Genomic DNA, 133,327 nt, shown 5'->3' with positions numbered 1-133,327 from the left:
GCTCACCTGGCTCCCTAGCTGCATGAGGGACTGCATGACTGCAGACTGCTAAAAAAGTACAATGATTGCAAAAGAGAGCAGGAGAGATAAAAATCTGATTTGAAATGACAGTTGACAGACATACCTGTTCATACTTGTGCTTTTTAGATGAAAAGTTGGAATAACATTAGATTTTCTACTGAATGTAGTGGAAAAATCCAGCTGTTTTTAAATCATTTTGAAGCAACTACCTGAAAGATGAATGCTGCAGACTTGTGACCTTTCTAGTCTTTCACACTGATTCCCCGTCTACTGTAGTTTGAAATCTTTAACTTGATTCTAAGTTTGTGCCAAAACAGACATAAATAGGAGATGTCAAGTCAGCTATCTTTACAATACACCAAAAAGCTTCTCCTCTGTGTTTCTACTTTCTTGCCAACCTAGCGTGTGCTAATGTCTTCTCATAGCTTACTACCTTATTATTTAATCAGTTTACATCATATGCAAATTTGTTGTAAAGCGCTGCCAGTCAAAAGGCAGGATTGTTTTTTTTTCATCTTCTACATAGCTTTATGAAACCCTTAGTAGTACAGTATATAAAGAGCAGAAATCTCCAGCCATAGTAGGCATATGACTTATTATTTTGTTTATGATTTTTATTAAATCTGCACATATTCTCTAAAGAATGACTGATTATATTCTTTTGTCTGTGTGTGCAGATTTAGGAAAATGTAGCCTTGCCTGCAGCTAGCAGCCCATTTTTAAACAAATCACTTGACTTCGTCATATAATGTGCATTATAACCTTGTTATGAAATTTAGCATTACTGTTTTTTGGATGAGCTGTTTACTGGGAGGTTTGTTAAATTTTTTAAATTGTCATCCGAGTGCAGCATGTCTATTGCAGCTTCTACATGCTCTTTAGCTAGTTACAATAGTAGCACTTAGAGGGACAGCAGGGAGACATATGTTCCTCATCTTAAGTGGTGCTTTAAAATGTATTGATGATTTAAAAGCAGCAAGTAAGTGATCAATGAGGAGACTTCTCTGTCTGATTCATCATAATGGCTGTATTGGGAACAATGCCCGAACAGAGCGATGGTAATGGCATCGGATTACCAACATTAGAAGAGTTATTATGCACATTTCTACCAGATTCAAAGATCCAGCCTCAATACTGTTTCCACTTTACTTGTGTCGCCATATATTTGATTATACATACCGTAAAGTATATGTCATTAGATGGCATATCACTAATGGTTTTAGCAGTTGGTATATTCGGCACTAAAGTTTTTTTTCCTCTCTGTATTTGAAATAGCAATAGCAGTCACAGTCTTGGCAAAACAGCAGCAGCACTCCGACTGCCAGATGGCTGCCAACCAATGTTTGGATGTAATAAGGAAGGAGGCGAAAAGCAGCCCTGATACTTAAAGTTTATCTTTCATGACTTTAATAACCTGAAACTCTATAAAGCTGTCAAACATTTTTAATGCTTTCTGGGTAAGATTGTTAGAAAATATATCCAATGCTTGTTCAAAATAAAAATATATATTTGAATTATAGCACCATCTGAAACACTAGAAAGTGCTTTCTTAGTTGCTTGTTAATAATTGCCATAATTGCAGCCTTAAATATGAAATAAAAGGATTTAAAATACAAGGGAGATTTGCCTTAATCAGCTGTCCACGCTTATTCAACAGCATTTAATTAATACTTTCACAGAAGTCTAATTCAGCCTTGTTTAGCTCTGGCTGTTTGGCACAATCATGCAAAAATTCAAATTCCTCCTAGAAGAGAGAAAAAAAAAGAGTGGCATAATGTTTCAAGAGCTCTCCACTTACTCTTACATGCTTTTATCTGAGTCGCCTGAAAGAGAGCCCTGTTGTTCTTTGTTCGAGTGTTAGTTTCAGCTATGTTTTGAACTGACGTGACACAGCCAGGGATGTTTGTACATACAGCGTTTGAATTGCCAATGAGTAAAGGCCTGCGTGGTGATGTATGAGCAGAATGTCATGTCTGTCTGTTAACGATGATTTATGGACGCTTGAGGGGGAAAGCAACGCCAGGTTGTGGTAATGCAGTCGGACTGGGAAAGCTACTGTAAACACATCATATGACATCTAATGAAGGCTCACACAGGAATCCATTACACCCTTTCACATTCTTGTCTCATGATGCTGCATAAGAAGCAGTCTTTTTTGAGGGCAGCAAAGGGGCTGCCATGCTTCATCTAAACATCTAAGACAAACAGCGCTCCACTTATGAACTACTTCCTGACTGCATAAGTGAACTGCCTTGTAGTAGAAAAGGAAAACCAACAAAAGAGAGAGCTCAATAATTAAGAATATGTTGCCAAAATACAACTTTGAAATTTCCCGTCTTCACTCTTATGATGTTCAGTTGAAGATGACAGGGTCTTTTCTGGTCTGGTGGAAAGCACAGACTGGGTTTTTCTGTAACCTGAAACTCAGGCTCATCAAAGAAATTCCAATAAGCAATAGAGACATTTCCCAGAGAGCATCCTGTGAGGTTGCCAGTGGCAAGCAGCACTGATGGGTGGGGTCAGTGTGTCAAACTCCAATCCTACCTCATTACTCAGAGCAGGTCCCGTTAATGCATCCGCTATCCGATCTGCACAAGGATGGGGAACATGTTCATACAAAGTAAAGAAAAGGGAGAGGAATGTGAGGAACAGGGTTTTTTTTTATCCTATAGCTGTATAAAGTATTGCTCTCATACTGCTGCAATGTAGGCATGTCAGCACAAGATTAAATCAATCGAAGAGCAGCTGACTGATTCTGGGCACAGTAGAGGTCAAGAATCAGCTGAAAGAACTGAGCAAAGATAGTTTAAGACTGCTTCTGCATGTGCATGTTATGAAAGCGTTTGTGCACACTGAGCACAAAAGAGGGCAAAAAGCAGGGGTCTGTTCACGTGGAGTCTCATAATAAGCATCCTTTTCTGGAAGTGACCTGCTTGTCTCATTATTAGGTTATCGCCGGAGGGAAACAATGTGCCAGCCAAGCAGGAAAAAAAGATAATTCAAAAAAGTATATGTACATATCCGATTCGTTTTGATCACACACTAGAAAAACACAAACAAATTGAGTCACTGCATTAAATAACTCAACTCTTAAAGCACTTGCAGTCCTGATTTTGCACAATAGAGATTTAAATGACCATCGGCTTATAAAAGAGAGACAAGCCTCAGGTTTCTCTTGCATAGTTGTAAGCTGTTTGTGTCACCCCATTCATTACAAAGAAACCAACTTTTAACCAAAGAAAATTAGTGCATCCTGCATCTTGCACTGTGTATAAAACAATATACCTGCTTTAGTCGATTTAATGCACAGTGAATGAACGCTCTGCATAACCACAGGGGTAATAACTAAATTAAAAAGGTAAAAGGCAAATGTTCTCAAATTGCAACATTAGTGTGCAACATTTTATTTGTATAATGCTCCAGATAAATTTGTATGTGGAAAAATGTGATACACATTAGACAACAATGTGCAAAAATGGTAAATTACAGAAACTAGATTCAAAATTAATACCTAATGCAAATGCTAATTTTATCAATCCTATTGCCCCAGGAGTAGAAAGCAGACATTTGAAGTCTTTTTTTCATGAAAAAAAAACAAAAAAAAAAAAACAAAAGAGAGCCTTCATTCCAGATTTGTTGCTCCCCTGCACCAGATTGGAGTCCCGGAGAGCTTTCCAGCACACCCCTGCTGAGATGAGCTGTGGTGGAGGAGCTGAGGCTTTCAGTCGGGCTTCACTTCGGGCTTACCAACAGGGGAGAGAGGATCTGGTGGGGCTCCTTCAGGGCAGGGGGCGGGTGATAACCCAGGACCCCTGCTCTGTTTCGGCTCCAGGTTACAGGGGGTTATGAGCAGGGGGTCCACCTCTTCCAATTCCTGGGGGCCTTCTTACTCTCTGGTTGAACCTCAATTAAAAAACAGTTGAAATCAACCAGGTCTTAGAACAACTACATAAATCTAAGTCCTGTGTTTGTGACAATAAGACACAAGCTAGATCCAATATGTTTCATATAATTTATCTCTATAACCTGTCCTAATAAAATACTATTCACATAATAGTATGAATAATATTGTAAAAATACTAAAATGCATGATGTTTTATGTAATGAATTTCTTCTTTTTTTACAATGGCAGCTGTCATATTGTAACATAAGTCTGACAACCTTTCACTTGCAAACAGCTTTTGAGAAGCATAAACTTTAAACTGCAAAAAGAAACAATAGACACTTGAAAGAACTCCAAAAAAAAACAACTTTCATTTGAAGCTCCTGAAGACAACAGCCATAAAGCAGTTTTAAACCTCCTTTTATTTCCACACTTCATCCTACATCTGAGGTTAGCTGCCTTGTAGGTACAATGCAAACATTAGTGGTCTCAGTTTCATCAGCATTGTTGCTACACTTAAGTGCAGTAATCTAATCCCCTCTGAAACATAAGGGTTTCAACCTTAGCCCACGGGCTGGGAGGAGAGCAGAGCTGAGTGGAAGTGGAGGAGGGTGTTGTCACCGCACTTCATAGCATTATGGCGTACTGTAGAAGAGGCAGGGGCCTCAGGGGCATTCAGACAGGGTTCCACTACCCGAGGTGTTAAATTCAAAACCACATTTATTATCACAAAAAATGCTTTTCTTTCAGCATCTGCTCACTTAACTTTAATTATAGCTTCCTTTCAGGGGAAGAAGGCCATTAAGTTGGGCTGGGTCCTTAACTCTATCTCCTCAGTGTGGTGTTGAGAACTGTGTTATGGCCAGATACAACTCTGATATATGGAAAGGGAAATTCATACTTCCTCCTCACCGTTCCAGTTCACATTCCACAAGAGTTGGTTGGTAATCTCAGTGGATTCTGATAAACATTTTGAGGAGGAAATGTCAAAGAAAAAGTAAACAGTAATATGTAAGTCATATTAATGACTAAAAATGCATGCTGGTTTGTGTACCACTGAAACAAAGGTGCACTTTTGTTTGTGCACACACATGTTTGTTGCACTTGGCTCATTTTTCGTCATTGTGCTATGAGTATCCCACTGGGGTGGAAGACGAGGGAGATTAACTGTGTTTCCTGTTGGTGAGGCTTTGATGTTAATTCCTTGGGGAAATGCTGTTCAGTCACATTTTCTCTTCATCTGCTTTATGTCACTCAACATGTACAACCAACTCCAAAGTCACCAAGCCCTTCGTGCTATTATAGCTGCCTGCATTTAGAAACATTAGTCATGATAAACATTAAGGGCAGACCATAAATTCGGACTGATGAAAACACATTGTTCCTCCCTTTGTTTTAAGTGAAAGAGCACAAGTTTAATTGAGACAAAGGAATGGTGGGTGGACACTTTAGCCTGTACTTTAGCTACCACTGAATGCAGGATTTCACAGCAGAGTAGAGACAAAACAACACTGAGTGACAATTACCAGATAATTCATGACAAGTAAATATAATTTTTATATGGTATCAAAAAATAATGTCAAGGGACTTTACACTTAAATAAACAACAACTCCCTTTCTCAAAGGGAATCACTTTTTCTCTAGTATCATTGTGTTACAATGACCTATAGGTTAATTAGCTTATTCTAAATAAAGCCATAGGTATGAGTTACAGTATGAATGTCTCTCTGTGTGAGCCTTGAGCTGAGCTGGCAACTTATACTCCGTATTGCCCCACCTTTTGTCCTATCTTGTCTGGGATGGGCTCCAACCACCCACGGTCCTGGACAGGATGCAGGTGCAGAAAATTGATGCATGAAAGGAAATAATTTGGCATCATTTTGTTAGATTTTGCATTGCTGCCACAAGAAATCATGTGAAGACATTGTCATCTTTCCTTTTATAAAGGATGATCCAGTGAACTCTTTGCTGAATGTGATAAGAAGCGAAGGATTGATGCTCCTAATGTTAGCATTTAAGAATTCAACCAGATCTCATCATGGCTGCCGCCTAGATATGACTGGATCATTTCACTCTGTTAGGAACCTATCTTAGCAAAAAAAGCAAAAAGAAACTTTTAAAATCCATCCCAGGAAGCTCTTTAACGATCAGTTCAACTTGCAGCATGTGTGTGATTTAATTTTATACTTTCTGTTATTTGCAGTTGTTTTATTTTACATTTAATCAGTGTATTACAGCTGCATCTTGCTGAGCAAGCTCATTACCTTGTGCTGGTAAACTGATATCATAACAGCTTTCACTTTTGTCTAGATCGCTTCTGGCTTCAACAAACAAAGATGGTGGGGCCAAATTGGCTGACAGAAGCCTTCAAACTGTTGTCTACCACCTGGTGGGTGACATCACGCAGCTAGTGATACTCAAGCTAAGGTGGAGAAGTTTATTAACCTTCTATCTTTAAAAACCACTTTTGTAAGATATACAATATGTCTAAACACTTGTAGGTAGATTTCAGTTCTGAAAATCAGGGCTTCCCCTAACAATCTGTTTCGGCTGAAGTTTAAAACAATCTCACACATGAGCCACGATGAGTTCTACATTTAAGGAGAGTCCCTCATTGATCTCTGTGTTCACTGAACTGAAAGCCCTGAGGATGCAACCAAGATAATTAGGCCTTTATGCAAAGAAGGCAAATGTAATGAAATGATCCAAATGTAGGATTTCTTAATAAGTGTGACAGAGTTGAGATGTAGCTTTCTTGGCCATACATAATTAATGTCCAGCATAGTTGAAAATCATCTTTTGCCTTCATATAATAATGGGAGCAGAACACACTATCGCCAAATGAAAATAAACTAATCAGATCATAAAAATGTATGTACTGCATTTACGATGCTTTCCCTGCCAAACAAAACAGTCAACAAGAAGGAAAACAGTTTGTTGTCCTTTAATGAGGCCAGAAATGACAGCAACAGTAGTTGTCCTCTATTATGAGAACAGACCATTTTAAAGAACTGTGTCGTTTTAATTGTAAGCTCTTAAACACTGTGCTGACCTTGATAAAGTTTAGAAAAATAACCCAAAAAATAAGAAGATGGTTTATCGTGATTATTGTGACAAGGTGGCACTGCTGGAAATGTCTGGAAACAGGTAAGATAAATCTATATATTTTCATTGCATGTATTTTCTTTCTTTTAGAAGATTTTCTATTACTGTAGATTTAACTACAACAATATAAAAATAGTTTAAAAAAAAAATATTCTGTTATTACCGTGAAGCCTCTGGCCGCCATGGCAGCTGTCAGCTTTCTTTCAAACGGTCAGTGTGATTGACAGCTGGAATGTGAATTTCAAAACCTGGAGGAACATAGGGAGCTTGGAGGAGCATAAACAGGTACAAGACTCCAATAAGAAAACTCAGAAGTAGGCAATTAAGAGCTCTAAATGTAAATCAGTTGCATGTACCATACTCCTACTTTTTTTTCCAGTCTGTGGATGCTGGTGAACTGAGCACCTCCCATCCCCACCCCTCCCCTTCCCACCTGACACACACACACACACACACACACACACACACACCTCAGTTGTCAAAGACTGGCTTGAGAAACGGGATTCCTGGACTCTTTGCATTCAGTTATGGGTCATGTTTAAATCTTCCAACCTTAAAATAATAACAGCGGAAATCCAGGAGAGTGGCCAACTAATGCAGACAGATAGACAGACATGAGCACTCACACACAAACTGTTTGGATTTTTGAGAATTGGAGTGAAGCCAAGCATGGCTGCAATCGGCCCTTTTTGCTCATCAGCAAATACCATGTCTCCTGCATGAATATTGGCTTCATCATCTGGAGCTTTTTTTTTTTTTCTTTTCTTCTTGTTACCTAAGAGTGAATTTGGCAGCAAGGAGCAAAACAAAAAGATAATGCATTATACATTTCCAGAAAGTATTGTTCCATTTATCTAGTTTTTCAATGTCAGTATCAATTTAAGATCCCAGCTCCTGGTCAATTCATGCACTGATGTCTCTTTAGAAAACATTCTGTATTTATTCCTTTATTTTTGTCTCTTGAGAGAAAGACAGAGTCTCCAGATTGGACAGGGTTGATGAGAGGACTGTGATTTACCAGATGGCACATTGTGTGTTCTTGTTTCTTGGCAGTGTGACCCTATTGAATATTGAGATGAGAGACCAGCTTGGATTTTCTGGAAAAAAAAGTGTGAGATTTCTTGGAGTGAGTTTATTGATCTGTCACCCTTTGCATCAGACTGGTTGTGCAGTCACTGATGGTACACATCCTGCTGGATGAAAAAAAAAAGTACAGAAAACAGGATGAATGTACTATATCATAAATCCCACATCCCCTTTAAACAGACAGTTTGATAGCATGCTTAGGTATAATGAACCATGTGTGCTTTACATCATACTGAATATTGATACAATACTATTTGCCAGAACAGAGGTCTAAAGATATCAAGTGATCTTTGTGCAGCCTGCACAAATCATACACTTCAAATTAGAAAAGGGCAGTTTCCAGTTCCTCAACTACAACATATATATCTCTTAGACATTTCCTCATTAGGCAGAAAACATATCTGGCGTCCAGGCCTGTTTAAGGTAGTACATAAGCTAATTCAAACAGGCCTCAGCACAGGTTGTATCGTTTCATCAAGGGACCTGGACCCTTTCATTAACCTCTTACAACAGTGAAGGAGAAAAGAGGCAGCTGGACCGCATTTGGGCACAGACTGAACCCACCATGTGTTTGGCCGGGAGTGTGATGTTAAGGAGAGCAAAGGATGTAGGGAAGGAAGTATCCCTAAAATAAAACACTTGCCACTTATCTTGATCCTTGATTCCCAAACTAAAGTGACTGGATAGTATATTATAAAACAGCTAATTTAATAGATGTTGGAAGGATGACATATTTCTTCTAAACTGAAGGCTAAAGGGGGTGAGGGGCTGACCAAACTGTCTGAGGGGCAGTTATTTTGTCTGTGCTGGCAGATGGATATACAATATGGCTGTTTATTAGATGATCTCAGTGGGGAATATAAGGTAGTGGCAGGGGTGCCACCTTGAGGTTTACAAATGCACTTAAATTTATTTAGTCGTGTCTGAAATAATTAGACATAAGAAAATGTTAACATAAATATAAAACAGGCAAATGAAATAAGAAAATTTCTATTTTAAGTTCACGCTTGATCCCAGTGCATTTAAATTAGCCGCTAGTATTAGCAGGACCAAGGCTGGTATGTATGAGTAGAGCATTTCATTTCCAAACTCTTTGGTAAGTCTGTGCATGTTCTCAGTCTTTAATAACTCAGTGACTTTGCTTATTATTGCTCCAGCCATAAAACAGCTGTTCCTGCATCTTAGTCCCTACAGATACTGCACCCGTCTCTGCACTAGACAAAGGGAGAGGGCAGGTTATATGTCACAGGTAGAAACAGTGGGAATACATTGTCAGTTCAGCCTGTTACTGTGCAGGACACAAGCTGGCAAATTTATAGAAGTATTAAACATTAAATGCTCTGATGCAGTTGCAGTTTCATGACAGGGAAATGGGATAGTTAATAACTGTCTCAGTGAGCAGCTTTCAAGCTTTAGATGTGCAACAATTAGGTCAAACTGGCTGGTGCATTAGTAGAAGGACAAGAGGCAGTTTCAGGACTTTTATTCTCTGGGATGGGCGAGACGCAGCATTAATCACAGTAATGTTGCTGCAGTGGCGATAGAGACAGCCCATGACGCCTCCTCTGCATAATATTCTAAAGTGAACACTGCAATCTGCTGCTAATTTATGTACTGCTACCAGGGTTGTACAGTAAAACTTTCTGGGAGATGCTTACAGCTCTGTAGTTCACAGAGAGGATGAGAGTACATTTGGCTCAGCAGGGAGACTTTACTTTTGTGACTGTTGTGGCTTTAGATCTGCAGACTTTGATGAAGTCTGCATTGCATCAGCTGCAGTATGAAGTCTCTGAAAGTGTGTGACATTATTACCATTTCATCTCTATGGAAACATAAAAAGATTTCAAATTAGATTTAAATTTATTTGTATAACACATTTCATGTACAGGACAATTCAAACTGGTTTACATAAAACAATAAAAGCATTACAGATATTAAGAAATAGTAAACGGCAGCAACAAATAGCAAGAATCACAATAAAATAATAAATTACATTAAAATTATTTAAAGCAAGATAAGTTAAAAAGTTGCCATGCAGATTTCATGCAAAGGCACATGAGAAAAGAAATGCTTTTAGTCTAAATTTAAAGGTGTTTACATTTGGTGAAAGTTTAATCTCCACTGGCAGTTTTTTCCACTTGTTTGCAGCATAACAGCGAAATGCTGCTTCTCCATGTTTAGTCTGGACTCTGGTCTGGATTAGTTGACCAGAGTCTTTGGATCTAAGAGATCTGCTAGGTTTATTTTCTCTGAACATATCACAGATGCAGAAGTACTCAATAACTTCATAATGAAGATAAACGCACTCTTGTGCAGCAACTTTCTCTCCAACAAAGTGATTCCTCTGCATTTTTATGTTTATTAATTATATTTTCTGCTTATTTACTAATATAAGTTAAAACCATTTACCACATTAACAGTTTTTAAAGAGAAAATGAATTATCATTGCTATTAATTACCATGCATGCAGACAGAGAGGAAAATAGTGCAGCTTAAGAACTATTACATTTTTTCCCATATTGATATGTTGCAAATTAACTAAATTACTTTTATTTATTGCCTTGACATACAAACACAAATCCTCCAAGAATGTGGATATAGATGCTTCATAACATAATGTAAATGGCTCAATAATTCTCAGTTGTGATGGAAATCTGCACTTTCTGGTGCACATAATTAGATTTTATCTATTAAAGCTGTTTATTAGAAGAGAAACCTCACTTATTTTACTAGAGTGATTATGTTCTCTGCAAGTCCAATCAAATATAAATAGTATAGAAAGATTAAAGTTAAAAGTCTATGAAATTTCAAACTGGAGTTGCCTTTGTTATTCTTTTTAAGGATACAGTCAGAAGCGCTGTGCACATCACAGGAAATTTGTGATTATTTTAACAAAGTTGCTCTTTTCCCTTCACAGTAAACCATGTGCCTGTGTCAGCACTGCAAGATGGACCCAGCTACAAATTACAGATGGAACAGTGTGAACACCAGACAACATTAGATTGAAATACAAGATTCAATAAGCCGTTCTGTGGGTAACACAGTATTCCACAATTTAAGAAAACGTATACTGACAAAGACTGTTTCCTCCTCCACAGGTCTTCACAGGAAAAGACATGGCAGTTTGTGCCATTCGTCAGATCTGCTGAAGCAGCAGTGCACCTCCTGATGCTTCCCATCTCCAATGTTGACAGTGGGTCCGATATGAGAAGCAGCGAGCAAGAGTCAATTAGTGGCCCTATATATTTAAAAGACAGCATGGACTGGATTAGATGTGAAGAACAGAGGTTGGAATATTTTCTGGATGGTGTCTAGGAAGAAGGCAAAAAAAGAATATTTAATACGTGCATACTGCACTGAAACATAAACATGGCAACAAATATGACTGGAGTTTAAATTATTTGATTAACAAGACATGGCATGAACTTGTAAAAGAAAGTGAACATGTATTTACAGATGTCACAATGATAATATTTGGGTAGAAAGAAGCTGAAGTTCAGTCAGACAAAGATATCAGTAAAATGGCAATAAACCATAAAAAAGAATGGATAGGTGTTTACAAGCTTTTGACTGACTGACAACCTTTACTGAACAATCAATATAAATTACATGCATGTAAGGAAACCGAGAAAAAAATTTAATTTGATCTAAAATGAAAAAATATCTTTTGAATAGGTATGGATAAAACTTAATACATATGTATTTTGCATTAGATGCAATCATTTAAGAATGCTTAAATGGCCTTTGGACCACAAAGTTTAATAACTGTGCAGCAGGAAGTTCACCAATGAGCATAATTTCTTTTCTGTTTACATTCACACCACTGGCCTGATAGAAGGCATAATAACAACTTGTAGATGGTAAATTATTCAAAATCATATTTTAAAATGTTTTTGATTAATATAAAACTTAATATAAAACCCAGAAACTTCAATGTCAGTCCATCAACCTTCTATGTTCTTCCATTGTTTCATTAACAACAAACATTAAGAGGTCTTTTTTGGATGTCTGATTTTTACAGGGGTACTTTTTAATGACTGTTGACAGTGTTGCAATGCCTCCTCCTCCTTTCCAGATGAAACCGTCATACCTTTCCTTTCCAAAACAAACAGTTCCTTTCTTTTCCCAAAAGAAAAATAAAGGTTTTTGATGTTGCAAGATGTTGAAGGATATCTCCAAAAAGGACATAGCACTTGAAGAAAAAACATGCTGAAAAGTGTATTTGGCAACTGTATGTTTTGGATTGTTCTATACATATATTATATACTTTTTAAACATGTGGTGTATTTTCTTCCAGTAATGAATGCTAAGTCATGTGTTTTTCCCAAACCATTTTTGTTTGTATTTCATGTTCAAATCTTACACACTTCATTTCCTAACTCCAGCTATGTCATTAAAAACAATCAACAATGTGACTTTGGAGTGTATGTAAAACCAAAAACAGGTATTTTAAAAATGAGCAAAATTATGGGAAAACTACCAGCGACAAGACAGACATTTAAGTCAAGAAGAGTCTATTTATATAACACAATTCAATGACAGGGTGAATCAAAGTGCTATACAGAATACAAGAAGCATAATTTAATGTTAAAAACAAAAGAAAAGGGAAAAAGAAAAAGAAAGAACACTGAAAAAAAGACAGTATTAAAACATTATCAAGTTTAAAAAGTCAAGTTTAAAAGAAACAGATGCAGATTTGGACTCTTAAATAAAAATACTAAAACACAGCAGAGTGTTTCAGCTGATCTGAGGCTTTCTGGGAGTTTGTTCCAGACATGTGAAACATAGAAGCTGAATGCAGCTTCTCCATGTCTGGTTCTGACTCTAGGAACTGATAAGAAACTGGATCCAGAAAACCTGAGGGTTCTGGTAGGTTCATACTGGGTCAAAGGTTATTGATGTATTTTGGTCCTAAACCATTCAGAGCTTTATAGACCATCAGCAGAACTTTAAAGTCTGTTCTCTGATGAACCGGCAGCCAGTGTAAAGACCTCACAGCTGAACTGATGTGGTCCAGTTTCTGCAGGTGTCTAATTGATTTTTAGGTAGACTTGTAAAAACACTGTTAAAATAATCAGGCCGACTAAATATGAAAGTATGGACAAAGTTCCGAGGTCCTGCTGAGACATCAGATCTTTACCATTGATATATTCTTAAGGTGATAGTAGGCTGACTTTGTGATTCCCTTAACATGTTTTTCAAAGTTTAGGGTTGAGGCCATCAATACACTAAGATTTTTAGCCTGGTTGGTGCTTTTATGTGAAAAGACTGAAGCTCTGTTGTGACCTTTAATCGTTTCTCTTTGGCTCCAAAGACTGTCACTTCAGTTTTGCATCCAGTCATTAATCTTCGCATTCACCAAAAGCCTGTACGGGGCCTCGGTCTCCTGGTGACATTGTAATATATCTGTGTGTCATCTGCATAGCTATGGTAACTAAGCTGTTGTTCTTTATGACCTGTGCCAGTGGGAGCATGTAGATGTTAAACAGAAGAGGCCACAGGATGGAACCTTGGGGAACTCCAAGTGTAATTCTTGTCTGCTCAGATGTAAAGTTACCTATTGACACAAAGTACTTTCTGTTCTCTAAATAAGTTTTAAATCAGTGTAGTGCAGTGCCAGAGAGGCCCAACCAGTTCTCCAGTTGTTTGAGTAATATTTTGTGGTTAACTGTATCAAATGCAGCACTGAGGTCAAGTAGGACTAAGTTTTTCCATCATCTGTATTCAAACATATGTCATTAATGACTTTGGTCAGAGCAGTCTCCGTGCTGTGGGGCTGTCTAAAACCTGACTGGAAGACATTGTAGCAGTTATCTTATGTTAAAAAGTTGTTTAGTTGATGAGAAACGGCTTTTTTGATGATCTTTCTCAGAAACGAAAGGTTTCTGATTGATCTGTAGTTGCTTATTTGTGTCTTCTCTAGATTGTCCCTTTTTAGCAGAGGCTTGATTACTGCTGTTTTAGAATGGGATTAAGCTGCGTCATGGTGTTTAAAAAGGATGTCTTTTAAACCTGCTGTTGATGAACCAGCTTCTTGTCTGATTTTCTGGATTTTGTCTGTGAAGAATTTGGTAAACTCATTGCAGGCCTTGGTTGAATAAAGTCCAGGTGCCACTGACACAGGAGGGTTTGTTATCCTGTCGACAATAGCGAAAAGGGTCCGAGCATAATGACTGTTTTTGCTTATAATGTCAGAGAGAGAAATTAGGAGAACTTCCTTGCATTCCTCAGTTGTAAATTATAAGAGTGATGTTTCTCTTTATACATGTCATAATGAACCTGTAGATTTGTTTTCTTCTATCTGCGTTCGGCTTTCCGAGTTTAACCTCACCATGGTGAAACATTCAATATCCCCTGCATTGGTGCTAGTAATAGTCAAGGCCCAACTTTTTATTTCCATTTGATCGCAACATACAAAATGGCCAATACAAGTTGTATTTAATGTGAGGGCTAACAGAGCACTATAAAAGCATGAACTGCTTTGTAAATCTCTTACTTACATCAAAAAAGGGGCACATACATAATACTTACAATATATAAACACTTACAAATCAGCCAACTCATTTCAATGCACACACAAACACATTACCCTACATTATCCATGTTGTTTTTTTTTTCTTTTTTTTTTCTTCTTTTTTTTTATTTCCCAACGGAAGGGCAATTCATTAGCAGATAAAAGCTTTAAAAGTACCAACCTTTGTGACTCAACGGATGATAAATTTCTAGCACAGTCATGTATATGTTTTCAGCTTCAGTTTGTGTACCATTTAACTGCCCCCCCCAACCCACACACACACACACACACACACACACACACCCCACACACACACTACACCACTATACGATGGCATAACTATGTGGTCCGAAAGAAAAAGACACACGAATAGATATACTTATTTGTATATGAAATGTGCAGTGAGGATCTTCCAGTATGGTTTACATAGAAGAGGTGAACGTTTAACTTGTCCATAACAGGTTTCTGTAGACTGGAAAGAACAAATGCAAACATGACTACAAATTGTGCTTTTTAATAACCATTCCCTTAATATCACAGTAATGAAATGGTTATTTCAGGCAGAGAGGGCAGGCGAAGAAATTAAATTAATAAAATGAAAATTTTCTGAAAAAGAACAGAAAAGTAAAGCACAACCTAATGAAAGTCTCTTGGATGTAACTGGCTGGTAGAGAATGAAATGTTTATTTAGCCTTGAAACTCAGCATATAATATTGTTTTCACTGATAATTCAGAGTTTTGTTTTTTGGGGTTCTTTGTTAAAGGATTATAGCAATTAATATCAAACATTTATATAAAAGCATTTTTACAGTGAAGGTTATATTCAGATAAGCTACACCTCTGCTGTCTGAAAACCCAACAATGTTTTTTTTTTTCTTCTTCATTTATTCATTGAATCCCCCTGAGGAGGCCAAGCAGATGGGAATACAGCTGTGTAAAGTCAGAAAATAATCTTTTTTAATTACAGCCATAATCTGTAGGACAGACACAAGTCTTTGTGTTGCACATATCACACAATACAGCCCAAAAGGTCCATTCATGTATAAGGTGTTTTCTTAGTTATCAACAGATTATGCACAGAATGGATGCGAGGGAGTTACAAAGAACACAATTCTTCTCAGTTCTTCCCTGTTGTTGTTTTGACAATCATGTTAATGCAGGCAGGCAGGGCATGCTGGTCTGAGTCCCACACAAGAAAAGGCTTTCATTACAGAGGCACAGCTCAATAATTATTCTAACTTTCAGCTCACCCCAGTAAACTGAGCAAATGCAACTGAATTGAACTTTAGAACAATGGAAGCACATTGAAGCTTATAGATTACCACCAACAGACACCCACAATCTTATCAAAAGCTAAAATTGCAATAAATGAAGAGACATACACATTTTCCCACATTTGTATTGAGTTTTAAGTCAGCCAGTAACCACTCAGCTGTGTATATTTAGATTAAAACTAAAACTCAAATTGTCATATTACCAGATAGATGCAAATCAATATAGATTTTATTTAATTGTTTCAGAACTTCTGCTATGCATCATTTCCCTGAAATTTCTAATGCTATATATGATTGTGGTCATTAGCACAGGTTAAGCAAATTCAGTAAGGAGTGTGTGAGTGAAGTCTCTACTCTACTTTGCCTTTAGAAGCATCTGCAACTAGCAGTCATTTCAGGAAATAGAATCTCATCCATGAATGCCACCATAGTTAGCACAGCTTCAAGTTTTTGAATAAACAATAGTAACTCTAAGTTAAGTCTATTTTTGTCTTATATGTCTGCATCAAGCCCCAGTTTCCAGTTTCAGCCAGTTCTTAACAGCTTTATAGCAATCTTTATTACAGTTAATACTCCTCCAGTCCACAGTTTTATGCATGATAACCAATCCCCATATGCACAGATGTGTTGCGCCTCACTAGTTGGTTCTTATTATGTGTGAAGCTGCCAGAGAGACCCCACACTGAGAAGCCCCATCTCAGCTCACCATTTCCACTGAGCCACCAGCTGTACAAATGAGTGAAGCAGTCTCTTCACAATGATTCTGCCAGTGCAGTCCTTATAGTAATGAAATCTTTTTTAAGAGGAAGATGCTGAGCTGCTGCTCTGTGGATATGCAGCTCACACAGGACAAACAGAACTGGCACACAGTAAACTGGCCTGATCCTGGCAGCAGCTTTATCACGTTTGACCACAAAAGCCGATTAATGGATTTCACCCCAGTCTGGAAAAGGCTGTCTTAGCCTCGCTCCCTAAAGAACTTTCTAGAAGAATCCAAAGACTCAGCACTCAGGGTAAGAATGGAAACGTGTGTAGCATCAGAGACAACTGGGACTGATGGAAATGAATCAGTTGAACTGGAGTGTTGTTGTTTACTGAACTGGAGAAGTGGTTTGTACTGTTTGTGAGAGGTGATCCATCACACTGAACTTGATTTTTACCTCCAGTGTGGTCGGTTACATTTCTCTTTAGGAATGATCATCAGTTAAATACTTGGTCATACACAGGTTTCATAATGAAAAACACTGGTTCTTACATATGCTAAGCATCTTTCTTATTTTTAAGAAGCAGCTATAAATCTACATCAGCATTTATGTACTTCATAGTTATTCTAAGTTACGTTTAAATTCACATCTCTAGCATTTAAATTAACCAGCCTTGTCTAATGTGTAATCAATTTGCTTGTTCACAAGTCCAAAAGAGGGGTGTCAATAACAGCTAGGAAGTTATGAAATGATCACCTTTTTGATCATTTCTTTTGTATAAACAGGTTTTTATATGAGATGACATAAAACATTTAACCACATATCCATCAAGAATTACATCCTTAATCCTTACTTTATAGTTTTTCTTTAATATCTAATCCTAGTCATGTATAGATTTTTATGCCTAACCCGAACAAACCAAGTCAAAGTAAAGTGGGGATTCCCCACTGGGGAAGTGTAAAGTTATTTGAGTGTCAACTTTTGATTGAAGAGAAAGTTAAAGTAAGATATTTAGCTTGACAAAGTTAGCTAGTATCAGCAAATTATTTGGCTTTTTGTAGCAGTGCTAAAGACTTTTGGACAGTTTTTGCTTTTTTACAGTTTGACTGGGGTCAGTGGACCAAGTTAATTTTATATATGGTAGCTTATCTTATCTTACTTATCATGTGTTTTCTTTTTAATTGCTTTGACAGACTGTAATTGACTATCGGTGCTGGGTGAAGTTAAACTGAGCCAGCTCATATGCTTTTTTTTATTATTTTTTGTGTCAGTTGCTGATTGGTAAGAAATGTTAATTTATTTAGTTTAATGGAATATAATTACTTTTTCTGATGGTTAAAATGACAATACATTCTTATAAAAACAAAAAGATTGCTCCAAATAGTTCCATCCATCCATCCATTTTCTTCCGCTTATCCGGAGTCGGGTCGCGGGGGCAGCTGCCTAAGCAGGGAAACCCAGACTTCCCTCTCCCCGGCCACATTCACCACCTCATCCGAAGGGATCCCGAGGCGTTCCCAGGCCAGCCGAGAGATGTAGTCCGTCCAGCGTGTCCTGGGTCTGCCCCGGGGCCTCTTTCCGGTGGGACGTGCCCGGAACACCTCACCAGGGAGGCGCCCAGGAGGCATCCTAACCAGATGCCCGAGCCACCTCATCTGGCTCCTCTCGATGTGGAGGAGAAGCAGCTCTACTCTGAGCCCCTCCCGGATCACCGAGCTTCTCACCCTATCTCTAAGGGAGAGCCCGGCCACCCTGCGGAGGAAACTCATTTCGGCCGCTTGTATTCGAGATCTCGTTCTTTCGGTTCTTTCGGTCATGCTCCAAATAGTTGAACAATGGAAATGATTAATTACTCCACTTTTTCAATTGCACATGAAATGTGAGATAATAAATAAAAATACAATAAAATGATTAAAACAACTGAATAAATATAGAATGAGCAGATGTTTAAAGAAAAACTTAAGGCTGAATTCCATTTCCCATTCTTGCTTGAGGCTTTAAGATCTTAGTATTGTTTAAGCAGCTGTCTTTCAACACATAAATAAAAAGAAACATTAATAATGTTTTTAGGAAAAAACAAGTTTCCTGGTTGTAGTTAATATTCATATAGAATGGCCTTAATGAGACCTTAAGAGACTGTTGTCAAAGGGAATCAATTGTATCTTTGATCCTACTTTACAGCTCCTAACATTAGTTTTCCAAAGGTTATACGTTTCATTCCCCCTGTAACATATTTAATGAGTGGAACTCGCTAAAATGTTGGAGGTCCAGAGTTAGAGGAAGGAACTCCATTGAGAATTGACTTGAATATTTAATCATTAACCTGTGTTCAGTGACCTCAGTTTTGATTATGCATCGACACAGCGGATACAGCTTGGAGAAAGAGATTGTTCAAACAATTTTTCACTTTCAGCAAACTTCCCCTTAGACCTGAAAGATTTCACCGGAGCTTCACTTTGATTAAAGCAGCTGCGGTTCAGAGGACAACACTTTCCTTCTCTTTAAGATCAGTAACATTGTCTCCCTCTGAGGTTCAGCGGTCTAACAGCACTTCATTTTCATGTCTAGCACTTGTCTTCTTTTAATACTCTGATACAAGATTGGTTTCTTATGAAGGGGAAATTATGAACCTGAGTTGTTTCATTTACTTGCCACTAGGCCTCACATCACACTTGAATAGAAGAGGAAACCCTTGTATTTGAATCATGAAAGAACTTAAAGAAACTTAAAGAAATTCACAAATAAAATATAACAAGCAACACAGAAGAAAGTTTAGACCTAAATTACAAAAATTGTTTAGCTATAATACATCTGGGAGCTGCAGCAGAAGGTGTACATTAACAAGGCAGGGAAGCTCTTTATTTGGCTCTTAGACTGATTAATAGTTGTAGACTACTTACAGCCTAGACAGGTTTGGAGTGCAATTAATCATGAGTTTTATTGTGGGTCTTAAATCAAGAAGGGCAATTCTGTGCTCAAGTAATATTTAGAATATTGCCATCATTATTTTTGAACAGGTCCTGTTTTTCCCTATAGCCCTTTTGTAAGGAGCAGTTATCTACTCACAGTAGCTGAAGTGCACTCTGAAGCATCTGAGCTGTTCAGAGAGAGCAAAAGGTGTCTGCGTAGATGAGATGATACTTTGACAAATATCTTCAAATACATAAACCTGTGATGCAAAATGGAGAAATGTGGTTTGAATTTTAAAGTGTTTTTTCATGCAGTGGTGAATAATCTGGATATTCTGTTAAAGTCCACAACAGCCTGTTAAAATTTCCAAACAGGAACTTGGAAATAACAAGTGTTTCCTATAATCTAATTAACAGTCATGTTTGCTGTTAAAATAGATGTAGATAAAGTAAACTGTGCTTGTGCAACTTTTTCCATCAAAATGGTAAACGAGGAATTTATTTTCCTGGATTTCTGCCTACATCTACTGCTTGTGTTTGACTTTACAGCCTCAATCAGACGTTACCATTGACAAATAACTGGCTGTTTGGCTCTGTGTTTATCACTCATCACATGAAACGCTGTACTAAAAAGCAAAAACTGCGAGTGAGTGCCGTTGCTTGGCGAAATATCAAACAAAGCATCAAAATGACACGTCATTCTGTCCCATTTAAGATGCTTCTACATTACATATGATGAATAAACATCTTTCTGCCACTATGTTTTATGTTTTTATGTTGAGTATGAAAGTCGTAGGGATTTATCTATATTAAACTCTAGGTTTGATTTATGCTTAGAAAGAAATAAAGGAACCATAAACCCCTAAAAACAGAAAAGGTACATGAACATAAGGACACCACCACAACTCCAGCATCATTCTCAGATGGTTTGCCAGCTTCTGCTGCCTTGCACAGATTTCTTTTTCTGGAGCTCAAACATCACATGTGTAAATGCAAGGGCCTTGTGCCCTGTGACTAAATACACAGCAGTGACATATACACTAATATGCACAATACACAGAGTAATATCCGCTTCTTGGAAAATAGGACTGTTGACTCTCCATTTTTGAGGTAGCGATGATATTGTGCTTTTTTCCCCTTGTCTCTGCTGTATGGGACTATAAGTGCTGCATACTGCTTTTATAGTAAACATGGTGACAAAAAATGACAATCATAAGTCTTGAAGCCTTGGTGGCTAAAAGAGAATGACTACTGATTAATTCTCTTTCAACAGAATCCTGTTTAACTCTGCTGAGTAATGTGCCAGATAAAATAAATGATGGATAAAAATGTGTTTGTTTATTTACTCATGGTATTTAGGAAGTAATGCTGCTTGGCAAGTGATTCGGCCTTCTGTTGGTATATATGCAGACATCACAAATTTTAATTACTCACAATAAAGACAAATCTAACATACTTTGCAGGCAGTTCACTGTAAAAATAATCAGTAGTAATCAGCCAAAACAAATCTGGCTTTTGTAGGGCCCATCTTTCCTCTTTCTTTAAATCTTTCCACTAGTTTTTGTTTTCCTTCAAATACCCACCTCTTTTCCCTTGTAACCTTGCCTCTCCTCCTTCTTTTGCTTCCCCCTCCAAACTTTAATGATCCCACTTTACCCTTCAGTCTCATTGCCTCATACCCTTATGTGTCCCCATCCCATTCACAAAGACATGTGGGTCTAGACTCAGAGGTGTCCTCTTTGTCATTGACAGCAATGACCTCAACGTTCCCCCCTGGCACAAGGTCGATTATTCACTGCACGGGAACTACACCTGTGTCCCTCGTGAATCTGCCCGACAACCAGCAGCCAGAAAAAAATGAGTCCATTACCACGGTGGTGCCAGGTGATGGATTTCATGTTCATGAGTGGAGTGCAGGTAAAAACCCGGGCAAGCCACTGAAGGTGACCCTCACAGCTAAGGCATTTTTAGCAGTCGTACGTGCAAAGACTCAGACTCCCACGAGAGTGTATCAAAGAAGCAGAACACTGGTTTCCATGTCAGACTTGTTTGTTGTGGGTTATTGTTGTGCATGCTGTAAACCTGAAAGACCTTGAGCTGTGAATTCCTCAATAAGACATTCCCTGGTGAGCTATAATGCCTGTGTAACAGCTATTAGAACAATAAAAACATAGTCAACTGCCTTTTGTACAGAGCTTGCACTATGGTGTTTGAACTGTGATGTAATTAAACCTGTACCAGTGAATCTTTGACCAGTCAGAATTGTATGAATTATTTCTTTTACTTCTCAACCTTAACTGTACGCCATCATTCAGACTAATATGATAAAACTTTATGGTCACCATAAAAGACTACTGTGAAGTGTTAAAATTGATTCTAGCTGGGGTCTGGTAGCAGGGAAGTAATGCCTTTCGCAGCACATTCACACTACCCACTAGTGAGGTGGCATCTGCAGTGCTCAAGGCGGGATGGCAGCCATGCAGGATAGCACCAAACCAAGCTGTTAGGCCTGCTGTCTCCTAATATATTCCAGTGTGGCAGCACAGTCTGTGAACCCCATGCAAACAGTACTTCAGGTCAACAGATATGGTCAATACATGCGGTCAGAACATGTGGTCAGGACAACAGTTGCACTAGAGCATAACTAACAGACTTGGTGATAGGGTATTTTGTCTTCCTCCTTGCCTAGTTCTCTGCAGCCCGACACCCTCATATGTATCCATGACGCTATATGTCCTTTTGTTTTTGGTCACATATGGAGGATGTTGCCAATAGATTTGGCTGCCAATATATGAGACAGGTGAGACATGTAGCGGGAACAGGCAGGTTTTTGGAACAACCTCGCCTCTCTGTAACTTTGGACCGTTGATGTGTAGGTCTTAATACCAGCGTGTGTCAGCTGTCCTCAGCATGCAGAGGCACTGAAGTGTACAGCTCCAGTCTGCTGCTCCTCGGCCTTACTTGTTTCCCAATCGCTTCTGGGCCATCCAACCAGGCCAGACATGGCACAGGCAGAGGACTAACGCCACACGACTAAGGCTTGGTCACCCAGTTTTTGCTTTTGTTCAAAAATTAAACCGGTTCTTGCTCTTGCTCAAAAACCAAGCCATTTACTGTAAATTAATCCCCCTTTTTAGTTCATAGTCCCATATGTTTTACTGAGGAATTATTCTTTATTTCACTGGAATGTACAAAGTTTGTACAAAACTAAAACAGGCATGAAGAGGACGATTCTATGATGTCTTGGGTCAAAATTCTAATTATTCCATCAAGTGGTCAGTTTGGAGGTTGCTATGGAAATGAGACCACCAAGCAATGAAATGCACTTAGAGGGGTTAAGCAACACAACTATGAAACATTTAATAGTATGCTTAGTGTTTTATGAGAAGTTTTACTGCCCATCTGCCACGGGCACAGCTGCAAGTGCTTACATTTACTGAAATGTATAAGACTCTTATAGACGTATCATAAAGTTACTCTGTTTATATAAGAGAATATTTGGTTCTCTTTCATGTTTATTCACCAAGAAGATCAGATGAAGCCATTTTAATGTGAATGTAGCTACAATCTATGAACATTTAATAACATCCCTTTTACACAGTTAGGCTAAAACAGGCACAAAATCAGTTAATGAATGTTCTTACATACCATTACAGAAACAGCTTTATCCTCTAATCTTTTCATATTTAATGATGTCTAACTTGAGCATGTGACTTGTGACTAATAGGCATGTCAGTAAATGTGAGAATTTGTGCATGGAGCATATTGTACCTCAGTGTCTGTCATTAATCAAAAAGACCAAGGTCATGTGATTTGGGTTAATTTAAAAAACATAAAGACCTATAGATCACATGGTCAGATGGTCCAGAATCATGGTCATGGGATCAATGTTCTTCTTTTTCATCTTCTTCTTCTTCTTCTTCTTCTTCTTCTTCTTGTGAACAATAGACATATTTGTGAACTGCATGAAAGTCCAGACAGTTTTTTTCCAGGGCATACAGAGTAGGAAACTCACACCAGGAATTTCCATGTCTGTGGTTACTTTTGAAGTTTACTTTTGCACAAACATAGATTTAAGAAGATGTTTTTGGTACATAAAGGAGTGGGATTAATATCTGCGTATTCACTAGAATATTCTTTTAACATTCTTAGTGTTTTAAAATATTTATTATGATGTATAGTTTGAGAAAAGGGAAATATGCAGCAAATGTCTGTGCTATATAGAAGAGTACTGAAGAGGAGGGTGAGGGAAAAAAAATTGGAGGCTCTCTTATTGGTGGTGGGTAAAATAGTACCGCCTGAAGGCCCAAAGATGAATTATGTATCTAAATCAAAAAGACAAAGCATGTCTCCTCACAAAGCATAAGCACACCCACTTACTGAGTATTATGAACCCAAACAGCTGTGTATCCATTTATTTGGTGCCAAAATAAACAGGTTATTGTGTGAATTTATGAAGGTTTTTAAACATTTGTGTACTGATCCTTAACAGCAATAACAGTGATAAATGGGTTCTTTCTAGTCTCCTCAGTACTGAATGCAGAGTAAAATCATGCATGTTTTCTGTATTAACATTGGTTGTTGGGGGTGGGGGGTGGGGGGTAGGCATATAAAAGCCTTTTATTTACATTTGGATCACAGATTGGTCCATAAGCCTTGTCCCTTTGGCTCTGATGATGAACTTATGTGTTACAACATTTAAACAGGCAGGTCCAGACAGCCTTTCATAACTTACAAAGGTTAGTCTCTGGCAGCAGATATAGATAAATGTCAGCAATACTGGTGAGGTTTTGCTGAAATAGAGCAGATATGATGCTGCCTGCTGATATTTACAGAGGTCAGTCTGAGGGAGGGGGTGCAAGATGTTCCCAGTAATTCTTGTCCAGCAGCTGAACTGATACCAGGTTCCAAACCCAGAAATGCCCATCAAAATGAATTATGTATTTACACCAAATCAAGCTAACACATAGGTGCTTGAATTTTTGTACTTGGTCACTTGTTTTTTTGAGGAAAAATTTTTAATGTTATTTAATGAAAAATCCCTGTAGTCAAAACAATGGCAATTGGTGTCTTTTTAATTCAAAGAGAGGAGATTATTACAGTCTGATCTCTGCCTTATGTTTATCAATGCTTGAAAAAAAAACATTTTCGAGATCTTACAAGAAAGAGATTTGAATGCTCATCAAGCTAGAAAATGTTATAAAACTGTACCTGAATATTTTGGACTCCATCAATCCACTGTCAGACTGTTTTCATTTATTTATTATTATTTTTATTTTTCATTAAATAATATTAAATACATTATTTTATCAGTAACTAATAATAAATTTAAAAAACATGTCATGTAGTGTATTGAACTTTCAGTAAAAGCTGGTCAAACAGCAAGACAATGAGCCAAAACACTCATTGTTCCACCAAATAAACAAATAAAATAAAAATAAATACAATTCATTAATAACCATCTTTAATAACAATAAAGTTACAACTTTTATCCAAAATAAATTCAATAGAAAGATCTAAATAATTTAATTAGGCAAATTTATCTGTTTTTATTACTTTTTGAAATTCTGATTATGTTTTGGGGTCATGTTAATGCAGAAATATTATAATATAATATAATAATATAATAAAATTTTAAATGTTTTCACAAATAACTTATGTACTACTGTTCAATCTAAACAAATTATTATTAGTTATGCAAAATGACTGATGAATGCAAAATCATGAAATACTGCATTTAATTTACACATATCTTGCACCTTTCCCTGTGACATAGGATGTGGACCAAAACTCATCTCAGTCTACTGTCATTAATCCAGGGAGAACCTGAGGCATGTCTCTGCAAGAGGTTCACCCCAGAACTCAAATGAGGGATTGCAGGAGTGAAAAGCAGGAGAGAAAAGCAGGAGAGAACAGAGGAGGGCCAATTTATGTGTTAGCCCAGCAGCAGGACAGGCAGGCACTTAATTCTGTGGAAGCGCATCATTATATGCACCATTTACCAGATGCCTATTTAACATGCAATAATTAGATCACTCAGAAAAAAAGAAAGCAGCTAAGATGTGGGCTACTTAAATAGGGTCCCCTGCCATAACATTTGCAGCCCCCCACAGGGTCACTTGTCAAAACTGCTTGAGAGATTAATTCTTTGGAGTGTTGAGGAGGAAAAATGTTAAGGCAGGCACTCTTCCCCTTTTTTTTTTGGTTTCTTTCCTTTGTTCTTTGTTCTAGAATTTTACACATAAGGTCAAACACATGGTACAATAAAGGATTTTCATCCCCCAAGTGCTGTGTATCACTGCAAAATGAATACTACATGTACTTACTGGGTAAAACCCAAATATTCTGTTAGTAGTTAACATTAGCAAAATGAACAATAATAAGAAAATTCTAAGAAGAAAATTATCAAAGTAATATCAGAGGTTCAAGAAATAGGTTTCTCTCTTTGTGATTTGTTTAATATGATTTAATAAAGAGTATTTATGCCTTTCCCAGTCTTTATGCGTTCATCACATTTCATAATTACATCTTTAAATATTTCCATTAAGAATTTCTCAACCCTTGAATGTGGTATATTCAAACAACATTTTTTCTTCACTTCTAAGTCCACTTCATCTCACTCTAAATAAATCACTATAACCTAACTTCAGTGTTTAGCCTTAATGGTGCAAAGCAGAAGAAAATCCCCTCTGTTGAACTCAGCTTCCTCTATTTGGATTGTGTTAATAATACCCATCTATTTCAGATGGAAAATCTTCTTATTTCTCTTACAAGTGACTTTTCCCAGTTCATTGCAGACACAGCTACTCAGCCCATTCTCTCAAGCAGGGAGCAGATAATATGCTGAGGACTTTGCCGTGGTAGACAGTCACTCTTGTGCGATGGGCCAAAACCTGTGCACTCTGATGGATTTGAGAAGCAGATGTTGAATCTGCTGCTTTTTGCTGGTGCTGTTACACATGCTGTAATGGAGTAATTTATGGAAGAGATAAAGCAAAATAGGTCATCATCAGCTTTCAGCTCCTTCACTGTGTGTGCTTGTGTGTGTGTGTGGTCTGTGTTCATTCCTAGTGAGGGCAGCCACGGAGCACTGGTGCACCCTCTGGGCCGAGAAGAGTGAGTGGTACCTGAGGAGTTAAATGGTCTGAGAAAGATACGGTCCGCCATGCCTATATACTGTAAAACTCTATGGAGCAGCCATGTAATAGACAAAATGCTGTGTTTCATTTATAACCTAAAAACGTGTGTAGTAAGGTGCTGAAGTGCACATTACTATATATATATATATATATATATATATGAAAGATAGAAACTTTTGATACTATCTGCAAAAGATGCATCATCCTATTTTACACTAGAACTTTTACTGCTGGAAGTCAACTCTGTGCAACATAAAACAAAGTGAGGTAGCTAGATTGTTTCCCTAAAGGCAAATAAAAAATTAAACTCTCATTATTACTAGAATCAAAAGAACAGATAACTTACAGCTCAGTAACTTAACCAAACCAAGGTCCACTTTAAAACCATTGCAAATCACTTTGGATGACTATATATCAACTCTTCGTCACTTAGAAATTAAAGGTGTTTTTGTGAGTGATGCAGCTATTGCTATCTTAACTGTCACTGTCAACCAGAGATGATATACTCATTTAATAACAGAAAGAGCTTTTATATGACTGTCATTGAGATTGGCATAATTTGATTGGTTAGCAAGATCAATTCACTTTGCAGATAAAATGAAACAACCTTCAGCATAATTTATAGGTGCAATTTTGCAGGACAATCCTAAGCTCCTATTTGATATGACAGTTGTGCAAAGATGTGCCTACATGTGAATGTATAATAAATACAGGCATCACATTTGAAGTCAGCAGTGTGCACAGTTCTTAAAAGTCTGCTTGATCTGTAAGAAAGTGATTCAAACTCAGCAGGTTGAAAGTCATCTGATATTTCTAAATGTCATCTGTTCCAGTCAAAACTATTTCCCCCCTCTTGAGTTGCCACACTTTTCTCCCTCTGGTCTCCTTCTGTGTCAGTAAACAGAGATCACCCACCATAAAGAGATATCAAAACACAAGAAGTGAAATCATTGTCTGTTGTCAACACCTCTTGGGGTAAAATATTGCAGAGAAATGTTTGAGATGATTCTGCTCTTATAAGTGAAAAAACTTGGTGGCTAAAACATCTGTTGTACGCTGAGAAACAAAGAATGTAAGCACCTACTCTGTCATGAGTATCATGTTATAGAATAATATTGCCAAAGAATGCCATATTAAGCTGTAATGAGCAGCTAATGCAGGTCTTTCCGCAGGTGGCAGAGAATCCTCCAGGCTACAGCTTACACTTCTTATGTGATCCATTAAAGTTCAGGGGAGGCTGGTCGGGTTTCAAATCAAAGAGAAGGAAATTGACCAAAATGTCTGTAAGGCAGAGGGCATTCATCATCTGTAGATAAAACGTGTCGTCTCCATATGGCTGTAATATTTTACAGTCACAGAGAGGAGCTTTAGCTTCAACAAAGTCTGGTTTATGGTAACACGGCTGCAGCAACCAGTTGGCAGGACGGTGGAGTGATTAACATTTAACCTCTCTGTGAATCCATCCATTTTAAGAAGACAGTCACAATATTCTTTGAGGGGCATTACAGTGAACTTCAGTAATGTACTGACTTACAGAGACTTTGAAAAGTTAAATCAGTCTCAAGCATTAGTTTATAAAGCATCTGTGTATGTGGATATTAAATGGCAAATAACATAGAATTTAAAGAAACATGCTAGTATTAAATGATAATGTGGCGTTACGGTTTGGGCAGGGGTCTTATCGCTTAAATGAGTGCTATTAGTGTCTCTGTGGAGGCCGCTGCTTCTACCAAACTCTAAAACCTCCTCACACACTCAGAAACAGCTTTTGTTATGCCACCCCTCAATTGCCCTCCAGTTTCTCACTGATTTACATACAAATTGATCTTGAGGTAAATCAGATGTCACTTTTCTCCGGGTCACGGAGAACATGCTGAGATAATGAAATCAGGGTCCGTTGAGTGCTACACTTGCACAAGCTACCAGATGGGTCTCCTCTTTAATGTAATGCCTCAGTTTCTGTGTGGGTGCACAAACATGTTAGCATAGATGCACGTGCATGCATGTGTGTTTGCTTATGCAAAACGATTTAACATCTTCTATTTATTTAGCCAATAAAAAAGTAAATTTGTGTGCTCATGTGTGATCATTTCTTTGACAGTTCTATATGGAATACATGCCTCCCCTGTGACTTTGAAAATTGCTTGGCAAATAAATGCAAACTTAGGTTTCTGTCAACTTCTGCTTAAAAATGCAATTTTTAAAGGAAAAGCAAAGAAAAGAAAAAATGTTGCTGTAATTTCTTTCTGGATCCTGTCCACTGAAATAATGTCCATATGCCCATTAAACAGTTGCCGATTCAGTCAACATACCGATTGGTGTATTGGACCACCACTCCCTGACACTATTTTGGTATTGGACTAAAACAAAACCTGCAAGATGAGCTTCTTGGGACCACAATGCTGCCTCAGTGGCTGGGAGATCGGATGGAGTGGTGTGCTAGCCTGAAAACTAATTCTAGTTGGTCAACTCTCCTATTTGATTTGTATGTTTTTGGCTGGACATTATGCACACTTTCTGTTCTTGAGCGCTACTTAACTTTGTCATGAAGAAAAGAGAAAAGAACAAACAGCATTTTTTCATTAGACAAAGTCCTTAAACTGGGTGATTCACTATCAGGAAAAGAGCAATAAGGTAAAACTACATACAACAAAGCATAAATACTTTTCATCCAAACACAGAAGCAAACTGATTCTTTTGGAGCCCTGTTAGGGTCCTTACTGGGTATGCTGATCAATCAATTTGACAGAAAGAGGAGGGCCCTCAAACTCATTCAGGTGGCACTAGCTCTTCTAATCATAATGGGCTAAAACTGTCCTCCAAACATGGTTATATGAATAATAATAAGTGATGTTACTGCCTTTACCCAACCAGGGAGTAGAAAAGTGTCAGAAAGTAGAAGTGTCACCAAGGTAACCAGCTAAATGGTGTCAATTAAGGTGTCAGTGGCTTTGTACAAATAATGTAGTTTAACCCTAACCATGACTGGAAATAAGTGGTTTTGATGTCCAAGTCGTCTTCTAATGTGTTGTGTTATTGACTAAAAATCATCCAGATGTTTATTTATATATATATATATATATATATATATATATATGTATGTATGTATGTAGCTACTGAACTTGCATATTGTGATTGAAATCAATTGAAGAAATGGATGTAAAAATATCACACACCTATTTTGGTCCTATGCCTATATTTGTGATATATAGAAGTATACACATACAACCTATTTAGTCGTTTTGATTGGAAGATTTGTTAGAGAACAGACATGAAATCTAATGGAGTGATGAAATATGTGACATCTTATGGATGTTTAGCTGGATTATCTATTGACTGTAAATGCTATTACATCCTTCAAACGTTTTCACACTCATTAAACCATTCAGTGACCCTTCGTGTTGTTTGGACTAGGGCATTGCCATCCAGAAGGAGACCTCAGGAGTGTGTTATTTGTGCTGTTTGGGGGAAGATTAATAGCTTGTAAAGTTCTTTTTATCAGACCAGTTAATCACAGTTGAATGAATTTCTGCAGGCATCCCCCTTCAAGGAGTAAATGACATGCAGTCTGTCTTGGAAAAGGAGGAATCGTGAGGTGACAGTTTGATAGACAAGAACCTGATGAACCGTCACACTACATTAATGTTGTCTGGGGAAAAATTAAAGACCAATGTCTTATGTGTGAAACAGTCTGAGTGGGGACAGAGCATTTAGAAGATTATGAAGATTTTTCTGAAACTAAATTCTTCTTTTTTTCTTTGTTTTGGTCATCAGAGCTTGAAAACAAAGCTTTTCAACAGCTAAATCTGAGATGTCAGAGTTAAAAATATATAGGTGACTGTACAACCCTACAACCTTTCAGTTCTTGGCCACAGTAAGATAATTGAGTTTTGAGAAAGAAAAAAAAATACTAGCAATTCATTGTGATTGATTTAGCTATGTGAAGCAAGATATGGAAACTCACAGAGCACCTTTGCTGAATCGAGCGAGCATGAACAGCTGTCTGTAGGGCAGAGAACACATTTAAAACATATGGTTTGATCAATGTTTGAAAACTGAATAAAACACACTCAAACACAACAGTTGCATCCATTTTTCATATATGTATTTTCTTAAAATACTTGTGCCCTTCAGGGTATAAAAGCAATTACAGCTTCAGCTGACAGTCAAATGAAGATTGGAAATAAATGCAGGAGACTCTGCCGACCTTCTGTGTTGTAATTCCTCTCCTTCAAATCATAAATACAAAGAAAAGAAAGTGAAGAATGATGTGAGGCCTTGAAGTCATCAGTCAGACTGACAACCTTGAAATAGAACAATACCGGAGTCTCCTCCCCTCCTGGGCTACAGACTGTTTTAGTATTTGTTAAGTAACTCTCACATTCATGAGGCTGCTTCCAAGCATGACTTCTTAACCTATGGCAATCAAATAAAAAAAATCTTACTTACTGTTAATATTGTTAAAGTAATGGTTAATTATAAATCAAATAAGAAGGATAGATTTTAAATGCACAACGATTACCTTTGAATAAAAGTATATTATAATGACAATGAAATGTTCTTTTTAGAAATGGATTTTTACCACTCTGTGTAGCATAATCCAGTCACAGAAAACAGATTTCGATTTTGTTCTCTGACGACCATAGACCTAGTTCCTGCAGTTCAATGAGTAACTACATCTTTTTCCTCCATATCATTACTAAGATGAGAGAGCTCATAATGAAGCAGCAGTTTATTTTACTATCAGTGGACAGTGAACCAGTCTTCTGCTAGTTTCTTTGCTATCAGGGAAATAAATCAAAGGAACAATAACAAAAATGATCAGAGACCTCCCAGGAACTGAGGCTGAACTATAAAGTGTGATAAAGGTAACCCTGATGAGCTCTGAGCCAATGGCAGAGCAGTCTTGGCATAATAAATTTAACACAAATTGCCTGCTTTAATTGGGTTCGTGATCTGTGGACTGGAGTGTCAGTAGCCTCCAGTAAAATGGACTGACAAATGAGACACAGATTTCCAGCACCGTTTAATGCTGTTATAAAGACTGAAAAAACTATTGGAGATGACTACGGAATGAGGTTCAGTATGTGAAAGGACTTGTGTCACCTGGATGGGGAAGACCAGGCAATTTGTATTGGGATTACTTTGGCTTTAGAAAAAAAAAAAAAAAAAACTGAAGAGCAGAAAAGAGCCAACAACTAGCCTAAAAAGTGTAACAAATTTAACCCAACAATTTCTAACAAAATTACTGTATACTGTCAGCATTCTAATTAGGCAAACAAAAGAAAGAAAAGATAGAAAATTATGAAAAGTTAACCAGAACTTGATGATTAACTAATTAAAAACAACTGGATAGTTGATATTCACAATTTACCAGAACCGATAAGGAAGTTTGTCTATTAATAAACCATGATATAAATATTAATCAATATAAGGGTGGGCATTTTAAATCGACTAGTCAGGCCAATTAAAAACGATTAGTTCATTTATCCTGATTTCATCCCGATGTCTTTGCTGATTACATAAAAAATACTTAATCCCTATAGGGACATTATAAAATGTGTGTGAAATGTTATTTGTATGTACTCCACACAAGTGTTTTCTATTATTTTTCTTAACATTATGTGGGTTCTAATGGCCTTTATTGTACAATAGGTAGATGAGAAAGTGGGTCAGGGAAAGATGTCGTGATTGAACCTGGGCTGCATCAAGAGGCTATAACCTCTCTGTCAGGGCAGCTGCTATTCCAGGTGAACCAAACACTGTGCCCACGGGGGCATTTAACAACAACAAAACCAGTTATTTTTCCTTGTCTTACTGGCTGGTCTTTTTTCTCCTGAAGTGCAACATTTTGTGATGGTTTAGTAATCGTGCTGCTCTTGTCTGCTGCTTCCACTAACGGTGAAATATCCGACAGAAACAGCTGTTAGACTTTCCTGCTTCCACCTCCAAACAAAATTCTGGAGTTGAAGGGGAGGTAGCTGAAGCTTTAAGTAGCTTCAGCGTTAATTCCTTTCACTTTACACAGCAGGCACTGAAATCTTCTTGTAACCAGAAGTGCTTCGGTATTTATTGCTGAAGCTTGTAGCAAAAACTGGACATTCACTGTTAAACTGTGCCTTCATGCGTCTTCCACCACTGGCCTTCTTCAGCGGGGCATCGTGGTGGCGCCTGGGCTTCAACAAGATTCTACAAGTTGGAGACAAATGCATCGCAGTCTGGACAAAGGTTTGGTGGTGGGGTGAGGGTGCTGTGGTGGTAAACATCAGCCATCATCTTATTTTAGAGATGGGATTTATGACTCTTTGAAGGTAGCAGGATCTTGAGGAGCTGTTCCTTTCAAAGAGCCATTCAAAAGACTGGATCGTTCCTATTTATTTTCTTTTTTTTTTAATTCAGTGAGGAGTAACTTGTTTGTTAATAAAAGTTCTAGCACTCTGTTGGTGAGAATTATTCTGAAATATTGGTTATAATTTCATTTAGCTTGTGTTTTCAGTGTAACCATTCCATAAGGTGGCTCCATATCTCGATGCTTTGACACTGACAGCACTACTTTGGATTTTTGCTCACCAAAAAACTTTGTTGCACAACAAAAACTAAGCAGGCTACAAGTAATTTCTATGCAAAACCATTTTACTCCAATTTTTTCCACACATGAACATTTTAATAATACAAAAAACTCACAATATATAACAAGAATAAATAATAATAAATATGTACCAATAAAAAATCTACTACAAGATTTTAAAAATACATTAAAATACAGTAAAAATATGAATAAAATACAATAAACTTGAGCGACATTAGTGCAAATTTAATAAACATTTGAATAGAACTCATAAAGTTTCCAAACAATACTTTCTGCCCATAGATGCGTCACGTGAATAGAGCATGTTGTACTTACAGGAGGTACGTGAAGGCAGCGTTGAGAATTTGATAAAAAAGAATAGCTCACAAACAAATGACTCACAACTGTGACTTCTCATTGTTCATTTAAAAGAGCCATTCAATAGAACCGATTCGTTCATGAATGTCTAATTTCTACCTCATTTCCTGTCCTCACACCTCTTTTGCATGGTGGAGACAGCTGCATTGAACAGCTCCTGTCAGTGTCAATTATCTTTGCAAGGTATTAAACATTAGATCCTAATTAATGAAGTGGAAACTAAGTAGAATACATTACCAAAAGAAAAATATCAACAGCTAAACTCCATTGTTAGTGGAGAGGTGCCTTACATGATTATAAATGTTCACAGCTGACATGTTTTCTGGTCATAATTTACCATAACGTTCTTGTCTTTTATCTCTGTGAGAGAAAAATTATCTCTGTGATTCCAGTTTAAAGACTCTTCCTTCTCTCTGGACTCAGTGCTGATGTGTGTGTCTCAGTCATTTGTGTGTGTCACTGTGCATGTGTGTTTGGGTGCCACACTTGGCCAAGTTTGCCTGTTTGTCGTGCAATAACATACTCTCCCTCAGTCAGTTACCTTAAGTTTCTTTTTTTCTCCTTTAGCTCCTGGTCAGACAGAGACAGCATAATATAAATGCAAAAGAAAACTGTAGCTTTGTGAATTTATTCCTTAAACATTGTTTAATTAAGATTATATGGTAACTAAACATCATGTGACCTCCTAGCAAAGTTGTGCCTCCCAGACTGATTTTAGCCAGACGACAAAAAAATATCCTAGGTTTGTTTGTTTTTTGTATCACATGACAATTTTCCAAATGTTCCATTAGGGAAAGGACCATTTTGGCCATTTCATAGATACATAAAATGGATTTTAGTCTAAGCTAGTCATTTTAGTTGCATACTTGGCAAAAGACTATTGCATGTAATAGATGGGTTTGCAAAATAGTTATCTGAGGATTTAAGGTTTGATAACATACTGCCATCCGCATAAAATATAACAGTTTTGTTTTTTCAAGCTTAAGTAGGAGGTCTAGAATGGCATTTATGTGCTTGGAAACGAAACATAAATAAATGCAATTTCATACACTCTTTATTCTTTTGGGTTCAACATATTTTCATTAAAAGCCTTACATACACATTAGCTATATATAAAATAGTAATGTCAGACCATTAATCTAGGAAGAATTATTTAGTTAAAACTAAAAGAAAATCAAATAGCATATTCAGATTTGAGGATGTTGATTATTATTTTCATAAGAATTCTTTAAAGTCTAAAATACATCATTTCCAATTTATGACCAAAAGAAAGAGATCAAAAAGGAAATGCAGATCAATCCTGCATTAACTTGTATAAAAGTCACAAGTCAGATAAGCCAGACTGACAACAGGAGGACAGGCATGATGGCACATAACATCTGGGGTCATGTGGGAAACAGCATGCGGTGCCACATCCAGAACCAGCAGGACCACATTCACACACAGACCACGTTTAGCTGGCAGCGCAAAGAAGGTCAGCTTATTCAGATGTAGAAGAAAAATAGAAACTACTCTAAGCAAGTCAGGACCACTGCTGTTTTGGTATTTTCATCAAGGATTACATATCGGTAAATCAGAGTTTTTTCATGTGTGATTTGTCAGTGTTTTCTGCACGATAAACTAAATTTAAAGCATCAGAAAAACGTACAACTGGAAAAAAATTGTTTAAACATTAAAAGATTTAGACAATCAAACTATGTGTGTAGACACCATTAAGATGAAGATGTTATTTAGAAGAACTGATCCCTTAATAAACGTGCTTTGGTCCAATTGAATAACTTTTTCTGGAGGTGTCACTGACGAAGTGCTGAGCTCTGCATCCAGAAACTACACAATAATACAATAAATTCACATGATTAAAATCCTTCTTATTTCTAAATGCAGTAGACATATAAACCAGTTGATCTTATGCTGCTGTTTAAGCTGTTAGATTCCCAACATAAACACTGGGTTTCCTATCAAAGACAGACTCACACGTGGGATGCAACCAGCAGTGTTCCTCTGCCTGAGGGGTCAGCTCACTGTCAGTTTAACTCAGCAACACACAGAAATAGACACCTGCACACAGAAACACAGTGTCTGGTCTGGGTCCTGGGGCAAAGAGGGATGTGATACGGAAATCCCTGTCCACTGATATCTTCCTCTGATAACTATGTGCGAAGGTCATTTGTCCCCTGCTTTGGTAAGACTCCATAAATCACAGTGGAATTGGCATGATGAGTATTCATAGAGGCAGCTACCGCCTCCAGCCTTTCCACTCCCCCCATCTTCTCTCTGTCGCCAGTAGCCCAAGCAGATGTGTACGATAAATAATGACACATCTGGACAATTTCATCTGTAACAGCAGATATAAAGAACTCTGGCCTCTTTCAATCCGAGGTCTTCATTTCTTTCTGCTACTGTCATAATGTTCAGTGTTTTGACTTGTAGGAATCCAGTAATGGTGGCCACATATCCTGAAATAGTTTAAAAGATTTCAGTACAGCACTTCAACAACAACATCTGTCTAAACAGTTTAATATCAAGATACACAGGAACAATGTTGCATACGGGGGACTTAATGGCTACAAATGTTTGGGATTTTTAGAAGCTTGAAGTGATAAGATTTCTATTTTTTTTTTATTTTTTAATAATGACATAGATCAGTGTTAATCTGGATTATAGGGATAGCATTATTTTGTCTTAAAATGATTAGCTTATTTAACCCTTATCTCTGACTTAGTTATTTAAAGTGGCATAAAATAAAATAAAAAAGAAACCAATTTGAATTAATTGTTTAAACTGGTAACAATCAAATAAACAGATTTTACTCTAAAGAACAAGGTGTCATTTTCAAGTTGATTAACAAAAAAAGTACATTGTCACCAACAAGCCAGTGCTACTGTGCTATATGGCAAATCATACTGGGTATAATTTCAGAAATTTTCACCGTACGCTTTAGTTGCAGACAGTTGCTAGGCAACCAGAAAAAGCATAAAGCCAAGGAAAATAGTTGCAAAATGAGCATTAGAGTCCAACTTTTGTTACCTCCTAACAGAGCCAGGCTTACGGTTTCCTGCCAAATCCAGTCTTTCTGCTAAGCTAAGCTAACTGGCTGTTTGCTGTACAGCAAATAGACAGATTTCCCTAAATCTCAAACTATTTACTTAACAACTATTGCCAGATGTTTGGTTGATTAATATGTTTCTCAACAAATATATCACTGTAAATGTCAAATGTGACATTAATTATCTTGAACGGTTCATTAGATACCACAATATGGTATATGATTCAATGACAGTTATTACCCTCTGCTCACTGGCCTATTTCAACAAAACATGGCAGAGTCCTGCATTTATAATCTACACTGCATTAAAATACTTTTTTTCTTTCCTAGTCTCAAAACATTTACTATAAAACAGATATTTTTTAATAAATATGAATGTAACATTGCAAAAACATATTGCATGCAGTACATAAGCAAACTTGAATCTTAAATCAGTCCTTTATTTAACCTCTGCACCGTGACGCTTTCACCTTGTTTGACATATAACACAAAGACACAGCAAAGACATGCAACCAGGCTGAACCTAAATAATTTTCTCACATTTCTTGCAGATGGTAGTTGTTATGTGTGTGTGGTGCATGCACCTGTGCATGTGTTTGCTTGTGTGTATGTTGCAATGCGTGCATGCATGCCCCCTCCCTCCCCAACACACATATAACAGGTGTATATGTGGGTGCTTGGGTGCTTGTGGAATGTACTTATGAGAGCGGCAGGTTTGGCCCCCGAGGCGATGACAAAGCGATCAAACTCTATGTGTCACATATAAATTGCTTTGACCTTTTTTTCCTCTCAGACTCATGGCTCGATGGCAACAAGGGACATTTTACCCAACTGGAAAGAGTGCTCAAGTCTGCAAAACATGAGGAAATGGCAAGCAAGGAAATTAACAGTGGTAAGTGTTTGTCCTCTAAGGGGTCAAACCACACCACTTTGTTCCCTTGATTTTCTGCTTTACCAATTTCCCAGAAGACTACTAAAACAAAAATAAAAAAGGACCTTGAGATTTTATCTTGTAAATGTACTCTGAAAGAAATCAGTTGTATTTTAATACAAACACTTCAATTATACAACAAACATGTTTCTCTGCTATAACAAGAGGATGGGTTAGCAGTGTTAATTCATTTACTAAAGAGTTGTCCACTTATGTAACATTTACCGTACCTCTCAAACCCTTTAAGTGTTTTGGAGCTGCTGGTTGTCACAACCTTGTCCACTTAAACAATTTTCAAATCCTAATGGCTGCATAAATGCAACCTGTTGTCTAAGGTGGCCATCTGGCCAGAAGTCATGTATATAAATGGACCTCGAGACAGTCGACTTCTGTAGCTATCAGCCATGATTACTCTCCTGGTCTAATACAATATTCATGTATTAGAGGCAGCACACATTACTTTTGTCCTCCTCCACATGCTGCAGTAATTGAAATTTCTGAAGTGCAGCATGTTTAATAATGGAATTAATTTCCCATGCAATGTGTATGTGATTGACCATGCACAGGGAGCAAAAGGGAACAGGCTCCATTTCCACAGTGGAGGAGAAAATAGCAGGCTGTGAACCATATTGTTAGATTTACGAGTTTATGGCTGAAATGACGATAATGGTATTTAAGAAGGTATTTATGATGATCATTTTAATTGTTTTGCATGCAGTTCAATAGTTTAACTGAGTGAGGACTTTTCATTGGATATAAACCAATCCTCCCCATGCACTATTATTAACACATACAGTTAAAATTGACAGTTTTTGGAAAGAATAAAATGAAAAAGAAACTAAACAAGAGGATGGCATTGAGGAAAGAAGAAAAGCTATGACAGTTTACTGAGGGCCTTGTGAAGGTTAATAATAAAACTGGTTTGACCTGTCAGGCAGTTAATGGGGACTTGACTGTTACTGGCGAAGTATGTCCAAATTACTGGACATCACAGGAAAAGAGCAAGGCAGAAGCTTTCAGAAGGGTGACGATAGGAACATGGCCATGTTTTATAAAGAAATAAATCTCATTTTACCTTCTCACATTCTACCTTTTTTTGTCACATTTTTCTTGCTAATTAAATTTCACAAACTATGATTGCCCCAATAAATTTGGCCTGACTTTGACTAATATAAACCACAAACAAAATTCGGTATACTTAAATAAAAGTTTAAGTACTTAAATTTTGAATTTATAATGCTAACACAAAGCACTGACACTAGGCAGATGAGATGAAAAGCTTTATGAGATAATATCTTTCATTAATTTGTGAGAAGACATACTGTAGGGCAAGTACACAATTCATTTGTTGTATTACAGATGACAGGAAGGGATGAGGTAAGCACAGGAGGAGGTTCATTCAGCGTGTGATGAAAACAGTAGGCTCAGCACAATAAGGCTGTACGTCCCAGCCAGGACATATTAGGCTAATGAAATGTTCACACGATGTAATTGTTGCATGAAAGGTCATACTGTGAAGAAAAGCAAGATGCAATAAAGAAAAAAATACATAAAAACCCGCTATTTAAATGCAAGAACTCTATGTTTTTAGTCTTAAATTTTTTAAAAACTGATAATTTTGAATATTTCAGAGCATTTTGTGCTAAAAATTAGCATGCACACATCTAATAAAAGCACATGAAGCATTATTACAGCACCTGTAACAAAAACAGAAAAATATGTAAATGCAACATCTAACTTAGAGACTGAGTCGTGCCTTTTTTTTAAAAAAATATGCCATATTATTGAAGATAAAGTCTTTTTTTGCTTGGTGATTTGTTTTGTTTGGGTTTTCTTGTTAGCACAAAACATTTATTTAACATTTATTCTCCTTATTTGGTGGTTCTTTGACGACAAATCTCCAGATATCGTCCGCACAAAGAATAAAAAGATGTTAACTGGCTGAAGTTGAGTCCATAAAAAGGGCAAAACATTGGTCAGCTGTCAAAAACTCAACGAAACACGCCGCTGGCCTCCCGCATGAAGCTGAAGTACAAATCGTTTGTTTGAACTACAAGATGAGGTCATTTTGTTCTTTTGGTCTTTTGTTAATTTATTTCGGGAGTTGTATTTGTGTTTTCCACTTGCAGATTTGTCTTGGCACTTTTAATATTTAATACTTTGTAAATTTGTTTCCTAACATGTAGATTAGTTTTCTAATTTGCAATGTGTTTTGTGAATTTCAAATTTCTTTTCAACATGTAAATATGTTTCGTAAATGTCATTTTATTTTTAAACTTGTTAATGTGTTATTTTTTTATTTAAATGTTTTTTGCACTTCTCAGCCACCGTTCCCCCTCAGCGAGCAGCAAAGCTTTATTATTATTAAGTAAACATTTATCATCACTTGATTTTTTGGAGATTCTCTTGATTGGAGACTTCAACTGGGACAGCTGTCTCCTGTCTCTAACAGTTTTAAATCTATGTGTGATGCAGTTCTTCTTTTTCAATTAATTATTGGCTCAACATGTCCCAGTTCCAAGCACCCAGAGAAATATGTTTTTTCAAATGGCAACTATTCTCTTCCTAAGCTTTCAACAACTCAAGGGGTTGAACTGGAACTAATTTCATGCTATAAGTATTTAGTTATAACCATTGATCAAAATCTGTCATTCAAGGTACACATTGAAAACTTTAAAGTTGAGTTTCTTCTTTAGAATTTTTCATTCAAAACAAAAGAATATTTGATTTCAGCTACGTTCCTACGTCTGCTGGATTATGGGGGTCTCTTGTAATGCCTGGTCAGTATTTTAAGAGACTAGACACCATGCTCTGTGTTTTATTACTGGCTGCAGAAATCCCAGACATCACCACACTTTCCACACTACTGCTGAATGGCTGTCCTTTTACGTACTCTTGCTTTCAGTTTGGCTGATTTTCATATATAAAACTATTTTTGGTCTAGCTCCTTTATATCACTCTCTCTCATCATGTCTAGAAACTAGACTTAATATGGCCTTCGCCCTCATGCTGTATTTATCTAGTGTTGGCTGCTACCTTTGTTTTACTTGTGCTTTAATAGTTGATCTCTGTTATGTGGTAGCTACATTATAAACTTGTGGTTGTGCTGCCTTCTTGGCCAGATCAGTCTTAAAATAGAGATTTCTAATCTCAATTAGGTTTTTATCTGGTTAAATAAAGGAGAAAAAAGCACATTCTGGAATTCATTAACAAAGATGGTTCCAAGAAGTCCTGGTGTTAAATTGTAAAAATTTTAAATGAAAATTATTTAAAAACATGCTTAAAACAATAAGCTGAAATCCTTTATTAAAACATAGGGAAAAATGCTTCTTTTGAAAAAACAATTCAGTCTTTTTGGCTCCCAAATATTCACAGAGTTGTTAAAAGAAGTAATTTAATAACTGCCAATGTGTTTCATCCTGTTATAATTTTTACTGTTTCAGTGAAGGAAAACAATATATCATCTACCTTTAAGGTTTGAATGATTGACAATTAATGCTAATTTATTTTGCACAGCTTCCTGACTTTTTAGTGTTGTAGGATTTTGTAAATTTTAACAACAAACACTGAAATGCAATCTTTCTGTTGATCTACTTTTACTGCACATGCTCCCAATTTTTTGTGGTTACTTTTGAACAAAAACATTCCACATTTGTGAGTAAAAGAAAAAAAATAAGCTAAAGAATCACTGTGTTTATCAAGTCTTAACTAATTTCCAATAAATAACCCCAAATCCTTCCAACAATAAATGATACCACCTTTACATTGTGTCCATTTTCAGCACTCATTAATCACCACAGACTAACAAACTCTAACAGATTGAAAAATACAAGAACGCTGTGAAAACACAAATAATTGAGGGGGTGGTGGGAGAGAGAGAAATAAACTGAGCGGAGGAGAAACATAAGAGGTGAGAAAACACAGAAAAATGACAAGACTGGGAATTTACATGGAGGCATTTGGAGTGTCACTGAGCTGATCTGAAATGACAAATGATCACATCATCTACTACATCAAGTACATTTTCATTTAAAGTGTTTTTTTAAACACCCATGGGGTGGTGTTGTGTGGCTGCTCCGCACACAGTCATGACAGTGGGGTCTCCCAAGACCCTCAAAACCTGCTACAGTTTTAAGACCTAATATTTTTAAGATTTGTCCACAATTCACTCATCCTCTTCATGACTTTCCCACAGTTCTTAAAGTAATATCCAGTATCTGTTGCAGTGTGTCATTAGTAGCTAATACTTGCTCATTTTGCAAGCATTGTACAATGAGTTTATCAGAACTTATTTATTTTTTTAGGCAAAACAGTTGCCCAAGTCCTGTCTTTTGCCTGCTAATTACTGGGATAGGCCCCAGATTCCCTTGATTCAAATTCTAGTCCGTTTGCTCTGGAGGTCCACTTTGTTTGGGAAATTGTGAATGCACAAATGAACTCTGATTCAAATCAAAGAGACAGACTCAGTCCATACAGAAGAAATGTAGGCAGCGAGCGAAGTAGTGCAGCGTGAACACATACACGGTCTTGAAGAATGTTGTAGCCCCCAATTGAACCACATACCAAGATTTTCCTGGTGTGAATGCACCAATAATGCTGTCATCAAAACAAAAACAAAAAATGAGCCAAGTTACACTAAATCCCCATAATCACTTCTTACCACATACAGATGATTGGTCAGAACATTTTGTGCATTAAGACTACTTTTTGAAATGGCCATGTTAGTCCAATAGACTGCAGTAGAAGCCTCTTCTTCCCAAAAATTGTAGCAGGATTTTTGAGAAATGCCCTGTTTTCCTCATGGGGATCCTCCACAATTTAGAAGCTATGCCCATGATGTGTAGATCGCCCAACTTGATTTGGTTGGTGGGGTCCTGCAATGCAGCCCTGGCTATGGTGTGGGCCTCGGCCTGCCCTGATGTAGGCAGTTCATGTGGTGACGCCCTCTGTGGTCCTTAGGAAGGCAGCTGCTGGTGTGGACGGATCCCCAAGATATTGTTTCCTCACCTCAGTGTCGGTCCAGATATTTATCCTCAGATGTTTATTTCCAGTTATGTTTTTCTATTATTTTTTTTTTTTTTTTGCTTCAGTTAAAGAGACAGAAACTAGAAGTCAGAGTATATGTTTGTGCAAAGAGAAGTGGGGGTAGGGGAGGGGGTTGTATATGTGCACTGTGTGGATGTGAGTGTGCTGATGTCTGTGTGAAACAGACAATATGTTTAGGTGTGTGTTACTGAACATGAATTTTTTATACTTGAGTGTGTGAAAGTTTTATCTATATTCAAAATTTGTATTGTTTGAAAAGTGCTTCATAAATAAAGTTTGATTAGATTTGAACTATGTGTTTGATCTCAGATTCTTATGCTTTTCAAAATACAATCAATTACTTGATGTTTGGTAGAAAAGCCTTTAAAAAATAACTTAAAATGAAAAATGGATGCAGCCTTGATGGGACTCCCTATAAGACTTTGTCAGTATGGATGCTGATATAGAGCACTTCCCTGCAGGCTGAAAAATTATACTGAAGGTCCACAAAGAGTCACTTCTCCATTCTTCACAGCACTTTCCAGATTGTTTTGTGTGAAAAATCTTAACTTTACAGTAAGTTAAAGCTTTGATCTGGTACTGATTAGAGCAGCTTTTGTGCTTGGTGAGAAGAACCCGATTGACCGTTCCAGCAAAAGCACATGCCTTGTTCGTTGATTTTAGGCTTATTTTAGTGTGACTGCCCTATTAAAGCTTTGCTTAATTCGGTTGGCATTTGTGTTTAACAGGGACAAAGGAGTTCTTTCATCAGTAGACATTTGGATTTGTTATAGCAAGAATAGCATGTAGGCCTGGCAGGCAGAAAGCTGACACTAGCATTAGCTAGGACAAAACCTGTAACACTTCTGACTGCACTGAAATAAGCAGTAATGAGCCTAACTGCTTATTAATTAAACTTTCCAGTTTAAAAAAACATTTTTTTTTCTTTTTAACGTCAGATACACTGCAAGACAAAAACACAACAGCCAACCTTTCATCAACATGTTGCACAGTCAAAGTTCTTGATTTGTGGTGGAAAGTGTGAGAAACCTGAAATTTTTCTGTTTCTGCACCATGTTCACCACAACCTTCTTGCTGACTGCATTCAGTATTGATAGTCCTCTCACTCCCCAAAGTATTAAGATGCAGTACTGATATTTGCCTTTGTGAGAAGCCTTTATTATTAAAGTGCCCTCACCTGCTAACACGTTACAGCCTGTAAACAACATGAATGATGTGCTGAACGCTGCGGCCTAACACACATTTATTAAATTACACTTTTCAGCCTCACATCAGCTTTCTCCTTTGATTCATTTCCTTTAATGAGTTTGCTGATGTAGACTGGCATGCTGTAATGAAAAGGTAAAGACAAGCTAGCAGGAGAGCTATAAATAAGTCTCAGAGCATGAGGAATAATGACAGGAGTTTAATGTCCAATTAGATTAAAAGGCTCTCTGACACAAAAGCAGGATGCTGAGTGCACTGCTCAATGAGCCTCTGAGCGACATTGATTAACGCTAAACGGATCTATTACTCTCATGCATGGCGTTGATCAACAGCTCTACCTGCCACTTCTCTAACACCATAAATATGTGTATAGTTGTACCTATATATTTGGAAGCAACTTTGTCCTCTCATTAAATGGGCTACAAAAGATAAAAATATATTGTATATTTTTTCAAGTTCAAGGTAATTTTGTGTTTCTTTTTGTTTTTCTGAAATTCATCGTCACACAAAGGACATGCTAAGCAATGCTAAGCTAGGCAAGTATGCATTCTGTTCTTTTTGATACACGTTTCACACACTGGAGAGTTTTCTCATCGTGAGGCCTAGCAGAGACCTGATAGCGTTCCACATTATTGGCTTTAGTAGAAAAAACAGGATTGTCTGTCAGTCATTGAATTTGTTCTCAGACACTCGTCAGCCTCAGCTTGCATCTTCTGTTTGAGCTGGACACGAGAGCGGTTGCGTAGGTGTTTCAATCTGCTTTGCTGCAGAGGAAAGAAACTTCTGCGTAGTTGTGGTTTCTCGTTATTCCTCCTCACAGAGCTTAAAGGATCTTTTCTGTGGAGGAGAGATGGATTAAACAGTGAGGGATGTCCTGTTGAAAAGTGTGTCAACACTTTTGACATATAAGCCCAGCTATATTACTATTCACAGTTAATATGATCTCTGATGAGCTTTACCTGAGGCAATATTATATAATAAACTACAGTATATTGCTGTTTCCTTTGAGCCCTGAAGTTCCTTTTTGGGATCTGTTTAGTGTTAATATAAGCCAGAATCAATGTGGGATTTATTAATAACATATACAGGAAAATGTTGCAGTTTTTTTTCTTTTAAATTAAAACCCAAAATTGCTCTAAATCTTTTTTTTTTTTTAATAACATTATCATTGTTCTAAACCTGATTTTTGAATAAATACTATGTATGTCATGACTCTTAAGCAACTCAAGCATCTATGTAATATTTTTCTCTTCACCTACTGGCGTATTAAGCAGAGAAAAGAAATTATTTTACTTTGGCTTAAAGTAAAATAGGCATTTAACCAGCCTGACACCATGATTTGCATTAGGACAAATAAAATTGGAATTGTACGAAACTAGAAAACAATTACTTTAAGTTGCTTTTAATACTGTTTTACACCCAGAACCCATCCCTGTTTTGAATTCAATCATTACCTTAAAGCACTACCTGGCTTATTATTCATGTCTCTTTATTAAAAATTCAAAGAAAAAATGTTTGTTTAAGAATACAATTCATGTCATGAAATTTTTCTATAATAAAAAAAAAAAGCTGAGATTATAAATTTTAAAAAGCAAGTTTTCTTTTGTTTTTTAATAGAAGGATGTCTCATGGAAAATGTTGTAATATCCAAGTAAAGACAGATTCTTCTGTTGCCTCAAACTGTTAAAGAATGCTTGATATCTGTGGAGGTCAGGACATACCGATCTGAGTCTCCTTGACAAGCCTTTGCCTCTCAGCAGCAGGAAACTGCCTCATCAGTGATTTTCTGCTGTGAACCAGAAGATCTAACAGAGGATGGAGTCAGTGTGAGTGAACCAGGTGAGTCAGGCAGATGTTACAGTCAGCCTGATGTTTCTCTTTGCAAACTATATATTTATAAGAAAAATGTCATTACAAAAACTGTGTAATAGGTGTAAATCAATCAAATTGCAGAGGATGTTGATGGCACACAGATTGTTCCTTCATATTCTGAACAGATATGCTCATCTTTCTCATCTCATGCATTATTGTGTAATTACAGCATGTCAGCCACATGATGTTGCGATTATATACCTGCATCTGAAATGGCTGCTTTCCCTTTTTTACATCTGTTTAAAGTCACAAGCACATCAAACTGAGTGGAGGAAAAAAATTGATTTGGGGTCAAATTTGATTGATTTGAGATTGAGTTGAGAAAAATTGCTCAAAAAGATAGCTCAAAGCACATCAAGAATACATCTTTTCTACAGCATCTTATTTAGATTTACACTGAACAAGAGATGAAGACCATGTTGTGTGTTGTCGGCACATTGAGGTCAGACTTCACAAGTTTTCCATGTTTCTTTATAAATTAAAAAATTGTAATCAAACTGTTGTTGCAATCATTAGTCTGCAGAAAGAGGAGCCTTTAAGAGCTTAGTCTAGTTGCTATGGTAATCTATTTATTGCAATTAAGAAGAGGACCTTGAAAATAAGCTAAAGGTCAAGTCATCTTAATTTTATCATCTTGTACAATTTTGCTTATGTTTAGTCTGTCTCGGCTTGTGCTCTACAGAGGATAAATAATGGCACATTTTCTGAATATGCTAACTTTCAAATAAAATAAAAGGAAACAGGAGATCTGTCAAACCATCTATTTTTAAAGAGAAAAAAATAATAGAGGGCCTTACAAGATGCGGAATTTTTTATAATTTTGAATTTAAAAGGGACATGCACACAAACATTCTCCTGCAATACTGAAAATAAAGGGTGAAAAATAAAGGCTGCTACTCTTTATTTTCCTACTAATTTAGACCATTTAACAAAAATGTTTAGGGATTTGAAGTTCTACAACATACGTGTTTGGAAGGCTGTGCTCCTCACTTTTTGGAGATTTAATAGTGAGCAAAAATAATAATAATAATAATAATAATAATAATAATAATAATAATAATAATGTTGCAGCAGAGTAGTATTCAGGTAGTTTTTTCCTTGCAGCTTGTAATCAGTTTGTCTCTTTACCCTTCATAAGCAGCTCACCTAGTCAATGTTATTGCTTAATTTATTTCTTGGCAGTAGATAAAGTCACATACACACACCCACACATTTCTATATCTGGAGTTTCTCCTCCACCTCCTCCTAGCATTCAAATTACATATCACCAAAACAACGCCACAGGATGAAGTTAAGTTTTTTTCACTTTCTTCATTTCCTTTGTTTGATAAAAATTACAACTTAATCTTATTGTTTCGACTCAAATAAGGCTCATATCAATTAAATGTTTTTCTGGTGAAAACAATGCATCATACTGATGAGATGAGAAATCCATCAAACCCTCAGAGGTAGAAGAGAACTGTCTTTGTGGTGCAGTAAAATAGCAAGTTACACTGTTGTAATAGCAGAAAAACTTAATTAACTAGGTGAGCCTTGAGGGATTTTACAAAATGCCTCCCCAAGCAACAGCAGAAAGCACGAATGACCTCCAGCTACCACAGACCTGCTTACTGATACAAAAAATATGATTGCTTTTCATATTCCAGTGAATTTTCAACATTTCCCATTTCACCTCAGGATACACAGATGTTATGAACACACTGGAATAGGTACATTGCAGAAAAAAGGGTGTGTGTGAGTGGGCGTTATTAGCTAAATGAATTTTAATAAATATCACTTGAAACATAATGAAACATAAGACAATATGAAAGACGAGATTAAATGCTTGTTGAAGTATGGAAGACAGATAATGGGATACAGTAGTGAAACAGATGAGTTTAAGCAGGAGTGTAATACTGCTTGTTCAATTTATATGTAAATCATCCCACCTAATGGAATGACCTCGACCAGGTGCCAGAGGATAGGAAAACGATCACACCCAAAAGCATTTAAAAATTTTGAAATCTCATGAGCTTTAACAGGAACATGGTGTCAGTCCGGTGCTACAACAACCCATTAGAGAACAGGCTAATGAGGTGATTTATTTGAGGCATCACAACATATCTTCGCAATGCACATCCATGGCTCAGCCTGCTTGGTGCCCACACACAGGTTCCTTCAGCAGGGAGCAGCCTGCCCTTTGCACCCCTGCCCATGCGAATATAAGGTGGATCGATAGCTGAGAAACATGCCACCACTTACACTGCTCAGTATCACCTTTTTGCTCTGCGGTTGTGAAACAAAGATAATATATGTCTGTCACACTGACCCTCCTTGTTATAGAGACAGCACAGAATAATCAGGAGAGGACAAATGATGTGCTGCAAACCCCCCGCTGTATGACTTTTGACCGTGCGCGCTTAATGGACACGGCAGCCTGTCAACCTGATGTGTATGACATGCTTTAGCTATAGTATAGATAGAAAAGTAGACTGTATGCCAAGTGTACATCTCAACTTAAGCTTTTTCCTTGTTTTTTCTTTAAAAAAAAAAGAAGCGATGTGGGCGCTTTAAGTAAGTATAGTCCCTCTGTCTATCAGGCACTAATGGTGTGGAGCAGTGGGAGGCTAGGACACCTGCGTCTGTTGCCTGATAATGAATATGATGAAGATGGATAATGCTTTACCCTGTCTGAATCCGTGCTTTCAGCTAGGGAGTGATTACTGCAGTAATTGGGATCCGTGGTGGCTGTCGTTGAACATACTTATGATGAGGCTGTCTTGACTAAAATGCTGATAAAATTTGCATTATTCATACTGAAACCTTGCGTTATAACATAACAAATCACCCATGACAACCTTTTTTTAAATTTTTTTAGGAGTCAAAGTGTGACCTTTTACAAAAACATAGGATTATTTAGGTTCATAAAGTATACAATTTGATAAACTTCATCAAGGCATGACTAATTAAATGACAGCAACCACAGTAGCATGCAAATATTTGGACACCCCTGATCAAAATACCTGTAACTGTGGATAGGTAATTAAAAAATGATGACCTTATCTACAAAAGTTAAAGAAGTTAAAGATGATGATTTGGTTACATTTAGATTGCTGGACAAAAAAATGGCAAAACCCATAGCCTTGACTTTTGTGATAAAGTCCAGAGCAGATTTTAGGTGCTTTCTTCATTGTCACCCTATTTTAAAGCTTTAGCATTTTTCTTTTTTTCTTAAAAAATGGTTTCACAGCAGAATGTGTTGGCATTTTATTATAAACAGTGAAATAGTCCCTATTCTTAAGGCAGAAACTAAGCAGATTCCATTTCAAATTATAAAACAGCTCATGGTCCACAACCTGACATCCACTTTCAATATTTAAAGTGCTGAGAGAGGTGTAGTTAAACATGGCACCTATACGAAGACCTACATACAAACAGTTGCTAGCTTAAGCCATACATATAGAAAGACTTAGACATGTGTTTAGCTTGAAACTTGCCTTGTTTACATATGTAGAAATGTGGCAATTCATGCTCCTTGATTCCTGCTATGTCACCCTAGGTTATCTTTAGTCAAGCAGGGGTTTAGTTTTGCTTCTTTTTCTCTGATTTCTTCTTTCTTTCTTTCTTTCTTTCTTTCTTTCTTTCTTTCTTTCTTTCTTTCAAGTGTGGGCCAGTTTGGTGGGACAAGGTTCAAAGATTCAGAATATAAACTATAACCAGAGGTACCCATTCATTTGTTTTCCGCTGACAGTTTTTTATTAATGGCTCCAGCTTTCCCTAAACTTCCTGTCCAAGTTCAGTCTGAAAAACACTGACATGACAACACTGACTTGACATATTCATTACTCTCCAACATGGACCAGTCTTCATACTTCATTATTATATTTTCAAATATTTCAAAAGGAGATTTATGAAGATCCCAGCGGTCATTATCAAGTTTCCACTTTTTCTTGTTGGTGCAGTTTTCTGGGATTCCCCAAGGGACACTAGATGTCCTCTAGGTAGTGTCCTACTACATAGTGGGTGCTGAAACTGAAGAGGGCGTGCTGTTAATGACCATCTGCTCAGAGAGTAACCTTTTTAATGAAGATGGATGCTGGGAGACTCTGACCAGGGGGCTACAGGCAGGGGTCTAATGACACATCCCTCAATATCTGGACCCTCTAGGTTGTCTTATGTGACCTGACAGCCCTTATCATCACACTGAATAAAAACTAGATTCCCAAACAGTCTAAAATTAGATGTCTCAGAGTCTGTGTGAGAGTGTAGCGCAGTTATTCAGCAGCAATATGCAGAACATTAAATGGGTTAATCTTCAAGTGCCAATAAAGTGTCATTCATCCTCTTATTGCACTCAGAGAGGTCAGTTCTGATATAACCACATGAAGCGGCTCCAGGTTTTGTGTATAAATGTTTTACAAGTATAAAGACAGCATTAAGCTTTGTCACTGAGCCACATTGTGTTACAGCTGAGTAACACTGACTTAATTGGATTTCAGTTACTAAATTAAATTTTCTTTCATTTTTTTCATCCACATTTCATGTTGTCCAAGCTTCTGTTCACCCATTGTGTTTATATTGAAGACTTGTGACGTGTTTCTGTTGATTGGACAGTGTCAGAGCGAGTGTTGTGATGGTGTTCCAGCACTCAGGCCTCCTCATCCTTAATGTGATTCCAGAGGCGCAGTGTTAATAATATCTGAAAAGGAAAAAGGGGACTTACAGCACCCACACCCTGAGGCTTCACCTCGAATGTGTGCTCAAATTAAAAACAAGTCTATGGCCTACCAGCAGTTCTAAACATGTGGGCTGTTGTGTCAGCATTCTTTTATTAGAGTCATCCCATTGAAAAAACACAGCAGGGAGGGGCAGAAGACAGAAAACAGAGCCTAGAGGAGAGGATGTGGATGCCCGTGTTCCCTGCTGTCCTTTCTTTTATTTCATCAGTCTCTGTAAAGATTATTAGAGAAGTCGACTTAGATTGATGGATGGAGCTGGAAGGCGCTCACAACCCAATCTCTCTCACACTCATCTTCATCTTGGTGTTGGTACTGACAATAGAGGAGAAGAGGAGGGAGATGGATGGGTCTTTTCTTCCTACTGTACTTCATGTACAGATGATGGCACTGCATCCCCAAGAGACTGCTATTTATAGCCTTCTTGCTTTAAACGTCTTACAAAACATCAATTTTAAACTATAGAGTACAAAATAACACGAGTGATTCTGTTCATAAGAGATTTTTAATGAAATCTCATATATTAGTGTTTGTAACACTATATGGGTCTATTAACATCCCAAGAGTAAGTATGTGAGGTGCTGCAGGCTAATAGGAGCCGTTATGATGAAGGATGGCACCAATAAATTGATATCTCCAACACTCACTACTGTACTCTCTACTGCTGCAGTTAAAAGGATTGACTCAGCCTTTACTAACCTTGTATTTGACTTGGACTGTCATTAGCAAATCAAAAGTAGATTAATTAATTACAGATCCACTGTGGTGTGCATTACCTTAAGTGACCATTGTAATATAACTTAAAGAGAAATCACCCGTGATTTCTCATCTTGACACCGGAATAAATGCTTTGCTGCTTCCCTGAGTGCTGATGCTGTCATCAAGAGGGAGAAAATGGATTCTATAAGTGGGGGAGAGTCTATTATAGCATTAATTCTGCTACAAATGGAGCTATTTGGTAATGGTCAACACTTAAATCTCATCTAGCTCTTCTTTTTTCCTCTTTTTCTTCTGTACATGTACATTCATCTTCGTTTATTCTCCAAGAAACCCTTCCCTTAAAACCCCAAAAAGAAAACCAATGAAATCAGATGAGTTGTTGACTACTCAGAGCGTCAGTGTTTGATGCTGTACTGAAGTGTGTTTGCCGTTCTATTTTCAACTCAGATGCTTTACCATCCTGTTACTCTGTGACATTTAGAAACACACTGACTCACTTGGTGGAGGGAAGAAGAAGCCAGATCACCTCAAGGAGCAGGCAAGATCTCTGGAAGATGTAAAGTATTTGTTACAATTATGTAAACAAGCAGCAGTTTTATCTTTGTTATCTTCACAAGCATTACTTTGACCTTTAGCACATGTCCTCTTTTTTTTTTAAATCTTTTCTCTATTTCTGAAAATCTGTGGTACACCGGGTTAACAAGAACACAGCACAACCATATTGGTGTACTAATGGTAACCCCTGCTGGCAGAAGAGGGAACTTTGCACAGCAATCTACACTAAATGTCTTTTTTTAACAATATTAATGAAATATTAAAGATAAATGTGCATAAAAGTAATGAATGAAAATTATTATTGGCTGAATGCATGTAATAAATGCAAGCTTTGACTTGCGTAAACAGGCAGAAGTATGGTGACTAAATGGAGCCTCTCTAAAACCACCTTTTCATTTATCAACAAGCAATTAATAATTAACTGTTCTCATGTTACAGAATTACAGAATGCAATTCAGTTAAGAATCAGGCAAGAGTCTTCTCATAAAAAGAGAATTATACTTTAAACATATTTTATGCAATACACTGAAGGCCATTAGTCAAACGGAATGACTGCATCTTAACTACAACCCACCATTATGTTTTGTAAATTCCCTGCAGTGATTATGACTGATTGCTCACTCCAATTACTCCTGCAGCTCTCAATGCACAGACATCAACATGGTCTTTATGCATTTTCACATTTTCTGTCAAACTTCAAATTTATTATTATAGATTGCAGAGCAGAACTTCTGCTCCGTTACCTTCCCTCTGTCTGTAAACATGATGGTTTCCATGCCATCCGCAGAGAGCGATCCGCAGAGCAAACACTCCAGCAACCAACATAAAGGAGCTTAACAATGGGTGATCTGAAGGGAGGAGGAGGAGGAGGAGTAGGAAGAGCTAAAAAAAAAAAAAAAAAAAAAAACAGGTAGTTAATTTATGCAACAACAATAGTTTGCCATGCTTTATGGAAACAATGGGAAAAAATCAAGGTTAAAATCATGATTTTAAAGATTAGTAGAGAATTGTACAGTTCAAATTTACAGCACTCAGCATTGATATGAATATACTGAAGAGACTCTACTCATATTGTTCTGTTCTTAGTTGCTTTTAATATCGAGTAAAAGAAATCTGTAAATTCCCAAACCCTATAGCATTTTCGAGAGTTCTGCATAAATACAGAACAAGTAATAAACATAGACAAACAAAACCCATTTAAACAAGTGAGAAGAAAACAACACACTGTGGTTAATCATTCATTCATTCAGTTCAGTATGTGGTGTAAATAAACAGCTATATGTTGTTTATGCTACTAAATGTTTCTAACATTTTATCATTCTACCCATCAGCCAAGAAGAATTACAGGCCATTCCCGTAGGCAGGTTTCCTTAGATGAACTGCTCACTTCAGGTTCTTCTGCAATATTTTTATTATATAATGTAAGAAAGTGAACTTTAGAAGATTAAACATAGCATACTGTCATGTTTCAGTTTCAAAATGGGATTTAAATCCACTATGTCTTTCTGTCTTTTCCCAGAAGTAAATTGAGAACTTATACATGAATTGTGAACTGGGCAGTTAATAGTTGTGACTCTGGTTTATAGAAACTTTGTAGGGAAACTTTAAGCGGCTAACAGGAAAATAATTGTGAAACCAATGTGAAAAGTGGTAGAACCCAAACTCTTTGGCGATGAATTTGTAGCCTTCTGCAACTTAATGATCAGCTTTTTCTTTTATGACGTCCTCAACAAGGGTGTGGCCAAAGAGGTGGTCTGGGAGGGCATGGGCCACCCCTAAAATCTGATTAGCCTGCAGGTATCACCCCAAGAATAGACCATCAAACTTAACAAACAAATTCACTGTAAACCTAAAACCCAGATGCCCTAATGCAAGTGAATACAGCATGTCATAACTTCTAATCTTCATAGGCTGTTGGCTCAATTTAATTTGAGTCAGGTGTGTTGGAGCAGGGACACATTGAAAAGCTGCAGGACAGTGGTCCAAAAGGTCTGGATTTGGTGATGTTGTTCTATCAACATTGTTCATGGTTTATAATTCAGCATTTATACCACATCATCTCACCAACAGCCTATGCGAGCCATCATATTTGCATCCCAACTATTTACATAATAAGAAAAGGATGTAAATGTAAAAAAAATCACCAGATGACATGAATGGGCAAAGTTTAACATGAATGCTGAAGAAAAACATAAAAACTTGTGATTTACCTCAAAGCAAGTTTTTTCTTGTGATGACTAAAATATAAGTCTGCAACAGTGATAACAGCCTTCCAATGCAAGATCATCCAAAGTTAGATATTGATAAAAAAAAATTATAATAATAAAAATGAAATATTAATAAAATATATATATATATCATGGGCTATTTGCTTTTACAAATTTTTCTTCACTTTTTCCTTCAGATGACCACTATTCCTAAAGTCTAGACAATTTTTAAAAGGTCTCAGTTACCTGTGCACCCCTTACCCCCTGCACTTAAAATGTTTTTAAGACCTGCCCCTGGTCCACAATTAACTTTATGTAATCCTCGTTCTTTTACTATAAATTTGTGATATTTTAGTTTAAATCTATGCAGGGATTTAAAAAAAGATTCACAAACAACGCTGTTATGAATAATTTTCTCATTTTTACGTGCAACTGAGACGTATATAAAATTTGTAATTACGCTTGATTTCAAGGCATGGCGCACGCGCTCAAAAACAAACGGGTACTAACACACACACACACACAAAAAAAAACTTTAATAGTTTACTATTAAGGCGCACTCCGTTTGAAATGACGTCGTCCTCATACAGCCGTGCCAAGGGCAAAAGTGTAATCGGGAAAGTTCCTGGAAACTGAGGAGTGAGCTGGGAAGCTGCGGAGAGATTCCACCCGGGCTCCACTTCCCCGCTCAGAGAACTCTTATCTCAAACTTTGAGAATAACACGATAGCTGACTGTTATCCAGATTACCGTCACAGACTGGAAGTGCTTTCGTCCTGACATGTTATTTTGTGGAAAGTTTAAGCTACAGCAACAGTAGGTGAGTGTGATGAAACACTGGACTGCAAGGTCTTATTTATCAGAGTGCTCGATCTGTCTGACTTTTGTGTTGGAAGCTGTTTATATGTGTTATAGCTTAGTAATAGCCTGATGAAGAGCTCATGCTGACGTTTGGAGAAAATTATATTTATTTATATTATTTATATTTATAAGGCCAGTCTCTCTTTAATGATTATTGATTGAGTGGTTTACCTACTGCAAGTTCAAAGTACAAATATGGTTTAGTTTTGTGGTTTCATTCCATAATTTTATGTATATTTTACTTACTAGGTATGGGCCGTGGATGAATGGTTTCTGTATAAGGCAAACGAGACTAAACACACCTACTTGAATCAACTCCCTCATGAGCACCAACATTTTTGGGAATTTGTTTCAGTCATGAGTGGAAAAGGCTGCCAGCTTTTGGTTTCCCCTTGCAGCGTGTCTCCATCACTGAGCATGATTAGAGAGCACCAGTCCCAATCCATCAGGATGCCTGTTTCTTCCCCTCAACTGGCCTGTCTCAGCCCCCCTTCAAGGAGAACAGAGAAAGCGAAAAGAGGGACTGTGCATTCTTTAAACTCTGGGAATCAAAGCGGAAGCCATGTTGTTCTGCCAGCCCTTAGCCTCCGCAGACAGGTGTTGACCAATGGAAAGCAGCTCACCGAGCCGACTGCACCCCCACAGCAGCAACTGTCTGGTCAACATCAGCAGCATACAGCAGTGCCACCAACAAAACCGACAAGACTCAAGTCCTCTAACAAAAGTTTCAAAGGTAAAAACAAATATCATCAATGGTTAGAGATATAAATTTAATTGTAGCTCAATTGTCCAACTGCTCAGGAGCAACTATATTCTGTTTGATGGAGCTAGAAATTGTAAATATAATTAACTGAATCAAAAATCTGGATTTAAAGTCATTTAATATCTTCATTTCCAATGCTTACTTTGTTTCACTGTCTTCCCTTCATGTGTTTTCTTATTTATTGGTAATTTACCAGGGATAAAGCTTTTCCCTAATTATTCTACTGAAAGGAGTGTGAAAAGCTCATTAGTGATTAACAGAGTCAACTCTTAAAAACTAGATCAGCTGCATTTGAATATAAAAATAATGTTGAATGTGAATGAAAGTTGTTGCTCTGCTCTAACCTGTGCGCTACAGAACAAAATTCTCTATGTAGATATTTTATTAAATAAATCCTGGGCTTGTGTCCAGCAGATTGTACAGTGTCTGGTTCCTCGTTGGATGTATTTGGCCAAGCAGCTCCTGGTAACCTAATAGTGACCAGTAGTCCTATGAGTATTGCCTCACTCCAACACAGCACTGCAGGGCCTACAGTGCCTCAGCACGAATCGTCTCTTTGTGGTCCAGTTCCTCACACTGAGACAAGGTGAGCAATATCAGTAAGTGTAATGCAATTCAAAGATGAACTCTTCCAAAGGGGAGTTGAGTGTGTTACCAAAGCGAATAACCGCAATCTTTTTCAGATCTTTACTGTCCAGAGAATCCCTGGCATCCACTACCCTCAGTCTGTTTGAAACGCAGTCAGTGTTTAGTGGCAGACATGACTGGCCATATGGTTACCGTGTGCTTCCTCCACTGGGACTACCTCAGTACTCTACACAGGCCAACGAAGGCATTGAACAGATCAGCCTCTGCCCCGGCACAGCCATGTCGGGCACAACCTTATCAGGTGGCACAAGCACCTCTGCCTCCCTGCCCTCGTACCTCTTTGCATGTGATGTCGGGAGCCCAAAACAATCTTGTGCAAAGAAAAGAGCTCTCTCCATGTCACCTTTGTCAGATGTCATGGGTATTGATTTCAACTCTATTATACGCACCTCGCCTACCTCACTTGTGGCTTATATCAATGGTTCCCGCAGCTCTCCATCCTCCCACTCCACACTTTCACCTGTTCTCTCCGACGGTTATGGTCACTTTCTGGGGGTGAGAGGTCGCTGCATCCCCCAGAACCATCCGTACAGCATGCCAGGCCCTTCACGAGTTCCAGCTCCACAGTCAGAGTGTGGCCGCATGCAGATGCTTGAAGAGGGAGGGGGTCTGGAGAGTCAGATGGCTAACATGATGGTGGAGCAGCAGTGTTTCCCAGATGAAGGAGGGGTTCTGGAGATTTCAGACAGCTGCAGCCAAACCACCAACAATATGCTGCCACCTCTACAGTTAGAGCCAGCTCTATTGACTACTGTCCAAGAAGCTGCTACTCCACATGGGCCTCCACCACCCTACCACGCACACCAACACATCCACCTATCTGGACATTACTACAAAATGAAACCCCCTTCTCAGAATCCCGTTGCACAAGCTCACATGCATCCTCACAGACAGGGAGTGAGCTTTTTACCCCAAATTCCAATGCTGGAGGAGGAAGAAGGTGACCTGGAGGAGTATGGCACCCATTGCTGTAGGTGGATGGATTGCAGTGCAGTTTATGACCAAAAGGAGGAGCTGGTAAGGCACATAGAGAAGTTGCATGTGGACCAGCGGAAGGCTGAGGATTTCACATGTTATTGGGTGGGCTGCACCCGAAACTTCAAGCCCTTCAATGCCCGATACAAGCTTCTCATCCACATGAGGGTCCATTCAGGAGAGAAACCCAACAAATGCTCGGTACGCCTCGTATCAGTCTTTCTTGCAATCCAAGTTGCATTCAATAACTTAGCTCTCATACCTTTTTTCCTCCCTCCTCTGACAAATTAGATACCCTTTTTTCTTTCCTTACAATAGAAATATTGCGCCCACTTAGCACAAATATCATACTAATATATTTTTTACTCATCTGTAAGATGGATGAGTGAATGCCATCAAAACAAGTGGATGATGAATGACAGAGCTCATGGAGTTCTATTCTGTTTATGCCATTCACAGCCACAGTGTCAAGTTGAAGACTTAAAAGCTTCAGACTGCCTAGAAAAGCCTTTGTTTGGGTAACTGCTTTCATGTGCTATGGGTATATGGCCAAGGTTTAAATCAGAAATACGGCCTCTCTTTCCTCTTAACTTAAGCCATGGGGTAATTAGTAGACCTCTATGATAATTGACATGGGATTTAACTCAATTATACAGTTATTAAATAAGCACAAAGGAGGTCTAGCACTTTAGTGCTGGCATGACACAATGGCCCTTTAGTAGCTATTGGGTCTGTCAGCAGCCAGGGGTTTGCCAGACCTCCGTCTAACAAACTTGGCTGCCGTTCTGGGAAGGTGATGCCCCTTTAATTCAGATTTCTACAAGTTTTCTTCTTTGGCCAAGCAGATGGAGTTTATCCACATGTTTTATTGATGAATGATGTAGATTTCTCATGTGTCGTGAAAGTTGAAGATTATTGTATTATTTGGTTTCTACTACTTACATGTAAAAATAATCACAGTGCAAAGATCCCACTGTTGGTACAAAAGGAAGAAATTAAGAATGCTGCCATCACATTAGACTCAATATACAGTTAGTGTGCTAATACACAGATGTTATGCAGGTGCAACAACATGTTGTGATGGTATGATAAGTATTTTTTTTACATGCTTTATTCATTAAATCCATCACAGTTGAAAAGAATTCTTAAAGATCCAGTTTGTTTAGAAAAGTAGTCATCCTGCTAAAGGGTTACGTAAGTCAGAAGAATTCTGTGGCATGCTAATGTCCCATCATCGCTAAGAAATAAGCTCATATCCAAAACTCATATATAGCTGTACTAAGCAAAATTGCATCTTTATTTAATATTGTACAGTTTCAGAGAAACAATGAATGAATAGGGGTCATTAGGTCACCCTGCATGGTCTGTATTTTTGGTCATGTCATAGCTTTTTGTATAGTTAAGAGTCTTACTATTTTTACTTCCAGGATTTTTATCAGCTTCCTCCAAAAAAATCTACTTGTGTGGAGATTATATTCGTCTTTTTTCTTGCAATATGAAATTCTATTTCATTTTGCCAAACATACCTGTCCTGTGGCAGCTAAACCCTGATATTAGTCCATTTTCTACTTGACGCTAAACTTGTGGTGAGAACCCAGAAAATGATTTCTTCTGATGAGTCTTCTATGAAGGTCATAGTTGCTGCATAGCAGATCAGTAAATCTCTACTTCAGGGTCTGTTAAATCCTCCTGAATGTTTTTTTGCTGTTAGATGGGGTTTTGATTTCTCCTCCTAGCTAGCATTTCTCTGGTAGTTTTTTTTTTGGTCTTCTGGACCTCAACTTGACCTCGACCATGTCAAATCAGTGCAGTTCGATTCAGCTTTATTTGTATAGAACCAAATCACAATGACTTAATCTCAGGGCACTTCACAGACAAATCAGTTTGACAGTTTATTGTGATCCGGTTAGCATTCATACAAGCCAATTCGTTAGAAATAATGGCCAACAGCTGAAGTCTCTGACAAGGTAAAAGTTATCTGAGAGCTCTAATCTTTTAATATTCCCCAGATTCACCCACTGGATAAATGTCTCTGTCATCAATAAAGGCAGGATATATTACAAGGGGTAAAATCCTTAGTAAGTCTGTCTAAAATTCTTTAAATATTTAGTTCTTCACCAAACTAGTGACCATCCTACAAACTCACATTCCCAACCTATGTTGCCATTCCTCCTAGCATCACTACAAATGATATATGTATTGTAATAACTGTTTTTTTTCTTTTTCCTCACTGTCTTTGTGAAAATACTTTTGACCTGGATGAGCAATTAATACACCATCGCCTGAACATGCTCCATGCTGAGGCTTTCAACAAGTCAATTATTAACAGTGCACATACCTGCAGTTGACCTTTTGCTCCAAAGCACTTACTTATTAGGTGAAGCCAGTTCTGTTGCTGTGAGACTGACATCCTTGGATGGTTCTGTGTTCCCTGTAATCATTCAATGATGAATGATTCATGGCCTTAAAACAAAACAAAACAAAGAAAAAAGAAAATGTTGTGATCTAAAATTTCATCATTTTGAAAGAAAAAGGTTGCAGTTTGTTTAGCTTGAGAGAAACATTTCCAGTATTGAGAATAATGCCAAGTGTTAAGGCTTTTTTTTTCTTTTTTTGTCTTTATATAAACCATTTCCTCAGCTGGAACATGATTGCATAAATAGTAAAGTTGAAGAGTTATGCATAAATGCAGGAAATGATAAATATGAAAACCAACTTAGAATAGCTGAATTATTATTTTTTCTCCAGGAAAAGGTGATATCAAGATATAGAAGCTTGTTTTTCTCAGGAACTAATTGTCAGGTTAATAACCTGTTGCATGACAAAATGCTTCAGAAGGCCACATAACAATGAGCTAACGCTTCTTACAAAGTTAACATATAGGGCAAGCCCAGACCTGCTCACACCATGTCAGTCTGTTTAAAGATAATTACACAGTTTGTATATATTATTGACTCACCAGTCTGTTTATGTGTCAGTGTGACCTAATCATGTAGGGTTACGAGCATAGTTTATACCCTCTCATCAGATTTTAACAATAATTGTGAGACTGATTATTATTCATCGAAGTATAATCTACAAATATATAAAGTTATTCCTTTTTTTGCATCCTGTATCTTGAAGGAAAAGTAATTGGATTGGATTGTAAAATTTGCATATACCTATTTGTTTTCATACCCCAGAGACATACAGTACCATGCTGTGTAAAATAATGTATTCCCGTACCACCATGGATACTGGCATTGCTCCTTTTTTCCCAGGACAATTCTTTAGCCTTCTTGTTATGTTTTCTCTTGCATGGTAGAGTTTTAACCAAACTTTCTGGATGCAGCGATGAATTGTGCTCACTGAAATCAGCTTTTCTGAATCCATACAGTGATTTCCACAGCAGGTTGTGTAGATGATGAATTCCCTGCTACTTCACAGTGAGAAACATTTTGCTTGTGCAGTCTTTCCTATATTTACTTCTGAAAGACCCAGCTTTTCAGCAATGCTCTTTTTACATCCAATCATGGTGCTGGCCTATTACTAATTAGCAATAAGCTGTGTACTAAACTTTTTAATGAGTCCCACAAAGTCTTCAATTATTTATGCATCATACTATTCTGCTAACTGGTGACCTGTCTAGAGTGTACCCTGTCTCATATATATATATTTATATATTTATATTTATATATATATATATATATATATATATATATATATATATATATATATATATATATATATATCACTACTGAAATGGGAACTAGAGGAATCCAGAGTGAATTGTCCTCAGTAAAACTGGGCACTGTGCAGTATACTGGCACAGACCTAAGTTGTCATTGTTCAGCCAGGGCATGAGTACCTGCCAGGACCTGTCAGAAGCTGGCTATAACACTCTTCCACACTGAGGAGCCATACTGCTTTCCTTTTTCTGCGCTAACATCCCTTGTGAAACACTAAAAAGCCCTCTTCGTGAGAGCTTTGTGACACGAAGAAGCAAAGTCACACAGTTTCAGACCTCTGAACGAGGCTGGAGTCCTGCCAGGATTTTAGTTTTATGCTGTTTCTTGCTTGTCTATCCACTTTTCTACTGTTAGACTATTCATCTGTTTTCTGAAGCAAGGGTCTGCTAATAAATTTATCTAAGCAATATTTAGTCCATTTTTTCGCCCATGTAAAGATTTTTTTTCTTTTCTTTTTTATATAGTTTCTGATGTCATCTATTTGCTTTGACTACTATTTGCTTTGACCAAATATTAAGAATTTTGTATTTTAAACCTCCATGTAATGTTAAAAAAGGGTAACAGTAACACTTTACTGGCACAGTAGCTTTCCTGGAAATGAAATGTAATTGAAATTTTCTTTCATGTTCAACCGCACAAACAAGACAGGATTGTTAGAATTACCAAGATAGATGTTGACAGAAAATAAATCTCACAATGAGGAAGAATGTGAAGTATTTCTAATAATGGAAGATTTTATTTTTTTAATTTGGCAGTGATGGCTGAGTGGCATCAGTATGTGAGGAATGGAGTGTTGGAGGAAGAATAACAATATCAGACATGGTCTGTGTGTTTTGTCCATGAGGCTTAGTAAGGACATTCCAACCCCCCTGAGAGCAGGAAGAGAGAGAGCAAGATCCTGGTCTTAGAAAAGAAAAGCTTTGATGATTCACATGTTTTAGCAATGAAGTCACCGGTCGCATGATACTGCGAAAAAAAAAAAAGAGATTTGCTTTGTTGGCTGGGATATTTTCTTGATACTCCAGACAAATAGCATCCACATGGCTTTCTGTGTGATGCTGTCATGTTGTGTAGATCAGTTTTACTATAAATATTGTCCACAAAAAGTCGTTTTTTTCCCACAGTTTTAGTAACTGATTGCTTCCAGTTGCTGTCAAGGTGATGCAAGAGAATTAAAAACAAGGAATATTAACAATACACTCATGTGTGTATAAACACTGACCCCTGCTGGTGACACTGTAACCATCAAACATACCAAATCTGATTTTGAATTCTTTCTTAATCCTGACAAAGTTTGGATTGTTTTAATTAAAGTCTAACAATTGCATCTGTAATTGTTGTGAACCTTTTTAAGATTAAGATAATAGATCGTACAAAACTAAAAAGTATCTAAATTGATTTTTGTCCAACTAATTGCACTGCACAAAGTATTTGGTCAAGATTGTAGAAATATTTGGCTTTTTCTCCAGCAAATGATCCACAGAACTTTTCAAACTAAGTAACAGTAATTTTTATAATACAGATTCACAAAATGCAGTCCCAGTTTCATTGTGTTTTATTGGGGAATAAAAATATGGGTTTATAAGATTTGCAAATCATTGCATTTGGTTTTTATTCACATTTTACACATCAGAATGTTTTTGAATTGGGGTTATAATTACTTCCATAAGTACTTAGAAGTGGCAGTATTATAGATATCAAACCTGTGGTGAAATATTTTCAACTATGTTTAATTCAGTCAAGTATGAAACCACCAGTGAGCAGCTTACTGCAAACTTAAATGTCAGTTGAAATTAAGTGACACAAATTTTTCGATTCAACAGGCTCCCTATATTTTTATTCCACTCCCTCCCACACACTGAGAGTAGCAGCCTTTTGTTCATGGTCATTTCAGCAAACATACTAAGTATGCATCACCATTGCTTGTATATATGATACTGAATGTTGCTCAGGGTGGAGCCAAAAAAATAAATGAATTTGATATCCTGCTGATTTATGATATTAACCAGCTTCAACCAGTTTTTATTTATGCGGTTACAGTTTGAAGGCTGCAAAAAGGCTTTCTCTCGACTTGAAAATCTGAAGATCCACCTGCGCAGCCACACGGGAGAGAAACCCTATCTGTGTCAGCACCCAGGTTGCCACAAGGCTTTCAGCAACTCAAGTGACAGGGCTAAACACCAGCGCACGCACCTGGACACAGTGAGTGGCATCCCAGCACAAACACACATGTAATTACAGATGGATGGGTATTTTGATTGTGTGCATTTGTGTGGACTCACATTCATGTTTATGTGTCTGTGCTTGTACAGAAGCCATATGCGTGCCAGGTGCCTGGTTGTGCAAAGCGTTACACTGATCCCAGTTCATTGAGGAAACATATGAAATCCCATTCTACTAAAGAGCGACAGTTACGGAAAAAGGCAAGTACTGCAATGTGGTAATGCATTATTTCCTCTATCATTATCAAAAAGAGTAAAATATATATATAATCATTTTAGAGACATTTTCTCAAGTGAAAATTACAACTACTCTCTCTCTTCTTCAATATCATTATCATCAACAAAAAATAAGCCCGTCTGATATATGTCACATAATTTATTTCATTGCATTTTTCATTCATCTTAATTAGCTCTCTGGTAACTTTTCATTCCACTCTGTTCGCTCTGCAAATTACAGTACACACAATGTTGTTAACTTTAATTAAAAGTATGCATGCAGTGAGACAGTTAACATGGACAGAAATAGCTCTCACAGAATGATGCACAGTTGTGTTGTTTTTCATGTCTTCTTTGTTTCTCCCCAAGAGGCACTTTATTACAAAGTTTCCCTTTACAGCAGCGAGGTATCACAGTTGGGATTTTTGCATGTGTGCGAGAGATGCTCTTTAAGTCTAAGGTTTATGTCACCATAGATACAGACAAAGAAGGTGGGTTGTTACTAAAATAAGTGACAATTCACAAAGTCTCCCCGCATGCTCAACTTCTTCTATCTAAATATGACAAATGTTTATTCTAATTTCATAAATGATTGTGTGTTACATTTACTACTGGCTGGTATTTCTAACTCTTCTAATGCATCTCTTCTTTTCTGCCAATAGTAAACATGGTTTAAGATTTTAATGGTATAATTTTCTTATTAATACATAAATATGTTTATAACACAAGTTCTAAAAGTTGTTTGAAAACGTATTGCAGCTAGGCAAGGCAAGTTTGTTTCATAAAACATTAAAAGCATTACATGAAGAAACATTAAATAGGATTAAAATTAAAACAAACTTAAAATGAATGAAAGAAATTTTAATGGAAACAGAACAAGCCAAAGTAGATAACAGACAACAAAGTTGTCTCAGTGATTTTTTTTAGAGAGATCTGTAAAAGCACCTTTACAGTAGTCAAGTTTGCTGAAAACAAATGCATGAACAAGTTTTTCCAAAGTATGTTGAGCCATTCTTCAGGTAGTAAAAGGCTGATTTGGTTTGGTTGCCCAGACATGAGATCTGGTGTAAGGCAGCTGGATTCCCCTGACATTTCATAAACAAATGCTTCATTTGATCAGTAAAATATTAATGGTGGATGTTGTAGATGTTTCTGTGTAGCAAATCTGCTAGCTCATTAGATTATAGTGTGATGCTTTTATACAGTATGTAATCAGTACAGTTGAATATTTTCAGTGACTTGTGGTCAGTCCTGCATAGCAGCAGAATAGTTTTAGCCAGCTCTCCTGAACGGAGCAGCTTCAGCTTAGGGATGTGGGGGTTTCCTCGCAGAAACTGCTTGCCTCAGGTCCATGACATTTCTCTTAGATTAAGGTCAGGACTTTGACTTGGCTGTTCCCAAACATGAACTTTATTCTTCATTCTTTGGTAGAACTGCTGGTGTGTTCAGGGTTTTTATTTTATTGAATGACTGGGCTTTTTCCTGAGATTCAGTCCATGAACAGATGTACTGGCATTTTATGTTAAAATGAAGGTATGTGTAGCAGTGTCACTAATGTAGGGATTCACCCAGCACGGCAAGAGCACAGACGAGGTTCTGGTTTAACAGGTTTTTATCATACTGTATGAGAGGAAGACCAGGACAGCTTCATCCCTCCTCCTTACAGCTGAGTTAGAGCCATGCCTACTACCACATGGTAGTAGGCATAGGGAGGTTCTCATCTTGTTATGCACTATGTATCATGCAAACACAATGCTGGTTTCCACAAAACATTTTCCTGCAGCCTCTGACTTGTTCACATTGGTAACAGTATTACTATCTCAGTGAAACTACAACACTAGTGAAGTGATAGAATGAATATTCATTATTTCACTGTTAATGACGCTCTTTACTATTTATGTTCATGTCTGTTGTGTTGTTTCTCTAGATGAAGTCCTCTGCTGATGCAACCCAAGACACACTGACTGACTGCTTAACCATCCACCCTCTACATCTAAACCCTTCCCCTCTGGCAAGGCTAGACAACAACTTGAACCTATCTCCCTGTGCCTCCCATGAGTCATACTCTGGTACGTCTGAGCTCTGCCTGCTTGCATGAATGTGTTGGATATGCCAAAAAAAAAAAAAAAAAAAAAAAAAAAAAGAGAGATACATAAACATATCCCCCTGCAACCATGTGCACATAATAGGTTTATCCATTAGATTCACAGCCCTGAAGTGTCTGTCATCCCTGTTCCTCAGCTGCACCACAAGGACAAGACTGCTACAGCAGTCCTCACCTGACCCTGTTGTTTCCCTTACAAGAAAGCTACAGGTACCGTTTTTTTGTTTGTTTGTTTGTTTGCTTGCTTTGTTTTTCAATTAGTATGATGTTGCCGCAGTCAGAGCAATTAGTGTTACTCAGTAAGCCATCTTTTTCCTTTAACCATCACTGATTTAAATGCTTTACAGATTTCTCTCTCTCTCTTGTGATAAATTGGAACAATCTACTCAAACACTGGTTGTCATGGCATCAAGAGAATCAACCTATAATTCAAATGATCCATTTAAAAGAATTTACTATTTTGTACCATCATAAAAGATTTGTGTGTGTGTGTGTGTGTGTTTGTGTGTGTGTGTGTGTGTGTGTGTGTGTGTTGTTTTTTTGTTTGTTTGTTTTTTTTGTTTATTTTGTGTGTGTTTGTGATTAGATGCTATGACAGGAAGGAAGCTTTGTCAGATCAGGAAAGACCAGTAAACCATTTCCCTTGTCAATCTGTAAGAAAACATCTCTTCATCTATACACTTAAAAGAATGTGATAAAGGATTTCTGTCATCCTGAGCAGCCAGATGCTCATGGCTCCTCACTGGCTTTGATTGTTCTTATATCAGCAGTAGGCCAAAGCATCTCTGCAGGATTCTGCGTAGACAATCAGCCTGGAAGAGCAGACCTCGCCTTGCCTCATTGGTCTCAACCACTAGCATCAATGGATGCTATAGTCACCGACAAGAGCTGCCAAGGAATTCAATGAGTGAATCATAAAATCTGCAAAATGCAATTTCAGGTCCAATGGGAGAGAAGAGAGTGCTCTAATTACTTTTTTAGATGTTAAATCAATTGTAAAATCCCTTTTGCCATTTTCTGTACACTTTCCCAGCATTCCTCTCAGTTCCTGCATAGATTTTGTGGATTGTCAGAAAACTTTTGGCTTGTTTGATTTATTTGCAAGTGGACAAGCAAAAGTGTTACACTGCAATATCGAACAGCAGGGGTGTCAGCTTCCATGGCTACTGCATAGCATTTCAGTTTATTAGTGTCTGTCATGAAAAACAACTTATGCTCTTGTGTAATAAGTGTCACAATTTCTAATGTTCATGTAGTAACCTAGGATAACTTTGCTATGAATGCATTTGGTCTTGATGTTACTCCATCACAAATTATAGAGTAGGAGGTGCAAGACATCACAGAGCATCTATAGAGTGCTTATTTTCTTTTAAAACACAGAAATGCTGGGGTGTTTTTTTTCTTTTTTGTTTTTCTTTTTTTTTTTTTGTTTATCTTTTATTTATTTATTTATTGCATGGATTGTATAGCTTCAATCAATACATGCTTTTATATTATGTTTAAACATCAAGTAGAAAAATGTGTGGAGTGCACTGTCTCTCCATTGCTGTATCAGGATTATTTCTTGCAGAAAATTAAGAGTAAATCAGCTATGCAGAAAGCCCTGATGCAGAGGAAGACAGCCAGTGAGGCAAAGTCTTCCATGAAAAGAGTAATTATTTTCTTTTACATGCATGTAGATAAGATGGAAAATGTTTCAGATGACAGTTGACACTTTCTGCATTCTTTTAAGTGGTTATGAGAAATGTTGCCCATCACTTCTACTTCTGCAGGATGTGTTCCAGCATGTAAAAACAGTTATGAGTGATGTGTTTATTTGATGCAAAGGAAGGTGAAAGCAGTTCTTGCAAGTATAAATTGTACCAAATAAGGAACTTCTGACTATCCATGCGTGCAGGGCTCGAATTACACTGGGGCTTTCGGGGGAGCCTTATTTTTGCAAGTGCACCGCAACTTCACACTTCAAAACTACTGTATGCAGCGTGTTTAATCAGAAACAGCGACGGAGAGTTCTTTAAACACAAAAAGAAGCACATCAGGTGGTTGTGTGGATGCTCACAGCACACAAGGGACAAACAATGCTGGCTGTCCACGGTGCTGAAGGAAACAGAATGGATCATCTGAGTCGTTTGGAAGATTTTTAGGGCTCCCCCGAACATATCAGCTGAATCTCTTTAGGGGAGCTCCCCCGCCAAGCTCCTCTTAGCTCCCCCGTAATTTGAACCCTGCATGCGTGTATTGAATTTATTTGCATCCAGTTTGGGGATAGTCCCTTCCTGTAAATATATAGTTAATTCTGTATGGAATAGGGGGAATTGATTGACTTCTTGTGATTACAGTGCTATCCTTTGCACCAGTGTGAAAAGAGGAAAGGGCTTATTAGAATTAGTAAACTGCATAAATCTTAATTCTGTTATTTGGAAACATAATAAAAAGCCTTGAAGGTGCAGCAACAAGTATAAGAGTATTAAGAGTCATTATTGTACAAGGCTGTTTGTGCTTTCCTAATGATAAGAACATAAATACGGCTCTTTAGCTTATCTCCACAGGCAGAGTATTTACTTTAGTTTAAAATATTTCAGGTTTGTTGATCCTTCCCCTCATCAGCTCATCTCCAGGGATCCATGTGGGCCTTGCTCATCCACCTGCCTCCCGCATCCTCCCAGTGGATCATCCCTGCACAACAACAGTGATCTAAAGCTGCACGGCCAACCTCCTAATGCAGCAGGTCACTGCTCAGGTACTCTGAGGTTAATAATCATGTCAGATTTTTTTTTTTTTTTTTTTTTTTTTTTTTTTATTGCTCTTTAGATGATTTTCTTTTTAAAGATGTATAAGATCATTTTAGCAAAAATGCAAGTGGTTCAATAATCAGATTTTTTTTTTTTGTATGCACATTATTTGTGCAATACGGTTTATGATGTGTAGCAGATGGCTGGTGGTTTTCTGTTTAGACAGGTAGTTTCCCTCTGTACACCTTTAAATAGATCACCTATATTCCCCCAGTGTAGACAGCCACAGGGATGTTGACAAGGAGCTCTGAATCACACAATATTTAAGGGTGAAAGCAGCTTTTCTTCTAGAATGCATCGTTTGAGGAAAAAGGCTGAGATTTCCTCACTTACTCTGGAAGACAATTTTTCAAGCCACCTTATTCATGTTAATGTCTCTAATGACAGCCTTTTCACAGAAGTCAATAAACCAATACTTTGACCAACTAACAAACAGCTCTTGTAATGATTTAAATATCATCTAAATGCAGCTGAGGGATTATATTTTTCCAGCCTCATTGGGGAAATGTGTATCTTTCTGTGTGCTCATCTATAGGATTTGGTGTCTGCATTCAAGTTGAAGATGCATCTGCTAATCATGGAGAGGATTACTTCACTGTGGTGGACCACAGCACAAGTGAAGCCTCCTGCATCTATACAGAGGGATGACAGTACTCACACAGCCATGTGGGTGTCTTACTTTTGCACTACTTTTTGTCCTTGATCCCTTTAAATGAAATCTTTCTCAGCGAAGCAACCTAAAAGCAGGTCCATTTATCTAAATAAAAAGATATTACATGGTGAAATAATCTGAAATCCTGACTAATACATAGAAATGCAAAAATTGAATTTTTTGATCCTCATAGTTCTATAAATGTAATATCTGACTCAACATACTGGCTTCTGCCACCACAAATAATGTAATCACTGTCCCACAAGGTTTTAATGTTTACTTCTCCGGGTTTTACACAGTTTCTGTAGTTGTACATCAGGTAGTTTCTGGTGGTATTTTGCACAATGTCAACACAGCAATCAAAGCAAAGTAAGCAAGGAATCATTTATTAAGGTTTTTCTTAGAACCGTGTAACTATAGTAACAGGACAGCTTTACCATTTCACTGTGATGTTCATACTTGCTACCTGTTGTTTGAATATAGTTAGGTGCTATGATTGCTCCTGTGCATATCATAAGGCATCTTAGTGTATGCAATTAAATTACTCTGAATGTTCCTTGTTTGTTTTTTTATTACAAATTATTAACACTTTGCACTATATTTGGGACTGAAGTGTGACATAATGCTTTACATTTTGGGACCTTTTCATTTTCATTTTCATGTTGTAAGAAAAGGAGCTTTTGGACACTTCAAAAGCTACTTAACAAAGGCATCATTGTAGTGAGTATAACTGCTTTAATATAGTTACCTGTTGCTAGTTTGTACTTTAAGTTGCTGCAAAGGTAAAATTATGCATAACTGTGGACCTAACACATAAGCAAATTCCAAATCTGCACATTTTTCCTTTAGATTTTTTTTTTCCTGAAGTAAAATGACTGTGAGTTTTAAAGCACCGTACAAAATTCTAAAACAAGATTTGAAACATTGATGAGCAGCAATTTGCAATAGCTTTATACATGACTTTTAGTTACTGGGATACCATATGTAAAAAGGAAAAGAAAGAATGAGAAAAGAAAAAAAAAGCCCATTATTTATTGTCGTGTGGTTTATTTGACATTGTGTCTCAGTAATATCAAAATGCATCAAATTCCGATGTGGATTCTTTTTTCTCTTTAACCTTTTTTTTTTTTCAAAGGTTGCCACACAGCACACACAAGGGGTTTTAAAATAGATAACATGTAGTTGTCTGTACAAACTAAAAAAAAAACACAAGGTGTCAACAGAAATCAACTTTCACAACATCCAATATGAAATAAAATTTAAAATGATCATTTATAGATAAAGCCCTTTATTTAGTCTATTTTTTCCTTTAGTTAAGTGCAAAGCTAGGTATATATATTAAATTAATTCTATTCCTAAAAATCTAAAATATCCGAATGGGCGATCCATTTTCTAGACTTGCCGCATCCTGTTCATGACGATGACCCTATTTCAGCTGTCACCAGCTGGATACAACCTGGTTAGGTCACTATTTCTTATGTTTTAGTCCTACTTTAAAATGCAATGTTGTGATCAAACAATAAAGAATTATCTTATCTGATTGATCAGTTCATCACCTCTTAGTAGTGATCATATTACTACAAGGCAGGGTTAGATGTTGCACAAAAAACACATTGACAAGAAAACTCAGGCACACACATGCGAGTAACAGTGTACAGTCAAATCTGAAGACAGCAAATTAATGTTCATTGGAGAAATAATAAACAGCCACTGCTGGGTTTAAATCCTGTATAGGTCCAGTTGGCACTAGTCTATCCAGCAGTGGTGTTCTTATTTGAAATTGAAAGGACAAACTGTTTTACTGGAAAAATAATTCTTTTAGTAAGAGTATCATGCTTCAGATGGGGGTTTCACCAGTTGCTTAGCAACAACAACAACAGCTTTTCCAAAAAGCATCCGTTTAGTAACTGCTAATCAAATTTTAAAAAAAGTGCTGTGCGGCGAACAAAGGTGTTTTTTTTTAAGCTTTGTACTCAGCAGGAAGCCTCTTTACAACACTTGCTTCATTTGGTCACTGCTGTCACTTTAAAAGTTTTCCATGTATATCCGAACTCGAAATACTTCAACTTGTCGCACCTGGGTGCCTTACCTTTACACTTCCACACATAACATCACTCATCATACACAAGTCCAAGAAGTGTGGCATTTATTTATGGTTGAAACACTATTGTAAAGAAATAGCAAAGGCAAAAATTAGTCATGATAAGTTGAAAAATGATCATGAAGAGTGATGCCATCATTAGGAAAGTGAGAATCATCACCTAAATGCAATATAGTGGTAAGAAAAACTAATAATAGCATTACCTGTCAACCTATTTTTGTCATTAAATATCCTGGACACTGTGCACATATCTGGATAAATGTTCACAGGCAATGGAAGGTGCATTATGACAGGTTAATTAACAGTAGCCTTTCAGTCAGCTTTTTTTTCAAGATAAATTCTAGGAGATTTGATCTTTGCATCCACCCCTTTATGATTCCCCTTCATACAAGAAGGAAATATTTAAACTTTGATCTTGACTTGGGCAAAATGTTAGGTAATATGCTCAGTTCTCATTCCTGAGGAATAAAATTATCACTATGTATGTATATGTGAGACTACTAAAGGTCTTTAAGTAGTGGAATTTCTGTCATCTTTTGGGTAACATTTTACTGCACTGTAAATGTCTAAATGCATCCAAAGAGATAACATACAGAAGGTGGGTATGCGATGGAACTAATCTTGCCATAGTTCACCAATATGTCCCTCGATTAATAAATCAAACTGGAAATTGTGACACAATAATTTATTGCTTTTTTAAAATCTTTATCTGACTTTAATTAAAACCAAAGTGATTCAAGTGGAAAAAGCAACATCTAGACAAATATTGAATTTATTGCTGAGGAAGAACCAACCAAAATTAGAGGTATATGGGTCTCTGCTTTCAAGCAGGTCCTAACAACATTCTTCAGTCTGAACCAGCACCGCTTTATGGTTACAGATTATATTTAACTATATCTCAGTCTTTTTTTATACAATGAAATTACAATATGCATATATGTTTCAGCAGAAAATAAATTACCTTTAAAGGAAACACAAATTCTTATCACTCTAGATAATCAGCACCAAAGGTCTGGACATAATTAGATAATATGAAACTCAACATAAAATAATTCTGAAATGACAGAGGTCGGGAATCACTTTGGGGTAGCATATACATTTTAACAGAAGGTGTGGCTGACTTGTTCAAATAACAAAAACATAATCTTTGCATCTTAAAATTTTTTTTTAAACTATTTTGTGATATATTAAAAAAAAATCATAACTCATGAATCAGACCAAATCCATGAGCTCAGATATAATGGGAACATATTGGCAACTTAAACATTAAATGTATTTCCGTGTGATTATATTTCTTGTAAGGTTTATGTGCGCTCCTCCCACCTGTCTGCAAAGGTTGCGCGCTGCCGATGAGTTTTATAGCAACTGTTGCCCAGTGAAGCAGCGCCATAGTCACCGTAGTCCTGGCGACTGTAACCCACCAACAACAACCTCTCGCTCCATCATTACCACCTCCTCCACCATCCTCATCTTCATCAACCAGTCCACAGCTCAGGTTTGATTAATTGTTTAAAAAATATATTTTTATCCTGAATGCAAGTGTTTTTCGCGCCACGGTATATGGTTTTATGAGGGAGGTTTTATTGCGCTTCAGGTTTATGTTTTGTCTGCTGCTGAATGAAGGCTCGCTGAATAGCTGGGGTAGTTTGCTAGCGAGGGTGTTTCTTTGTAACGTGTTAGCTTGCTTGCTAGCGTTGCCTGTGGATACTCACCATAGTGAGAGGTCCTTCTCGCCAGCAGAAACAAGGTGTGTACCGCTCACAGAGGGCTTTGAGGCTAAAACTGACTAAAGCTCGTTTAAAAAAAATATTTTTAAGTATAAATGATTTATTTTAAACTTGCCATGGAAAGCAGTAGCAGTGGTCCAGGCTATGCAGTGATGCTAACTGGTCAGCTGGAACAGGAGCAGGTGTCTGTTGTTGCTAGGTTGCTAACGCCAGCGATGTCTTCCGACAATGCCTGTTGGTATCCCATTTTTGAGGTTATGTTACCGTGATATTACAAGTTTGTGTATTGGGTGGTTCAGCTCTTGTTGGTCATGCAAAATACGTACGTTCATGAGCAATGAAAAGTGCTGTAAGCTAGCTTTCTACTTACTAACTGGTTGACAATAGCTAAGCCATTACTTTCCCTTTTGTCTTAGAGAGCAAGATAGCTTCGCTAGCTCTCCATCTGCCCTCTTTGTGGCATCAGATTGCTATGATAAGCTTTGAGATAACACAAAGCTAAGTTTATGCAAAGGCCAACTTGGAGGAAAAAAATTAACATGTACCGAGGTATTTTTTATTTTCTTTGATCGTGTCGTTATTATTTATTGCAAGTTCTGTAAATGGGCCGATAATCATGAATGTAATGTTTCCACCATTTAGATATTGCATTTAGAATAATGGGGCTTAAAGTTATTGACGCAAAATTAATCTTTATTGTCTTTAGACATGAGCGTATATTTACTAGAATGAAAAAGAAATGGACGATTATTAAATCTATCTAATATACTATGACTTTGTATAATGGCCAACTCTTGCTAGGCTAGGTTGATATTGATCCACACTGTCCAATCTGCAAATAGCTGAAATGTTATTCCTTCCAACAGAATAGGGAAAGGTGTATTTGAAGCTTTTCTTAATTCTATTGGTCTTTCATAGAAATTAGGTTTCTCGGTGTTGCATCACGTTTATGCTTTGGTCCACTGGGTCTCCTGTTCACCTGCAACCTCTGATTCCCATTAGGAGAGAGTACGTGTGTGTGTGTGTGTGTGTGTGTGTGTGTGTGTGTGTGTGTGTGTGTGTGTGTGTGTGTGTGTGTGTGTGTGTATTGCTTTGTGAGATGAGGGGAGGGCAGGGCAGGTGCACCTCCACAAGTGTGGGACTTGAGACTATCCAGACTTATCTATCTGCTCACAAAAGAACAGAAAAGACATCCAACATTGCACAAAATATAACTGACCATCAACAATCAGCTATTAGAAATTATGCAAGGTAGTCAGTTGAAAAATTGTTTAAATGATGCAAGTTAGGCTTAAAAATATTTATTAATTGATGTATGACATCTAAATTAGGCTACCCCCTACCAACACACACGTACACAAACATAACAGGATGTTAGGAGCTGCCAGTTATCAGATCATGTTACCACCTACCTGTAGTCCAGTAGGGCAGAAATAGTACCATGCCACCTGCTGCCTGGATCCTGTTGCATTTCCAATCACTTAAAGAAGGACTGATTCATTTAATTATTCTGTTGGCCATTTTCATGGCTTAACTGCATGTTTAGTTTGTAATATGCCAAAGCACAGCCTTCTGACTGTAATGTAAAAGTGATGATGTTGATAGAAAAAATAAAGTGATTTCTTTTTAAAGTTATTTTTTCAAACGGCTTTAAGGATTATCTGAGTGCATTTATGCTCACTGTCATTTTGGCATGTATAGTATTTTAGTTGTCCTCTGGCATGACATTGAACCAGATTAAATGTTTCATTTTCATCTTACAGTATCATGCATACTAATGCAAAGTTTTTGACATTAAAATCAGCATCAGCAGGCCTTACTGAGGAAGACACCCCCATCTATCTTTGTAATCCTAAACAAACACAGTTATTTGCATACTCTTCACCTCCTCAATTTCCAATTAAATTTCCCTCCACCTGTTTTCCTGCAGTACAAACGCCTGATCATGCTACTGAGTGCATGTGCATGTGAATAAAGGAATATTTTTCTTTGATATACACACGCTAGTATACCCCTTGTTCACTAGTTCTTATGTCTTCACTCAACACATTAGACTCCCAACTATTTCATACATGACCATTGGAGAGGCAAATTATAGGTCTTTGTATTTTATGATAGCTGCTACTGTGAACCTTTGTGCTCCACTATTTGTGACCTGTGATGTTGGCAAGAGGAACTGAAGGGAGAAAACTCAGGGCAAAATGTTACACTCCTTGGTGGCTTTTGTTCCTCTGTGGTCTTTGTAGGGCTTGCACTTGCTCAGTGGAGCACAGCATTTAAGTGGGCCACAAGGGAGCGCCTGAATGGTGTGGCAGGAGGTGTGTGTGTGTGTGTGTGTGTGTGTGTGTGTGTGTGTGTGTGTGTGTGTGTGTGTGTGTGTGTGTATTGGTGGAGGGGGTTGAGGTAAGGCAACAAGGGTGTGCTGTGATGTAGGGGCTCTTTTCCTCAATTAGGTGGGCTCTGTTGGGGTCTTGCACTCTAGCTTTCAAACTCCACTGTGGAATATAAGACCATATTCTCTGGTCTGCAAGTCCTTTCTTTTTTGCATCAGGAAATAGTAAGCTGAAGGTGGTATAACATTTTTATGAGCTTTGTGTCAAGCATTTCAACTGCTTTTAAAGTACAGAGAAATGGAAAGTCTTGCATTTGCAGTATGTTACTTAAATGCTTTACTAGGTTTTCCTGCCACAGTTGACATAATGCACAGTGCCTTATCAGACTTAGAGAATAAAGATGTTTGTACTGGACAAATGTGTATTTTTCTTATAGCCAGACTGTAGCCTATGTGACAAACGGTCTGCTGAGATTTCTGACATTGATAATAATTTCATCTCCCTCCCACAGGCATTAAGACCTTTAATACTGAAAGCAAAGGTTCTGTGCTAATGAATGGTTAAAGAAAAATCCAGATTGTGTGTGCTGTTTTATTGATTATCCCACTTTCAGTGTACCCAGTTTTTAGACACCCCAACATGAATAAAGTGTTGGTCTTGTTTCTTTTAGAACAGGGGCAAGCTGTCCCTAGAGCGATTTGAATCTGTTAGGAGATCCAGCTTAATTAACCAAGAGAGGCTTGTTCATGGAAACTATGATGGGGAGGAGATGGCCTTTCCCTGGAAGGAGTAGGTGATGGTAGCCACACTATTATTAACTTGCAAGCACAGGTTCACCACAAGTGTTTCCTCTTATTTTTGTCCTTCCACTCAACATTGTTTAGTTAAGCCAGCCTTATTAAACATGAAGTATACACTTTCATCTTACCATTGATCATTCACAGTATAGCCAGAGTAGCTCCTACTTTAATGTCAAATAAACTTGGGACAAAATAAGGTATCTTGCTAGCTGTTCTTCAGTCACAAGTCATGTTAAGCCAGTAAAAGTGGCAACTGGCAGAGCAACAGGAAGCAGCATCTATTTAGAGTTTGTTAAATATTAACCCGTTTTATGGCTGTGAATGTGGAGACAAGACCATGTGTCAGTGATGCATGAGGCTCACAGTACATTGAGTACCACAAGGCAGAACAGGTGCTTGGGTGCAGTTGGTCTAGAGCAGCTTTACTCTCATTGATTTTGTCAAAACAAAGGTCTGCTATGAAACCCCATGTTTCCTTTTATACCAAGATTTATTTCTTATTTAGACATTTTATGAGTCTTGGACAAAACTTTGGATGATTACTAAATTAATTTCTTATTAAAATTATGGCATATTTGTCTTTCATTACATTCAATAAGGGCTGGAAACATGTGGAACATTAAGCTAATTTTGGTTCAGTTATGAGAGGCTTTTATTTATGACAAATTGTTATTAAGCAAGGTAATGTAACAAAACTATTTGCCTGCTGTAAATAAGCAGTCTGTTTCTAACAACTAGTTGAATAGCAACCAATATCTGTGAATGTAGTGTGGTTAAATGAGTGATCAGTCTTCAGTTAAACCTAAGTGTTGGCTTACACTGCACATAGATTATGCTTTTGTTGTTGTTACCTTATAAAGTAGACCAACAGGTTTAGATACGCCCCAACAAAAAAATCTATATTTCCTCTCTTATTCAGGCGCCATGCAGACCCCTGAAGCAGGCGCTGACTCCACCACCACTGTCCCTCTTCAGACCACTGTGCCTGTCCAGCCTACCAGCTCTACCCAGCAGGTGCCTGTTCAGCAGCAGGTATATCCAGGCTCCTAATGTGTATTTTGGTCCAAATTTTCATGCACAAGTGCACCTGCATGTCTGCAGTTATAGCTAATTGAAAAATTAATTTGAAGACTTTGCCATTTATTTTTCCAGGCCCAGACTGTTCAACAGGTTCAGCATGTTTACCCAGCACAAGTGCAGTATGTCGAGGAAAACAGTGGCGTCTACACCAATGGCAACATGTGAGTCAGACTGTATTCCAGCTCTGCTCTTACTCCACTCCACAGATATTAGCGCTATGTCTTTGTAGCCTATTTTTTGTCCTCTCAACTCTCTTTTCTTCTCATTCATATCACAAGCACGTGATGATGTAGTTGCACAGTCATCTTTTGTATTTCCCCCTCTGGTGGGCTGCAGTCGTGTTTTTGATTGTGCTCAGTCACCTGAACATGACCAGAACTAGGGCTGTCTTTTAAGTGTCATTTTTATGAATGGGTCACCTGGGTCTGAGGGATGGCGTTGCACACACAATCAAATACAATCGGTATTAGTCCTACTGTGATGGATGCATACACACGGGTGCATTTTCCAGAAACAGACACAGTGGCTTCTGCTGCTGGAGGAAACACTTATGTGAAGGCCATCTTTTTAGAAATGGCCAAAACCACTAAACTACTAAATACAGATTAAATCATTACATGATGTGATGTGTCAAAGCTGTAACTCAGTGTCTAATGTGTCCAATTCACATGACAATCTCACAAACATTAGTTAATTACTTAAACATTAGTCCTCATTATGAGCAGATTGTTTGACTTGCTGACCATTCTTATGAACAGAAGAACCTACTCGTACTCAGAGCCACAGCTGTACAGCCAGAACAGTGGAGGGAGCTACTTTGATACACAAGGCAGCTCATCGCAAGTGTCCACTGTGGTGACATCTCATGGCATGACCAACAATGGAGGAGGGGGCTCTGGAGGAATGAGCATGGGTCTGGCAGGGGGTCAGGTAATCAGCAGCAGTTCTGGGGGGTACCTCATGGACAACGCCGGACCTCACCCTGCAACCCAGACTACACGAGCCTCCCCAGCCACTGTAAGTAGCATTACACTCGCTAGATGGGCTTTTGCTTACTTTTGCCTCCCTGTTTTTGTGTGTATGTTGAAATATCTTCAGATTAGTGTGTGTGTATATAATACTTTCTAATGACTTTGCAGTAATTTTCACATCTGCCCTTGATAAGAACCATGCTGCTTTCAATTTGCTTAAACTTCCCCCTATCAGATGCACTCTTTCTCTCATCCTGTTATCTGTCTTTTTACTAGTTTGGCCCAAAATATAATTCAGAATTTTTTTTATGTGGAACTAAATATTTAAACCAAGCATTTGAATAATTTCTGCAAAGTTTCATTGTAAACAGACAAATCAAATACTGTGTCATATTATAGATAGGAAACTTTTATGTACATGCCGTCCATTATTATCTACAATTCATTTTATCCTTGGTGACTCTCTTTAGCTGTATGGAGTGCACTTTGTTAGCTATGTTTACTATATCCTTGGACCATAAATGCTCAAGTAATACATACACTTGCGATGCACATACTACATCTCCAAAGCCATGTTCTGATAATGATCCGAGCATTTTATATTTGTCCCATTAGGAATACTTTGAAAACAGTTTTCACAGGTATTGTGTAATAACTTGCATAATTTCATGAGTGAAGGAATAAACATAAAAAAAATTCCCACATTTTCATGGCATTGCACATCTAACTTTTACGAGTAAACTTACAGCCACTTAGAACTATTTGAACCTTTTATTGAGTCACCTTCACTTGAGCAGACTTGAGTGTCAGTAGTGTTTAATAATACCAATAAAGCATCCTGAAAAACAGCCCAAATTTACCAGAATTGTTCATGTAGCCATGTCACTGCCTTGGGTTTTTTTTTTGTTTGTTTGTTTTTTGTTTTTTGTTTTTTGTTTTTTGTTTTTTGTGGAGTCAGGCTTCACTGCTCTACACAATAGTTGTCAAGGTGGATCTGAGCTTTAGGAAACTGAAATGTTGTGTGTATGCCAGCCTTGAACAATCTCAGTCCTTAATTGTCTTGCTCAGTATTTGTTTCTGTTTCATAGCAAGGCAAAGGTTCTACTAAAAGGAAACATAGTCCTGCTCTGCTTGGATTTAGTGGTGCTTGCTTTGGGATCTTTTCCAGACTTTCCTTCTTTATTTTTGCTTGCGGCTAGTAATGTGTTCATCTACTCTTTCATTTTTTTGCTTTGGTTTTGATTTCCCCCTCTTACATTTTGTTGTCCTGTGCTTCGTGGTTTATCAGATTGAAATGGCGATTGAGACGCTCCAAAAATCTGAGGGTTTATCCAGTCAGAGAAGCTCGCTGCTCAACAGCCATGTAAGTTGCTTTTCTAAATGCTTGCCCTCGCCTAACCTTAACTTTTGCAAATCTCACTCTTGCTGTTCTGCTTATTTCAAATCTTTGTACATTTGTTTTGGTGTTTGCTGTTTTAATGTGGCTGGTTATAATTGTTATTGTTGCCATGGAAGCTTAAGCTGAATTGTCATGCAGCAGCAATAAGATTACTCTCATGAGGATTTAAGGTCTTTGTTAGGTGAGTTAAAAAGCATGTGTTACCTCTTGTAGCTCCAGTGGCTGCTGGACAATTACGAGACAGCAGAGGGAGTAAGCCTACCACGTTCCACCCTCTACAATCATTACCTGCGCCACTGCCAGGAGCAGAAACTGGACCCCGTTAATGCAGCTTCATTTGGGAAACTCATTCGCTCCATCTTCATGGGACTCCGTACAAGGCGGCTTGGAACAAGGTTGGCCTTTTTCTTAAAGATTGTTTTCAACTTGAAGATTCAAGATTTTCACGTATTGGATACGTACTTGGCTGGTCCTCTTTCTTCAGGTGTGACTCCTTCATTGTAATAAACCTTTTGTTTGCACTTGCAGAGGGAATTCCAAATATCATTATTATGGAATACGTGTGAAACCAGATTCCCCGCTCAATCGACTCCAAGAAGACATGCAGTACATGGCGCTCAGACAGCAGCCTGTACAGCAGAAACAAAGGTAAAGTCCATCCACTCTGGCATCTGCTGTGATACAAGTCATAATTTTTTTTAGAGATGCTAAAGTTCACCTCGTGATTCTAGGTTCAAGCCAGTGCAGAAGTTTGATGGTGGCTCTGGGGAGAATTACTCAGCTGGAGGCCAGCACCACCCCGGTGCAGCAGAGCAGACTGTCATTGCACAGAGCCAGCACCACCAGCAGTTCCTAGGTTAGTATTTGTGACATTTTATCTAAATGTCTTTAAAACTAATAAACATAAAAAACACTGTAATATGCGTAATATTTGTTTTGTTTTTTTTGTTTGTTTGTTTTTGTTTTCTTCTTTAAAAAGATGCATCACGGGCACTCCCTGACTTTGTAGAGCTGGACCTGGGACAGAACAATACAGAGAACATCACCCCAGATGATGTAAAAGCTCTCCAGTCCCTTTACAGAGAGCACTGTGAGGTTAGACAAAGTAGATCCTTTTTCTGTTCTCTTCAAGGTCACCACAGTCTGATTCACTGTGGTGTGTGGAAACTGGGATCTGATCCCTTTTGTTTGTTTTTTTATTTTTTTTCTTTTATTTAATTTTATTTATTTATTTAGTTTTGCATCAAGATGGCTAATCTATTCCTGTTAATATTTTCACATTTACTGAGGGCTATAAAAGTGTAAATACTCAAGGTTTAACATTTTTTAAAAAGTTCATTTAAAGCTGGGCTAGATTGAGCTCATGGAAACCTATGGAAAGGTTTTTTGTTTACACTTTTGTATAGTCATAGACCTAACTATAGTTTCCAGGAGGGTTACTTCTTGCTCTGTGGAGAGTTTTGGCAATCGCTTTTTATGATCACTCCTGAGGCCTGTACTACAAAGCTGGATTTTCTCTTATCAAGGTAACTTCAGGGTTAACCCTGGGTTTTCTATCCTACAATCCTGGTTCGCTTTTTACTGGGATAAATCACCATAGTAACTTACGCTGAATGGCTAACCTGCTTCAGAGCAGGTCATGCCAACAAATATAAAAGCGCCACCTCCAGACCAATCTTTTCCTTGGAAAATGGCCTGATCTGACCAGGCCTTACCAGTGAACATCCTGTTAGTGTGCGGATCGTGAGAGGAGCGCTTAGGAGAGAAAGAGTTTTAGGGACAGATACATCCTTTTGATGAAGAAATAAAGCCTAGTCACTGACCATTTTGAAGTCAGTTTTTGTATTTGTTCTTGACTTGTTCCCAAGTCTGTTTAACTCCACTAGGGTTACATCTGTAATAATGAGGTTAATAATAATGGTGTCACGTGGCAGAGCTGCAGAACCATGAATTTATGGAACACACAACTACTCGTGTTGTCACAGTGAGGAATTAATATTTAACATAAAACACAGGGTACTGACCCTCGAAAGAACTCACTGGAAAATATAAAGGAAAAAAAGGACAAGAAGCACTCTGCCCAAAACATCTGTGCCGTAATAAAGTGAAATTGAGTGATGAGAGTGCTGTCCGCTTATACTGTCCCATGAATTCATATTGTATAATCTCACGAATGTGCACATTAACAGAGTCGACAATATTTGGCCAACATTCTTTCCTGGCTGTTGCTGTGGCAACAGTGTTGCTTTCGGCCTGGATGATGTGTTTGAATTCTTCGTATTTTTTAAGTATAATTGTCTGCTCCTCAGTGGTAAAGTAGGTTGCTCTGTACGGTTTCTCCATGTTTGCGATTGGTCAGACGCTGCAAACACCACCCCTTTCATGTGAGCTCGCACTGATCAAGATGGAAAAACCCCTGAGTTCAATTAGCAAATTGAGAACCAGCTTCGTAGTACTGCTTATTAGTGTTGCTATTGTCTGGGTAAGTCAACCCAGGTAATGGAGAGATATCCTGGGTATGCTAATCCTGCTTTTTAGTACAGGCCTTTGTTGTTCATCCTCTGGATATGTTTCAGGCTATCCTGGATGTGGTTGTCAACCTCCAGTTCAGTCTAATTGAGAAGCTGTGGCAGACATTCTGGCGTTATTCTCCCCCTGACACTGTCGAGGGTTCCACTGTAACAGAGAACAGGTGGGGTTGAGATCATTATGTTACAGACATGTATTATAGAAGCTTATATTTAACTTATTTCTGGTTAATGATAATATTTTAAAGTCTTTTCGCAAATATGGTTTTCTGCCTCTGCAGCAGCATAAGTGAGATTGAAGTACGGCTTCCCCGTGCGCAGCTACTGGTGCTGTGCAGAAATGAGGCAGTTCTGAAGTGGATGAGTACCTGTGACCATTTAATGTACCAGGCCCTCGTGGAGATCCTTATTCCTGATGTCCTGAGACCCATTCCCAGTGAGCCACAGTCACTTCTCGTGTTTACTTGATTCATCTGTTAATGTTTGCAGGATCTTAGGACTCACTGTTGTTTTTATCTTTTTGTTTTTCAGGTGCCTTGACTCAAGCCATTCGCAACTTTGCCAAAAGCCTGGAAGGTTGGCTCAATAATGCCATGAATGCCATTCCACAGAGAATGATCCAGACTAAGGTGCACCATTGCAGTATTTCAATATGTATAATATGTACATGACAGTAGTATTTTTAAAAAAGGTCTTTACACTTTAGAATGTAACTCCTGGGCTCTGTGTGTATTCTCATAACAGATTGCCGCTGTTAGTGCCTTTGCGCAAACGTTGCGCAGATATACATCTCTGAACCACTTGGCTCAGGCGGCACGTGCTGTGTTGCAAAACACTTCACAGATCAACCAGATGCTGACTGATCTCAACCGTGTTGATTTTGCCAATGTACAGGTCAGAACAGGTTTTTTTGAGGCTTCATTCATGTTGACCTTTTTTATACTTCTCTATTATCCATCACATCCGAAGAGTATGTATTTACTTTTAAGTGTAAACCCTATAATCTTTCCTCATGCTGTTGTATAGGAGCAGGCCTCGTGGGTGTGCCAGTGTGAGGAGGGAGTGGTTCAGCACTTGGAGCAAGACTTTAAGGTCACACTGCAGCAGCAAAGCTCTCTGGAGCAGTGGGCAGCCTGGCTAGACAACGTGGTCACTCAAGTGCTCAAGCCTTATGAGCACAGATCCAGCTTCCCTAGGGCGGCTCGACAGTTCCTGCTTAAGTGGTCCTTTTACAGGTCTGAAAAATGTCTATGATACAGAATGCTGAGATAAAATGCTTACAAAAAGTTTATAGTGTTTTTCATGTCACTGCAGTTCTATGGTGATAAGGGACCTGACCCTGCGCAGTGCTGCCAGCTTTGGTTCCTTCCACCTGATTCGCCTGTTGTATGATGAGTACATGTTTTACCTGGTGGAACATCGTGTGGCCCAAGCTACAGGAGAAACACCCATTGGAGTCATGGGCGAGGTAAACTTGCAGCATCTTTTTTTTTCCACCTCTAGATGAAATATTTATTTTGTTTTTCTGTCTGTGTATTTACTTCTTAGTTTCACTGTCACACATTACTGTCAATGGCAGATGCCCTTTGTGTGTGTGTATTTTAGTGTGATTAAACAATATAAACTGCACTGCTTGGCCCAAAAAAAAGTCACCACCAAACTCTAATATTTTGTTGATTTGATTACTGCAGTATTCACCATGACATTGTTTCAATAAGCTTCTGCAATGGCACATGATTTATTTCCATTCATGTTGCATTAATCTTTCGCCAAGATCTTATCTTGATGGTGGGAGAGTCCGACCACTGAACAAAGCCTTCTCCAGCACATTCCAAAGATTCTCAGTGGAGTTCAGTTCTGGACTCTGTGGTGGTCTTTCCATGTGTGAAAATGGTGTCTCGTGCTTCCTGAACCACTCTTTCACAATTTGAGCCCGATGAATCCTGGCATTGTCATCTTGGAATGTAGCCATGCCACCAGGGAAGAAATGAATCCATTGAACCTGACCAACTGCAGCAACCCCAGATCATAGCACTGTCCCCGCAGGCTTGTACAGTAGGCACTAGGCATGATGGCTGCATCACTTCATCTGCCTTTCATCTTACCCTGATGCTACCATCGCTCTGGAACAGGGTCAATCTGGACTCATCAGACCACAACACCTTCTTCCATTGCTCCATCAAAGTCCAATCTTTAGGCTCGCTAGCAACTTGAAGCCTTGTTATCTTCACTGATAAGTGGTTTTCTTAAGGCTATATAACTGTTCATTCCCAATCCCTTGAGTTCCATTCATATTGTGCATGTTGAAATGTTTTCCACAATTGAACATAGTGGTAAGTTCTACTGTTGTTTTTCTTCGATTTGATTTCACCAAACATTTAAGTGATCACCGATCATCATTCTGGATATTTTTTCTACCACATTTCTTCCTGGAAGATGATGGTTCTCCACTATCTTCAGTTTTTAATATGCTAGACAGTTCTTACCCCAATTTTAGTAGTTTCTGCAATCCCCTTACATGTTTTCTCCGCTTGATGCATGCAGATGAGTTGACCCTCCTTAAACAGACTAAACTCTTTTCCACGACAACATGGTTGTTTAGGAAATGAGAAGCTACTTATTGCATCAGTTGGGGTTAAATAACTTGTTGCCAGCTGAAAGATAATTACCCTTGCAGTATTTATCCAATAGGAGGCTCTACCTACTTGCTTAATGAAACCCAGGTGGCAACTTTTATTTTGGCCAGGCCGTGTATGATGGCCCTTCTGTTTTATGACATTTTGGCTCTTTCTTCCAGTTTGACAGCCTGAACACCTTATCCCTTACTAACATTGAGAAAGGTAAGCAAGTCATAATATTTTTTTTATCTTTATGCAAACAGAAAGTAGCACAAAGTTAATATGCATTAAAAGGGTATAATAAACAGTAACCCTTATTCACCTCTTCAAGACTTAATACAGTATTAATAGCTTCAGAAAAGCTTTCATAAATGGATCTCCTAAATCTCAAATTCAGAAGCAGGGGGGAAAATGAGAAAGCAATAATAAACTCTGAGAAATGCAGTTAAATATAAAAAAAATCTAATCTTACTAAGGTATAGACTTCAAATAAAATAAATGGAAAAATCAGGCTGTAAAATATACAAAATTGTGGAGGTAAAGTATGGTTTTAAAAAATATTATTCTGAATGTAGCTGCTTTTTCAAAAAGCAACCAGTATTTTCTTTTTTTTTTTTTTTGGTGGGGGGGAGCTTAAAGATTCTGTCAGACTGGTCTTTTGCTTTTCCATCAAAGTCCTCAGTACAGCATAAGGATTAGGAAAATTAAGTCCATTGAAGTGTGTAAAAGCAGCGTCTCCTCGGCACAGTGTCAGACTGTAGCTCTGACTACGCAGACACACACAGTGAAAAGAGGACATGCATTCCCGCTCCATTCAGTCAGAAACAATGTTAAATATTTCTTTAGTGGTGTTTTTATGTAACCACTGAGAAATCCTTTATCTGGTTTACTCCTGTGTTGTCTCTGTCGCTGTTCTCCTCCTCCATTCATTCTAAAGCTTGCTTTCTGCCAGAGCTTGTGGTGCAGTTTTCCAAAAGGATTCAAGCTGGCAGGGGTGGCCGAGTTCACTTGTTTACAAACAAGAACTGCAGTATGACCTAAAGTCAGATCATTTTACAACTCTTTTATTATTAACATTAATAGGGAAAGAAAAAACTAATAGAAATAAGGTGCTTGGGATGACTTGACAAAGAGTTGTCCAGCAGTAGGACCATAGAGTACATTGTTGGATAAGAGTAAAAGACTTATTTTCTTTACTTCCTCCTGTCTAGATGAAACAAGCGGGATGGACAGCGACTTAGAAGAGGATACAGAGGAGTCCGGAGAACCTCTCGCTAAGCGAGAGAAGTCGGATCATGACGTAATCCAGGTGATCCAAGTTGGAGCACTTGAAGATGGATCCCACCCTGTGGTGGGAGTTGTGCAGCCAGGTGTACTCCACTCGCTGCCACAGCCCCCACAGGACCACACAGAGCACATCCTAACCCCCTCTGCTGGTACTCCCACCATCCGCCACTGCAGCACCACAGGCAACACATACGCCTCAGTCTGAAGGTCTGGGGGCAGAGCTGACCTTGTCTGGTATAGGTTTGCTGTCTCGCTCTTTACATATCTGTCTCTGTAAGTCTAGATGTTGCCGTCTTTTCTTCATGCATCATCTCTGTTTGCACTTGTGTGGACATGCTCTCCTCTCCCTACCCAGCCTGATCAGTGGGGGAATGATATTCTGGCCAAAATGTGCTGTCTTTTGTCTGACTCTTTTTTTTAGATTCTGGATGTCTAGTCATCCCCTACGTCTGTGCTTAAACTCAGTGGCAGCTGGTGGAAGGGACCTGGAGAAAAAGGACTAATTTGACCCGTTAAATGTTTCCTGTTCAGGGATGACTTACCACCTCTGTCTGTGTACACAGATGGGTTTTATCCTGAATGGAAGCACAATCTCCTTCAAACTACTGATGTCTCAGAGCTCAAATCCATGTCACTAGTCCCAGTAGAGCAAATTCATAGACTGACTCTAAACCTTCATCCATTGTACATAGATTTGCTGTACTTTCAATTGGTATTACTCAAAGTTCATGGTGCTATTGTTGTTTTGTTTTAGTTTTCTAGTTGTCTCTTCTGGTTTTAGTATAATTTCTGTCAACATGCATTCCAACTGCTGATACACTTATGATTGAACAAGGTGTTTTTGAGTATTGCATGTAGCTAAAAAAAAAAAAAAGAAAGAAAAACAGACAACTTTCTGTTTGACATAAACAGAACTGCACCATGTTATGTAAGACAATTACATGGTAGCCAGCCGCTGACAGCCACTTATCGCTTTTAGCCACAGAAAAAAAACCACTGTAAGAAATGTCTGTGCTGCTGTTCCTGTACATAGAGATGAGATTGAGGGGAAAAAGGCTGTTTTTTAAAAGAAGAAAAAAAACTTCCTCAAAATGTTAGCTTTTCTATGCAGCTTGTGCATAACACTTGCCTTTTACTCATTTTAGATGCTCTGTAGTTTATGTGACAAGGTGTAATCTTGAAAAGAACTTTCCCCTGGTTTTGCATTTTCAGTTTTAATTAAATTTCTTCAGTTCGCAGTGGACCAAAAATAAAACCAACAAGAGGACTCTAATAGTGAGCCATCAGGGCCACACAAAAGCTGTTTCCTGTCCCACAGTGCCATGTTGCAGAGCAGGAGGAATGTCAGGGATTTAATGTACCTCGGCTTTATCATAGTGCCTTATCCTTAAATGCAGCTGTCCATTTAGTCCTGACTGTGTGCTGTAGAGAGCCCACGGCCCCTCTGCATTGTCCCAGCCACAGATTTGGCTTTCTGGTGACTCGTGGCTGGATTTGGGCTGGCTCATCAGTGTTGAGACCTGTGGGATGCAGGCATATACACACCTGTTGTTTTCTCTGGATCAGCTCTTCTAAACTTGTAACTTATCTGAGTCATGGTCTTTAGCCTTGCTCCTGCCCTCACTCTGCCCTCTCGAGGCCTATTCTTGCATTAGCCTTTGTCATTGGATGAAGTGTGTATGTGCGTGTATGTGTAAGACAATGGATGCATAGATCTGCACCGTGCTTTTATGTGCATGTGCTCATATGCTTGTGTGTGTGTGTGTGTGTTGGAACACATCCATCAGTCACCCTACCTCAAACCAGTGGTGCCAGCCCTTTGATGCGTGCAGCACAGTCACCAAACCTTATTGCACACACACCACTGTACTGCACAAATCTCAACGCGATAAGAGAAAATCTGCATTGCTTTTCTCTCACCTCTGATACATTTTCATTTCTGTTTTTAGCCCATAAAATGCTTCATCCTTTGTTCTGCGTTTAAAGTTCATCTTTGTACAGTGGACCAAAAGTAGATATTTTCTGATACTCAAAGAGATATAAAGATATATATATATATAAATAGATATATATGTATAGTATATAACAATACACTACTTATATTTGTTGCTTTTTATGTGCTTGATCTGATTGTTAATATGTGAATGTTTCCTTTGGTAGCTCATCTGTAATTAGTTCATAGACTGTGAAATGGGAAAGGCATGGGGACTAACTTCTGATTCCTTAGATTGCATCTATACTTGAACTGTTATAGCCTTCTATGTTGTGAGGAGTATTGAGATTAATCCTCTAAATGGGAAAATTTTGTTACTACAAATAATTTTTCTCTTATTTTTGATGCTTGTTTTAATGATCTGTATCTTTCTCCACAGAAATGTTTATTTATTGATATTTATTGGATTTTGTTTTGTTTATGTATGGTATAAAGCATTCTGAGGATTATACCACTGCAAAGAGCAGATTTACTGTACAGAAAGAGAAGAGATTTTGCTTCTTTTTTTTCTTTATGTAGGTTGATTAATGATCCAAAAAGACAGTTCTGTATTTCCTGTAATTGCAGCCCTTAAGAGTTGAAAAAAAATCCTTTACTTAATGACTGTGCACAGAATTATTTTTTTCTTTGTTTACACTTAAGTTGTGTTCCTGTGTGAAGGTCATGCTTAACAGTAAATAAGGATGGAAAAGCATAAATTGTGTCTTTTAGGCTACTTGTTCAATGGACTCTTCCCTAGTGTTTTGTCTTGGGAGGGGAAATCTTAAAGTTAATTTTAGGCATTCTGACAGCCACGTTGCTCACTGGTTAGACCTCTGGTACACATCTTATAATATACCTTTTATCCTGATTCTGCTGGCTTGAAATGTCTGAAAAAATCTAAGGACTGACTAAGTGCACTCAGATATTATCCTTATGTTGATTAAGGACACTTCATTTGCAAGAAAAGGCAAATGAACTACACATTAAGTAGCTGCAAAATGACAGTCTGAGTTGGGTTTTTTTTTTAATAAACTTTAGATTGGCCCTTGTTTTCTTGGTATAAACTGTCTTTTTTCTGCAGATAATCACAAAGTAGTGACAATGTCTAATAAAAATGAATTGATACAAAAATGTAAGCTCTAGATCATGTCTCTTACTTACACTAGGTCATCTTTTAAATTAAGTAACCCTTTCAACATACACACCTTACATGACAAACTTTGTATGAAGTGGTGGGATTCTGTTTAAATTTTTAAAACACAGTCTTGGTTTTACATTTATGAATGAACGTTTGTATGATGCATTTCTTCTCTGGCATGTTTACCATTCTCCTAATTTTTTTTTAATTATTATTATTTATTGAACTGTATCATATATTCACTACACATAGTAGATGAGAACTTGTATTATTTTGTGCCTGAAGTGAAAATGGCTTATAAGTGTTTTCTTTGAAAGTCAGTCATGTGATTTTTGGATTGTAAGTGCTTTCACACACATTATGTGCTGCTTGATTTTTTTTTTTTTTTCTCTAGTTCTTTCCACACTTTCTTTGTTTTTGACCAGGCAGTGCCAGACAGTGATTAAGCTTTCTGCATCTCAACGCTTGCCTGGTGAACTGACTGATGGTAATGCTGCCAACACAATTGTGCTTAAATTCTGTGTCTTTGAAATTGAGAATGAAGATGAAGGGGGGGGCTTGTAATGTTTTTGTTTTTTCTTTTTTCTTTTTTGCAAACGAGCCCATTTTTGACCATAAAACTTAGAGATAAGCTAGAACAGCCTCTTCACCGGGATGACATGGCAGCTTCACTGACCCATAGCAAACTCCTGTGCCTTTAATTTTGCCCTGACCACAGCAGATGGTCGGGGTGACTATTGGGTCTCTGGTGGGCTATAGATAGAGGCTATAAAGAAGATGTTCTGTTGCACATGTGCTGCCACTGAAAAGTTGCTAGTGCTGAGGAAGCATTCAAATCGGTCCTCAGACTAGACTGCTGAGTAATCAGTTGTGTTACAGTCACACACACTTAACTAGTAACACACAGATGAGTACCTGCAAACGACTTTTAAATGTATAGAACTGGTAAATGTACCAGAAGAGTTACTGTAAGTGAAATGCTCTTAAAGTTGTTTTCTCATGATTGTGGTTTCTTTTGTCAAATGATATTTTCTGAATGCTGTGACCTGTTTGAGATTTGTAAGTGCCATTTGACAGTCTAGTGAGTCGTGGCCATCTGTAGCACGCTCTAATGCAAGCACAAGCATTTGGCAGTGACATTTGGGGAAGGCTTTCCTTTCAATTCACCTTTGACAAAAATGTGTATATAGCAAAAAGTCAAATGGTATATTTATTTGTGTCCTAATATTTGTTTTGTTCTTTTGGTGAACATTTTCTGATATGTTGGCTTAAGTGCTTTTGTGATTTTGTTTTCCTCTTTTTGGATAATGTATAGTATCTGATATAATATATACACAGATTTCATGTGACTCTTTTTTGTGTGCCATTAAATTTGCTTCATACAATGTATATTCTTTAATTGGCAGGCAAACCAATGTGTGTAGGGTGATTTGTATTGTGTATTTTACATAAAAGGAAAAAAAACAAGGATGATCGGGGGACTTTTATATTTACAAAGACATCATTTAGTGTGTCGTAATGATGATTTTAGAAACTCTTGAAGACACATGTAGTTTTGTTTTCTGAATATTTCAGATCTCAGCTCAGGCTAGCTTTAGTGTTGTTTTCTTAAAATTTGTGACTTGTCTTTGCAGTAATAAACGTTTTCTTGGTCAAAAGCCAGTGTCCTTTCTCACAGGGTTGATTTGCACACTAAGCCAGTGACTCACTGTTAGTCCATTAACTTTTATTCATACATATAAACACCAATATCATTCAAACTCTATATTTCTTCAGATAACATAACTAAAGATTAGGATGAGCATGAACTGACATTTCCTGAAAAATTGTACAGCTTTATTTTTTTTTACCCCAATTTTTAAATCTGATTATAACCAGAATGGTTCTTCACTGTAAAGGTAGCAAAAAGAGTATAAAATACTGCCACAGCTGTAAGTAAACAGAGCTAAATACCAAAATATTGTTTGATCAGTAATGCTGAGCATAAATTAAGTCATCCAGATAATTCAAACTAAGCTTTTCAAAGCAATGTCATACTGAAATGACTGCAGTCTGGTAACCTTTTAACATTTCATGAAGTATATTTGGCATCATTATGGCTTTCACTTGTTCACAGTTCATTCATTTACTCAGCTGTTCATTAGATTATTTTAAGTGTCATCCAAATTATTCACAAATTAAAATGGATATGAGAGCCGTTTTAAAGTGATGCAACAGCCAAACCGTTCAGATTATCAAAGACTCGGTTAAATGCCCCTTTCACACCTGCTGCGGCTGAGCGATGGGACACTGAAAACCAGATTTTGGGCAAACAGAACAACGAACCACATTTTCATGTATCAGATCATTAGCAAAAAAAAATTCTTACTGTGCTGAGATAATATGGATACAATAAGTAACCACAAATGAGACTGAAACAAAATGCAAAATAAAGTGCTAACAGACACCTAGTAATAAAAGACATGATATTAATGTAGATGTATAATAGTCATTTGAGAGTAAAAGATATTTTTAAACGACTATTACACATCTACTATAAAATATTACACATTTAGCAACAGCTTTGATTGATGCTAAAACAATTTCTCGTGGTGTTAAAAGAGAGGCTGAAGGGGCTTTGAATCATCTGTGTTGTTTAAACAACTCAAAAACCAGTATATATATATATATATATATATAAAAAAAAGAGTCAGCACAGGAAATGTTTTTAAGATTTCATCTGACAAGCACACACGTGTCCAATAAGTGTCCTGATTTGTGAGAGAAAATAACTCCAATTACAGGAAGTCTTTTCTGCTAAAACAAAAAAAAAAAAAAAGAAAAAAGAAAGAGCAAATGAAGAAGACTTGGACCGACAGTATACTCCAGCAGAAAACACATTTCAGATGTACAGACAGGCAAAGTAACAGTAAAAAGTTAATATTAATATTAAGCTTTTTTAAAAGCCATCTGATATGGGCAAACTTTACATCTTGAAAACTGTGAATGTGAAAATGTCCACATTGAAAAACTGAATGATCTCATTTGACATCCTAAAATCCCTTAATAGTACATTTATGTCTCCTTTAACCTCATTGTGGACACATTTTTATTCAAATCTGTTTTCTGGTGTCAAGCTTGTGGTTTGAAAAGCACAAGCCTTCACAGCCTGACGTTATGTGGTTCCAGTAAGAGAACAATGGCAGAACACTGGCTTTCCATTTCATATGCATCCTCTTGGTAGCGTGTTTACAGAGTACTGCAACTCCTCCCAGTGTGACTCACACACTCCTCCAGCTGTTGTTTGGACATCACAGAATTTACAGACCTGGAGTTAAGCTCATTATAGTAGCAGCCGCTCACAGCTCTGCAGCTGAGAGAAGAAAGTGTGTTTGGAGTACACTGCCAGCATTTGGCCCTCGTTTCTACTCCTACGACCTATACAGCATCCATGTGATTGCAGTCCAACTTCACCACTCCCAGGCCAACAGGTGGAGAGGTCTGCGAAAAGTACAAATGGGTGTCTCTTTTATTTCTGTGTGTGTTGTGTTTTGTGTGTGCATACAGTTTGTGTCCATTAACTCAGTCAAGAGGTTGGGGATCAGCTATGGGCATGGTGTGCAGGACTTCATCCAGTAGTTGGAGAGCTCGGTGCAAATGGATCTCAATCCAGCAGGGCGTCTCTTTGATGCTTTGACGTGGGTAGTCCGGCCCCCACCCCTTCACGAAGCTCATGCGCAGGATGCAGAGCCTGCGCAGGTCATCAACCCCAATTCCAGCAGCAGCAGACAAACCTGCAAGAGAAGTTATAGGCACAGATTTTTTTTAGACTGATGTGACACTACAGTCTAAAACCAAAAAAATCTTAAGGCCCAATAACGTGTCTTTCCAGCCAGGACTGATGTTTACACATATCAAGCTAACCTCGCTGAGCTGTCAAACTAAACTTCAATCCTTCTGTGACACACCGGACTGATTTGTGGAAGCACACACCGATGCAGGGCAGAGTTTCTAATGTTTTGCATGAATTACTGAGGAGGAAATGTGGAGGGTAAGTGAGGACTTCTTTTTATTTATTTATTTTTTTTCTTTGTTGATATGGTGCAACTGATATGTAAAAAAAGGTTTCAATTAGTCTAGGCTCATTTATGCTCACTTTACTTGCACAAATAGGCACTTCTGTTTAAAAGTCGCTGCTCTCATACTACCATGCGTCCTTTTCGTTAGTATGGTTGTTCGGCAATACATCCACTAGAGTAGAGTTCACCTCTGAGTTCCAGTGTCTGTTTCAGATAATAGCAAACATGGCAGCAGTGGACGATCATGATAATGCACACTCTCAGAGAGACAGGCCTAAAAAGACGGCAGTGCGGTGGTCATTATTTCACAGCTCCTTCTTTGTACTTTTCGCTGGTTACACAATAACTACACGTTTACCACAATAGCGGCGTGGCTCAGTGGGTAGAGTGGTTGTCTTGTAGCCTGTATGTTGTTAGTTTGATCCTCGGCCTGTCAAGCTCATGTCGAGTTTCCCTGAGCATTTATTTACTCCTATAAGATCAGTCGTACACGACACTGCATTTGAACTAAACTCCAAAGCTTATAATTACTGCAAATGTTAGTCAGTCATTTGTAGCTTTCCAGAATATTACTTCATGTTAATGCCAAAAAGAATATTAAAAACTTTAAAATGTACTCAGTGTTAGAATACATATACAGTAAGAACTATTCAGACTAAAAGAAAAGAAAATGCAGCATTGAGTCACCAATCCTGGTTCTCTGGGGCTGGTGTCCTGCAGGTTTTAGAGGTTTCCCTGCTGCAACACCTGACTCAGACTTGTGCAAACTCTGCACATGTTTGCTAATTACCTATTGATTTGAGTCAGGTGTGTTGTAACAGGGAAACTTCTAAAATCTGCAGGACACCGGCCCTCAAGAACCAGGATTGAGGATCCCTACTTTAAATGGTCCACCATTTAATCTTAATAATTAAACAGATCGCACAACACCAATGAAATAACATTTCCTAATCGCAGTTCTTGAACATTTTCTACTGTGCAGTCTTTACTCTTCTCCCACACACTGGCCCAAAATATGTCTTCCTAAAACAGAGCTTAATCCAAATGACTAAAATCAATCAAATTTATTCTCCTGAAAGGAAGAGGTCTACATTTATCTGAAATCTCAGTTTAAAACCATGAATCTCTGTTATTTTATTTTGACAAGTATTGAGTAAAGAACTTTTTAACATATGTTCAGATTTTTTTTCTTCTTTTATGACTGACCCTGCTAGTTGCTTTTTCCTACTCATGCTGCTCTATAATTCTCTTTTTCGAAATGCTGTGCAAAGAACTGCCAAAAGAAATTCCCCGATGCAAGACAAGACTCAAACCCCCTACAGAGTCTGATTATGAGAAGCAATCATAGTAATACATTTGTTCAAGGCTAAGTGCAGCAGTAAGAGCACTCACTGATGGCGGGGGCGATGCCTCCTACAGAGCCCGGCCCTGGAATGTTCCCAGCGACCGCCGCTGCCTGCGCTGCAGCTGCTGCCTGAGCTGTCGCTGCCTGCTGCTGCATCTGTCTGTGGCACTGGCGCAAGTCGAACACCTGGCAGTAACAGGAAAATAGGGCTGCTCAATTATGGAAAAAACTATCCTTTTTGGTCAGTATTGATATGCCACTAGTTTACGCTATTACTCAGTGTGCCGAGGCAGGACATTCACCCAGGGTGTAACAAGACAACTGTTGAAACCTATCTAAAAAGATTGCTTTTAATGACGACTTGACTAGTTACATGTCAAAACACATGTACAATCTCACCTTGATGTAAGCACTGGGGTAGATTTTGTGAACTGCATCGCCTGGGGCACGGCCAGCCTCTCGGTCCAGATAATAGCTCTGCACAAACACTGCATGATCACTCAAACAGCGTACCCACACGTCTCCTTCACCTTTACACTCCAGCTGTACACCTTTGCCAATGTGGAGTCTAAAAACATGAGGAACAAGAAATAATTAGATAAATATTCAAATCTACTACTGATAAAGCATCTTTTAATGAATTCAAACACACGTCACACAAGCAAAAACAACAAATACAAAACCCACCATAGGCAGCAATTACAGTTCATATAAAAAATATACTGTGCGCTGAATAATGTGGGCGAATACCTGGCCCTCTCTATGTTCTCTGTCCTGTGGACATTACTCAGTTGGCCCAAACAGAAGCGATCCCCTCCAGATGGATCCACATAACCATCTACAGTCACTATTGGGCATGAGGATGGCACCTTAAATGTCTCGCCAACCTGGACATCCATCTCAAAGTACGCAATGGAGCACCAGTATTCTGGAGCTGGAACAAACAACCAAAATTTTAATTTCTTGCACTTGTGGTAAATATGCAGCTTAAGTATAGCTTGACACTCACCAGGATGATTGGATATGGGGGGCTGGAATGCAATTTCATTGGCAACTGGCCCTGAAAGACATTAGTATTCATTTTTAACAATTCATAATTTCAATATGTTATTAAACTGTGATAAGTAATTAGCACAAATCAGGCAGCAAGCTGTATGAATAGTTACCGTTCAACCACGGAAACAAATTTGGCCTGTTACACAATTGTATAATCCAATTAAAGTAAAATCTACTTCAAATCATCAATGTAACACTGTTGTTGCCAGCACTATTATAGATTTATAAATCAACATTCACTTGTAATAAAGTCACTAATACTTATCTCTTTAATGAATGAGCTTATATAAGAACTTCCCTGTTCTATCATCTCTGGTCAGCTAAGAACTTCAAGTCCTCCGAGAGTACAAATGTTATCCAGCCACAGCTGTCTTCTTTAGCTAATCTAATTAACACGGTTTGTTATTTTAATAACACATCTGCTCCATTAGTTTGGCAGAAGAAACAGACTAATGAGTTTAACACATGCACATATGTGTGTTAATTTTTCTGAACAGATGTGGACTATTTTTTCAGGTCTGATTAAAGTTTTGCACAAAATATCCATGCTGTATATCTGCTTACAGTAATGTCCCGTGTGAGGCATTGGTGGATGATGCTGTAGATGCCCATTCTGGTGTTGAGGCACAGCTGGGGGGAAGCTGCTGTTTCTGCTCCAATTTGGGGTAGGATCTGAAATATATGTTATAAAAAAAAAACCTTAAGTATCTACTTATATTACTTTAAAATGACCTACACCTCTTAGTTGAATAAACAAATGATAAATTCTAAAATATTTTTGATTAAACAGCATTATCTTATAATTGCAAGCAAAATGTTGACCCTATGTAGTCTCTCACTTGAAGGTCCAGCACTAATGGTAGAAAAAGCAGAAGTTGAAGCTGAACTGCTGCCCTCTGATGGGGGTAGTAGAGCGGGGCTGCTGAATGTTTCCTGTGGAACTGGCCTCGATGGTGGATGCTGGATCGTCTGGAGGTGGCTGTCAGAGCTGGAGTGAGACTGTTGGTTATCATAATCAAACTCGTCTTTTACGATGAGTGGACCTGGCAGAAAATGACAGACACGATTAAGATAGATGAACATCCACAAAATCTTTGGCAAGGACAAGGAAAGCTTTGTACCTGAATTTGAAAGGGTCAGTGTTGACAAGTCTGCAAACATCAATGAGAAGACACATGGATCAGTTTAACTCACAATCTAAGTAGGTCAATATTCTGATGAGAACTATTGTCAAAATTCTTGCATGTATGCATAGGCGATAATTTGAACAGGTTTGGATATTTAAAATCAGATATTTCCCCCAACTTATATGAATCTTTATCTCTTAGTGTTCCAATAATATTGTTCTATAATTATGAGTGAGCCAAGTCATTAAGATTTAAACCGTGCAATTAAACCTGCCATTCTTACTTACCAATTCCTGGAGAAACAACCCTCTCGTAGTGGTATGGGTTGACACAAACATTGTCACATTTCAGGTCAAAGGCATACTGGCAATATTTCACATGTTTTAACTCGTTCTTGTGTAGATCTGGCCATCGCCACAGCCTGGCATAGACCACATGAGGAAAACCTTTACGTCCTGCAACCTAAAGCAAGAGATGATTATCAAATGAGATGCTAAGTGTTTCTTTAAATTATCTCCTAGATATACAGCAAGCAAAACTAAAGAAATCCGGTATGGTAACATACCTGTAAGCGGCCATCCAAAGTTCGCTGTATGGTTACACACTTGCTAGGATGAGCACCATTTGTGGTGATGGCGGTGATAAGAGAATCCAGCTCGTCTTTTTTCTCCTTTAACTTCTTGACAAGACTCTCAATGGCTCGTTTTGCAAAACTTTCACTCTCTCCCCCCTGTCGGTGGCACATGAGGCTATGCACAATGCTTAGACAGGCATCATTGCTTGTGGGAGTGTTTGTGATTGACATCTTGCTCCTCAGGTTTTCACCTTGTGTAAGCTTTCCAGTTGTAACCCCTGTGCTTTCAGTAGTAGAGATGTAAAGGTGAAATTAGTGTTAATCCAATGCAGCCCACGTTCAGCAACCTAAAACAAAAAAAAAATACTGTCCAATTACTCAACTTTAGGGTTGTAGGAAATTATTTTAACAATTCAGTTTCATTCTATGTCAACTCTCATATATGTCCTGGATTTTAAAGATATAACAAATGTTAATCTACACTTTTATTATCTTTTTTCCCCACTGTGTTCTAAATACTGGGGGGTGGATGTGTGAAACTATTTTGTTTTATGTGATGCATAAAAATGACACTGAATTTATGTTTTAAATAAAATAATAAACAATAGTCAATTTTTAAATAATAACTCATATGAACACTTAGACTAGTTCAGTAAACCTTGCAAAGTCCCAAAGCTACCAATATCGATAAGATGCCATTTTTTTGTTTGTTTGTTTTCAGAGCTAAATATAATCCATTTCATCGTGACTTGGTTGAAATATGGACTGAATATCCACAACCCTAAACAAAAATCTTAACTCCTCAGCAACTTAGTAGTTACGGTTGATATATATATATATATATATATATATATATATATATATATATATATATATATATATATATCAACCATACCTATATCTATAACTATATCAACCATATATATATTTCTCCTACAACCTTGTAGGAGAAATTCTTTTTTCATACTGCTTCACTTTTCAACCAAAATCCTTAATGCAGTATCATTATAGTCAATATAGAATTTTTGGTCTTGGGACAGATTGTCACAGATTAGGCTTAATATGGCTTTAGAGAACAAAAACCTTTTACAGGCATTTTGTAGAAGGATTATCTTTATTACACGTTTCCAACTTAACCTATAAAGCTACAGCAATAAATGTAAGATTACGACCATTCACAATTATTCTTTAAAAAAATCAGGATTGATAAAGTAAATAGAAGATTTTAGAGACACTTTACGAAGGTAACATGAATTTGAGATAATCCTTGGAAACTATACTGTCCTGTTAAGTGATTCAATGAGCGCTGAAGCTACATTTTTATATAAGGTTAAGTAAGTTTTGGATGTTATACAATAACTATACATATTTACTTATATATATATATATATAAGTACTGTGTGTACCGATCTGGAAGTAACGCGTGGTAGCGTTCTATATAGTGTACATTACAACTGAAAATCCCTATATTACAGATCAGACTCACGCAAACAGTGAACATCTCTGGTAGACCTTCGTAAACACCTACTGAAAGGTCAAAAGTGCTAAGAAATATCGAATAATTACAATTAATATAAAATAACAATTTTTCATTGATCATACTCACAGTAAACTTTGCTAACGTTAGCCCAAGTGGGTAATTTATCGCTACTAATAAACACAAGCAACATATAGTTCTAGTAAAGCCTCAGACGTGTGCAAGCTGAATTTATGCAGAATACGCTATTCTTAAATAATTTAAAAAGCTATGCACTGAAATTAAAGAACGTTGTAGAAAACGTGCAAATTGTGAAGAGCACGGGGTTAGCTAGCGCTACCCTGCTAATGTTGAGTGGCTCTATTAGCGTTTGGCATCACTTAGCTAATGCTATTCTAGAAGCATTAGTCCATCTATTAGTTTCATCAACAACAAACTCATTTGTTGACTTACCGTGATTTTGTTGTGAATAAGTGTTAGTTTCGGTAACAGAAGGTGATAAGTTAATAGGTTTATATTTATAATTGCTGCTCAATGCTCTTGCGTTTCGGTTATTGTGGCTCGCTTGCTAGTACATACGCTAACAGACGTCCATCAAGTTCTCGTTAGCTCAATTGCTAACCTTTCTTTTTACGGCCCGAAACCCACTTCTCCACTAATTGTTACAGTACCGCATTAGTTAAAGTTGATCTTATTCATCAATTAAACTTTTAATACCTCATTAATTAAAAAAAAAACAACGTTAGCTAATGGCAACAGTTACACATGCTAGCTGCTCACGAAAATAAACAAAATATTCTCTCCTCCACCCACCACGCTCTAACTGCGCATGCACAAATGGAGTGACAGGCGTGGCGCTGCACTGCAGCTTTATTTTACAGTTTAGTCTACATGTGCGATCGTTTGTACAGTTATTTGAATTGAAAAAAATAAAATAAAATAGATCTTGATATTGTTTCAGTGGCACATCAGTATCTCAAATAAAAATATCTTTCCTTGAAAATGATTTCCATTTCCACCTTGAAAATGGTGCTTAATATTCCTTGCTCATATTTAAAGGGACAAAGAGGTCAGCATAAATTGTAGAGGAATATCCAAAAAGGCCAGAAACCACTATTTTAAAAATAACTAAATGTAGCCCTGCCATGACAGAATAGGATAAAGCAGGTTTTAGATAAAGAATGGATTGTGGCCTACTGCAGTTTGCAAGAAGTTTGAAAAGATGTTTTACCATTTCTGACTACTGCAACTCCTTGTGGAAGGTGCTTCTGATTTTCCAAGGAAGTTGCCATGTTGCCATGTTGATATCAAAGCATGATATATTACCACATACATAGTATATAACATTTTCATTGTTTCACTGGCCAGTCATCACAATTGTGCAAACTTGTTGCCTCAGTATTTTCCATATAATAATAATAAATAATAATAAATTTTATATCTTGGCACCTTTCTACACCCAAGCTCACCATACACAAAAGGAAAAATAAATAAATAAATAAATATTACATAAGCGTTAAAAATAGATTAAAAGACATTATTTAAAAAAAAAAAAATATATATATATATATATATATAAAAATGACATAAAACAGTCAGTTACATGATGTATAGGGAGTAGGCCAGTTTAAACAGGTGGGTTTTGAGTGCAGATGTGAATGATGGAAGAGAATTGATGTTCCGAATCTCGGATGGGAGTGAGTTCTGGAGCTGGGGAGCAGAGCGACTGAAGGTTCTGCTCCCCATGCTAGAGAGACGGGCCGGGGGAACAGTAAGGTGAACGGAGGAGGATGACCTAAGAGCACGGGAGGGAGTGGCAATATGGAGGAGATCAGACAGATGAGGAGGGGCCAAATTGTGAATACCTTTGAAAGTGAGGACCAGTAACTTATAGTTGATTTGGTATTTTATTGGGAGCCATTGGAGTTGTTGAAGTACAGGGGAAATATGTTTAAAGGAAGAGGTGCGAGTCAGGATACGAGCAGCAGAGTTTTGGAGAAGCTGCAGTTTTTGAGGTGATACATTGGGAAGACCAAAGAGGAGTGAGTTACAGTAGTCGATGCGGGATGTGACAAGACTATGGATAAGGATTGTGGCAGCATGCGGAGTGAGTGATGCAGACGGTTGATATTACGAAGGTGGAAGTAAGCAGACGGAGTAATGGTATTGATGGGGGCTTGAAAAGCTAGGGTGCTGTCGAGAATGACGCCGAGACTCTTGACCTGAGGGGAGGGGAAAATGGTAGAACTGTCAATGTTGATGGAGAAACTGTGAGACTTGGTTAGAGTGGAGGGCGTGCCGACAAGTAGAACCTCAGTTTTACTGCTGTTGAGTTTGAGAAAATTGGAGGAGAACCATGCTTTGATTTCCTGGAGACAGTCAGAGAGAGAGGAAGGTGGAAGAGAGGAGTACAATTTGGAGGAGATGTAGAGCTGTGTGTTGTCTGCATAGGAATGGAATCTCATTTTTTCAGAAAATGTAGCCAAGGGGGAGAAGATAAGTGATGAACAGAAGGGGGCCCAGAACTGATCCCTGGGGTACACCGGCCGAGACGGGGAGTGACTCTGAAGTGTGGGCCTTCAGTTTAATAAACTTTGTGTGGTTGGAGAGATACGAGGAAAACCAAGTGAGAGAAGTATGAGAAACACCAAGGGGTGCCAGTCTATTTACAAGGAAGCTGTGTGAGATGGTATTGAATGCTGCACTGAGATCTAAGAGGATAAGGATTGTGAGAAGACCGGAGTCAGCCGCCATCAGCAGATTTTTAACAGAGCAGATTCTGTACTGTGAAAAGGACGGAAGCCAGACTGGAACTGTTCGTAAAGGTTATTATTAGTGAGGTGTTATAACTGTCATCATCTTCAGGTCATGCACTAAACAAGTAATGGGTGTTTTTTAGATAGCTTATGTATTTACATAAAGGTTAGCTATGTCATCTAGGATGGTGGCTATCACATAGAATTAACAATATCAGTCAAAGGTTTGGACAAACCTAGTCATTGTGAATGGCTGTGTCAGCAGCTACAGTGAGAACTTCCTTGGCAGATCATCTGCAGTACAATGTGATATTTTATTATTATTATTATTAGTAGTATTTATTTTATAATTTTTTTATATATCTATTCAGATGGTTGGATGGATTGAACCCTGCAAGGGACTGTTGACCAGTCAAGGGTATACCTGCCTTTCACCTGCTAATTACTGGAGTAGTGACATAGAAATGAATGAATGAATGAAAGTTTTACACTATAGGTCTACTAACGTTAATAAAAAAATAAATAAATAAAAACATATAGCCTAGAATAAAAACCATTTAACGGTCTAAAATTGATTATTGCATTTAATACAAAGCAATTTCTTTCAATAAATGCATCCAAGTATAGATAAAACAGCAGTAACAATACTGAAATGATAACAGGGAGTCAGCGGATATTCAGCACCAGCTTATAGCAGCTAGTAGCTGTGCTGGTGAGCTGACATCAGCTGTCAGCCGTACCTGGTAGGCCATTCCATCTCATACAGGCTGTAATAGTTCAAGATGCCACCGGAACTGTTTCGGTACCGGAAATTTGAGCTTGTTGTCTCCCCTTTCAACCTTGTAGGAGAAATTGCAGTGGATTTAAAACATGCAGAAAACAAAGAAAATGGCAGACCCACTCCTCTTTAGAGGTAGAGTGTAGTTTTTCCTTTCTGGACTACCTTAGAAACATGCATGTATCATGGTAGAAACTGCCGATGAAGACTTTTCCATCTGTAAATCTACAGGAGTAATTGCAAGGAAACCAAAACACACTTATTATTTTCACACAATTCTACCTAAATCAAAATATCCTGCTCATTACATTTTATTTTAGAAAATAAATTTCTGCCAGATAAATAAAAGTTTCAAAAGCAGTGTTTTCCTTGTAAAAAAAAAAAGTCAGTATATGAAAATAGAACTCTGTTTTCTAAAAATAAATGCCTAAATAAACTCATGACTGCCAATCATTCTGTTTACTCCCTAACAATACCTCTGTGCTGCAGAACTGGCTCATGTGAATCCTAACGCTGAGTCATGATCCTATTAAACTAGGAAGCTGCACAGTGTTATTCCATCACTATCTACTTACGACTGTTAACGGCAGAAGTTAGGTGATGATGTGAGGTGTTTTTTTTGTTTTTTTTTTCGTTTGTTTTTTTTCCATTTGTACTGTTGCCACAACCACGATAAGTGCATAAGCATGCCCATGTCAGAAAACGGAAGTGGGAAGATTCAGAGTGCGCCAAGCAATCTGATGGCCGGATTGTCAATAGAACATGTTGGCAATGGAGACCAGGAATCTGACACCACATTCTCACAAATGTTGCCACTTGGAGTGGCGTCTCACCCTGAGTGATGGTCTACAAGATTCCAGGCTCTGACACCTTTTTATCACTATGGCATGGAAGCGGGCGGAGAGAGGCCCGCCAGGCATGTGACGCCGGAGGGATGGGGATTAAGATTGCTAGATGACAAGTGATGTGAAAACCTGACAATGACACAGTTTGTCCACAACATCAAAGATTGCTCAATGAATATATTGGTTTTCAGATGTTTATTTGTACAACCACAGTAGCATTCACATTCATGTGTGACACAAAGGCAGGATATCAATGGCTGGTATAGAGAAAGATTTCACAGCAGCTGACAGCAATGTTAGCAAAGAAAAATTATATTTTCAGACAAGAGGCCCCAAGGAGCTGCAAGACACCGTGAAAATCCTTTCCTGGTCTAAAGCCTTCGAAAATGCATTTTCTGCAAGTTTGCCAAGCAAATAGGACACAAAATGTGACAGTCTTTAAATCGTCTCAAGCTCCACGATGCCACAGGGCACAAACACAATTTACAAATTTGCAGCATGTGCATTTCCTTCTGAAGCGCTTTGGCAAGGCTGTTATTTAATAACATTTTTTTATAAATAAAAAAAAGAGGCAGTGCACTATTACTAGTGCTTATTATTTAAATGAAGTCCTATTATATTTGGATTTGTCTGGACTTATATAAGTTAGAGCTTTTTAGTATTTTTCTGTTCCATCCCTATGATAAACTTTACTTCATTCCTGTTATGTGTTATGAAACTGCATCAAGGATGGAATTTTTTTTCTTACCTATTCAGATCTCACATCTTCATTATTTAAAACCTTGCTAATGGCTGAGCTGCAATATTTAACCTTTTGATTTGCCACAAATGATCTCACTGAACATGAAAAAGTCTGAATTGAAATTTAAATCACAAAGTTCTGATATTTGCTATTTAAACTTTCTTTTCTGTTGCTTCGTTTAATTTGTTTTCGTACTGGGTGAATATGAACTTTTACTGCCAAGGAAATGTGGAATTTGTTGCAAAACACTCTGGAATACAAAAATGGCAAATAGTTGTAATAAATCACAACAAACTGAAAAACTTGGAAAGGTTTCTATCTCACTGGCTTGCCTCTATACAATTGCAAATTTACATCTTGTGTTCATCTCTCATTTACAACTAAGTCCACTGTATGTGATCTCAGATACTGTGGAAACAAGATAGATAGATAGATAGATAGATAGATAGATAGATAGATAGATAGATAGATAGATAGATACATAGATAGATAGATAGATAGATAGATAGATAGATAGATACATAGATAGATAGATAGATAGATAGATAGATAGATAGATAGATAGATAGATAGATAGATAGATAGATAGATAGATAGATAGATAGATAGATAGATAGATAGATAGATAGATAGATAGATAGATCAGTCTGTATCTCTGAATATTACTATCTACAGCCACACTCTGCCACCACCATTCCTTCATACTTGTGGTTGAAAGTGACCACTCCATTATCATGATAAAGAAGTGAGATTGGCTCCAATTTTGTGGGCACACAGCAGGCACGAGACGCTTTCTCGGGACTCGCGATGCTCAAACGTGTCTGCACTATGGCATGTTTGGTAGGCGAGACCTCAGAGGTCAAGGGTGGGTTGCACACACCATTGCACTTGTATGCTTCATAGCCTTGAGGCTGGATGATCCACGAGTCCCAGCCAATGTCTTTAAAATCCACAAAGAGTGGTGTCCTCCTGCATGACTCGCTCTTAACATTGCGACGGATTCGAGGAGGTGTGTCGTAGATAAGGTTGGACTGCAGCTCCATGACAGACTGTTCATCCAGCTCATCGTGGTTAGCACGGCCATCATTGGGATTTACATGCTTCCAGGAAGGTTGCTGGCTCCTTCCCATGCCTTCAGGAAGGTCGTTCTCGTGTTTAATCATGTGGTCAAGCTCTTCTCTCTCCTGTTTGTGGGCTTGGCTCTGATCATCTGAGAATACAATCATAACTGCATTGTGTTTCTCCTCCAAGGTCCTGTCAATATCAATCTCAACCAAACTATCACCCTCTTTTGTGGCCCTATCGTCCTCCGACCCTAGATTTGCAATATGAACCTCCAGTCTGTGAGTTGCACACCCTGATTTCCGCCATATTTTAACCACATAAGTGAGGTCAAATGACACCCAGCTATTATCTTTGGCATGGATATGCTTTGTCACCAGTTCTTCCAAATCTTTCATCTCCACAACCTCCTCTTTATCCCTCCCTCTCCCTTCTTTCCCCACCTCTTTTGTCCAAACAACACCCTCATGTATCTTGTAGATTGTCACCTTGCAGTCAGAGCCAGCATATGGTCTTTGGGCCTTCTGTACCAAAGTGAATAGACGAAGCTCAGCTACTGTTATGTGTTCATGGTGGGGCATGGAGATATTGAACAGCAGGGGATATATCCTTACACCATTGGATCTTATTCTGTATGGGGTGGAATCTGAAATAAAAATGCCAGAGAGAATGTCTAAGTATTCTTTTTATTCATAACTCAAGAAAAACTTACTCTTAGATGTTAAAATGAATATTGATCCAAGTTTAATTTCTTAAACATAACTAAGCAAGATAAAACGACATAGTTTAATAATAAAATCAAAGTGATCCCTTAATTTATCATTTACATCAAATGTCAAAATGAAATTTTTTTACTCAATATAGAAATATAGAAACCAGAAAAGGTCTTACCTTCATTCTTGTAACTGCGAACAATGTTGGCAGACGGCACAGCAGTGTGGTCATTTGCAAATCGGTTGTAGAGCTCCAGCATGTACTCAGGCAGTGGCTCTTTATGGGCAGCTAGAGACCTGGTCTGGGACTTCGGCCTAGTGAGGTTCAGTGTGGATAGAAAGTGGCTCAGAAAGTCCTGTGCATTGAAGAGTGGATCATCTCCCACATCCACATCAAGTGATGTCCTGCGGTGGCTTTCAGCAGACTTGATTGGACTGCTCCAGCTCAAACTGGTTAACAGAAGCATAGCGGTCAAAGTGTGGCCAAACCCAGTGTTGGGGAAAACTGAAGAAGTCATGGTTGATTCAAATCCAAAGACTAAGCATCAGATTAGAAGATGTGGATCTCTTGGCGAAAATACCTGCAGACTCCCCCTTATTAAAGAACAACAGGTTGCTGTAGGGGCAAAAGTGAAAACAGCTTTGCCCTTGTTGATCTTGTGGTATGGTTCTGAGGGCAGGGCTGTGCTGTCCAATGTGCAGCGCTGACATGTTTGGAGATGTCACTGAGGCCTTGCTCTGCCCTCCTCTCTCTCACCACAGGGATTTACAGCTATTCATGAAGTCTTCTGATATTGACTCAATTTGATGCAGACCTTCCTTCTGATTAAACACTGACTTTGTAGTTATTTTAGATTAACACAGCATTTAATTAATGGCATGCTATCCACCGAAACAGACTAAAATCAAAAGATGGAGCCCTGATTAACAATATAAAACAACAAAAACATGTAAATTAGTTTCATTCCAAACAGTGATTGCAATAGTTTTGTCAAATGTAGGAAATCAATCTCCTCTATTAAAAATATATAAATTCATGCTTTGTAATTTCCACAAGAGGCCACTATTGACTCTATGTCTTTTCTTGCACTTATGTCAAACATGTCATTTGATGTGTACACATTTATATGTAGCTTCCCTCATTTGAAAGCCACGGCTTGTGTGACTTTCTACGTCACAGTAAACACATGATCATAAGAGAAATTTGAAAGATCAAATCACTACATGTAAGATCTGCTCTGTTGATTTTAAATTAAAAAGAAAAATCAATTAAAGTCTGTCCAGAACACATTGTTTAACTTACCTTTGGGTGATAATTCATCTAAAATGTGCCCGCTGACAATGGAAAAGAACACAAAATGAAATATGTATATAGAAAGAAAATACAAATTAAAATGAGAACCTATGCACAGCATTTATTTTCATTTTCATTCAACATCGCAATGCAAAAAGGACCACTGCAAAGCAGAGCTGTATCACTTATCGGTATCGGCTAATACACATAAATAACTCCTAATTAATAACATGGGTATTACTATAAACATTACAATATAAATGCCTTCATTTGCAATATTAACAGTCCTTTGTTACACATGTACAATCTCATTCTCCCTATCATGAAACAACTGCGATAAAAGACTTACAGAGAATGAATGACCTGACAGTCTACTCTGATTTATTAAGAATAAACTCAATTGTAAATCATTTGTTTTGTTAAGGTAATGTAAGTCCTAATCCTTAATGATTCGGACCCTCAAGAAAAAATAACTTATTTTAGATCGGAACCCTTGAATATTGGAGGTGGACAACAAAAAATCCACATGCCATTTTAGATCTTATTAGTTTAACAAAGTAGAAGTATATCTTAGATAAGCAGTAAAATTCAAATTGTTCATGTCATATATTCTTTGGAGTCATGATTCACCACAGTTTGCATATTTGGGTTAATTCATATATCTCACATAATCAGTCATGAGTTGCAGACTTACAGTGTATCATCCTAAATGATAAATCCATAAAGTCATATAATCTCCATAATAAATACATGTAAATGTTTGGCACACTAAGTCCTGTAAACAAAGAAGTTGTTCTCTTTTTTTTAACTGGCTGTGTTTGTCTGTACAAGAATGATCAGATGGCACAGATCAGCATTTCACCAGTGGAAAGTGTCTCTACAGGATTTAACTGGGTGGACAGGACATGCTGTTACGTTTACACCCAAGAGTCCAGCGGTGGAGGTTTGTTATCCATGAGGCCCACTGCAGGCCTGCCAGCTCTGATGAAGTGTTTTCTCTCACTTATCGCCTGTGTCAGGAAACACAGACAGCCTTAGTCAACTTGCATGAGAAACACAAATGATGAGACAATTCAGTACATTTAAAAGGATGATTACCTGCAGAGAGTCTCGTTCTACAACAGGAGGCCCCTTTCCATCTCCAACTCTATCATTTGGCTCTAAAGTGGAATATACATCTGCAGAGGAAAATAATAATCATATTAGCAGATAATCACATAGAAAAGAGACACTCACAAATCATTATTGCATCATTTTGCATCATTACTGACATTTTAATGGTCACACAATGATAAATGGGTCTGGGTTTTTTATCATTTTGGTATGTATATAGTGGACACATTAACGTAGTCAGAATTTTTGCTTTATAATAATGTCTTTTTTCAAATAAAAAAGGAAGAAAGGATTTATTTAAAGAGAATGTGACCTGTTTTGCATGTATGCAATAAACAGAAGCTGTCTCCCACTCCTATTTCTGGTAGGGGGCATTGAGAGGTACAGAAACTCAAACAGAGCATTTTAGATGGAAATATTAAACATTTAAAGCCTGACCCAAGAAATAATGGCCAGAACATTTTTTTTTTTTTTTTTTTTTTTTTTGTCTGAAGTCATTATTTGGCCCTTTAATAAAATGTTAAAAAATAAAAGTTGTCTATATGTACAGTTCAATACTGTTTGATACATCAGAATGATAGTTTTTCAAAAGGTATCCAGATGGTATACAACCAAGTTCTGAGCAAAATTTTTACTGTAAGGTGATACAGTAGGTCTCAGAAACTGTATCTATTAAATATGACGCACAAAGCATTAAAGGATTAAGGACAGCCCAATTTCACTGTAAATTTAGCAAGACCTCTAAGTACCTCATTACTGTATCTGTTGAATGCACATAATGAATTACAATCAAATGCCATAATTCTTCCTCCATTCACCTGGTTAGAGATTTTCTATGCACTTCGTTCAGAGGACAGAAAATATCTTGTTGTAATGCTGTTGTCCAGGTAACGCAAGACTATCCAAATTATGTTTTGACCTAAATCTAATCAAGAAGGATTTTTTTCCTAAATCTAACCAAACATAGACTGAAAGCAAACTTAAAAGTAACCAAGATAAAATAGCCTAAAATGGACAACAGAATGATGGACTAGTGCAATATGTCCCCTCGGGAGTCAAGGGTCTATAGGTCAAAATTCTTGCACCTGTCTCATCATTAACTCATCGCACCCCTAAACAGGGACTTCTGTGGGTATTGATTCTGTCTTAACTGAGACTCTGCACACTGTATTCAGCTTTTAATACAAGGAAAGCTGTGTCCACTACAACCAAGCCACTAATTTAATTTGCCATTGGGATCGTTTCTATGGTGACAGCATAGTTTCAGCACATTAGATGTTATAATACAGCATGAAAATATAAAGATTATAGTATTTTATTTGTGAAATTGGTTGAAAAATGTTTTTTAACTATGCACTTGTCAGGTGGGGTAAATGGTTTCAATGTCCATGAGCCCAAATAGATTGAGGCTCTGCAGATGCATCATACTGTCCTATTTAAACTACTTTTTGGGTCAGCTGTGTCCAAGCTTCCCACGGATGGGCATGTCAACTTTCTGTAGTACACTGTAGAGCATGGCGATTCTCTGCAAAGTCTTTTCTTTTCTCCAAGAGTCCATGTTGCTCTGCCTTGCCAAGTATGTTTTTTGGTGGTCAAGTGGATGCTCATACACATACATGCAGATACTAATTTTTGGGAATGCAGTTGTCCAAAGTTGATGTACCTTTCAATCAGTGTACATTTTGAGCCAATAGTGTAACAAAGGGAATATTCTGTATTAATGACGTTATTTCACCTGTATGATTATTTCTTTACAGGTAGCAATCTTTTAAAAACAAATTACAAAAGGATTGTAACTGTGGTCACATTTATTTAAATAATATTTAAAAGATTTCTCTCTAGAGAACACTAATCATCAACAAGTGACTACCTAAATCACTGATTATGCTTCGTATTATGTTAATTTAAAGCGTGTACCTATGAGTCAAGAGAGGGTTCATACCTCATATCCTTATATAGAGTATAAAGTTCCTAAATCATTTGGAACTGAACCTTAAAAATAATTTTTATACTGATGCACAGGACAAAAGCAGGGGGATGCCACAGGGTAATTACCTGAGAATAGCACATATTGTTCCTCAAAGAGGGCGTAAGTTGTGTTCATAATAGAGAAGACAGCCTAGAGAAAACATTACTTCCTAATAGGAAACTAGATGTTCTTCTCAAAGACAGAAAGAAGGTGCATTTTACAAAAAGTATTTAAATAAAATATGACAATGCATCAGCCTACTTTGCCTATAGGGGAGACTGTTCAAGTCTGTGTGCTGGATAATTTTCACAGCACATCACCGGTTTAAGGCCATGTTTCACAAGAAAATAGTGTAAGACCGAAAAGCACCTATCTCTTTGTCCTTAACATGATGGGGAGAACATAAGGACGTTGAAAGGCCTTTTGTGCTCCTAATTCTAGAAGACATTTTTCTTATTCAAGTGATAATTTAATAACATTTTAATGAAGGAGCGTATGCAGCAATGCTCTGACCTTGGTTTTTGTCCATGAGAGGCAAGGTGATGTCATCACTGCTTTGCTTTCCACTCTTGGATTTTTTAGTTGTTTCAACAGATGTGGGCTTGAAATAACAAAAGAGAAAACATTTTCATGCTTATTTTTACACAGCAAATTATGCTGGTCCTTTGAAACAATGCACTTTTTGTTCTTCCCCATGTTAGAGTAGAAATCCAAGGATATGACTCTATATTACATCATGCGCATGGGGCATCTTGTGCACAACCTTATTGAAGACAAGAGCTCAAATCAAGCCCAATATTATCTCCTCTGCTGTTCTTTTGCTGACAAAGTAAAGATTTTACGACTGTAGATGCTGTTGCTATGTTGGGAATTTATAAGTGCTGAGAAGTGGAAGAAACTATACCTTAAAGTGGCTCTTGTTCCAACCTGCCTTGTTCAGAGTGCTTCTCAGCTCCTTGTAGGCCCATATTGTCTGAAGTACATGGGAAGCTGCCTTTGTCTCCCGAACTGATTGGCTGATAACAAATCAATGAAGTGATGTTATGGTAAGCAACAGAAAACAACCTCAAGACACTGTACAAATTATTAAATGAATTATTAAATGAATACCTGGAAAATTATGCTTTTAATATCACAAAACAGAACTTTGAGGCTGCATCAGTTATAAGCAGATATTAAATTGTCTAAATAGTTGTAATGTAATGTACACAAACCATTAATATTTTATCCAGTTGATAATTATTTGCTTAGTTTGTAAGCAGAACAATATGTTAAGTTTGTGCAAAAGACTGAAGCTTGTTAATTCTTTGGAAAGAAATACCTTGACTTATTGATGGCGACCAGTTTCTGCACAGCATGACCTTGTATGAGTGCTCGAGCATTGTCAGGGTTATCTGTGATGATCTCATGAACTGTGTTCAGAATAGACACCACCGTATCTCCCTCAAGGTTCTTCGCTGGGTGCTGCTGCCCACACGGCAAATTACCCACGAGATCCCGCAGAGCATAGCTCCCTGAGAAAACAGACATGGTAGAGTTACTCTGAGCGTACAGCTGATCGTGTATAGGTAAGAGTTGTAAAGCAGTACCGATTAAGTCTTTATTCCTTTTGTCAATGGCCAGGTTGCGAAGAGCAATGGCTACAGCTCGCACCACTTTGTCCACTTCGGAGCGCAGCAGCTCCACCAGAATAGGAAGGCCTTTCTCTTTTCTGACTGTCGCTCGAATGTAGCTGGACCACTAACAGCAGAAACAGAAAATAATCATATGGCTGAGTGATGCCTGTGTTGATTATTTGAGGGGGTGTTTTTTTTTATTTGATTATCAAATCGTTTCTTTTTATTATAAAACCATTATTTCCCTGAAATTAAACATCAATTACAATTTAATTAAAAACAAATCATACCATAGTAACCCAGCTGAGCACAAGATTTTAAAATTTAAGCTTTGTTTTGAATGCCAGTGATAATAGTGGCTCAGCACATAATTTAGAAGACATATGGACCCACTCTGGGATATTCAGTAGAAGCTAAAGTTATTTTTGATCATGTTAGCTGATGACAAGGTCAGTGCCCATTTGTATTAAGTTGATTAATGATGTTGCTTCAAAAACAAAACCATCCAGCTGAGAAAAATGCCTTGAGCATGCATGCCCTCAACCACAGCCTCATAGAAGTTGTCTTCTTTGACCCTGTACTGTGCACACTGATTTACAATGGATTCATTTATAATGCTTTGTTACTGTTCATCTCTATTTGGAGCCTTTCCTTAAGCTGAACAGCAATGATGCTGTCAGGAAAAACATCCTGGATCTGCACCGCAGATAGTGTGTGAGGACATTTACAGACTATGACAGCAGCTGTGGGCATGTCACCTAAATAAATACTTATTCTCAGCAGTGAGCTCTAAATCCAAATAAAAAACCTGCTTTGTGTGCAGTGTATAAGTGTCACTTTATATAAATTCTTTAGCTTTATGCATACTTCACATACTTCACAATTACAACGCTGCAGTTATGAGCATGAGAGACAGCTTGGAACTCGTGCATCTACTCACGGCCCAGTGTCCCGCTGCGAGGTTCTGCAGCGCTCCAGCTGCTGCCTCCAGCGTGTTGTGGTTGTGACTGCAGGTGAGAAGAGAGAGGTAAAGCCTCACCACCTCTGGCTGGTACAGTAGCTCCAAGCCTTGAAAAGGAAAGCAGAAAAAAATGAAAACTGTGTCATTTTCAGTGTATTAACTACTAAGTTTAAAGAAACTTTAAACTTATTAGATAGTCTATCTATTGTGCATCTTGTATCTGGGTCACTTTGACAATTTACACACAGAAAATGCAAAACATTCATGTTTCACTGATATTATATCATGAATGTAGGACGTTTAAGTAGACTCATGCCATGGTAATTCCTTCATCTCAAACAAAACCTAACAACAGTGAAAGTAATGCCACAACATAGAATGTCCCACTAAGCTGTCATGTGTTAGGTGTTTTCTTTTTTTTTTTTTTTACTAATATTTAAATACAAGTTTTCTTTTAACCAGAACATTTAGTGGTCAAGTCATGACTAAGAATACATATATATATATATATATATATATATTCATGGATGGAGGAAAATTACAACTCCACTACTGCAGATGCTTTTTTTCCCTTTCACTGAGCCAGTGGAGATTGCCAAATGGCTGACAAGTACTGTGAGGCTGACCCTGAACCATAACATGATTGTCATTCTGATTTGCATTCACTGGCTACAGTGTGGGAGGCATTAACTAAGCTCTGATCTCTGTTTCTGTGGCAGTCAGATCTACAGTATTCAAGCCTCCCATGCTGCTATGCATTTTTTCCTCATTATCTTAATTCATACTGCATGCATACCCTTAAAAAACGAAAAGAAAAAACACAACTTAAAGGCTACATTTAATGTGTGAAAGTGTAGCATTACCACACGATGACATATACAGTGTATGGGGCATGCAGTGCAAATGCCAGTACCAGCCCAATATTGTCATTGTCCTCCAAATGCTCCCAGGCAAATCTTATCAGTCTTTCAGCTGATGTGTCATTTTGTTTTTGTAATGAAAGTCTCTTGAAGTGGTGCCTTTGCTGATGTGTGGCACTGCATTTAAATGGATTCTCTTCCAGGCCATGCCAATGTCATGCTATGCAGCAAATAACATAACACAGAGGGCAGGTACTGTGCTGAAGCTTAATAATGTCACTCTATGACAATGATGCATGATGGAAACTCCTTATAATGAATATCTTTTTATATTTCTTCTATTAAGGCCAATTATTTGCATGCTGCAGTTTTTGTGCTGAATCTTTGTATGAGTCTGATATTACTATTTTTAAAGATATACCTTTCAATAGTTCTGTACGTTTTGGCAAATCCAATGTACTGTACTTTCTGTCCATTAATCCATTTTTCCAACCTGTGTATCACAGATGCACACATGCACACAAACACCCGTTTTCATTTATTCAGCACACAAATAAACAATATCATCAAATTCACTGCTGTACCAAATCACAGTATGTCGAGGAGAACCAAGGAGACTGACCTTGACTAAACCACTCTTCTGATGGACAAGGTTTGAAGGAAAAAGAAGAAAGAATAATGTCAGAGATTAGATTATGCTGCAGGGACACAAAGCAGCAGAAAACACACAGCTCCTCCATGTGGAGACACCCTGAGCTACTGATAATATCAGGAGAATGTTTGGTTTTGTTCTGCAGCTTTGTTAAAGCTATAAAACATTAAATCAATATTAATAGTATAACCCTAATGTTTCTCCATGAAGTCATGAAATCCTGCACAAGCTGCAGCAGTATATTAGTTACTGCATGCCAGCTATAATTTATATTACTACATATTTATATGAATTACTAAAACATCAGAATCTAGTTTGAATTGTTTTTAAAACCTCTGATTCTTACATCAGTTGCATGCTGTAAAAGTCAAATAGCAGGAACAATAAAGTACAAGCATGTTTTTTCCTATTTGGAAATTGGCATTTTTCCAGCAGAGAAAAATCTATCATCAGCTCCTCCATGTGAGGGAATTTGACATAGTCAGGCTCTCAGTGGTATAAAAGCAAGAATATGAAATGCAAATCTCAAATGCTGGAGGGGAAGACATGCCGAAGGCAAATTAAAACTTTTTAGAGCTTTTGTAAATGATTTAACCGTAGAGTTGGGTTTTAGGTTGCAAAACGGTTTTATTTGATCAACCCCTTAACCTCTAAGCTATTTTCTAAATTTCTAACTATCGTGTGTGTGTGTGTGTGTGTGTGTGTGTGTGTGTGTGTGTGTGTGTCTGTGTGTGTGTGTGTGTGTGTGTGTGTGTGTGTGTGTGTGTGTGTGTGTGTGTGTGTGTGTGTGTGTGTGTGTGACAATTTTCTGTTATTAACTTCCAAATAAAGCTGCTTTTATTCATGTATTCTTCTGTTGCTTTTGTCCAACAGTTGGACAGATACTGACTGAAAATAAATCCTTAAGACTATACGGCAACAAAAAGATGCATCAACATGCCCCAACTTTCAGTTTACTCTAATAAAATCCTGACATTAGAACCACAACATTCTCAGACAAAATACAGACCCATACAACTAACTTGTGTTATTGAAACCTTCTTAACATTTCTCAGCTGCAACTGAAGCAACTTAAACAGAAACAAAACAAACGCTACATTTTCCTTTAGTCACACAGTATTACAATACAAGAGGACCTTGTCATTGAATGTGCTAGGCTTGGAAACATTTGAAAAATATCTTTCTTTCTTTCTTTCTTTCTTCCTTTTTAAACAAGTTTAACAAGGCACTGTATACGGTACCTTGGGTTCAGGGAGGTTAAGTTGTTTCAAAACGCATAGTGAAAAAGACATAAGACATTTGCATGGAACATGTTTAAAAAGGGAGAAATATCTTGTACTACCAAAATTATTAAACTTAATTTATTATCTGATCTGAGATCTGTCAATTAGCTAACCCATCGTTAGCATCTCAAAGCAAAGAACACTGCTCGTAAATTTCTGATGGCAAAACCTTGTTTTGTGGACTTTCTGATTGTTTTAATCATTTTTATTTAACAGGATTAAGCTGGATTAAACTAATGAAGTTTATTTCTGCTTTAATCAAACTTCAAATATTTTTTTAATGAATCTCAAGAAATAGAAATTATACAAAACATATCACCACACTGCAAGAACAAACACATAACCCTTCTTTTCCTTTTCATCAAACATTATATAAAAAAAATCAATCCACCAACCTTTGGGTCTTTTCCCAGCAAAACACTCAGGCTCATTCTTCTTTTTTGGATGCCCCACTGATCTCATCAGGTGACCAGTGTGGGACTCCACACATCGCTCGGCTCCCGGTATCTCTTTGTGAACATGATAGGACAGGTTTCGAAGGATGCAGACACAGTTTTCCACAGACTAAAATGAGAGCAATGACAGAAAATTTCCATTAAAACTATTGTACAAAATGTTACATCATGCTGATTAAATCCTCATTTCCTCATTAAAAAAGTAGTTTTTTGTTTGTAGTAATACTACAGACTTTGGAAAATTATATCCACACTTTGAGTTCTTTGATGGCTTGATGCATCAAATGATTGAATGTGATGTTTTCACAAGTTAAATTTCCTTCTATTAATTCTCTACACATATTGTTTAAGGAACAATATAATTATTAATTAAAACTACATCTCTGCTGCAGTTATCTATTAAGTTCATCATTTAGGCAACCTTATTGTCAGTGTCCTTGTTGATGACTGCAGACTGCAAGGCATGAAGGAGTGCAGCCACCAATCCATCACACTCCCTCAATCTCTGTCGAGCCTCTGCCCCATCTGAACTCACATTCCTGCAGAAACACGTTTTTATAGCTAACAAAATTCAATGATTTTGTCATATTCTTATCAATGACCATGGTCACAGTTACCTCAGGCATCCAGAGGTGTTCTTAAAGACGGTGGTCCACTCAGCACTCTGCAGTTTGGAAGAGTCAGCTGAGTCTCTCCTCCTCCAGCCTGAGTGCGGGATGATGATTTCATCAGTCAGTGTTTGAAGTCCCTGGTTGATGACTGTCATCTTGAGTGGCTCATGTGAAGAGAGGTTCCACAGAGTGCCTGCAGTGTATACAAAATAAAGTTGTAGGAATAACTTGTAAAATTGCAGGCTGTCAGTCTAGGGCTAAAAAGTTCTGCTGTACCTGTGACTAACTCCTTGATCTCCATGCTGCTGGTCTTCCTCAACAATCTAACTAAAGCTTGGATGCCATCACAATTCTTGATGGCCATTTTGTTGTTGTGGTCTTTTCCATATGAGATGTTGCGCAAAGCACCACAGGCCTTGCGATGAACTTCAGCTTTAGGATGGTCCAACAGTTCCACCAAGATCGGCACCCCGTTCAGCTGGCGGACCTCCTGTTTTATTCTGTCATTCTCATAACACAAGTGCTGCAAATAAGCAGCAGCATTGGATTTGACAGGATCCATCGGGTGGCTGAGCATTGAGATCACCTCGTGCAAGTTGGGGTCTCTCCAGCGTGGGTCTCTTCGGATGCTGTCTAGGCTTACCATGCTGCTCCTCTTGTGGGGCATCTGCAAGGTCTGTGCTCGGCACATCGCCTGGAAGAAAGGATTTAGGTTCCCCTCAAACTGGGCCATGAAAGCATCATCATAGCCACTCCTGGAGAGAAAAAGATAGATGTGTCTACTTAAAGAAATGCATTACATGAGCAAGTGTGACCACCTCTATAAATACAAAGGTTTTAGCAGTTTGCTGGTCTGGAGCTTTCAATGGGGCCTTAACACAATGCCAAGAAAGAAAGGTAAAAAGGCTATTGTCAAACAATTTGGTGTAAATCATTCTACAGTAAGAGAGATTATTCATAAGGCGAAAGCATTCAAGACAGGTGACAATCTCAGAAAGTTCACCTCAAAGTCAGACAGTGCAAAGACTAAACAGGGATTAGCATATTAAATGTTGAAGTTAATGAATATAACTAGAAAAAGACTGAACAAGTATGTTGTTTATTTTTATTAACTGGTTCTTATTCTCAAGTAAAGAACCTGAAATGTTCCATCGGCCTACACAGACGGTTATGAAACCTTAGCAATTGTCTAATTTACAAAAAGAACTGTGAATGTCACTTTGTACCTGGAACACTGCACATGTTGAATGAAAGAAGTTCTGTGGATTTTTTGTCTAATCGAATTAGTTTGGCATCAACTTTGTAGCAAGCTGCCATCCTTGATTGATACCAACTGCAACTTAACTGCTGTCCATCGGTCTTCCTATTATCCACATTAACTCACAGGAATGGGTGAAAGCATCCTCTGGATATCTGTGCAGCTAGAGTTTGATGTGTGTTAATATCACAGATATGCTTCTGGGATAAAAATTAGCAGGGAATATGTTTTTCAGTGTAACTGTAGCAATATTTAGCACTACATATATTATGTTTTTTCAATTTAAAGCTTTGTATATTTGTTTCCTTTTTTAGGTATATTCTCATTTTAAAGAACTTTTTTTTCTCTTTTTTTAAAAAAATGCTTGTAATTTTATTTCAGGGGTCTTCAAACTCTAAAGCAGCAGCACTTCTTGCCAGTTTTTGCTTGAAATGTTTCATTATAGCACCTGTTACTTGAATAATTTCCTTTTAAAAGGTCCACCCTGCTCTAAAAAGACCTATGGCATGTTTTTCTGATTTACCTGCTGTGGTAGAGGAGAGGGCTTCCTGACCAGCAACAGGAGTGGTGTATAATCACAAGTCAACATTATCCCCTGCCCAACCCTCTAACCAAATCTTGAACAGAAGAAGAATACAGAAGAAAACTTCCTCCAAATTCTCTCATTTTCAAGAGTTTTCCCCAGGAGAAAGCTTTCCCTAATTACAAAATATTTAGAGTTATTAAGGTAAAAAACTAATCTTGAAATACCCAAGATTAAGAATGAAATTACTTGTAGTTATTATGGGAGGCAGACTTTTAGCACAAGTCTAAATGCTGGAGTGAATAACAAATAGGCCAGATGATCTGTCTGTGTTGCTTTTGTCGTAAATTGTGCAGACTGTAATATAAAAGCATGTCGTGACATCTTGCTTGCTATTTTTGCTAGTATGAAGATACATCCTCAATGAAGACTCTCAATTCTGCCACAGAGAACAAGATAATGTATTTAAGAAATGCATTTAACAGTGCTTTCTCTTAAGGTCTCCACTTAGATCTGGATTTTAGCTTCTGTACAAGAGTCTTAAATCCATTTACCCAACCTGTCCTATGAGATCAATAACATTTCTTCAAATATATTATTCTCACCTGGTTCTCGAGGGCTCTCTGAGGAGCTCCATGGTGGTAATTGGTCTGAACTGGTGGATTCCACCTAGAGTTGAATAACTGGCAGCTGGGTGGTCAGTCTTCATGTCCAGAAGGTTTTCTCTATCCTCCTCTGTCTGGTTGCTGAGACTGCTGGGGGCGAAGCTATCCCTGAGAAAGGGTAAGGTGTAGTGAGCCCCAGGCTGGAAGTTTTTGGTGGGCAGGTAGCCGTGGAGGGTAAAGCGAGAAAGGCTTCCATATCCTGCACAGAGGTCCCCCCCCATGCCTCTGTAGGCCTCAGGAAGGGTGTATACTCTGCTTTGGCTCTCTGGTTTCACTGGCTGAGTCTCTCCAGGCTGTAGCACCAGCTGAGACTGTGGAACTGATGCAGTAGTGGTGGTGGAGCTTGTTGTTGTGGTCAGTGTAACAGATTCAGAAGACTCAGCCTTTGTCTCAGAACTGGGTTGTTCAGTGGAAGTGTTTTCTTGAACCACCAGTGCTGATGTAAGATCAGGTGCATCTGATGTGTGGACGTTCTCCTGCTGCAGCTCTAAGGTTTCACGAGTCTCATCCGGTACCTTTTCACCCTCTTGTTCCACAGCCTTGAACTCCTACAAGGATAAATGCAAAATAATTATCTGCAAAGGTCCACTAAGAATTTTTGTCTTATAAATCTCATTTGCTCGAGCTTTGTGCTCTCTCTCTCCTTTTAAATGCCACCAAATTGGTTTGTTTGCATTCGGAGCAGAAGGTGTTTGATCTTAATTTACTTGGAATTGACTGGACATAATTTTGTTGCATGCACCATGTTTATCACTTTATTTAACTTGTTCAGTCCACCTCTTGTCTTTTAGTGATAATCAATCATCATCATTTCAGCACATCTCTGGCTTTATGAGCCAGTGATAAATAATGCATTCTTTCCAGCCAAAGAATAATGAATTCCCCTTAGTTGAAAATTAGTTTAGATTGGACTCTGATAAACCAACTTGAGGTCCAGCCACTGTTTAAAAGCAAAATAAATTGCAGGAAATTTAATTTTCTGGTGAGGTAAATTGATTTTGATTTTAACTCTTTTGAAGCAGAGTAGAAACGTATTTCTCTGATTTCTTCAAGCACAAAAGAAAATCTAAACGAAACAGCTTAATTAATTACAGCTTTTGAGTGAGTGGTCTTAGTAGCCAGTCTATCTAAATCTTAATTAACAAATCGTTGTGAGTGGGTAGGTGATAATGAACCTCAGTGTCTGTCTGCTGTGGAGTGTCAGTCTCTGTGGAGCTTTCATTGGTTGAGGTAATCACAGAGGCGATGGAAGTGGGCGTGTCCAGTTCATCAGTGATGGCTGGGTTGTCCTGGGATACCTCTTTGACTTCCTGGGATAGAGGGATTGGAGGAGGGCCCTCCAAACTCTGCTCCTAAACATCAAACATACACAGCCATGAGTAAGGCCTGTCACTTAGCTGTATTCCAACACTATTTCTTTGTACTGTGAACAAAGTTTTTGCATCACAAGCAAGTGGTAATGTACCAGATGTAACAACATTAAAACTGCATGTCAGTAAGCCAGCCTGCCTGTGGTAAGAAAGCTTGTCTTAATGCTGGACAGTGTGAGTGTGAGCAGAGTCAAGGCTGAAAACCCACCTCCATTATTTTTTAATTTTTATAATACAAAACATGAACATTTTAGTTCATGTAGTAAAAATTACGCTCTTGTTCAAATGAAATTAAATGAAAATGAAAACTACTGTTGACAAAATTGTATTAAACCAACAAAGAATACTTTCACAACCCTAGTAAAAATTTCTGTAACTGAAACATGTTGAAAAAACAACTTAACAGAAAATAATGATAATTAATAACGGTTAATAAAAATATAAGACCTTAGAAATTTTCACAAATCAAAGAACATGGCAGCATTTTAATAAATTCACTCCCTCAAAAAAAGAACAAGAGGGAGAAAAAAATCTGATATTGCACACAGCACAATGGTTTTTTTATATACTATATTTTGTGTTGTGCCTAAAAAGGATTAACTTTTTTTTGTTTTGTTTTTATGCTGTTGTTTGTTGCTAAATTCTGCTGTATTTTTCATTTCACTGTTGTGTATTTGTCACTATACTGTAAAAAATAATAATAATAATTTTAAACATTATTGTGCCATCTTCTTTGTTCTTTTGTTTTGTTATATTTTTAAAAAATGACATCTTTCATAGTTTTTAAAGAGTACAGTGTGAAAGAATTACTGACATCCAGTGGTTAAGATGGGCAAACATAATAACTTCACATGCCAAGTACGGTCATGGATGGACGGTGGCCATCAGTGACCAAAATTCTTTCAGAAATAAACATATTGTCATCCGTTGTTGGATTTAGTGCAGCAATGACTGCACTACCGGTAACTGCCTCAAAATTGTGTACAGATGTACTGTCTTCTTTTTAAAAACTTTTTAAGGTGTTAGTCTTCCAAAACAGTGCTCTAGCACATATCAGACAAAACTAGTCCTTAAAACTCAGAGGGCTAAAATTTCACACACACAGTCGTTTGTCCATTCAGAGATACCGTAGTAAAAATGGTAGCATGAATATGACAGCTGCTATATATGTAGACTCACATTAAGTAGATACAAATGGGTCATTCAACAAGAATTTAAAAAAAGAAAAAAGTTATTTTTGTAAAGTGATTACATACAAACAGAAACACAGTTTGTTAATAATTTTCAGTCACTGACCTTTGATTTTGTTACACACTGCACCGTTAAAGCAATACTACATGCCTTTCTGACCTTAAAACTCTGTGCTCCTGGCTCATTGTGATGCCACACTGACATTCTTTATGCACATTCCTGGAGCTGTCATTGCTCTGCAGACTGAGAACCCACACTTTACAACTCTGTTCTAACCCGGGGCGTCACATGGCAGCTTCATTTTGCTTTACAGCACCCCATCACCCATCAGCAGCTGGATATCAAAATGCCGGCTCTTTTTAATGGCTGATTCAGCAATAAAACACAAGTGGACATTATTGGAAGAATTCAGGAAAAGAGAGAGAGTGGCAGAACGAGAGATAACATCAGACTGGCTTTGGAGTTCAGAAAAGAGACAAGGTGTGAGATGGATGCTGAATTAGTCATCATTAGAGAGTGCCAAAGCAAAAACCTGCCAAAGTTCAGTAATGCTCCATTAAGTTTTCGGCTTTGTTGTTTTTGTTTTTTCCATTCTGTGGTTTCCAAGTTGCTCTCACAGTTTCAATTTTCTTGTGTTTTCTGAAATGGCGTTGTGCTTTGTGAAATGTTTTCTGTTTGTTTTCTAATTTTGCGTGTTGCACTTCAGAGCTACTTTACACATGTCTGGAAAATCACACACATTTCCTTTGCATATAAGATTTTTTTGGGAAGTGTAACATAATTGGACAACATGGAACTTGTGACAGGAAACGGAGCATTCCCATGCATGGTAACATACAATGGAAAAAAGTTTCAAACAGAGTGCACAACATACCAGCAGGCTTATTTTGATAATGTTCTAACAACAAAAAGTAGAATGTGATTTTTATAATGGGAATGATTCAATCTAAGTTGTTAATATGGTTTCTAATGTACAAGCTCACTGGACTGTGCTTTTAATTAATTTAGCCATGTAACAGGCAATTCCTGAATTTTAAGGCTCAATTCTTGTTTAAATTGAATAATTACTTGCCTGTTTGAGATCAAAGAAGCTGTGGCCACAACTTTCACAAAACTTAACTTTTGTTTCAATTTCCAGGAAGTAATTTCATTCCTCTCATTTGTACAAAATCTGACAGGCAACATTTTACAGGCAGGCTTTCAAAGACCAAACTACAGAGAAATACAAATAAACAAATAAATTACGTTACATTTGTCTATATTGCTTGCGCTAGTCTTCTTCAGTGAACACAAGGGGAAAGATAAAGAAGTGTTTTTGTAGAAGAGTGCATCTGCACTGAGACTCTCAGGTACAGTTTTGTAGGTCAACTCCACTGATGGAAACATAATGCATGAAATATTTGTCTGGTTGTCTGCATTCGTGGCAAAATGAGCAATGGAAATATTGAATACTTTGGTGAAATCTACAGGTTTTTATATCGAAGAGATGATGATGATATTTTATGCAAACATGTGTTAACATGTCTGACAAAATCCAGTAACATTATGATGGCATTTGAAGCCAGTAAGTCATATTGTCACGTAAGGATTTGGTGAGACCTTATTTACTTCTACAGGTTCCTAAATAAACAATCGAGCTGCAGCTGAGCAACATGGGTATTTACTGTATTTTACTTGTGTTTACTTCAAGCAGAACTTCGCTAGCTTTCCCTTCAACAAGACGTGTTTAATTTGGCATAGACGATTAATTATTCAGCATCTTGGTTTGAGAAGAAACCGGAGGCCGTTTTTGACTGTAAACACATTTTATATTGACCTTTTTACAAACTTCGCCTTCATTTCAGGGTGTCTACAAAAATTGGATTAGCTGCTCTGTTGATCTCAGTGAATAACTGATTATCTGATGCAAACAACCAACCAAAATATTAAAGCACAAAAGATTCATAATTGCAGTATTAACCCACAAAAGAACCAAACTTCACCACATTAAATAAGCCTGCAGTGAAATGTGGACTGACTGTGGAGAGGCAGAGAGCTTGATTTTCAAACACCTCACCAAACACAAGGACCCCTCATAGCCACGTACAAAACGAGTCTGTGGAAAGAGGAGATGAAAGGGTTCGCTCAGGAGAAACTGGCGGTAGGGAGATAATCCTGGTTTTTGAACACCTCTGGGGGAGGTTGATTGGATATTGTTAGGCAGCACTAAATGAACGCTTGGCCCAAAGATAAACGAGGTGCCGCTGTCATCTACAGACAGCTTGATTAAGGATTTGGAGGATGATAATAAGCTGGACATGGGCCTGTGTGCTGTCTCAGTCTGATTCAAGCTCCAGGGAAGACCAGGCTGTGAGTCAAGGCTCATTTAAATAACTCACTGCACCATCACTGAGTGTGCTCACAGAGCCAAATAGGTCAAGATGATGGTTCTGAATCTGACTTGGCTTTGAAAAAAAAACAGGAAACAGTACATAGATGTTAGGTGCAATGCTGCAGGAGACAGAATGACACAATTAGCATCTTGTTCCCATCAACTTCTCAGTATCAAGGCCAGTTGCAGCTAGGGGATTATTTTAGGAGACACAGACTCCGATCTAATGCTGTGCAAGTTTAGATTTCAGTGACCAGCTCAAGGGCACATCAGGCATAAGCTGTGACTCAAACTTGTGACAAATCTCTTATAGACAGAGTTGAGGATTTGAACAAATGGGCACTCTGGATTGCAATTACATGAGTGGGGCAAAGTGATTTTGGAGTAATCCGACTGGAGCATAAATTGGCTTGAACAGGCAGCTTGTCTTTATCAAAACGCAGCATTGTAACAGTGATGCCTCCACAGAATAATAAAACATGACATCAGCCCACTGATGTCAGAAAACATTAGTCACAACTTTATCACAACTTGTTTGCCCTCTACTTTCTGTTGAATCAGTGGGGCTCATATTTTAAAATTCAGAGAATCTGTGCATTGCAAATGGAATCTGCACTGAAATGACAGATGCATTAAAAGGGTTGTTTCCTGCAGGAAAAAAAAAACACAGCCATCGTATTTTATGCTTAATCTTAACAAACCAGGTTGCAAAAAACCAGCTCGGGATGACAGTAGAGAAAGGGAAATGATGCGATCTCAAAGTTTCCATTTCTTTTCATGTGATTACACTTCAATCCACAAATAGTTAAATGCTGCATGGTCAGTTTTAATGCCTCTCTGATACATCATGGCAATGCACTTACCACAATGTGTACAGCATTAACCCCAATGGGGACAACATTTCTCACAATGTAATCAAAGTTATCCCCTTATAAAATTGCAATAGTTTACAAATGTACAAAAAAGATGTTAGCATCATGTCACCATGCACACAAGGAGACCGCACCAGCCAGCAGTGAGAGGTGAGGGAGTGAGGCAATTGATGCATCCTTCATTCACCATGACAGAAGCAGAATGCAAAGCTGTGGAGTGTTACAGTTCTCTGCAGGAGGACTAAAAAACTGATGGGCAAAAAAAGAAAAAAAAATGGGGAGGGTACACAGCAAATAGAGCCATTCCAACACACACTTACCTCCTTCACTTCAGCAGGCATTGCTAAGTCTTTTCTGCTTTCCCTCAAATGATGAACAAGATGCGTCCCCCAGTGAGACGTGTGTTTCTCTGCCTCTGCTGAATTTTTGCCTCCTTTTGAGCATGTGAGGCAGTTTAAACATGAGCAGCCATCCTTCCTCTGAGCTCCCACCAACACACGTACTCTCTTTCTCTCCTTCTCTCTCTCTCCTGCTCTCACACACTCTCTGTCTCTTTTTTCTCTCACAAACACACACTAGTCGCACCATGCTCACATTTACTCAACACAGACGTTCTCTCTCTCTCTCTCTCTCTCTCTCTCTCTCTCTCTCTCTCTCTCTCGCTCTCTCTTTCTCATAACTGCACTCCTCCTCTGATCTGTGCTGCAGTTAATGTGTGCGCTATTAGCAAGGTGCTGAATCAACTGTGTGATGCTGAGCCTGTGAATGGCTAAGGTAGGTGCAGAGCCCCGCAATCCCTGTGCACCCCCCATATTCTTTCATAGTGGCTAGTGCACAGGCAGAGTGCACACACACACACACACACACACACACAAACCATTCCCTGTGGGGACACAAGCAGATGCAGCTGGAGCACAGAGCAGCCTGCACTAGTTCAGTCCTGTGTCACCCATGTGCAGCATATAGAGGAATGGGAGATCAGGGGGATGAAGGGGTGGGGAAGGTGCATAAGCACTGCATGCAGCAGTAGGCAGAAAAACACACTTCATGGTTAAGCTAAAGATTTGTTCTGCAAACTGAGCTACACAAACCAAACCCCTTTTCACCACCCATCATTGTCCACCCACAAACCCACTTCACGCTGCACCTGTTCAATCCATTCCTGTGAGCTACATAGAGGAGTTAAAACAAACAGGAAATATGCTGTAGATCATGCAAGCAGGCTGAGGAACAGCTCCAACTGTCTTCCTCTACGTTACCATAATTTTTGGATTCAGTATTGCAGATTTCTGTGAAAATCACAAAGCGAGTATCTAGCTGACAGAAAGATACTGGGGCAAAATTACCTCATAAAGTACATTTTCCCACCAGAACACTTCCTTTGAGACTGCAGTAATCCAAGTAAAAATGATTTGCTATCAGCCACAGACCTCTGCTTTTTATCAGATGTCTTTGTGATTTAAGATAATCCCTCAATATAATTGATGGATCTAGTGGCACTTGGAAATTCATATTAGCCTCTGTCGAATTTATTTTTATGTTTCATAGTCTTAGTCTACACTTTTATGTGGGATCAGCCTTTCTTTTTAATCAAATCCGTACTTTCTAAACTGTGTAATATCATTTGAAATATACACGTCATTACAGTAGGAGAAATTGGTGATGTGACATTTAACATTATCCTTAAAGTAATTGTTTTCAGGTATCAAAAGAACCGGTGTATAATTAATATGTAAATCATATAATAAAAAACATTGTACTTGTCATTTTCGAGACGAAACTAAAGCAACATCACCTGAATTTTCATACTTAAAATATTTACAGACACATGAAAACAGATCCATCTGTTCCAGTAGTAATTTCTGCTTTTCTCTGCCTTTCCACTACTCCACCTCTACTCTCAAAAGCTCCATCAAATGGAACATATCAACATCAGGTCTCTTAATGGTTTTTGGCTCGAAAATAGACACCAGAAGCTTTATCACAATAGGTTTTTGGGTTGTTTTTTTTTTTTTTACAATCATCTTGTAACATACAACAGAAATATTGTAGAAACATAGGAGCTGTCTAAAAGCAAGTACAAAAATGTTTTTGCACTAGAAATCAAGCTGTCAGCAGTGATATTGTGAGCGTTTGCCACAGATGAAACTACTGTCATCATCAAGCAGCCAGCAGATGAAGCAAAGCGCTGGGAATGGGACAAGTATGGATTTTTAAAAAGCTCTGTAGCCTCTGGTCTGCACTTAAACAAACACTATTAATTATTCTTATCTTACATTGTTTTTACACATCATCATCAAGTTCTGTAAGTTTTCTCGCCCGATAAGACCTACATTTACTGCTTACAATACAAGTATAATTTAAATATCACCCATGTCTTTTGCATTTTAAGCCAGACTATGTTTGCGATTCAATTTTTTTAACATTTTAAAACAACATAGAAAATGGAAAGGGTCTGAGGAAAAATCCTGGCCAGCATGTTGAGTTGAGTATTAAGCAGCACTCCGTTTGGATGAACTGTGTTGCAGCTCATGATGGCTTTTTATAGCAATGAAGAGTCTTTCAGTTACTGTTTGAGAGATTTTTGCCCACTCTTTGTGCAAAATGCTTCCAGTCTTGACAAATGTGTGGCTTGTGTGAACTGATTCCTGTGTTAAAATATGAACACATACTGTATTTTATTATGTTTAGATGAGGACACTGTGAGGGCTGAGGTAAATCCATCAACTTACAGTATTTGAGGTATAATATTGTGGCGTTTCAGATGGTTTGGACCAGATGATCATCTTTTCGTCCTCTTTGGCATCCGGCAGCAGCACAGTCCTAAACCATGATCTGTGTGTTTATTAGTGCAGTTCTTTTAGAAAAATGTACTAAATGTTTGTCCAAACATAATTTTTCTTATTGTTACTTGAAAATTATTATCCAGAGAAGTTTGGTGACACCTTTTAAGTCTCATGAGTGATCCGTTTCATTCTTAAAATGAAAATGCTAGTTCTGTTTTTGGTTAAGTTCTTGTTAGGTTTGTGTTTTGAGTATTGTTTTCTTTACCTAGTCAGTTCCTTCTATATCTCAAACTTAGCACAAAAGTAAAAAAATTTCTTCTTGGTCAATTATTTTTGCTTCTTCAGCAATACCAATTGGTTTTGTACTTTACATAACAGGAAAACCTGATAAGTCACCTTTACAACGAGGTATAATTTGTAAGGATCGTGTTGCTGTAGAATGAACACAGTGGGGGTACTGCTCTAAAAAATGTGCCAAAATCTCCTGCAATATTCTCCAAATGGTATTCACTATTTGTTTTGCTTGGTGGATTGGATGTTTGCACTCTCCCACAGTAATAAGGAAAAAAACAGCACAAATTTGGTCTTCTTCTTTTATGCCTCATTTGTGCACTATGCTAGATACACATATGGACGAGGCTATCTGTCTATTTTCTGACTCCTTCACATGTGTATTTTGGTCAGTTTTCAGCTTACGTCTCCGTACCCAGATGTAGCAGACTGAGTAATACTATCAGAAAACAACGGGGGCAGTGTTGTGTAATATAGCTGACGAGCAACCAGTGAAAGGAACAATGAAGAAGAAGAACCCTTGGTGCATTTAATAGTCACAAACACCACTGTTGTCTACTATTGCTGTCTGCTAATGTCTGAAACCGACTTTGGAACTCAGGACTTCATTCTATGGATATTTTGTGTAACAACACACCTGGGAGTATGTGGGGATTGACTTTTGATAATGTTTTACATTTATGTTCTTATTTAGGTATTTAAATGGAGTATAAATGAGGCTTTACACTGTCAGGGACCTCAGTAGTATGTCAAAAATTCATACGTATCCACAACAGTCTGGTACCTCCTCCTCATGCTGGTCACCAGCTGTGTCACATTTTGCTGTGTGATGGTTCTGATTGTTAAAGGCTTTTATACAATCAAAAAACTCAGATGTCACAGTCTTGTCAGTTGCTGTTCTGAGACTCTGGAAGGATTTATAGACACATAGCATCAGCATTGTTTTTGTTTTTAAAGTGCTTTATAAGCAAAGTGTTATGGTATGATACAACACAAACTGGTATTATTAAAGGGGAGAAATAATTAGTTAGCTTTCACTGCTCCCTTAACCAACCTGATTTGCAATTGCTAATTGCCACCCTACTCCGTATTTGCAATTTTCTCCCTCAGTTTAAATTACCCAGGTTTTCCTTTGTTCATTGCCAGATCCTCTAATAGCTCTTACTTTGTCATTATGTCTACCTTTATTAAGTCAGTTTGGCTTTTAGTCCATTAGGAGTTTTTGTTGCTTAGTTTTGGATCTAGTTCGTTGTTAATTCTGCCATTGTAATGCCTTTACTTTCATTTAGTAAATCCTAGTTCCTACATCTGCCTGCTTCCTGTCTTATAGCCCTGACCGTGAGTCACGGAGCATACTGGATTTATTTGTGATCATAAAACTGTGAAACACATTGTGATTTTTTCACTTTGTACTCAGCCTTTTGCATATGTGAATAAAAAAATGAGCATTTTAACATGTTTTGCAGTAGGCACATCAAACAGTTCCGAAGCAGAGTTAAGCCATCAAGGACATCACATGCATCACTTCCACAGGCTGAATAGAGAAACTGCCTTTCTGTTGACAGAGAGCTGCTGTGACTCAGTCTGTATCCACCTGATGCAAACGTCTTTAAGTGTGTCTTGCCTGCAGACTTATTCATTTTCACTTAACTTCCGGGCATTAGTATGAATCTGCAGTAACCCTTTTACAGTGATCTCATTACTCAGTCAATTCAGTTAAGTAGCCCTTTTGAATTTAAACCCCAAATGACCATTTACCCTTTATCACTCCATGAAGGCACCAACTGCCTTCATGGATGCCAAGCTTTAAGGTTGAATGTTTTGGGGACCTTTTCACTACTGGGTTTGCTATGTGTTTAATCATCATGCACAGATGATCACCATTTATTATATTTAGAATTTCAATAACTTCACTCTCAGCCACACAATAGTAATATTCATAACAGAGCAGTCATGCTTTAATAAACACCCAAGGACAGCTCATGATGCATCACATGATAACAGCACAATAGCACAGTTTAGCTTCCCACAATTGTTCGAATTGTTTGCACAGATAGCGAAACCTTACACTCAAGGAGAAATACCTCAGTGTAGATTTTGCCCAACTATAAGCAGCGTTAGGCTCATGCTTCATGCAAAAAAACTAAACATGTAGACAAAGAAGAATGGCGTACTGTATCATCCTTACCATTGCAAAGCACTGACTTTTAAATGACTACATCAATGAGCCAATTGATTAAACTGAACCCCACATGGGCATGTAAGGGTTTAAATGTAGGCTCATCAATCATGTTAAGCTCTATAAGAAGGTATGTGGTGAGATCGGTTCAACAAAAATGAGAAGCACCAGAAGAACACGGTTGATGTTGTGAGAAGCGGGAAAACCTGTAGTTATGTTGAGGTTTGTGTTTTCCCCTGTACTGTGGTATTGTGCTCTGTACACATTACCTTTTTAGGTTCTGCCGTCACACAGAATTTGGATCCTTAAAAAAACTTATGTCTAAATACTCCTCATCCATGGATTCAACATCTAAGAGTAAGTTAGAAAGATTTGGATTGAATTGATTTACCCTGATTACATTAAAATCTAATAGGTGTTTAAGGGGGAAAAAAGTGCTTTCCAAATTTTTTGGGCTTTTCAGCTTAAAGCAGCTGATGTGTAGCAGTGGAGAGTTCAGAGCAGGTGAGGGCTCTGGCTCCCATACTGCAGAGATAGACAGTATAGAAGTTAAACATGAGTGAGAAGAGAGTAAAGGAGTATAAGGGTGAGGAGGGCCTGATAGGTTTGAGGGAGCAAGATTAGGGATGGCTTTGAAGGTAAGAAGTAAAATCTTGTAATGAATACATTGATGAAGAAGGAGCCAGAGGAGCTGTGAGAAGACGGGTGTGATGTGATCAAAGAAAAGTATACTGATAAGTATGAAACCAAGACCTTTGATACTTGGGGCTATGTGGACTGGACAGACATCACTGGAAATACTAAAGAGATGGGTTTTTGGAAAGTTTGGCATCTGAACCTTTTATTTCCTTCAAATTGAAGAAAGTTGATGGGCATACAGATGTGAATTGCAGAATAGTGTGTAGAAAGAGAGAAATCTAGCAGTCATAAATGTGGATTTGAAAGTGTATTTCATATTGACAGAACATTTTCAAAGGGATTTGTGAGAATTACGGTATGAATTGTCTCTTGATCCATTGTTCTCCACAAACACTGTTATTCTGTCAGTGTACAAGAGGAGGAGAAGAGTTCTGTCTATCAGATATCAGCATTTTATTACACTGATATACATGATTTAAAGTCCTGTAACTAAGTTTTTGTACTATGGCAAAGAAATTAAAACAGAAGTGGAAAGACGTGTTTAATTTAGCGTGTTTAATGCAGCTCTCATGTTGATTTTGCCTACAGACAGTAACTGAAGAAAGAAACAGTAAACAGACATTTTGCAGAAGCATCCAGGTTTCTGGAGTGTTTATGTGCTTCTGTTCAATTCTTAGAGAGATTAGACAGATTCCTGGACAGATTTTAAAGTCACCAATGGAGAATTTTGAATTTTCTCAACTTTGTCACCCCCTGGTGGCAGAAATATAAAAGCTCGTACCTGAAACTTGAGTTTTTCCTAAAGAAAAATGTATTTTTTTCAGCATTTCTTTACTTTGAAGTTATATTTCCTTCTTTCCTTTATATTTGGGATCATTTTAGTGAATTGATCAGTCTAAATACTGAAAAGTCATGTCTTTGTTCATAGTGTGTATTGATCATCAGTTGGACATTAGCAATGGAAATGTTGAGCTTATGATTGTAAGCATACATGTTTAGTTTCATCTACATAATCTCGGATACAAATTATTAGAGGATTCAGTTTTTAGACTGAACTATTTGTTGAAAAATATCTTTTATTTAAAGTATTTATTCAATTCTTTACAAGATAAAACGATCAATAAACATTTGAATAAAAAGGAGCAGAAAGGAGAAATTTTGATATAATCTGCCTCTTTCACACAAATAATTAAACCAATAATGAATCAAATTAATTTAATTCCTTAAATTTAACTTATAAACAGTTGCAGGTCAACATGTCGCTGATTTCCAACTGTTATTTAATATTTTAAGCTTAATTTATTATCTACACAATCCCAGAGCAAAACACAACAAAACAAATTAACATCTTTCATTGTGTTTTCATATCATAGTGCCATTTATAATAATAATTTAATTTTGCTGCTTTAGTTTCTTTATCCAGATTATTCCATAAACCGACTCCGTTAGGAATTCAGCTGTGTTAAACCACTTTTTTAGATCCACCAAACTCAAAAAGAAAAAGATAAAGACAAGGTGGGGCAAACGTGGGTAAAGGAAATACCAGAAGATCTACAAGGCAGCTGAATCTGTCTTAAGTTCCACTTACCTCAAATTACAGTCTTTCATTTGCAGTGATGAATCAACGAAATGTTTTCCTTTTAACAGCTGATACATAAACACTTATGAGACAGCTTCATTTAAATTCTTTTTTCCTTTCCCGTACATAAGAATGTACATTGTACAACAAATGACAACACATGTGGAAGGTTTAAAAGAATCTTCCTCTTTGTTTCTAGTCATCTTTTTGCCCTACAACCACTTTAAGCCCTGTAATTGTGACATTCAATAAATTATTTGAAAGAGATCTTAAAGGGATGGTAAAAAAAGAAAATTATCAAGGCCCTAAGTATTCAAACTTTAATCATGAATAGAAGGGTTCACTTCAGGAGATGGAAAGGAATCTCTTAGATTACTAATCGCCCTGCGGATAAAGGAGGTGAGGTGGTTGCCTTGGATACTGACTATAACCATCAAGAATGTTAGAACATCTAAATAATGCCACATACAAAAAAACTACAAGGGAATCATTTGAATGACTTCAAATCAAACATTGATAGTTTGTTAAAAGTTGCTGGAGATATAAAGTGGATGACAAAGAAATTATCTTTCCTAACTAAATGATCCAGTTCCATCATCTACAGTCTTCCTAAGATCCATAAACACCCTACAGAACCACCATTTAGGCTAATAGTCTTGGAAGGAGACTCTAGCCATTATTAAAATTGGTTGATTTCTTTCTGAAAGATTTTGTGAGGAATTTACCTTCTTATCTTGGAGATACAAAGGATGTATTTCATTTCTTGAAAGCCTGCACTCTTGATCAGAACACAACACTTGTTACCTTGAATGTGGGAAATTTGTGTGGTTGCATCCCTCATGAAGTGGCACCGAACTCTGTTGCTTATTATCTATTTCAAAGACAATCACAGAGTCCTCCAAATACATAATTGCTGGAAATGTTCATCTTGTTCTGAGTCGTAATTATATGCAATATGATTCCAACTGGTACCTGCAACAGGCTGGAACGGCGATGGGAACAGCAGTGGCACCTTCTGTTGCTGGATTAGTTGTGGGTAAATGGGAAGGAGCTACTACATAATACTGAAAACAATACTTACTATTCAAAGGTGAAACTGTATATTTCACGCTACAAATAATCATCTCAAACAGTTGGAGGACCAGTTTTTGAGACTCAGATGCACCTGGTTAAATTCAGTCAACCTTTATTTTTAGAAGACCATAATGGCGAGTTGGTTTAAAGAAAGACACTAATACTATCCAGAGAGCCATAGAAAGGGCAGATACCACCTCCCATTTGGAGGTGGACATGTTTCTCTACTGAATACATCCCCTTCCACTTTACAAATGAAAGAGACATTGTCATTTGTTTTCAGCAGAAGATGCTTTAAAGATCTTCTTCCACCAATCTCCTCTTTCAGAAAAGCACCTACAATCAAAAATACTGGGAAGAGAATTAAAGAAATTTTAAATTGTAGA

General features: G+C 37.8%; 5 protein-coding genes across 13 annotated transcripts; 2 read left to right on the top strand and 3 right to left on the bottom strand.

Annotated features, from left to right (window-relative positions):
• The first annotated feature begins 54,501 nt into the window (after positions 1 to 54,501).
• Positions 54,502 to 69,428, top strand: glis3 (GLIS family zinc finger 3). 3 transcript variants are annotated; one of them, XM_041969444.1, is made up of 10 exons: positions 54,502 to 54,698; positions 54,989 to 55,472; positions 55,917 to 56,088; positions 56,186 to 57,326; positions 62,894 to 63,055; positions 63,166 to 63,276; positions 65,219 to 65,360; positions 65,533 to 65,605; positions 67,978 to 68,135; positions 68,723 to 69,428. In XM_041969444.1, exons 2-10 carry the CDS (start codon positions 55,097 to 55,099, stop codon positions 68,833 to 68,835), a joined length of 2,448 nt encoding a protein of 815 aa, XP_041825378.1. In that variant the 5' UTR covers positions 54,502 to 54,698; positions 54,989 to 55,096; the 3' UTR covers positions 68,836 to 69,428. The 3 variants fall into 3 exon arrangements, with proteins under 3 accessions (XP_041825378.1, XP_041825377.1, XP_041825379.1); XM_041969443.1 differs by having other exon boundaries at positions 55,914 to 56,088; XM_041969445.1 differs by having other exon boundaries at positions 55,914 to 56,088; positions 68,003 to 68,135; positions 68,723 to 68,809.
• Positions 69,429 to 72,312: 2,884 nt separating this feature from the next.
• rfx3 (regulatory factor X, 3 (influences HLA class II expression)) lies at positions 72,313 to 88,127 on the top strand. 5 transcript variants are annotated; one of them, XM_041969448.1, is made up of 17 exons: positions 72,313 to 72,435; positions 76,720 to 76,832; positions 76,953 to 77,041; positions 77,639 to 77,897; positions 79,140 to 79,214; positions 79,464 to 79,645; positions 79,779 to 79,898; positions 79,982 to 80,106; positions 80,230 to 80,345; positions 81,827 to 81,942; positions 82,060 to 82,214; positions 82,310 to 82,407; positions 82,523 to 82,672; positions 82,805 to 83,013; positions 83,093 to 83,246; positions 84,576 to 84,618; positions 85,608 to 88,127. In XM_041969448.1, the coding sequence occupies exons 2-17, from the start codon at positions 76,725 to 76,727 to the stop codon at positions 85,886 to 85,888; spliced, it is 2,280 nt and encodes a 759-aa protein (XP_041825382.1). In that variant the 5' UTR covers positions 72,313 to 72,435; positions 76,720 to 76,724; the 3' UTR covers positions 85,889 to 88,127. The 5 variants fall into 5 exon arrangements, with proteins under 5 accessions (XP_041825382.1, XP_041825383.1, XP_041825381.1 ...); XM_041969449.1 differs by lacking the exon at positions 72,313 to 72,435 and adding an exon at positions 72,601 to 72,687; XM_041969447.1 differs by lacking the exon at positions 72,313 to 72,435 and adding an exon at positions 72,847 to 72,901 and having other exon boundaries at positions 77,642 to 77,897.
• A 997-nt stretch (positions 88,128 to 89,124) lies between these two features.
• smad4a (SMAD family member 4a) lies at positions 89,125 to 99,255 on the bottom strand. Of its 2 annotated transcripts, XM_041969452.1 has the most exons (11): positions 98,887 to 99,255; positions 96,948 to 97,303; positions 96,670 to 96,844; positions 96,377 to 96,406; positions 96,095 to 96,298; positions 95,820 to 95,927; positions 95,209 to 95,259; positions 94,950 to 95,133; positions 94,599 to 94,767; positions 94,247 to 94,385; positions 89,125 to 92,569 (listed from the first exon to the last, which is right to left on the bottom strand). In XM_041969452.1, the coding sequence occupies exons 2-11, from the start codon at positions 97,185 to 97,187 to the stop codon at positions 92,358 to 92,360; spliced, it is 1,512 nt and encodes a 503-aa protein (XP_041825386.1). In that variant the 5' UTR covers positions 97,188 to 97,303; positions 98,887 to 99,255; the 3' UTR covers positions 89,125 to 92,357. The 2 variants fall into 2 exon arrangements, with proteins under 2 accessions (XP_041825386.1, XP_041825385.1); XM_041969451.1 differs by having other exon boundaries at positions 96,095 to 96,406.
• A 4,964-nt stretch (positions 99,256 to 104,219) lies between these two features.
• Positions 104,220 to 105,847, bottom strand: LOC121629722 (bone morphogenetic protein 10-like). The gene is made up of 2 exons (XM_041969454.1): positions 105,508 to 105,847; positions 104,220 to 105,262 (listed from the first exon to the last, which is right to left on the bottom strand). The coding sequence occupies exons 1-2, from the start codon at positions 105,845 to 105,847 to the stop codon at positions 104,220 to 104,222; spliced, it is 1,383 nt and encodes a 460-aa protein (XP_041825388.1).
• An 895-nt stretch (positions 105,848 to 106,742) lies between these two features.
• arvcfa (ARVCF delta catenin family member a) lies at positions 106,743 to 125,033 on the bottom strand. 2 transcript variants are annotated; one of them, XM_041969441.1, is made up of 16 exons: positions 124,714 to 125,033; positions 119,765 to 119,941; positions 118,530 to 119,137; positions 116,420 to 116,898; positions 116,150 to 116,336; positions 115,954 to 116,071; positions 115,473 to 115,641; positions 113,765 to 113,782; positions 113,564 to 113,635; positions 112,262 to 112,389; positions 111,295 to 111,445; positions 111,027 to 111,219; positions 110,610 to 110,721; positions 110,219 to 110,306; positions 107,722 to 107,801; positions 106,743 to 107,633 (listed from the first exon to the last, which is right to left on the bottom strand). In XM_041969441.1, exons 1-16 carry the CDS (start codon positions 124,732 to 124,734, stop codon positions 107,541 to 107,543), a joined length of 2,694 nt encoding a protein of 897 aa, XP_041825375.1. In that variant the 5' UTR covers positions 124,735 to 125,033; the 3' UTR covers positions 106,743 to 107,540. The 2 variants fall into 2 exon arrangements, with proteins under 2 accessions (XP_041825375.1, XP_041825376.1); XM_041969442.1 differs by lacking the exon at positions 113,564 to 113,635 and having other exon boundaries at positions 124,714 to 125,032.
• Positions 125,034 to 133,327: the final 8,294 nt, after the last annotated feature.

Source organism: Melanotaenia boesemani, chromosome 19 (assembly GCF_017639745.1).
Source record: "Melanotaenia boesemani isolate fMelBoe1 chromosome 19, fMelBoe1.pri, whole genome shotgun sequence".
In the NCBI taxonomy this organism is placed as follows: domain Eukaryota; kingdom Metazoa; phylum Chordata; class Actinopteri; order Atheriniformes; family Melanotaeniidae; genus Melanotaenia; species Melanotaenia boesemani.
The sequence above is the reverse complement of the archived record's forward strand: the minus strand, read 5'-3'. Positions and strand labels throughout refer to the sequence as shown.

Excerpts from the sequence above, each read along its gene's own strand:
- smad4a (XM_041969451.1), bottom strand. The coding sequence starts at position 97,187 with ATGTCAATCACAAACACTCCCACAAGCAATGATGCCTGTCTAAGCATT. Across the intron at positions 95,260-95,819 it reads GCCTCACACGGGACATTACT|GGCCAGTTGCCAATGAAATT; the intron begins GTAAGCAGATAT and ends AATGTCTTTCAG. Across the intron at positions 92,570-94,246 it reads AGGCATCGCCCCCGCCATCA|GTTTGTCTGCTGCTGCTGGA; the intron begins GTGAGTGCTCTT and ends CTTCTCTTGCAG.
- arvcfa (XM_041969441.1), bottom strand. The coding sequence starts at position 124,734 with ATGCCTGCTGAAGTGAAGGAG. Across the intron at positions 116,337-116,419 it reads GATCAAGGAGTTAGTCACAG|GCACTCTGTGGAACCTCTCT; the intron begins GTACAGCAGAAC and ends TATACACTGCAG. Across the intron at positions 111,220-111,294 it reads AAGGAATAAAGACTTAATCG|GGAGCTATGCTCTGCGGGAT; the intron begins GTACTGCTTTAC and ends CTGTTTTCTCAG.
- glis3 (XM_041969443.1), top strand. The coding sequence starts at position 55,097 with ATGAGTGGAAAAGGCTGCCAGCTTTTGGTTTCCCCTTGCAGCGTGTCT. Across the intron at positions 55,473-55,913 it reads CTCTAACAAAAGTTTCAAAG|CAGATTGTACAGTGTCTGGT; the intron begins GTAAAAACAAAT and ends GCTTGTGTCCAG. Across the intron at positions 57,327-62,893 it reads AGAAACCCAACAAATGCTCG|TTTGAAGGCTGCAAAAAGGC; the intron begins GTACGCCTCGTA and ends ATGCGGTTACAG.
- LOC121629722 (XM_041969454.1), bottom strand. The coding sequence starts at position 105,847 with ATGACTTCTTCAGTTTTCCCCAACACTGGGTTTGGCCACACTTTGACC. Across the intron at positions 105,263-105,507 it reads TCGCAGTTACAAGAATGAAG|ATTCCACCCCATACAGAATA; the intron begins GTAAGACCTTTT and ends TTTTTATTTCAG.
- rfx3 (XM_041969446.1), top strand. Across the intron at positions 82,408-82,522 it reads AGAGAATGATCCAGACTAAG|ATTGCCGCTGTTAGTGCCTT; the intron begins GTGCACCATTGC and ends TTCTCATAACAG. Across the intron at positions 84,619-85,607 it reads CCTTACTAACATTGAGAAAG|ATGAAACAAGCGGGATGGAC; the intron begins GTAAGCAAGTCA and ends CCTCCTGTCTAG.